The sequence below is a fragment of the Nelusetta ayraudi genome, unplaced genomic scaffold, assembly GCF_046127955.1.
Source record: "Nelusetta ayraudi isolate G7.1 ecotype Tasmania unplaced genomic scaffold, CSIRO-AGI_Nayr_v1 ptg000045l, whole genome shotgun sequence".
NCBI classification, from domain to species: Eukaryota; Metazoa; Chordata; class Actinopteri; order Tetraodontiformes; family Monacanthidae; genus Nelusetta; species Nelusetta ayraudi.
The window spans coordinates 4,494,572-4,638,750 of NW_027466095.1; the positions used below are offsets into that span (position 1 = coordinate 4,494,572).

The following is a 144,179-nucleotide window of genomic DNA, read 5'->3' on the forward strand; positions in this document are numbered from 1 at the left end:
TTAGGTTTTGAGCAAGGTCACCGATTTTAGTGTAATGCTGCTCTCATCATTTCCTTTGTTTTGTTTTTTTGCTCCATTGTCATTGCTGCCGTCTGTTTTCCTTTGTTTGCTTGCTGTGACATCCTGTTCCGACGATGAAACGCAGTTCATTAAAGTCAAGCAGAGCGACTCAGACGTGACGTAAGCTCAGGGCTAAAAGAAATCAGGGAATGTTTCTCCTGACGCCTGACAATTGCCCGTCTGCAAAACTTTTTGCCGTCTTTTCAACTTCGCAATGAGGAGAATGGCTGGCTTTTCATGTGCCTCGAGGGTGCGACTGAAACGTGAGGCAAGAGAGTGTTGGCTGATCATAATGAGGATCAAAGGAAAAATACAGTTTTGTTTACGGAGAGGCGTCGGGGATTAAGCATGACAAAGGAAGGAAGAAGAGAAAGAAACAGGAAATGCGCTGTGGAAACCAATCATTGCTGTTTTTCCTGTATCCCTTCTCCAACAACTCTTAAACAGGGTGGAAGAATAATGAAGATGTCCCTTGTATATTTTCATTCTTTTGAAACATTAAGTGACACACTCCAGCTGTGGAAAATGAAAAATATATTCCGTATATTTTTCTCTTATGAAGATGTTCTGGTTTATTCAGCAGCCCTGTTCCGCACATGTCGCCATATTGACGCGACAACGACAACAATTACAAGACCAAAAATGTGAAAGGCGGGAAACCTCAGGTGCAAGCGACAAGGACGCGCGGCTCCGTCTGACATCTGCTCCTGCGAGAGGAGAGCCGGGACGCTGCTGACAGTTTTACCCCAGATAGCTCTGGTCCCCTCTGGCAGCAGCATCTGTCTAATGAGGGTGCACAGCGGAGTAGAAGCCAGGCTTAGTGCGCCTCTGATATCATGGCACCCGAGTCTCCCAAGAAGTCGCCGCTTAACAAGCATGAAAGACCTCTCGGGGGTTTTTTTTTTTACACAAGCATTGTCCAAAATCTCATTTTCCCAATACGCTGCAAACACTTCAAAAAAGAGAGCGAGAAAAAAAATCAACCATGGATGCAGAGAGAGCACTTCTTTCACCTCGCAGCTGATACTTTTCATCCCGTTGCCATGGCGAGGGGCCAAACGGTGGGTACAAAGTGAACGGGACATGGTTAAAGTTTAATGAAGTGGAATTTAACGTTGGGGGGTGGGGGGGGCTCAATAACGGCGACGGGCGCGAGATCCTGGCTAAATGATCTTACATTAAAGGCAATCAATAATGAATCGCCGCTGCACAGGCTCTGCCCACCTGCCCGCTCAACACTTGCACGCACGCATGTGCCTCTCCAGCTCTCCCCTTCCCGGGTAATCTGCAGAGGACAGGGCGCTCCCTGCCTCATAGCCTACTTTCACGCTCGGCCCGCAGCGCCGCTTGCAGCTGCCTCGGAGGATTCTAGACAGTGGACCTAAACAGTTCTTCGGTGGAAAGCAGAAGATGCGTCTCTTCCTCCATTATGTAAATGAGATTAACACGGACGGGTGTAATTGCTGGGTAAAAAGCAAGAGGTATTGGGAAAGCGCTAAATGTCGCGTCCAAAGCTGTTACAATGCACGTTTGGCATTTATGTAATACGACAGCATGCGAGAGCAAACGGGTGTCTACGTGTGTACGACGTTCTTCTTCTTAATTCGCGGGGGCATGTTCCTACACGTCTGTGACGCCCTTCCCTTCTGTGTACCTGCACACAGAAAGACACATTTTGCAACTAAGTGGTTATTTGTTTTCATGTCATGTGTTCCGATCTATTTGAGGAAGTGGTTGCACTTAGTGGCGCTTCAGTCCGACAGCTTGCTTCCAACTCCTTTTGATCTTCATATAAAGATCTATGCATTGAATATTTAGAGAGCACAACCTCCTGCAGATGTGGGAATAAAGCTTTCCAGGAGATTGAATCTGGAGTTTGCTTGGGTGATAGTGAAGAAGTCGCCGTGTTTTATGGATGTAGGGAGAGACGAGAGATGTCAGGATGAAGTCCTTTATCCTGAAAAGGAAAATGTTTCTCGATTGAGAAGCACACAGAGAATGAGCAGTTTCAAGGTATTTTAATCAGTCCCAAACAAACAAACAATCAAACAAACAAGGCAGAGACACAACATTACAGGACGGAGCTCAGAAAACCAGGGAACTCGAAGCAAGGGTCAATTACAAGAAAAGTCAGGCAGGCAGGGAAAAATGCTAGACCACCAATCAAGGCAGACAAGACAACCTGGCAACTAGGAGAAGGGAATCGCGACCTACACACTCATACACAATGGGGTGGGGAAAGCATGAGATACATATGAGGCTCAAGACGGTAAGCACTCAGAGTGGGAAGGAAACGAGAGGAATGTTGTGATGGAGCGATGAGAAAAGAGCAGACGAGGGGAGACAAGACCCACAAAATGAAAAGAGGACATAAACAAGACAGACAAAAGTGGAAACCCTGACAGCAACAGATTTAAAGATGCTTTGCATTATCAGTTTTGTAGATATGCATATTGTGTTGTGAGCTGTTTCCCACTGATGGCAGGGGAAAAAATTAAGTGTTGTTAATGAAACATTTTTTTTTTTTTTAAAGATAATACTGAAAATTATCTTGAGTTGACCTCATTTAGCCTTTCTTAACTGCACATATTTTTTGTAGCTCATATATTCTTTTCTACTATGTCTAAAGGCACCTGCTCACTATGCAATATAGGGACGTTTTGCCCTTTGTGGCTTCGATTTACGCCGGACAGATGGCAGTTATCCACTCTTGGCCAACAAATTATCGTCAGTTAGAGAATAATGATGCTTTAAGGGTGCCGAGACGGTTTCCGCATCGATATAAGACCTTAACTCCTCCTAGTCAAGGGCGGTAGATCCCGCGCTTGACGACAAGCATGCGGCACTGCGAAGCCAACACTTTGTGGGGCTCGTGCCATGAATTGTGGATGAGCAATTTCTGAGGTTTTGCACTGGAGTCCATCAGCCAGATGGCGAGGTCAAGGTCACCTTGCAAAGTGATTGAAAAGTCATTCTTTATATAGACAAACTGTCTAAACATAAACATCGGGGTGAAACTGTGCAACTCAGAGGCCGTGATCAGCACCTTTGAAGCTCTGTTGTCATTGCTGTCAAAATACTAAATCATCCTGGGACAATATTAATTACTAATGCTGGATTTAGACTGTGTGGTTTACCTGACCTATTTCTGATCTCTTTTTTTTTGTTGTTGCTTTTCTCAGGTGGCACTTATAAAATATGGAGCACGAACATGTCTGTAAGAGAACAGTAAATCTGCATATTGTCAAACTGGAATCAGCCTTCTGTCATATGTCTGTCACTGTATCTGCAGGCTAAATTTTAATATAATATGCTGCACACAACTGCGAAGAACTGGCGACTTGTCCAGGGTGTCACCCTGCCTTCGCCGTAAGACACCTGGGATCGGCTCCAGCAGACCCCCGTGACCCTGACTAGGAATAAGCGGGTATGGAAGATGAATGAATGAATGAATGAACGCTGCACACACACAAACTGAAAGAATTTCTGGCAGCTTTTGTCATTTTTTCTATACTAATAATATTAGTATAATTCAGTTTCCCTCTTCAAAAGTATGACTCATGAACTCACTTATGCTGTTTCCCACGACCCGACAAATTCAACTTTTCAGAACATTACATTATCTCGCTGGCCCACGCTTTGTGTGATCTTTTCTCCCTTCAAATATGTCCCTGGAGCAGTTTGGACTTAGAACAAAAAGTCGAAATGAATAACGTTCATGGCTGAAAATGCCGCATAATTCTACAGCTTTATTTCTGAGTTAGTTCTTGTTTAGACAAAAAAAAAATATCTATGTGTGTGTATATATATATATATATATATATATATATATATATATATAAAAATATATATATATATATATATATATATGTATATATATATATATATATATATATATATATGTATATGTATGTATATGTATGTATATATATATGTATATATATATATGTATATATATATATATATGTATGTATATATATATATATATATGTGTATATATATATATATATATATATATATATATATATGTATATATATATATATATATATATATATATATATATGTGTATATATATATATATATATATATATGTATATATATATTTTGTTTTTTTTTTAATTAATATTTAGATTAAAAAAAACTTACTTGTAGTGCGATTCCAATGTAAGGGGTTTGAATTAGGCTTACAGAATAAGAACATATAAATATTAATGGCTTAACTATACTGTAAATTATTGTTATTCACGATTCACAAACATTTCCTGTTCCCAAAATCGCTAGGTTAAACGGTTTGCCTTCAACCCCGCTGTTGTCCCAGGTCTAAGCGATGGAACGAAGAGAACACAGACCCACAAAAAGCATGCATGAAACATGCATGTGGTCACCTGGACGAAACGGTCCAGTGAAAGGAGGAGCCGACGAATGAGGGTGTGGGTGAGTGGTGCGAAACTCTCCGATGGGATTCAAATGTGACAGGGGAAGATACGAGCGTGTGATTGATCACGAGGGGAGCGGTGGAAGAACTGTCGTCGGGAGGGTGAGCCGCGTGGCCTTCGAGTTAGCGGCCCAGTCCTCCCGGCCGACACTCAGGGGCGTGCATAAAGGAATAAGGAGATGCGCTAGAAGATGGCCGGCGCTTCAGAGACATTCAGCAGATGTTAAGCTCGACTTGCCACAAGGACGAGGAAAGTAAAGTAGACGAAGCCCACTACCGTGCAGTGCAAATACACACTACAAATACATATAGAGGATCTTTATATGGGTTCAGTGTAAAACTGCAAATTGTTTGAGCCAAAGAATCATCTTGCACGTCACATCACAATGTACTCCATGTCATTCTCTTATTTTATCAATAACAACAGCCTTTTAAACAGCTCATACGGAATAATTCTATGTAGCATTTTCTTATTATTAGACTGTAAAGTTTTGAGATGTTAAACTAAAATATGCAAGTAAGATATGCGACATCTCCTTAAAACTTCACTGTCTGACAAGATAAATGTAACTTCGTGGAAGACACGGTCAACGTAGTTAATGCGGAGAAATTCCACAAGGCCATGTCAAACTGTTAATATTCCATAACTGCCTATAAGCCTATAATCCCAAGTTCCATCTTTCAGGATGATAATAAATTAATATATTAATACATTTGTAAAATAAATTTGTACATTTGTATTCTCCTTACCTTGTGAACTTGAATCACACAGAGTGACTCTTTGTAGAATCCCTGTGCTTTAATGTTGCACGTGCTCAGTGTGAAAGGTCAATTAATGCTTTAATGATACTCACAGTGCCCACAGGGATCCCCTTTTCTATCTGCTTCTACGCTCGATGGGGTCAGAGGTCAGGGTCAGCAGGCGAGCAGCTTCCCCGGAGTCGGAAGTTAATATAACCATCTGTGAAAAGCATCGACTGCCCTGCTTAAGCATCCATGCTGAATGGCCTTTTGCAAGCACCCCCCCCCCCCCCCCCACACACACACACCCACACACCCACACACCCATCCGGATGTCCGTCTATCCGCAGACTGCCGTACGGCATCCCTCTGCCCTATACCACGCAGCAAATTAGTGCCAGCAGTTATGGCGCACATGTGAGAGCTAAGATTGAATCAGCTGTTGCCTGACTGACCATCATCCCTCACTACGCCCCGTAGCGGTGGTGGTGGTGGTGGGGGGGGGGGGCTGGACTGGGGGGTCTTGGATGGAAGCGGTCCTGGTACACCGACACAAGAGGCAAAGACATGCACTGGAGGGTCAGCAGGGATGGGTGTGTGTGTGCGTGTGCGTGTGTGTGTGTGTGTGTGGTGCCCCTCAGGGGCCAACGTCCAGGCAAAAAGGTTGTCCGCCCTGACTTGTCGCGCCCTGCTGCCTCACTGACACGCCCCCCTATTTTTGGTCTTTCTGCCGAACTGTTTAGAAATGATAATAGCTCCAAGAGCCTCCGTGAAGCGTGAAAAACGCGCGCTGACAGGATTATTGTCACTTGGGTTCTCCAAAGTACCAAAATAGAGACGGGGGAATTAGCATTGTGCGCGCGTCGAGCATCGAAATAGATTGTGCTTAATTGTGTTTGACGGAAATTACGCAAATGGCTAATTATATAAATATCCCAATAAATGACTGTTGAAGCGCAAAACAACACGTACACACTGTCATAGTCGTAGTAGTCATCGCCATCATCGTGACAGATATTCTGGCCATTAGTCCTTTGCGAGCCTTTAAGAGACTCCACGTGAGCTGCGGGTCCATGGCATGCGTCATTGCGCAGCGGCGCGTTCAGCTACCAGTGGTCAATGGGAATCCGCTGGCGGAGCACAAGCAGTTGTTTGTGCGGGCGCGCGTGTGCGCACATCAGCAGGTGCCGTTGTTGACTGGGTGGAAGTGGCGGTTGCAGTGACGCCGATTTGAAGAAGAAGAAGAAGAAGCAGAAGAAGAAGAAGAAGAAGAAGAAGAAGACTCTGGAAGGACTCGATTTGCGGGACGCGCTGACATGCTCGAGATGCTCGCGGCGAGCTGCGGTCACAGGTAAAGTTGACGCTTTAACTTCTTCGCCTTTTGTCGTTTTTTTTTTTTTTTTGCGTGAAACCAATCTGGAACAATGTTCGCATCCTTTTACATTTTGGACAACCCCATTTGCGTGCACTTTACCCGCCATCGGTGCACATTTTTGGACGGAACGAGACGGGTTTTTTTTTTTCTTTTCTTTTTTTTTTTTTTTATGTCTGTCGGCATTTTAACTTTGATGCACGGGACTGAATATTTAAAATCGTTTGCGTGGGGAGGGGAGGGACATGGCAGCGCGGTTTCGCCGTCAACAATTGCCGCAGGCGGGTTTTGACGTTAGACAAGAAACAGACAAATATAAGCTACGCGCCAGTTTGCGTGCGTGCTCGCGCGTGTCACTGTACATGCATGCGTGCCATCAAGTGTGCTCACGCGCGTTTATGCGGACACCCTTGTGTATGTCTCCGTCTCTCCTTCTATTCGTTCAATTATTGTTTAGCTCGCAAGGGGCTGGCGCGTGTTGATAGGAGGTTAACAAGTTTTGCCCCCCGCCCCCCCCTTTCCCCAGTGCAAACGACAGTGATCACCGTTTATTTATTTATTTATTTATTTATTTATTCATTTATTTATTTATTTATTTATTCATTCATTCATTCAATTAATTTTGTTTTGCTCTTGATCGTTTGGAGACTGATCGGATTCACCTAAAGCGTCTTTTGGCTCTCAAAGCAAACTGTGACCTCCGACCGCTTAAAAGACGGCCGTTATCGAGGTGGCAGGCAAGGTGAAGGTCAGGAATTCATTTAGCAGAGATCGTCAGGGTGATGCAGTGCTTTACGACCGCGTCTTTACGGGAAGAGGCAGAATTTATCAGGGGGGTTAAGCGCCACTACTTGGAGACACTTACGTGCCTGTCTCGCTGCACGTATCGGTTTCTTCTTATCTTTGGAGACGTCGTCTACATTGGTCTCACTTTTAACCCAGCAGGTCCGTTCATTAGATTAAAAATGATAATAATAATAATAATAATAATAATAATAATAATAATAATAATAATAATAATAAAAATAATAATAATAATAATAATTAAAAAGAAACACTTAAGCTTTCAGGTCAAGGGACAAATTCTCCCAGCTCTGCTTTGATCCCACCCTGATAATATCTAATTAAGATCATGTTAATACTCCCTCGAGTGCTCCTCCTCACCCCTCCCAGAAGGCCTCCACTAATTTCTCTGACTATATTTACCACAATCCAAATGCACCTGTATTGACGAGGTGTGCACACCAGAGTCAGACTAACTTTATTGCTCTGCGTCTTCACTGAACACCTGGTTGACATGACAACCAAACACGCAGCGGCCTGGTGGCCGTCTAACAACCGACACTTGTCTTATCAATACATCTTAATCAATACATTTTTAAAAAACCCCTACTATGAACCATAGTCTTGCCTCTTAACATAACCACAAATTCAGTTATCACCCTGAACATAAATTCCTCATGAACATTGTGAACTCACTTAAACATAAACATTGACCAGTGCGTACACATTTCTCCTCTTTTTTTTTTCTTTTTAAATTTCTTCAATCAGTCTCTTTGGTTTCTCAATCTTCCTCTTAGGGTGGTCTCACTGTTCTTGGTTTCATTCATTTCTGTTGCTGCTGGTGGGTTTTTCTCATCCGGTTGTTTTATCACATTTGGTTGTTATGTCACTTCCGGTTGTTTTGTCACTTTCGGTTGTTCTCTTTGACCTTGGACTGTCACGTCCCTGGTGTTGCTGTCCATGGCCGTCATGTTGTTCTGAGGCACCTTGAGCTCCTGTTTCACCGCAACGTCTGTCCGTGCTCTGCGATGACCTCATTTGACCTTGGTCCCGTCACTTCAATCACTTTAGCCAGTGGCCCCCACTGTCCATCACATCTAACCCAAACGATCTCCTCCTGGGCCAGGGGTTTCAGTGGCACCGCTGTTCTGCTGTCAGCGTTGATCTGACACTCTTTCGGATTGTTTGATGCACTGTGCTCCTTCCTGCGTTTTGCTAATGGAAACCTGGTCCTCAGCTTCCTTTTCATAAGCATCTCAGCTGGTGAAAGTCCATTCTCCAGTGGTGAGGCTCGGTAGTTAAAAATAGCCTGATACGGGTCCTCAACCGAATATTCTTTCACAGTCTGAACACCTTTCTCTGCCTTCCCATTGGATTGTGGGTAGAGAGGGCTCAAAGTTATGTGTTCAAAACCATGAGTCCCTGCGGACTCCTTGAAGCTCTGGCTGCTGAATTGAGGTCCATTGTCCCTCATGACTGTGGCAGCAATCCCACATTATGCGAACGTGGCCTTTGTGCATGTTCTGCCATCGTGGAGGACAGCTGACAGAACTCAGGGTCTTTGCTATGATAGTCAATCAAAAGCAAGTCATCCTTGCCTTTTAGTTGAAAGAGGATCCATTCTAACTTTTTGCCATGGCTCTTCTGGTTTTTCGGTATTGGTGTTGGCAGACATCACAGCGTTGCACCAATGTCTGAATGTCTCTCTTCATGTTTGGCCAATACAGAATATCACATGCACGTCTTTTGCATTTTTCAATGCTTTAGTGGCCCTCATGCACAAACTGCAACATTTGTGATCCCATGGACGCGGGGACTACAATTTGTGTGCTTTTTAACTAAACTGTGCTTCATCTTCCTGCATTGCCCTGGCTATTTCTGCCAATTTAGCCTTTGACACTGGCATTTGTGCTCTGACGTAGTCTACATGAATTTGCACATCCTTTTCGGCAGTACTTTTGTCATGCTGTAAGCTGGCCCTGCTCAGTGTATCGAGAACTAATTGTTTGTCTGGTATCTCAAATGTCAAGTCATATTACTGGAGACAAAGCATAAGGCGCTGTATGCGGCAATGCATCACCTAGTGGCCTCTGGGATATAGCTATCAGAGGTTTGTGATCTGTCTCTTATGTGGCTGACCTCCCGTATACATACTAATGAAACTTCTCACAGCCGTACACTGCCCCCAATGCCTCGTTTTCTATTTGCATTTGTATAATTTCTCTCTGCTGATGTCGTGGTGCATGAAGCACATGCTACTGGCAACCACTCGGCGTAAGGACGGCTTTTGAAGCATCTGTGGAAACTTTTAGTGTTTTTTTTCTTCACCAAAGAATTTTAGGACTGGCTCTTTAGTCAGAGCGTCCTTTAACCACTCCCACTCACACACGTGCTCTGAGTTCCACTGCCACTCTGTCTCTGCCTCTAACAGGCATAAAAATCTCACTCTCTTTGTCCACGAGCGTTACTGTTTTCACGAGGAACGGAGAGTCCTCCTCAGCGCTGCTGCTGTCACCTCTGTTTTCCACAAACTGCACTTTCTCCTTTGAAAAACATGTGGCAAAGTGATTTTTACCTCCGCAATTTCGGCAATCTTTTCCAAAGGCTGAGCACTGTTTGGGTGCGTATTTGTTGAATTTTGTATTTGTATTTGATTTGTGGCCCCTCCAGAGCAGCGACACACTTTGTAAATCTGTGTATCTCGCTGCTCGCTTCCTCTTATTTCCAGCATCCCGTGAAAACGGTCTGTTTTGCTTCACTCCACCCCCGGCCTCCTCCGTGTACGTCTCCCGCCCAGCCCACTCCCCTGTGATTGGTCACACTCTTGGTCGCTGCTGAGCCACACTTCCTCAGTTTGCCGGTGCGGGAGTTGAGAGTAAACAGCAAACTTTACGAAACCTTCACAATTTAAACACTTGCCGTTGTGAAGGCTTCAACATTTAGCAGCAGTTTACTTGCCAATCCAGCTTCGTACGGACCCAGCGCGGGCTGAGTTACGGCCGCAAGGCGGAGCGAAGGTCCCTGGACGTCTTTTGCCTTCCGTGTCCCCGGGAATTTATATTTTACTTTGTGTACTGACCGTGTTTTTGTTTTGTATTTTTGCGAGACATTTTAATAGGGCTTAGAATGATTTGGTTTCATACTGTTGACTTGTTGAGTCATTTATTATGAGACAAGAATATCTGCACAACTTAAGTCCACACCAAGCACAAAGCAGGAAGAGCTCTACACAACCCATGTTACCATGCTGGCAGCGTGAACATCGCTATAAGGAGTGAAAGTCGCGAGTCAAAATCGCTGCCTCTTCAGTTTCGCTGCCAGCGAACACAACACACATAACAAGCAGCGCACATTATCATTATTATTATTAATTTCCCTCACACCAAAAAAACATTTTCTTGGAGCAGCGCACAGCGACATAACTTCTGGGGCAGAGCATTGGAAGGCAGAACTAATCCGAGAGTGTGCCTGAGAATGGCCATGTAGGGAAATCCGGCTGGCATTAACGTTCTCAATGTTAAAAAAAAAAAAAAAACCTCGCTGAAACAGAGCGTTCAGAACCATGCCCTGGCAGTGCACTTGCAGGGCTCACATCCAAACGCATGAACCTCATCATTTGACTCTTTGGCATCGTTTGACACTAGTATTCAACATTGTAACAGTATTTAGAGCTCAGAAAACTGGAAAAGTATCATAGGTGCCCTCTATGCTCTTTTCAGTTAGCTTTGTCTTGGCTTCTTCTTTTTTCCTTGAGCCACACAGCTTGCACTTCTAATCGTTTCGGCTGCAGTGCCGTTGTCGAAAGTCTGTATTTGCAGCCGTGCACTTTCAAACGTTTGGCAGATTTTTATTGCCTTCTCTAAGGTGAGGTCCGTGGCTTTGAGAAGTTGCAACCTCATGCTCGTCTCTCACTTCAATAACTATTTGATTTGTGAGTAACGAGTCACGTAATGTCCCAAACTCGCACCAACAACTCTTTAGCCGTAAGTCTGTGACAAGCTGTTCAATTGACTCAGATTCTTTCTGTAAACAACTTCTGAAAATGTACCTCTCGTAGGTCACATTTTTCCTCAGTGTGCAGTACTCGAATTTCTCTATTACTTTTTCTGCATCTGTGAAAACAGTGTGTTGTACACATCCAGGGCGACGCGGCCTGCTACCGTTAGCAGTATGGTTATTTCACTCTTCTCTTCATTGTCTTTTAGACCGACAGCAAGAAGCGAGTATGAAGCTTGAAACTTTGTTTAAAAGCTTTCCAGTTCTCGTCGACATTTCCTGTCAACTTTATCTCATCTGACTGTCGAAGAGAATTCCTTGTCCTACATTTGCTTCTCAAGTTTATCCTGGTATGCACACCGGAGTTCAGAGTCAAAGCAACTTTATCGCTCTGCGTCTTCACTGAACACCTGGTTGACATGACAACCAAACACACTGCCACCTAGTGGCGGTATAACAACTGACAACACTTGTCTGAGAATGCACGCCACTAATCGGTGGCAACAGAATGCGCATTTAATTGGTGCATTGGTGTTTTTTGTTTTGCTTTTTTCTATTTTTTTGCACACTGGCTGGGGGGCAACTGCCAGCTGCCTCTCAGAATTTGAGCCTCACTGTGGCAGGAATGGAGAGCGATGAGATTTACATAAGTAGAGTTGTGCTGGATGAGAGGGAGGCTCCGTGTTATCTTCAAAACTCCAGTGTGGGGAGCACATATATATCCCCCGCCTCTCGGATCGCACAGATATGAAAGAGTTTTTTAGTGTTAGCCATGAAACCCGCGCCGGTTGTTCTGTTGATTGGGCATCTGACGTCTTTGTTTATTCCGCTCGTGTCACCTACACACCGGTTAAGTTTCTTTGGACTGAATTGCACTGTGGCACCGTGAGAAAGCGGCGAGGGATTAATTTCAGCCTCATCTCTTCTGTCGGCTCCAGATCTCATCATACAGACTCACCACTGTTTATGCTCCATAGCTGAACACACAACAGGCCCGCCAGGTCAGCATTCAATCTAGATGCAATATAGGCTGTATTGTCTCATGGGGTTGTCTTCCTTGACTCAGTGACACAATGTCATTTGTCATCAGTGAAATCATCCCCAGGCATAATGCTGCCTGCTATTGTCCATACTCAAGCTGTCAGTGTCCAGATGTGTATTCAGATCAGGAGTAGGTTCCCTCTGGTCTTTATTTATTTATTTATTTATTTATTTATAGCAAGGATTATATCTGATTACATGTTTAGTGTGACGGAAGCTAAGAGGTGTAGTTGTGGTGAAAATGGAAGCTCCTGAGCAAACAGTATGCGTGCGTAGATTGCGACTTAGGGGTATATCTTTGTAATTATTGCTTGTAGGGAACTTTTGACATGTCGGCGCTCCTTCATTGATTTTTTTTTTTTACGAAGAGTTGGATGAGATTTAAGGACTAGCTCTCTAGAGGGGATTAAATACATTTGGTTGACTTTTTGCTTCTGTTTCTAATTGAACTGGGCCAGACCTCGATGAATATTCAATGAAAGCCGATTGGAAGGAAGGAGAGGGGAATAGTGCATGTGAATGAAAGGGAGGATTATTACTGACAAGTGCTGCATCTGTCACTGGAGTTTAGATGGCCTGAACCAGGACAGTTAAGTACAATGTTGTGATAATGAGACAAATATTTTGGTTATATAGCCTCACAACTCACACAGGAGTTAATTTAGGGACCCACCATTGATACCTGGAGGCTTCACCTGATTCTGAAATATTTTGTAGATGTCTTTTGCAATGTTTAAAGTTGCAAGCATCGACTGTTAAGGCTTAGTACCAAGAATGATACTGGACAAAGTTGATATGGTTTTGTTGTGATATGTGCTATTCCATGGGAAAGCCAAGTCATTTCCCTGCCTGCATGTAAGACTATTGAAGATAAGTCCTGGTTTTCTCTTTTCAATTGTATACTTTTTTTGTATACATTGTGTACCATGAATACACCCCCCGACCCACACACATAATTTTTAGGGGGTCCGAAAACTTTTTCCCACAACCTTTCTCATTTTATTGGAAACAAATGGCTTCTTCTTCTTTTTCCGTGAAAGACCCTCTGTGTTGACTCACTATCATAACCTCCAAATTTCATGACTTCTTTCTCTGTCTCCCCCGATTCATCCTCCCCAACACGCTCAACACCTCATTATAGCTGTGACTGCGAGTCTGCAGATTTTCTCCCCATATGCTGCGTCTGAGGGGGAATGCTGCAAGCCCATTCCGACAGTAATGGAGAGCTCCAGCCTCTCCAGACCTAATGGAAAGTACTTGCCACTCAGAGGCTAATTCTTTTGAGATACTGTGTTGGGACTGGCCTCTGCTTCAATGAAAGAGACAGGAACCCTAACCATCTCTGATACAGCTATTCTGCCTTGCTAAAAGAGAGAAGAAGAGCACCCAGATTGGTTGGAGGCAAGCTGAGTACATGCATGTGTATAAGCTAATGTGTAGTTGCTTTAATGCTTTTAAAATCTTGGTAATCACTCAGAAAAACCTTATGCATCCCTTTGATAATACAATAAAAAAAATAATCATTCATCACTTTCATGTTATTTTTCTCTGATACAATTTGTACTGGAGGTGTCTTACATGTCATTCAAGTCAGTTTTTAATGTTCAACGAAAAAAAAAAATCATAATTTTTAATAATAAAAAGACATGTTGGGGGCACATAAAAGCACGTGTGAAAGTACCAAGCTTAAAAATGTGGAACCGTGTATTTTTAAGAATATTTTGAAAATGCGTGAAGCCAGTTATAACCCCCCCCCCACAGCACACTTTGCCGACACATAACCTTTCTGACACGTTAGTGTAGCGCGATAGCGTGCTCCGCCCCCCCCCCACGGCCCCCGGATCAACAAAATAATACCAGGACGTTAGCGAGATTTGCAACCAGCAGCCCCCAGCCCCCCCCCCGTCAACAAAACTTCCGTGGCCCGCCGACGCGATGCAGGTTTGAATTGCCCACCCCTGATCTAGAGCATTCACTTTACACCAAACACACACAAAGTGAGTCTAGAGAACACCAATAAGGTAGCTCGTATCGTCACACAAGTACAGCTGATTGTTAAGTAGCTTGATCAAGGTGCCCTACTAGTGGACACCATCAGTGACTACTTACAGTACATATGAATCCCCACAGAGCCTTTTTAGCTTTACCCAGCGGCGCGCACACTCTAGAAATATCAAAACTGTCTGTTCATAGCAGTTGCACTCTAATATGCCAAAACAACTGGACTGCTGAAATTGTCTGTCTAAATCTACTGGTAGTCAACAAAATCTGACTGGACTGTTTTGAAATATGACAGCTGCTAATGTTTATTGGCTTCTGCGTAATTCTTTAGAGGTTTCCGCTTCCCAAGTTTTCTTTAGACTTTTAACTCCTGCACTCAGGGGTCACAGGGCTGCTGGAGCCAATCCCAGCTGCCTCCGGGTGAAAGCGGGTTAGACCCCCGCCCGGAGAAATCTGCTGAACTCACAGCCACGTAGAGACTAACAACCATCGACGCTCGCAGTAACACATTTTTACAGACAATTTAGTTTTGCCAATCAGCCCATGCATGGCTGGAGAAAACACACACAGACACAGAAAGAACATGCAAGCAGCACACAGCAGAGTCAGAGTCAAACCAATGACGCTCTTGCTCTCGGGGTAGTGACCACTGTGCCGTTCTGATGCCACAGATGGATAGCTGCAATAAATTCCATTTCTCTGTAACATTCTTACTGTCTCGTCCAGTTAGTCCACTCAACTAGTTAAGCAGTACAATGCTTGATCTGACATACATTTACAGTTCCAGTCCCAGTCAATACATAACTAGGGTAGGTAAAAGAGACGATCAGTGTTATATCTGTACTTGAAACATGTTCACACCTCAATGTTGGCCTGGAAGGAGTACATAGTAAATGTACTCCTATCAATATCAATATTAAGTTATTTACTTTTGCCAAAATGCTGCACCATTTTCATATCAAATGAACCTTTTTAGACTGTACAGTGTGACTTCTGCTAAATTTCAAGGTATACACGCAGACTTTTATTTGACTATGTAAACATATAGGAGTGTGATATTCGGTGCAAGAGGCCCCTTAATGAGAGTAAAAATATGATTTTGACTAAATCCGTTTTTTTCTTTTTCTGTATCTTTTTAGCTGAAGAAAATCATAGGCTCAGTAATTATTAGCTTTTTTTTTTTCAAATAGATATATATTGTTTGTTGTCCCCTGAGGTACAGATGTGAAACTAAATTCATGCAAAAGGGGGAATGGACCTTTACTGCACTTCATAGTTGCTTTCAGTGGAGATAATAGTAGCTAAGCTTAGCATTTTTTTTTTTTTATGTTTGATGTTTAAGCTCATGCACACAGAAGATGGGTCTATAGGAGGTGCAGTGGGATAATTGGCAGCCTGCCGGCAGTATGTGAAACCTTTGAATCGAAGCGGTGCAGGGCAGACCAGGCCCAGCGAGAGGTTGGCCTGGTGCAGACAGACAGATTTATGAGATGGTGGACAGCTTCTGCTGTCTTGCTTACATGCTGAACGCCTCAGGGTGTCATCACTTAAGGTGGGCCTAGGTGTGTCCACATAGCAAATGGTTGGAAGAAGTTCAGGCAACATCCAAGGCCCGGTCAATGGAAATGAAGGGCTGAGATAGTATACAAATTATACAGAAAGACATTCAGTACGGGGTAAAAAAACCAAAACAATAAAAACATTTTGACACCGTTAAAATTGAACTCAATCTCAATCCTAGTTATTTTTATTAAATATTTTTTTTTTTATAGTTTTTTTATTTCAACAAGTTTTGCTGCATAAGAGGCACGCAACCACATCATGTTGTTTATTTTGAAGAACACAAAATAAGAAAGTAAATTATTAAAGTAAATGATTGTACTTCCAGTACTTGTAGTCTGGATGTGTTGCGAGGGACGTCTTCTTGTTGAACCATCCACTTCTGAGCTGAATGGAACAGAGCAAATGCAATATTTGGGTTAATATTGATGGCTGGGTTAAAATAATCTGCACTTCAAAATTTAAGACTGGTTCTTATTTAATACAGTACATCACTAATACATGAGGTGTCCAGAAACTTTTTCCCACCACTGTAAATGGGACAAGAAAGTGATGTTGATGACATTGGAGGAGGCAAAACCCATCGACTGGCCAAAGAAGGCTTGGCAGATGAGAGTGCGTCAGACTTAAAGGACTCGGCATTAGACTATGAGGTGGCCACAGACCATCCATAGTGGAAGACAGTCACAGCGAGGATCCGGTCCAAACCAGCAGTGTCTGGAAAGGGGATGATGACACAGAAGCTGAGAATTTGAAATTTAAGGAAAGAAAGTGTTTTAAAGGGCATTAAGAGTTCCTTTGTAAAGAAATTAAAATAAAAATAAAAAACACATCGTTTTTTGCAAGGCAAGAATTCCTTTCATCAATGGATGCGTAGTTGACACTATCGTCTATATTTTACTGACATTACATCACATTATGTTCCAAAGAGTTTAAAAAATGCAGCAGAGAAACTGTGACATTACTTTCAAAATCAACATAATCGGCTGTCGCCATCATTCGGTGAAAGTGAAATGAAAATGGTTGACACGCGGCTAATGTGACTCACACAGCATGCCTTGAATAAGTATCTTAAAGAGCAAGGACAGCGGGGGGGGAAGGGCCAGCAAAGAATTAGGTGAAGTGACTCAGTTCTGCCTGGCATATCTTTTTATATATATGCAACTGCCCTTTTCAAGTCAGCTTTAAATCAAAGTGCCAACACTCAGTGCTGTGGCTGAAAGACAGGCTTCACTTTTTATCCATCTTCCCACATCAGGAGCCCTTCACCGCAGTGAAGTGACCCCTGCGGCATTCTCTTCCCAACTGAAAAACCGACTGAAAGTTGAATACGTCTGCATGGAGACGAGACTGCCGAATCATTCTTATGATATCAGAAATGACAAAAAAAAATATTGCAACTGTGAGGATTAAGATTTAAACACTATTAATGAAGTGCAGCTTCAGAACCTCTACAGCTAAAAATGCAAAATTCCAAAGTCTTTGAACGTTGTGACGCCTCTGTCAAAGCATAGCACCATCCACCTTTCTAAGTGTAGAGCACCAACTCTTGCAGTTTAAGTACATCAACACTGCCTTCAGAGAATAGTTTAGGACACACTCCAGCACCTCGGTGACCCAGAGAGCAGAAAAAATGGTGATAGAACATGGATAGAACATGCGTATTGGTAAAACACGTTACATGTTGCTGCTGAGGAAATTTTACCTCAAAAAATTATGCAATGGCAGTTTGAAATAATTTTCAATTTTAAAATGCCAATTAAAAAAAAAAATAAATAAATAAAATGTGATCAAGTTTATTTAGGTAGAGAACAAGTGCACAACTTGCTAAATGAACCGTGAAAGCATTTTCACTGCTTTTTCGGCTCACTGGATCAGAACAGTTGCATTTTACTTTTAATGGTGCCAGTTGCTGCTGAAAGGATCCTCCCTCCTGATTAACAATTATTATGCCGCCTGCGGACTGTTCTCTTGACTTCTCTTCCACTGCTGCCTCTCCCCCTCCAGGAGTTTAGGAATTGAGAATAATGAATGTCCAACATCAAATCAGGTCGTTTGGCTAAACTCGAGGTTTGCCCATTCTACTTTTTTTTTTAGATCCTGGTAAACTTATTGGATGAGAGTTGTTAGTCCACCGATAGGATTTCATAATGTTTCATAAAGTTTCTTTGTGTCTTCTCATTACAAAACTGATATATCTTAATACGTGGTCAGTTTTAAACCTACATTTGTAGCAAAAACTCATAAAAAAAAAAAAAATGTAGGTCACTGGATACACTACACTACATATAACTATCTGCACAGACTGACATGAGATTCTGGTGGGATTTGATGCTTTGACAGGATTACGTTTAAAGCTCTTTTTTGTCATTACCATATTGATTAATCAGAGCTTAAGTATTTTACTGTGGGAAGTGGAAGAATATTTTTTATTGTTTTGAACTATGTCAAGTCACCTGACAAACGAGCAACTGCGACTATTTGGACACTGGCATCGACAATTTGCTGCCTATCTTGGTAGTGAGGTAGTTAACACTGCCTTAACTGAGAGCAAGACACTATCAAGGCCACGGTTTCGAGACCAAGACAGACCTTGTCCAAACCAGATCAAGGCCCAAAAATGGGGCTTTTCTGTACAGCATGAAATCAGTACAGTTATGGCAGGCACAACACATAACACCACATGACTCTCTTAATGTTTCTATCCACTTTATGTTTCAGTGAATGTATCGAGTGTAGCAACTGCATGTCAGGGTTTCTGAAATCCCATCGAGGCTGTTATGTCAGAGACCAAGACCAAGACCAAAGAGTGTTGTGGCATGTAAAAGTATGTTTATGCCCAACAAACCAGATCAGGACTTGGTTTAGTACGACATGCTATTTCTTGTCGTGTGTGCAAACGTTTTATGTTGCTTTATTGAGCTAAATCATATCCACTTCATGCAGAATATATCATCAGCTCTATTTTGTGTCAGTGAACAAAAGGTAGAAAGCTGACCTTTCTTTGCTCATGGTTGTACGGGCAGTAATACATTTAAAATGAGCCTTGTTGATGTACATGGTGGTATGTCTCTCATTGCTACATTACTAGCTTCAGTCAACTCCTTCCACACATTAGAATGATCAATATGTGCTCAGCTTGAAGCAAGACACTCCATTGTGCAACAAAGAAAAAGGGGAACAGCTTCCCTTTCAAGTATTTGTTGATTTATTGCATACTTAATCATTTGATAAGGAAATACTTGGCGGTTGACTTTCTTTCTTTTGCATTAACTTTTACTGTGGCGGTATCTTGTGTTTGCCTTAACATCTTTGTAAAAGTTCCCTTCAAGAATGCTGATATTCTTTGAAAAAAAAGATTTTTTTTTTGTCAGCAGTTTACTTTAAACTGGCTTGTTTTCTTTTATATTATACTCCCGTTGGCTTTCTTTTTTGCACAAAGGATGAGCATTTTGGGAGCTTGAGTAATAAGTAGTAAAAGGCAAATCTAGTAAAAATGGCACACAAAAAAAACAAAGTATACAGAATGTATGTATGGGTGGTTAGTACAGCAGGGACGAAGTCAATACTAAAAACCCAACTAATCAGGCCATTTGTCGTAATCAATCAAGAAGTCTTGCACCTTATGTATTTGTGCTGCTGTATCTGTCCAATGCATCTCCTTAACAAATGTTCAATGTGAGAGATGGACATTGAAACCCAACATGCGTTTATACCTGATTCATGCAAATCCATGTTTTTTATTGTTTGTCAATGTGTAATGTCTCTGCCAAAAGAGCAAAAGACCATTTTGCCGAATTATAGCACATTAATTACAAATGGGTCACAGAAACAGTGTAAATGCACAGAATAAGAATTAAGATCAACAAGCTCCAAACACTGTAAAAAGTCATCCTAAATCAAAGCTGAAGATAAAATCAGGGCACGTTTCCTGGGAATGTATGGAATTTTCCTTGAGTCATAATGCGTGACTGTGACTGAGCTCATCGGCAATGGGGGCGGGGGGTAGTCTTGCACTTCTGTCAGGAACGTTCACGTCATTTACCGCAGTCCGTTTGACTCTGACGGCCCTTAGCAACAACATACAAGCATGCATGGGCCTCTTTTTGCCCTCTTTTTTTTTTTCCTCACATATGCAGCAGGCCTACAAAGACAAACCATGCGTGCGCACGTGGACTTTGGCTTTCCGAGAACATGACCAAACATCTATGAAATCTTATACAACCTTCACGAGCACTCAAATACATGACCATGAAATGCTTCATTTCCATTTTTAACCTTTTGAACCGAGAGAGACACCGCAGCTTCTTTGTACCTGCTGCTCCGTTATGTAACTAAACCACGGCTTGAATGGGAGCGCCAATGGGTCCCGCTGTCAAACAGCAGTGCCTGAACCACAAAGCCGCAGCCGTTTGCCTCAAACTTTACAGTGAAACGTTTCCATAACTCGATGCCAACCACATTAGCCGGGGCCTCCGTGTTTAAGTATCCGTTGTCTCTTGTGCTCTTCTGTCTTCTTTCATCTTAAAAGATGCATGAGCGTGAGAGAGTGAGAGTGCAGCGAGATATACGAAGGCAGGGGAATCTCTTTGAAGGGAGCTGCGATATGTCGGACTACTTCTTACGCTTCGGCGCCAGAATTCGAGACTGGAAGTTAAGTGGATGTCTGAAACAAGAGGTAATTGCCGCGCGGAGGCACTATCCGTCAGGCATACCATTGATGTTTTTTTTTTGTCTTTCAGAGGTGAAACACCGTCCGACATCTTAAAGTGAAATTTTTGTCAAAGACAGCCAAGCGTCTGGGAGGAATCATTTACCTGGGTGATGGATTTTTTTGGGGTATGAAAAAAAAAAAATAAAGCAGAGGAATCATTGATCTTTTGTGATGTGTTTGGCAAAAAAGATGGCTTGAACTCCACTTTTGAAAAAAAAAAAAAAATACACAGTGCCTAATTCTGATGCGTATCAAACATTCAGTGTGTTCACAAGACACTCAAGAAAAACAAGTGATTGTTTTAGTCCGATTATGATCGGACAACTGAAGTGCATGCGATTGGAATTGGAGAACTCAGACGAAGACACCCAGAGAATGCGATTGGAATTTGAATTTCTCCGTCACGTATACACCTTAGTCGGAGTTTAACTGGACAATGCGTGTGGCGCATGCGCCACACCTCTACGCCAGCTTCTGCCCCCGCAAAAAACATTCAAGACACAAGCTCCTTCAACGGGCGGTGCTGCTAAGAGTTTGTGTGTAACGGAGGACACAACCGAGAAGCTTTTCAGTTATTTTGTGTTCTCCAAAAAAAAGTTTGCAACAACACGGTGCTCTGTACAACTCGCCAGTTCCTACAGAACAATGGCGCGTCTCACCTGGAGTGGAATTGCCGCTCGTAGTTACTTCCTGGAGGCTCGAAAAAGCTTCACAAGTCCACAAAGTTTCTCAAATGATCCGCGCGTTATTTTGAAATGTGTTCAAAACTCTTTCATTCCTGTTGTTTTTTTTCTACTTCCATTTATCAACACAATAAAAGGAGTCGGTACACACGTTTCATTGCCTTTACTGAAGCTCCATACGCTACAATTCCAAACCCTCTCCCACCAGTCTGTTTTCTGAACCTGCATGCACCAAGAACAAAGGGTCCGGATCTCTCGCCACGGTGAGAAGTGTAGAATCAACAACATGGTTTTGTTGTAGCTTTCCTCACCGAACAGCTGCTACACCGCCATCAGCGGATCTTCACAAAAACACAAACATACACAACATGTTCCTAGCGATTTTAATGAAAGTAAAGAGATCATGACAGCCGAATGAAACCAGTTGTCTCAGGCAGCCCAAGTCAACATGTTACCTGGATGTCGTGTGGATGCCGTGTTTGCTGTGACTCTCGGTAGCTCACAGAGGTAGACAGCTGATAGATAGCGCTCACTCACAAGAGTTTATTCACTGTGGTAGATGATGTGGGCCTCCGACAGTAAAATCACCAGGAATATGTTGTGTACGTTTGTGAATTTCTGACCAATCCGCTGACGGTGGCGCAGCACTCGTTACATTGAAGACCGGTACGGACATTACACCGGTGTTGTATCGCGCTACAGTTGTTTTGTTATTGTGCTACTGTGACAGTGGCGGTCCTGTCACTATGTGTCCAATTGATCATGCGCCCTGGCTACTTGGCCAAAGGGATACGGATGGTTACGCACGCATGGCTATTACCTGGGAGTCTGGGGTTGGAAGCCCTCCCGGGCCCTCTGCGCCTTGCCACACTACAAAAGAGGTTAATCGGAAGTTAACGTGTTGAAAAGACTCATATCGCCCCCTAGTGTGGGGTAGGAGGACGCGTTCCCGTCAATAATTTGATTTTCTCAGCTGCATGTATACTGGGACAAGGAGAGAAGTCCGATTAGACGAGAAAAACAAATTATGAGCTTAGTCCGGTTAAGCTCTGCATGTAAACATACTGATTGTTTGCTGCTGGGGAAAACAGCTTCCCTTCAGCAATCTGCATTATTGCTTGCCTCTCCCCAGCTTGCATCATTTGGTCTCTTTTGCTTTCTTATGTTTCAGATAAACACCACCTGGCGTCTTCGCTCCCCCGGCAGCCATGGCATTCTCCAGATCTAGAGGGCTCGTGTTCGCTGTCCTTCTCATTAGCAAGTAAGTACGCTTGCAGAAAGAGGAATTTGTAGTGCTCTGTAACCACAAGAAAAAAAAAACAAATCTATCTTGGAGGGCGGGCGCATAATGTTGCATGCTCGTTCGCGGCATCCACAGCGCAACGTTTGCTTTGTGTGCAGAAAGTTGAGGCGGAGGCTCTTAATTCTAGCTCAACCATCAATAAGGCAACTCCCATCACGGCAGAAAAGTGCGCGAGTCAGATGCAACATTCATGACGCCGCTGAGCGAAGAGTTCGTGAGTCACTTCCGCTGTAATCCCCCGCTGTGGCTGGCGCTGACGAATTGTTTTTCGAGCAGGTCTCGCCGAACCCCGTCATGAAATGTTCTCTGCTCCTTTTCGGAATAAGTTCGGGGATTCATGTGCAGTGGCTGAATGAATCCCAGCGAGTCACGCTGCTGTGCCAGCCGCTGCTCTGAGCAAACAAATGATCTCGGCCGTGTGATACTCTTTGTAACGAGGGTAATAGTGTGTCCATGAAGACCCTGGGAAGTTGATTTACCATGGGTTGGCAGACCATCAGAGAACCCTGTTAACATGAGGAGCTCCGCTCAGGGGACTTGATAGCTGCCGGTGATAAGAAAGATTGCGTGGCCCCCCCTACCACTAGAATACAAATGCACGACAACCAATTTCCGACAACATGGACTTTATGGCCACATTGACGGGGCAAACGGCTTTATGGTAATGGGCTGTGACCTTGAATGGAACTGCCGCGACCTTCACACGGCTGTACGGTTAAAAACAAGGAGTTTGTTTGTCAAGACGCAATCAAGCCAGCACTCGTAAAAAGGGTCACAAGGAGCCACGGAGACGTACACTTTACGGCCGTGCGAGTATGAATGGCCTACTTACAACACAAAGACTTGATGGCTGCTTTCATGTAGTGCAGGGGTTTGGCAACCCGCAGCTCTTCTGCACCTCTGCAGTGGCTCCCTTTAATGTTGGGACAGAAAAAAAAAAAAACCCTACTAACTTGTAAATACATTTCAGCCATTTTTATGGCCCTGTAGGAGTGGATTTTTTCTTCAAACTTAAGAAAAGCAATTGAAAAAAAAAACAGGGGTTACACGTCTCCAAATATATCCACATGTACACTGAAACACTGGTTTGCTTGGTGTATTTACAGTAGCAGCTCGCTAACTGCGAAGACGGCAAAGTGCGCACGCAAAAAGGGGGGGGGGGCGTGGACAGACGACAGAGTTGAACTTCTGCTTCGAGCTACTTACTTACTATCTCCGCCATCTATGTGTCGTATCCACAAAGGGTTTTTTTTTGCGTTAATGATATGCGGGCACGAAAACGCCCGATGAGTCAGAAGCGCAAATTGCAAATTTCATCGCCGGCCGTTTAATTTCCAACGGAATACTTTATTTTTTATTGCTCTCAAATAACATGTGCATTGGCTTTCTCCCCGAACCCGCGCCAAGAAAGAGACAGTTGCAAAAATCCCCACAGCCTCCGGTCTCCGTCACCCTCTCAAAGAGACAGTATAGCGCTCCAGGTGAATGTTATTTTAATTTGATGGCAGATAGGGCAAGATGGCTCTTTTGATAGAGAAGGTTGCCGGACCCTGGTTTATACGTAAAGTATAAAGGCAAAAAAACAAGACAAAAAAACGATATTTGCAGTGTTATTTCATTTTAAATGTCAAAAAGGGTTTTCTGGCTCCCAGTGTGTTCTTTTCTGGTGGGAAACGGGTCCAAATGGCTCTTTGAGTGGTAAAGTTTGCCGACCCCTGATGTAGGGGGATGAAGTGCAACGTCACTTTGGCATTTGGCAAACACAAACACATTGACAAGGGGACTGAATGGCAGTCTAGCGGCCTCGCATGAGTTTTCGCTCTCATGTTGGTGACTCACTGTGAAAATCCTGCCAGTATGGGAGCCTTGTGTTGTTGTTTTTTTGTTTCATTTTTTTTTTTTTGGAACAAAGCAGGGAACTGAAGTGGAGGCTCAGCATTGAAGCTTTTCTTTGTTTTGTTTTGGGTTTCATGGGTAAAAAAAAAAAGTGTCTGTTTTTATGTGAGACAGTCAGCCAACGTTTTAGCAGTGATGGTTATTTGCTGTAATTTCAGCTCACCTATACAATTGTAATTGTAATAAAATACAATTGTAATTGTAATTTGCATGAGAGTAAAAACTGCAGGGTGAATAGAATGTGATCCACATTATCTTTATTATCTGAGTGGCAGTTTGGCCCACGCAACCTTATGAAACACTCACATGCACTTTAGACAATCTGAGTACTGCCTCACTGTAGTGATGATCAAAATGCACCCAAACACCTTCATCTGATTAGAAACCGAGGTCCTCAAAATTGGGGAAAGAGACCGAGACTGATTATTTCTCCCGCCATCTTCCCAGGAATATCAGATTGGTATTGGAAAATGCTCTCTGATCTCCGGATCTGCTCCCTCGACTCGGAAGTAGAATGAGCAACAGTAGGCAGCTGTTGTCCTGCCAATTGCCACAGCCTCTTCAAGAATTAGGAAGAAATGCCTTTCATGCTACAACAGCCCCAGGAGTTTTATTTTTATTTTTATTTTTTTAATTCATGCATGATAAGGAAACGTATGGTGTTGTAAACAACCAGTGTTGTAATACCCACCAGTTTAAATGAGAATACAGCACCACTTAACGTTCTTGGACCAAAGAAATTGGATTATCTCCTTGGCACGAGTTCTTGGAGTCAGAGTTCTCTGATCCAGTCCCTAATTGGAGAATGGTAGGAATCTGATTAAGCCGCACAAGTAAACACAGTCAGTGCCTCTGGTTTAGGTGAGCACTGCATTCAGAATTAACTTATCGTAGATGCAGCTGCAGTGACGAAATGTGTGGCTTTAATTAAAACAAGATGCAAATTAAACTCTTAACAAAGTAGTTACTTAATGTGCAGCTATATGATTGACTGTGAAATTGACCTGTTGCCTCGCAGTTATAAAGTGGGCATGTGTGTATTATTGATAAGCCTCAGATTAACCAGGTTTCAGATGCAGCGTTGTATTATTTTGCCTCAGCAAGAGGCAAAGATAACATTTAATAACAAACTACAGCAGATTGGGAGCAGTGGGTGATTTTCTTCTTCTGATGTCAACTGTAGGCAGATTAAAGGCTTAATGTTGCGCTTTTCATGCGTTTGCTGGGAGCACACGACTTACTTCCATATAGAAATCCATTACGAGTCAGCTTTTTTGTCTGTGATTATTGTCGCCGGAGAGATTAGTGTCTTCCACGTTCAAATGATGATGTAAAACTACAACCTGGCACCACAAAAGGAAACGCACGGAAAGAGACAACGCAGCGTAATTACATGGCTGAAGCACAGTTGACGTCCTGTATCTATCGTATGTGTTGGAAGAAAGAGAATTGCCGTAATGTGTTTCTGAATGAGGTAAATGTTTCTGCCATGCTGGAGACTGAATAGGAGAAGCACAGATTGCACTGCAACAAGTTCTTGGGCCCATCGATTTGGAAGAGTGAGCCTTAGTGTGACAGCTTTTGACAAGTTAATGCTCTTCTGAGGCCGCCCGCTGATGCCACATGTCAAGAGCAACCAAAATATATATCAGGAGTGATACCAAGGGTCAGCTTAGCTGCACAAACATCCCTTCTGACATCAGGAGCATTGAGACGCATTTCCAGCGTTGCTGAATTCCAGACTGTCCGGCCAAAGTATTCTACACACGGTTTTGCGTAAAACTGAATTTGTGTGAACAGTTCCTTTGTTGCATCTCACCTCACGAGCAACTGAGAACCACTAGACTGGTCCACTGGCCTCGACGACACAAACATGCACCTGGTTGGTCCACAAATGTCTTTCTCTCTGACTTCTTAGAAAACAAATGTACAGATCCAGAGGGAGGTAGAGCGTTAACTGTGAGTTTTTACGACAGTGACATTGCACTATGGAACTCTGGGGGGAGATGTATAAACAAAAACAGTGACCAGTGGAGAAGCGACCGGCTTAAATAGTTCCCCTTTACCGTCATTTCCGGACTATAAAGCGCACCTGAATATAAGCCGCAGCAGCTAAATTTAGGCGGGAAAAACAAATGTGTACATACACAAGCCGCACTGGACTATAAGCCGCAGGTGTTTCGTCAGGAAACGGGTCCGCGGAGCGGATCGGTTCGGCGGCTGCGAGCCTGCGACTCTGGACTCGCACTGCGGATCCTGTTTGCGGGGTCCCGCTGCGAGCGCGCCGTGCTCAGAAACAATGTTGACTTGTTCTGTGTTCACCCTTTTCTTGTGATATAGAAATGATTAGTATTTCTCTATTTCCTTCTTTGACCGCCAGATCGACTGCCTTCAACTTAAAAGCTGCATCATATGCAATTCTTCGTTTGTTTTCCATAACGAGGGTTTGTGCAAGAAAACGTCCTTTGCGCAAACTGTCTCGCTCTCGTTCTGTATTTGCTTCCACTTTTGCTTTCGTTGTTCGCGCGAACTGCCTGTCTCACTCTTTCCCGAGCCCACCCAAAAATCCATAGTTGAGAAGGTCCGCTAGTGGCCGTTAGCTGTAAAAAAAAAAAAAACAGATTAGCCGCACCGATGTAAAAGCCGCAGGGTTCAAATCATGGGGGAAAAGTAGCGGCTTATAGTCCGGAAATTACGGTAAATAATGAAAATGATGAGGTTCAGGTCCTTATTATTCTTTGACCCAGACCCTGCCAGCTATTGCCAATTTGAAAGCCACCATTTCTTATTTTCTGCAACAAATCGAATCGAATGGCAGATTTCTTGTTCATTAGGCCTAATTGTGGGACCCCGATCTGAAACAATATCTTTCCTCTGTTGGGTTCCTCTTCCATTTTCATTTTCAGAGCGGTTAGTCATGATTCCATTGTCACGTGTGCGTTCCCTCAGTGAGAAGTGTTCTTCATGCAGACCTGATTAGGGTATCAAACCCTCTGAGCTACTTAGCTGTGTTGGACATTGTGGAAACCCCTTATGAAAATTGCCAAACATTTACTCTCACTCTGTTGGGGAGAGAAAGTCCAAAGATAAAATAGCCAAAGCACTCGGTTCCCTTTAGTTTTGCACAAGGTTACAAACATTCTTCTTCAGTAAACGACTGGTTAAATTTACACGCAGAATTGATTTCACCCCCCGCTGCACATGCAGATATTTCCGGGCTTTCCATTTGTGGGGTTTGTGAGCGTGACCTGTATTCCATCACAAATGTTAAAGCAATTTGAATTTTGTGGATTCAAATGGCAAAGCAAGAGCATTTATGCTTTTTATTTTTTATTTTATTTTTTTTTACTAACCAGGCAGCAGGACTACTCTGTCAGCCACGTTCATTTTCATAATGCTAAGCCCACAATTACAATTTTACCACCTCACACTACTTGTTCCTGGGCCTGTCCAAATTGTGTGTCTAATGCACACCAGAACTCAAGAATTCCACAGGGGTTTGAAATGTATTGCCATAAAGCATGAAACAAATAATTCAAAACAGTCTCAATTATCTCAATTTTGAAAATCACTAGCAAGTTACGTGTTGTGTGAGCAGTACAGGTCGGGGTTCCGGGCTGCAGTGGCGTCTCGCTGGCTTCAATCATCCTTCTCTTTGCTTTGTCCTGATCACATGTCCAGGAGCTTGAGTGCTTCATTCTGCCTCAATTTCTCACTTGCAGCTCACGCAACTCCAAGGACAGAAGGGTAGCACACATGCGCACACACTTCTATTTCTGATTTCAAATATATTCATGACAGTTTCTCTTTTATTTTGATGCATGAATTCTGTTTGACCCCCAAAATTCGATCTCACAGCCACTTAGTGCCACTGCGGGAAGTTTCCCTGACTGGCTTTGCATTATCATCATTCATTCATTCATCTTCTATACCCTCTTATTCCTATTCAGGGTCACGGGGGTCTGCTGGAGCCTCTCCCAGCTGTCGTAGGGCGAAGGCAGGGTGACACCCTGGACAAGTCGCCAGTTCATCGCAGGGCCACATAGAAACAGACAACCATTCACACTCACATGCACACCTACGGACAATTTAGAATGTTCAATTGACCTCACATGCATGTTTTTGGAGTGTGGGAGGAAGCCGGAGAACCCGGAGAGAACCCACGCAGACACAGGGAGAACATGCAAACTCCACACAGAAAGGTCCCAGGCCCGGAATCGAACCCTCGACCTTCTTGCTGTGAGGCGGCAGCGCTAACCACTGCGCCACCGTGTCGCCGCTTTGCATTATCATATGGAAATGAAAAGCATTGACCTTAAGTAATAAGAGAGGCTTTGTGCTTGAAAGTGCAGAGACGTAACTAACTGTCTTGGGCCTGCTGTTTTCCTTCCAAATTCAAATTTTATTTAACACTTCAAAATTTGATTTTGCTACGCGAATTTTTTTAACATCTTTTCAACATGAGTGGAGTGGAGTATATAGGTTTTTTTTCCACAGCAAGAGTGTGTTAAAATGTGTGAATCAATTTTGATACTGCAGGTGAACAAGGGGCTTTTCTTCTGAGTGAGTGTGTTGCATTTTTTGAATGCAAAACCGACGTTAATGACTGAAATACCATTAATTTGATATTATCAACATAACTAGTTTTTTGTGTTTGAAGTTGAAATAGTTGTGAGCAGAAACGTGACCAACACCAGACAAAACCAACCCAACCAAGCAAATACATCAGGAATGATGCAAAAAAAGAAACAGCTAAATTCATTTGGATTTTGTTAGGAAGGGGAAGAACTGTCAATTCAAGAAACTCAGAAAATCTCAGTTAAAAAAAAACACAGATTTTCTTTTTTTAAACTGGAACATTACTTATTTGTTGCCTGTTGCTTTGTCAATTTGTGTGCTTCTGTTGAATGTTGAGCTAATTTGAAATGGGTTTTATTAAGAGGCGTGATGCAAATAATCAAATTTTGGAAAGCAAAGTTAAGCGCTAAGCACCTACTGAAGACGCAGAGATTACTGTTAAGTTTTGTTGGTAAATGAGGCTGAGGCACTTAAAACAAATTCAGTAACAACACAGGGACACATCACCCCATGAGACACAACTGAAGGGTCCAATCCTCGAGACATTACATCCTGCCTGCTAGTTGAGTCTGTGTGTGTGTGTGTGTGTGTGTGTGTGTGTATGTGTGTGTATCGTAGATATATTAACTGGAAAGGTCAGCACTCTTCTTTTCTCAAGTTTTCACATACAATCTGAAGCCAGCCATTCCAGTGCCTGAGTGTGATGTTCCATGAAACTTAAGCGACTCAGAACCCGAGGGAGAAAAGAAGGCGTTATCTACAGGATTTGTGGTTGAGCCCTTTCAAAGCGCCGAGGTCCGTTTTATATTACAAGATTACAAAGCTGGAGACGTGGATAAGGCTTCATTACCATGATAGGGCTTTGTGGAGCCAATTTAATTAATACCAGCCAATATCTTATTTTTGGCCTTGAGGTTGAATATTCTCAGAGCTTTGGGAAAGACAATTTAATGACCAAGTACACACTGGTGACGTTTCTGTGGCCGACAGCCTCGTCCACCGAACTGACCCAGGACTCGAAAGTCAAGATTACAGAGTTCCGCTTATGTTGCATCTCTGTCATCGGTCACGCCTCTTTCATGGTAAAATCCTCTTGTAAACTAAAGCCCTATTCGCACGGGATTAGTATTACGTGGGGACCTCTGGTAATTTTATAATAATCATGGAGGACGTCTGTGATCTTGATGCTGTGCGAATGCGCCATGTCTGTAATTTGTAAAGTAAAAAATTCCACCGCAAATTGTCTGCCATATTTCTGCAAACACAGACATCCTGTGAGAATACCAGTCACCTGCAAACACGTGGGGTGTATTTTTGTTTTTTATTGCCGCCTTTTCTACTTCTTTTCCACTTGGGAAATGGAGGCTGCAGGGGAAATTATTAGTGGAAGTTTTGACAGCGTTTTTGGCCCAGAAACAATCTTGTGTCGGTACTGGAAACCCATTCGAAAAAAGAGCAAACTCCGTTCAATCAAAAGAGCGAAATTGTGGAAGATAATAAGATTGATCACTTGCAATAGCAGCATGTGGCGAGAAACATTTTTCTATCTTTCAAATGGCTTATGATGGCCAGTTATTGGACATTGTTCAGAAGTCATGTTGTTGCTTTGATATTTTATTGACTGTTGCCGTGACCACTAACGTATAATGTGACCAAACACGTTCTCTCGTACCGCCGTCGTAGCTGCCTTTGAGCTTTGCTTTGCACCGGTGACAAAAGCGGATGTGACATGCACCTCATTGACATCATCTCTTAAAGTCAGTAAAATAGAGTAAAATACAGACTTCACTTAATGGGATAAAAAAAAAATAGATATTTCAAGGGATGTTCTCAAAAAAAGGATCTCACTGTTGATAACTTGGCTGGGGTGAATTGAAACATAGCATAAAGTAAAGCATTTGTCTGATACGGTTCAGAAAAGATTATGCAAACCAGGGCTACAATGATGAGTCGACGTAACAACGTTGACAGCATCATTTTTGTCGATGCGAAAATCTAAGCGTCGACGAGTTGCGTTATTGTTATTGTAGGTTGCTGAATGACAGAATCACACTCCGGCTGCTACATGTGGTGGTGTCGCTCGCTGTTCACACCCTGCAAGAGGCAGAAGAGAAGAAGAACGGCTTTTTCTCTGAAAAGGCTTGAATACTCAGACCCAAAGCTTTTAGAGTTTGGAAAAATTTCATCGAAAATGAAGCAGCGAAACACGTTAGGTGCAAACTCTGTGAAGCTGACCTGGCATTCCATGGTAGCACTGCGCCGGTGCGCCAACATCTTAAAAGCCGACAACCTCGAGTAGCTGTATTTTCTCGCACCGCAGAGAGGAGCTCACAAATGACGTCGAGGATGGATATTTTGTCATTATGTTTTGAATTACGCTCTTATTTGTGAATTAATCATCGGTCCATGACGCAAGTGCATAATACGTTTTTTTTTTTGTTTGTTTGTTTGTTTTGATGTAACGATTACCGATAAAATGATAAACCGCAGTAAAAAGTCAGATGGTTATTGTACCGTTTCAAATTTTAATTCTCATGAAAACCGTGTTTGATTGCAGCGGTTTCATTGCTCAGAAAAGCTGCAGCACAGAAAACAATCTTTGGTCGTAAACGGGGCGGAAGGAAGTTCCGCCGACGAGATTTTTTTCACCGTAGTCTTGGTGTATTACTTTACTATTACTATTATTTACTACTATTACTATTCTGGCTATTACAAGGACGCTGAGGATCGGACTGGTCGTCAGTAAGGTAAACTGAAGTTTTAAGTGTTGCCTAACATTACTCCTGTAAAATTACAACATATTACAACATATTGTTGGTGCGATTAGCAAGTCGCGTCTGCGGGTCTCTGCACACAGAACATACAGCAGAAAAACAGCATTTAGTGTTTCGGTACAGTCACTGCTACTGATTTATTGCTGACGTTGCTTGAGAATTGTTTATTTTTGGAGCAATGTTATCTGCGCTGCTAAAATTATACACTCAATGCCGGTGTTATGTCGATGTTCACCTGTCGATGTGTTCTCCTTACCTTAACCTGCACCCAATCGTATCCCTAACCCCAACCAGTCGTTGCTTAACCTGACTCCATGTTTACCTTAACTCCAAACAGAATACAGCGTTCCATGTAAAAAAAATAAATAAAAAAAAAACAACCTAGAGTAATTGCTTGTTCTTTTATTTGTGTTTTCAAAATAAAACGTGGTTAAATGATATCAGTGTGTGTATTAGTTGTATTTTTGTTTTCTTTTTTTCAGCATTTTGAGCCCATTTAAACAATACCGTGATAATAACGATAATCGTGATACTTTTGGTCACAATAACCGTGATGTGAAATTTTCACACAGTTACATCTCTATTTCCAACATGAAAACCAACGCAGTCTTACCGCGACAGTGAACAACGCTTGCTTCCATGACATCGCGAAAAATAATCCAAAAATCCAGAAATTCATAGTCCAACAAAGGCTTGACAGCTGCAGATCCGAAATAAGGAAAGAAAATAAATATTTTGGCTCCAGCTGAAGATGATCATGACTTATCGACGATTCAAAAAAAAAAAAATAATAGATAGATTAGTTGACAACAAAAATAATAGTTGCAGCCCTAATGCAAACTTGAGCAGATGGGTTTAGTGCAACTCTTTCTCAGTCACAATTCAACCCACACAGTCACACACACACAAGCGTGTTTCCCTCTCATATTTCTGTCTCTTCTATTTAGACTAACATTTTTTTTCAATACCTGGTATTTGAAGCATATATCTCAGGTTGTAAACCATTTATGTATTTTATTAAATTCCTCCCTTCATTTTAAAAGAAAGAAAAAGAGACGGTGTGTGAATGTGCATGTGTAGGGATGAGAACGATATAGGAGAGCTCTGGTGTGCTGGCTGCTCTCAGTCCGCTCCATACTCTTGTTTATCAGACAAGTGCGAGCATGGTGCAGCATATGTTTGGGGGGGGGTCACTCATGTATGGGTTGTTAATTAGTGCTTGTTTTTACAGGCTTCCTTTATGGATCGAATAGCCACCCATCCTCCGTCAAAATAAGACTTCTAATAATGTTAGTCTTCATGATTAATCACATCTAACAATGCCAATGTTATCAAAGTAAAGCAATTACAAAATACTTTTGCGATGATCAGCTAATACTTCATATACCCAAATTTTAAATTGTGAGAGTTGAAACATGCTCAACAAGTGCATGCAGTTTAAATTCAGCTGTTTCCAGCTTTGACAAAAAAAAGAAAAACAAAAAAATTGTCTCCATAAAGTTCCTGGTGTATTCTCTCTGCTGCTTGTAGGGGTTAAAAGACTGCAGAGGTTTTTGATTTACTCTCGAGACTCTGGATCAGGGGTCCCCAAACTACGGCCCGCGGGCCACATCCGACCCGCTGCGTGTCTCTGTCAGGCAATCATAATCTCCCCACCCCCCGCCACGTAACTTTGCCGACATGTTAGCGTAGCGCGACAGCGATAGCGCGCTCCCGCTCCTGTTCCCCCTGCTCAACAAAGACGTTCCAACCAGCCGACACGATGCAGCTCCGTCATGTGGCCCACTGCTAAAAAAGTTTGGAGACCACTGCTCTGGATCATGTTTTAAAGCTTGAACGGTTCTCTGCGAAGAAAAAAAAAAAAAAAATGGGCTGTTCGATGTGAACAAATTCAAGCTATTCATTTAATGGCAAGGAAAGCAGCATGTGATTAAAGTCCATTTTGTCATCATCAGCAGCAGCAGTGCTTTTTGTTTCAAGCATTTGTCTGCAGTTAGAAGTGAAGCTGATTAGATCCTATATAGTTGCAGAGGAAAAACATCCTTACTATGTACAGATCTGCACGGCGATAGTGCTGTTGTAGCATTTCTCACAATGGAAGTTGTGTTAATCACATTAGCAGGGTCTGTACTGCTCAGCTTACCTTGAATCACCTTCCAATTAAAGACTTATAGATCGAATTAAACACTGTTTAATTGTTTACTGAATTTTAGGAGCACAGTTTCTTGTCTATAAAGGGATTTGGGACGGAGGGATTTGGGACGGACGCATTCGTTACGGCGGTGGAAACAGCCGATCTGCACGCTCACAAAGCATTGCATCCAGTATGAGCATGCAGATGGGCTTCTACAGGGTTACCGTCCTGATGAAGAAGCATAAACTCTCTGCAGGTCTCTGTGATAGCACATTCATACATCATCACTTTTATTTAACGTTCCCATTTTTTTTTTTTTTTTTGCATTTACATTTTACCAGTCACACGGTTCAATGCTTAGTGGCAAACACAACCAAAAACAATTGTGTTGTTGAGCACAGCTTCCAGTGTTTCTGTGAGCATATTTAACCTTCGGCTTCAGAATGTAGGCTTTGCCTTTTCTTCTCATAGAAGCACCAAGAGCTCCACAGCAGAGCCACTCCAAAACAAAACCCAGCAGCAAGGTGCAGGGGGGAAGTAAGGGGGCCGTCGTCATCACATTTGCATAGCAGGATGGCTTTGAATTGTGTTGTTTGCTGGATTGTTTTGGTGTTGGATTGGAAGCCAAGCGTAACAGTGTTGGCTGCAACAACCAAAAGGTTGAGTCGCACTCAAGTCATGTCGAAAGCCATTGTCATTTCTGGCGGTCAGTGATAGCAACTATAGTTAACAGAAAGGGATGGAAACCTTTTTATTGTAGTGCAAGACTTGGTCTGAACCCAATAGTAAAAAAAAAAAAAAAAAAAAAAAGCTCCTGACTACCAGGACTGTTTATTTATTTACTTATTTTACTTATGCATAGATTTCAGTCATGGAATTGGCATGGAGTCTGAAGTGCAAAACAAGCAACTGTCCCTATTTGGATATCATGTAGCAGCCCCAAAACAGGCTAGTTATTAATGTCTTTCTTTTTTTCTTGTTCTTGTGATCATCACATAATCGTGAGGAAATAGACAGGGAAATATACTGCAGGGTCTGGATGCATTTAATCTGCCAACAAAAAATAATCGCTAAGAACCGCGTCCGTCCGTGCGTCCGTGCGTGTGTGTGTGTGTGTGTGTGTGTGTGTGTGTGTGTGAAATAACAAAAAGCAGTATATATAAGCATATAAAAAAAAAAAAACTATTGTTTGCAGCAACAATGTTTGGATTTTGCAGCTGCATGTCTGATAACATAAATCTTCCGTGTCCCTCCGTTCAGACTGGATTGGCCTGGCAAGTCTTCAAGCCAGTTTGTGCATCCAGAAGGAAAAATGGGATTTGGAGTCATGCAACGTCTCCCCACAGACCTTTAATGATCTAATTAATGAACACGTACACGCACGTTGGATAACTCATGAGACACGACAGTGCTGCACCTTCTTTTGGTCAGAAGAAGTGTGGATACAACTGGCAATTGGTGGCGTTATTCTATTTCCATGGAAAGCCCTGATTGTGCTCAAATAACACTTTGACGTGGATGGACAATCATGAAACCTCTTTTTATTCCCATGAAGTGGCCTGGTTGTTTCAATTAAAATGAAATGCTTGGGAATAAATCAGATTTATCTTTAATCTCCATTTGCTAAGATGAGGATCTAAATTGTGGAGTCCTGGTTTTGATTTAATCTGCGGCTGAGCTGCAGTTGAATGTTTGAACGCAAGCATAAAATAAGGATCGATGCCAAGTCAGAGTTCTGTGTTACAGTGACTCCTATCTCAGCATCCCAGTGATATCTAAGGGCCCCGACACACTGGACATGTTTTTGCCGCAGTCTGCTGCGTCTTAAATTGGAACCAACGTAATCTAATCTAAATCCTGAGTTAAAACGTCCTATGTTTTAGCAACCTATTTACCCACTCCAACGGAACTCCTGGGCGACTTGCTTTAGAATTACTAGCTTGTTCACCGATTGGTACTGTAGCTGGCATTTGCGGCTTTCAGTGGGTTTTCTCCTGATTAAAGCACCTTAAGACACCTTTGGATGTGATTTAGTACTACACAAGCGATATTCAAAACTTAATGCAAATGTTTTCTAATTAATAAAATGACGCTTTTACAATTTTTACAACATTTTTAGCATTTTTTTTGTTGGAGCAAACACAACTGTGCATAAAGTTCACACAAAAAAAAACTTCCCCAATTCAACCGCTCTGTTCAGAACAGCCTGTTTTTGGGGCGTGTCACTTTTATGTAATGAGCTGCACCTGGCCACGCCCTTCTCTCTCGAAGGGGCTGTGGCTTCGGCTCCGGTAGCCATGCGCTAATGTCGTGAATGCGAAGCGACTCGTCATGGCTAGCAGAAGCAGTGTGGTGCAACCGTACCAGTTTGAGCCAGAGTCTGACCCAGAGGGAGAGGCTTCGGCAGAAATACCGACTCAGCGACGGCAGCAGGACATTTCAGAGTGGTAAGATACAAATACTGTGCGTCTTTATGTTTTAAAGTTTTTACTTTGTGTTGTTACACTGTAACTTACACGTTTAGCTCATGCTAACGGCTTTGTCGCCGCTGTCTCGTCATTACTTCGAGCTCTTCTGGTGAATGAGCATTTTTCTAAACAGTGCAGTAACGTTATACGTATCTCTCCTCTGTACATTCTTGAAGTCTCCTGATAAAAAAAGAAAAAAAAGTTGTCGTCACGGGGCTGTTGATAACCCCAGCAAACTGCTACCAGCATAATGCTAAAACTAAAAGGAGATTTAACTATCAAACTATTTAACTAGGCTAAAACTATATTGATGAAGTCTTGCAACGTTTTCAGCAGAGCTGTCTTAACATAAAAACGAACAGCCTTTTTTTGAATGTACTTTTTTTTTGGTTTAACTTAAGTTTAAATATGTCTGTATCCACAATATGTCATGGTCAAAATTAGAGGCAGTGTCATGTTGCTTAAAATGCCACTGTTCCCCATCTCAACATTAGACAAATGTCACAAGTCGTATCCAACTCTGCTTGTGTTGACAACTTTCATTCAGGTGAAATTATAACTTTTTTTTCTTTTGACAGGTGCTCCTGTGGAAACTGTAACACCATGCCCACGGAGCAGGAAAATGTCTGCTGCTTTGAGATACCACAGGTAGAGTCACAGTCTCCAAGCTAACAGTCTGCGCCTGTGATCTTGATAGCCTACAATCTGCCCCTATTATCTTGATAGCCAACAATCTTGATCTGCACTGCCTTTATTAACCAGTCTCCCGTGTTCCCCCGTTGCCAGATTATCTGTTTTGCATTGCACCAGTAGTCCAGCGCCTGTCTCCTTGTTGTGCTCCTTCATTCCCTGGTTGACAACAGCCCGTCTCCGACCCCGTCTCCACGTCGTCCTCGGACCGATTCCTCGGTAACGACCCTGCTCGGCTCTGACTATGTCCCTCGTCTGCCCCGTCTGGATCCTTTCGCTGTTATCGATCCTCCGGCCGTGTAACTAATAAAGTGTGACAAACAGGATATCTGTGCGGTTATGTCAACTATTTTTATGTTTTTTTTCATAAGCAAGCAATGTGTATGTGACCCAATAATTGACAGGAGTCATTTCAGTATACACACTCAAACATTTATTGCCATTGAATTATTTACAGAGAAGTTATACATGTGATACTTGCAACACAGTATCCTCAGACCATCACATCAACTGAGGAAAGAACCTACAAGAAAACTATTTACAACTACACATAAAAAAAAAAAGTGAACTAGGAGCCAACGATGACAGCTTCTGGTGGGAGTAGAGCTAGGGGCAATGTCTGAAACAGATATTATTGACAATTTTAATTATACTTTAGTATCAGAATTGCGAGAGAGTAGAGGGGAGCAAAGAAAGGGGAGTATTAGTCATATGTTATAGCAGGCAAAACAACAAAAATAAATTGTTATATAAATAAAAGTTATATAACCACTGCACTAAGTATCTTGTCTAATATCTTGTTTTGGATTAGAACACGTTATCATGTGACGTGTAACAGTGTGTGATTTGACAACTGGTTGGAGCCACGGTGCGGTCGATCTCACACATCAACCGATGGTTCGTTTGGAAGCGAACCGAAACCACCTCTCCGGCGAGGTCCCGGACCGGCTGTTTGCTCCGGACCAGAGTTCGCTGGTTTGTATTCACACCAGCCCAAAAGGTCGGCAAAAGGGACTTTTTTGGGTTTAGTTCGAACCAAACAGAGCAGGTGTGAACACGCCCTAAAAGTAGGCTGTCACCTTGATTTTGCAGACACACGCACCTCTCAGGTTAGCTTCAACTGCTGCGGCTAACCTACCATGAAGTTACTGAAATCGAATTGAGTTTGATAATCACCAGGCCAAAATTGGGGGTTATTTTTCACACAGCTTTCTACTAACGTCCCCGTTTAGTTTACATTTAGTTTACATTACATTTGCGTTTAAACGTAACGTAAACGTTACTACAGAGACTATGTTGTAGCGTTAGTTTACAACAGTAACGTTGCCTTACATTAGCTGCAATGCTAAAAACACATTGAAAGGATAGGATAGGAAGGCTAAACAGTACATCAAAATAAAAGCTTAAAAACGTACGTCTTCCACGTTTGTAGTTGCGTCACGAACCGTTGGGACTGATCCATTCTTTATGTTTCAACGAAGTGCAAATCCAGGTTTGAACTGGCTTTCATGAACAAAACAGTCCTTCGTGAAATGGTGAGCACACACATATAACAGTTTTGGAACTGCTGTCGGTACACGTCCTTAAAAAAATAAAAAAAATAATCCACCGTCTTCCCAAAGACTCGGACGACGGAGTTAGATAAAGACTAGAATGCTCATTTGTGCAGCCAGAAACAGAGCAACCCCTTCTTCCTGATCGTAGTTTCGCCATTGTTCTCACAGGAGCGTTTGCGAGCAGAAGAAAATGGCGCAGTTTCTTGAATTTCTGTGGGTGTGACAAACCTTTACCAGAGGCGGTGCCATTAACCTGAGGGGGCGGGGTCGAGTGCACTACCGTGTCTTGGTGAGGTCACTATGTCACGGAAGTACAATCTGCCCGATTGAAGCACACATTTTCAAAAGAAGGAAAAGCTAAAGACGGTCTAGGGCGGACTTTAGGTGGGATCGTAGACAGGCCGGGGATGCATATTATTGATAGAAAACCGCACTAATGTGCATTTTGCATACTATGGGACCTTTAAGATCTGGGAAAGATTCACCTGGGGCGACCCAAAATAGATGAAACAGAAGATCTGTTTGAAGCAATGAGGGATGCATCCTTCATGAGTAAAGTACAAAATGCGATATCACCATCATTTCCCACCCAACATTTTGCCCTTGGACTGGGAATCTTTCAATGATATCATCAGCCTGCGCTCATTCCCATTTCATAATGGTCTCATGGCAACCAATCTACATAAACCAGATGGTAATATGGTAATATTTACGAAAGAGCTGCAGATTAAAGTGTCCTGATTTTAGAGTCTCTTACACACTTTTGTTTTTCAATTGAGTTTTTCATTTTTAGGAATTTCAACCCTTTTTCAATTTAAACACATGTCAGTGGAAGGATAGTCACGGCGAAACGGCGTTGTCAGATTTTCCCACTCTGGGACCCGTTTTCAAAAAATACCGTTTCGGGGGACCCAAAACGCCGTAACGGTTAAATACTTTACCGTTTCCACCAAAAAACGTTCCCGTGTGGACGGGACTTAACTTCCCCCTGGCCATTCTTTTTCACCTTAGTAAGTGCTTTTGTTTTTAAGCTGGCATTACCACCTGGAGCCCTTGCGTCAGGTCTAAGCTGTCAGTTTCACCAAAGAAAAGGTCAAGCAGGGTGTGACAGCAAGGGGACTTTGACATCACTGAAGGCTATCTTGCGTATCTGGATGTGAGAGAGTTAACGGCCGTATGTGGTGAGCTGGTCAGTACAAATGAGCTCAGTCAACAGAACTCTGGATGACACAATCCCACCGTGACACACACTGTTTGGCTCCTTGACCGTCCAGACATTTTCAGTCACTTACTGTCAGTTCAGTTTAAATCTGTGTGTCTGCTTTGCTGTCAGAGGACGACAGCGGGAGTAATAGGACTGACGTAAAGGTAAAGCAGTCAGAAAATCAATTCTCAATGGAAACGTAATCATTTAGTTTTATTGCAGTTCTGCCGAGCACTCTGTGATAAGTAACAAGTCCGACAGTAGCGTATAACAATTGTTTGCAAGGACAGCAGGGCCAGTTGGTTTATTCAGAGACCTATCAGGAGACAAAGCATTTTAATCACTTTGAATTGACAATTCCGGGAGGGCAAAGATGGCACATTCCCATTTCTTTCTCACCTGTCACATCACTTGTTGTAGTTATTTAAGTGGAAATTATGAGGAGACCAGGAACAACCAGTTGCTGGTGGAGATTAATGGAAAGTTTAACAAATAGGGACGTTTCAAAGCAAAAAAACAATTGAATTGCGTGATCTGTTTATCTGCTGGTTGGTCTGTGGTTTTGCTGTTTCTGCTTCAATTGTTTGACCGCTGCCTGGATGTAACGGCAGTGACAAGTGCAAAGTGAGTAATACTTCAGTGCAATTGGCTGGAGGGGAGATGATAGAGTGCCTCAATGACAAACCTCATTCCACACCTTCAGTAATCATCAGAGAATGTTTCCTGCCCAGGGTTATTAATGAGAAACTGACAACAATAATTGAATGGACACGACGATAAAGACGGAGATTTGCAAAGTGATCATAAGATTGCATCTCTGCATTAAGTGAAAAAATACTTAAGCTCTTTTTCATATGCTACCTTGTGACACCAATCTCCTCCCCATCGCCATGAAACAAAGTGTCACTTTTCCATTTGTTTGAAATCCAAAGCCACATATTTCTTCCCGTCCACTTTCTCCCATTAAAACAGTAAATGGGCTATTTTCCAATGTGGAGGGGCTTAGAGAGCTGCCTTGGGCTGCATGAAAGGCAGAAACAGCTGCTTTTATCCACAGAAGCCTGTGACATGAACCCAGGAGGACTTTCTTTGTGGTGTCTGGTTGCCTGCCTCTGCATCCCCATGGGTTTGAGGCGCATCGCTGAGGGGTCTGACGAAGTAACCGAAGTCCCAGATGAGCGGGGAATTAATCTCTGTATGTGAGAGCGGCAGCAACCTCCCTCAAATCCCATTTCACAGTGCCATAGGATGAGTACTCCCCACAGAAGAATAGCAAAAGACAATTAACGGAACCCCACAGCTGAAACAGCCAGTGGGGATCAAACATCTCTGGCACATCTTGAGTATTGAGCCGATACTCAGTGTCGTACCTGCTCTCTTCAACTGCCTGTCACTGGAGAGTGGAATGCTTCACTGTATAGAGGCAGTCGCTAATGAAAGTTCTTAGTGTGGCATATTTTCAGTCTTTTAGAGACAAAACGGACCAACGGATCTATTTGTATTTATATGTATTCATATGTAGTCAGTCAGATCTAAAGGTTAATAATAATAATAATAATAATAATAATGATAATAATAATAATAATAATAATAATAATAATAATAATAATAATAATAATAATAATAATAATACACATTAGACACACCAAGGCTAGTTATCACTGTCCTCGAACAGTTTTTTTTCCACCGTCATCACACACGTGACGGTGTAAAATCTTATCAATTAAACAAGCCAAATTCTTATAATTGCCTTCTGAGAAACAGTATGTGGGCGTTGCATGGAAAAGATCCCAGTATGAGAATCAGCTCAAACTTCCACACAGACGATGCTGTGGTAGAGATAATGAAAGAAAGAAGCGAAGGGAAACTGATTTCGATAACAGGATTATTGTTGCTTTGCACGTTGTGAGTGGGCCACTGAATTAACGTGAATCTGGAAATTTCACAATGTGCAAAAGTCAATACAGTCCCAGCCATGGCTCTGCCTGTCTTCCCACGTTTTGTCGTCAGTTCAAGGGGCACATTCACAGTGACTTCAGCCAGAAATAATGTACTACAGACCCTTGTTATTTATTTATTTATTTTTTTACTCACTTTCAGATCTGTCTTCATATGTTCCGCCTTGCATTGTCTCATAATTGAATTGATTTGAAATCCTCCAATGGAATACTATCCAAAGAATAGTAATCACAGCAATGCTTTTCCCCTTATGAGAGAGACTTGAACCAGTATTGACTTATACATCATTCCGAAACCTATCTCATGAAAATGTATCAGAGAACCTGTTCACCCTTGGGGTAGTTATAAAGAGCAACAGAGCTTATTAGATCCTGCTGTGCACAGGTGAGCCGTGCATGCTCCTGGGTATGAAAATCTAATCAAATTGCTCCCCATGAGTCCAAAGTAAACATATGTTTGAGTGCCTCTCACGGTGGTGTGACATACCAAAGAGGAATCCCGCTGAGGGAGTTTTTGGGGTAGGTGGGGGACGCCGTGATTCAGCGACAGAGGACTGCGGAGCAGATTGGCGTTGTACGTTCTGCTGAGTGGGAGAGAGAACGGAAGAAGGCCGTCGAAGAGGAAGGAGGAGGTTCACGGGGAGGGAGTTTGTCAGCTCTCTGTGGGGGGTCGTGTTAAACTGAATTAATCTGTTGTGAAACGCGCGAGCGCCACACGAACTCACGTTCTTGTATTTGCTGCAGATTGAGTGAGTGAGGAAGGGGAAAGCGAGTCGGGTGAGACGGGGCGTCTTTTGGAAGGCAATGTCATGAAACGAGATCTGAAAAGGCGCAATCTCCCACAGGGTTTGAGCGCTCCACTCCCTGCTACCCCGTCACCCTTACGTTGCTCTGTCTGAACCAGTTTCTCCCCCAGCGCATCCAACGACACTTCCAGCGTCAGAAAGAAAAAGAAAAAAAGAAAAAAGAGGAGACGCATCACAGAAGCCTGCAGGCCGTGGAATGTATGGAATAGAAAGTGTCATAACTGTGAAAAAAAAAAAAAGATGTTTAATTTAGTTGTAAAACCTTTTGGGTGTGCCTAATTTCATGTAAATTGTAATGAAACTCAGCATAATTTAAGACAGTCATTTGGGAAAAAACAGAGTTTTAACATTGCTGAGTCCACACACACACTTGTCTGGAAGAAATAGATATAGTTGTGCAATCAACCCGTTACCTGTTGTGTGTTTATCGTTTATTTAAGAAGGCTCCCCATTGGTTTTCACAATGTTAACACTATTCTTCCTGGTTCCCATACAAAAACAAACACGACATTACAATAATTACAAGTCACAATGGGTGAAGATATTCACCAAATGTCCTATAACAATTAAGTTCAAAACCCAAAGCAAAACAAAAACAGAAAGTCAAATAAATGAATGACCAAAATCTAAACACAAACATCCTAAGCAACAATAATTGCTACTTCAACAAGAGCCATATCCACTGATGACCTAACTTATGTAATCGTTCCTCTCACAGCATGCAGTTCCAAGTAGCTTAAAAAACACATATTTGCATTTTTAAGACAACATTTGTAATCTACATTACAAAACACCCATTAATCAAAATACATTCATATTATATTTATAATGTACCTCCTGTTTATATTTCAGTACATGATTTGTACCAGATCGATCCTAATTTCTCTTTGGACAGCTGCTTGCTTTAATCTTATTTTTTATTTTATTTATTTATTTATTTATTTTAAACATGACATTTTAATTTTTGCTATTTGATATGGGGGGGCGTGGTTCCAGTGCATTGGTCCTGGGCATAGGCAGAGTAAAATCACCCACGGCTAGCATGGTTTAATGGCTGCGCTGATTGTTTGTTGGTAGCAGCCGCATAAACAAGAAGCTGGGCGTGCATTAAATACAGATGCTTCTCAAAGAGAGAATGAGGCTGCATCGTAGCCGCTCCTCCACCATCATCCAAGACAGCTTCTCATGCAAGCAACACTGCTCCTCAGCGGAGAGCGAGGCGCTCCGCCCTGTTCTGAATGAGCTGGAGTTTTAGAAGTTCTTGTTTTGGAGCACAGGACCAAACTGTTGAGCAATAGTCCAGATGAGACAAGACTAGAGATTGAATTAATGATTTAACAGTTGTGTCATTCTGCAGATATGTACTTTTTCTAATATTAGTGATTTCACTGTCCATTATAAACATGACATTTTTAGTATAGATAATGTTTAAAAAATATATAGATAATGCTTTGTCAACAGTCACTCCAAACAATTGGACATTTTTGACCTGTTCATAATACAGGATCAGACCTCAGAGCATGCTTAGAACCTAAAACAATACATTTAGTCTTCAGGACATTTAGTGTTACTTATTAAACTTAAACTTAAACTTATTATTTACTATCCAGTGAGATACCAGCATCAACTCTTGTTGTAGTGAATTGTTAACAGATTCAATACTATCTGCGGACACATGCACTGTGGTATTATCCATGTAGATAGCCATATTTGCATCTTTTTTTTTTTTTGTACGTACAGAATGCCATTCGCAAAGATGGAAAAGTGTCATGGCAGTCTGGATAGAATTGATGTGCTCGTCATGAACGAATCATTGAAAGCTCCTCAGTTGTTGTTTTTTTTGTTTTTCTTACTGACTCGTGAGTCATGACCATGTCCCTTCTTCCGCTGGCTAACTAACTGCAAATGAAAAAAAAAAACACACAACATGTCAATATTGTACGACTGATATTTTAAGTGCATTTGTATTATCAATTGCAATGTTCGCCTTGTGGGTAAAGCTACAGCTCTACCTTCTCTTTTTTTTTGTTGCCACTTTCCCTCCATACCATGAGACTGAGCAAGTGAATGAACGATTCCCTCTGTTGTTTCAGTGTAGCCAGACCCTGATTCACTCAATATGAGTGATTCACTCAATATGAGTGAATCACTTATTCTCCCTTTGAGAAGTGTTGATCTCTCAGTATGTTTTAACAACCAAATTTGAACCTAATTAATTTTCTCATTTCAACTGAGTGGTAATGAATGAGTGGGAATTGGTAATGGAATTTTACATGTAAATTGTGGTTTTATTCTTTCTGTCTCACTTACCAACATGGAGAGGCAATCTTCAATATTTCCTCATGTACGTACGTCTCCTATCTAACCCAGCGAGGCTCGACAGGGTAAAGTGGCTGTATACAGTACATTAGCATTGCTAAAAGTTACGCTCACAGCTAATGCAGTTGAATCCGGTTCACTGCTCAGTCAGTGTTTGTTTTTTATGAAGTTCTTAAAGTTAGCTTAAGAAGTAAAGTGTTTTTGGAGAATCCTCTGTTTACAAGCAATCTTTATTTGAACTTGCGCTAAAGGAAGCCAGGATGTCTGAGCTGGTGTGACCCACTCCGAAGTTCAAACTGTTAATTGGTGATTTTCTGGTCCATCCCCAGCTCTTTCATTACAATGTCTGATTGTCTTTCCTAAATTGCCGCTAAAGTGTGGCCAATGATTTTACATGCATCACTCACTGTGGATGCAGTTGCTAGCAACCGCATGGTTCATGTAACATTTTGGCCCATTGGTTTTTATCACGAAGCAGTCAAAGCATGGATGCAGTCATTGATGCTGCAAGTGACGGGTGAAAGATGAGATGGAAGATGAAAAAAACAACCAGACCAAATTAACCAAATTAACCATTAACAATACAAGCAGCATATCATATAACATAAACAAGGGATTTGATTTTGATGAAGGTAGATCATCATTTCCTGTTGGCATTTCTCAGCTCAGCCCAGATGCATGTGACAAAGTCACATGGGAATTGTTGTTTATCGCCTTAGAATGGTGTTGAGATCCAAAGTGTGACGTGTCGTCACGTATCTGCATAAAGTGAAATGACAGATCAAGCCCTCAGAGACGTAACAGGATATAGTCTTGCGACTCTTGTTGAGTTGGAGCCATTAACCTGAGCTTAACTCATCATTTCCAAAGTTATTTTAAGGGTTTTGCATGTCCTTTGTGTAGTCATCCTCAGCAAACAGCTCCATTCGTCATAAAAGCTACATTCATTTGTTTTTTCATCGTTCATGTCTATGCTCTTCCCTGGAGAGATACAATGTTAAACCAACATTATGCACCAGCGGATCTTATTATCCAAACTTTTTTTTAAAGTCGAGAAACGTAAACACCCCCGATACATATATTCATTACCAGCCAGTCTGTCAGCAGGGTGTGGCTTGCATGAGGCTGGAGCTCATCCTAGCGTGCAGTGGGTCAGAGGCAGGGTTACACCCTGGAGTGGCTGTCAGTCCCTCAGAAATCACTGAGAAAAAAACAAACAAACAAACAAAAAACAAATACACTTTCACACCTCCAAGCAGCCCAAGGATCAGCCACGCGTGTTAAAGTCTGACGGGATACCCGGGGACAGACAGACCTGCCACACTATCACAGTGTTTGCCGTAAACTGCGCCATAATTCTAATGTTTCAATAATGTGCACATATTTCTTTTGAGAACATTTGAAACACAGTCATCAAGCAGGAATTGTAAATTCATTCAAACTCTCCCAAAAAAATCAACAAAAAAAAAGAAAAAAAAACACATTCACAGTTTTACACATGCACAGATTTCACAAGGTGGAGGTGATTTTCAGTTCAGCTGTGTGTCCTCTTGTTATTCTTGATAGGCTGCCCGGTCGGTTTGTCATGTTTGTCAGCTTGCATTCTTGGAAACAGTGGCCCTCTCAGACTTTGCATTCAATAAGGGAAGGTGGAACCGCACAACACATACAGATGAGAGGTTTCTTTTTCTCTCTATCTTTGAATGGAACCATGAATGTGTTCGTTTTAGTTTGCCTCTGCAACGCACAGCGGAAAAACCATTCTTTGTTACGAAACCAAGCTACATATTAATAACCAGGATTAGATAATAGTAAGAGGGTCTGAAAAGCTCAAAGGGTCCGCTTCATTTATTATTCATTGAGTCAGGATAGCTGAGGGCTCAGTGGTCGGCAACGGTTCGGTGGACACAAACACAGGTCTCTTTTTTACCTCTAGCATCTCTTTACATGTACCTTATTAGGTATTATATGGCACTTCATAGTCAAAGTGCTGAACACTGACAAATGTCAGAGATGAGTGATGACGCTGATGTCAGCGAGTGTTGGAAAATCAATCCCGTGGTACATATTTTGCAGGAAAGAGAATAACCTTTTTTAAGGGTTAGAAAAATATATTTTTTAATCCTTACACTCCCGATGTGTGTATATATATATATATATATATATATATATATGTATATATATATATGTGTGTGTGTGTGTGTGTTCTTACCATAATAAATTAGTTGCAGAATCACCTTCTGGATATAGAAGGTGATATACAGTAGGTGTATCCCCTACTGATAAATATATAGATGTTTTCATTCTTGCTTAGATTCTATTTCTTAAAAAAGGCTAAGAAAAAATAGGGACAAGATGGACGGAGCGTAACAATAGACAATCAGAGCAACAGCTCAAGTAAATCTTAGGAAAAACCGGGTTTGTGTGTCTTGGATTACTTAATGTGACGATGGAACAGTGGAAACAGTAGCTTTTAAATGGTGTATTGTGTATCGTGAGGTAGATAGATCGCAGTACACAGACTGGAAATGGCAGTCACAAGAGGCTGCGACCCAGATTGATGGTTCAATATGCCTGAGGCTGAGCGCTGTCAGCAGCATCACTGACTTCAGGCTGGCAGCCATGTAAGTGACTTCATGCAGCATGGCAACAGTACAGTGGGCGTGAGTTACGCCAACTCCTTAAGCTGATTTGACATGCTGAGGTGAAACATGCCCTGAGTTGTTTTTCTTTTTGTTGTTGTTATTTTGTTTCATTTTTTGGGAAGACTTTCCTGTCTTTTTCACTTTTGTGACCTCGGACGCCTACCAAGAATGAGTTGCAGCACTAGCAGCCTTTCCCTTGGATTTCCCTAGAGGTGGATCTGCACACTCATTAGAAAATCACCTGCGTGCAAACGTGTATTCATCCTTAGACGTCAATAAAAAAACATTTTGTTCTTGCGCATGCAAATTAGAGAATGAATGAATTATTTGAATTAGTTTTTTTTTTTTTTTCATTGACAGTGTACAATGCTGGAATCGTGTGCATTCAACTGATAAATAAAAAAAAACAACCTTACAAATTTGCACAATATATACTTTTACAACAAAAAATAAGCCTAAATCTGTAAACCCAAAAAGGGAGCCGAGGGTTATTTTTGCCTGTCCTGCACAATCCACATGATTACCCAGAATATCGGTGAAGACAACAAAGAACATAAAAGAACAAAAAAGCCCAACAAAACAAAGGATGATTTGGGACGAGTGGCCATTTACTCTTATGATAGCCAATATTGATTTGGGTCGCTGTGTAGTTCGGACACCACAGGGTCACTACGTCTTACATTATGTCACAATTACATCCCAGACAAATGGCTCAAAGCAAAGTTCAGACGATCCAGACTTTTTGGTCAAAGTCAAATTAATGTGATCACCATCTGATTCAGTAAAGCAGCCACTGGCAAAGGTCCAAAAGCCTAAGTGAAACATGAGTTCATCTACGTATGTTTGTTGGCATATGCTCGCACTTCTCAGTATCTTGTCCTGCTGCGACTGCAATGTGAACTGACATGCTGGATTCCATTAAAACAAACATTAAATCTGACACATAAGTGAGCTTGCTGTCTATCACACTGGAAACAGACAAATCCGACGGTTAAGGCGGTTGGTTGGTTGACTGCTTGAAGTTTCCTTTCGGCACGTCTCGGCCCTGCGATTTGCTGAATTCAAAGCTTTCCAGTAGGACGGTCTCCCTAGCGTGGTAGACAATGCTTTTTTCCCCGTTAGTTAATCGCCAACTATCACAGAAGCTGCCTGGCTGTGGCTTTCTCTTCAAAGGGCTTTGATTTATCCTGCATGACTCAGACTGGATAACACAGATCCAGACGGGCCCACCTTGAAAACATAGAGACTCCAGGTCTCGCTGCAGGTTATGGGGGTTATGTAAGGTCAGGAATGTAAAATAACCTACATCGTCACCCAGGCTGTTCCTTGCTCACTCAGTGGGTTTGTTGCTTAATGCCTTTTAAAGTGGCATAAAATGACAAAACGTCAGTTGTTTTGTTTTTCTTAATGCCTGAAGAGAAATAACAAAAAAATGAAACTGCATCTCATTGTGTGCATGTGCAGGTGTGCACGTCTCTCTCTCTCTCTCTCTCTCTCTCTCACACACACACACACACACACACACACACACACACACACACACACACACACACACACACACACAGCCTTTTTCCTTTGAATAAAACTGAGTAAATGGCTTTGCAGTGGGGCTGTATCTTAAAGGGCTCGAATTGTGATGGAATCTCGACCTTGATGAGCTGCGAAATGGAAATGGTGTGTTTTCATGAAATGACCCTGAGGAGACTTTTGTTCAAGTGTTTCCTGTCGTACACTGAAGATTAAAGAACGGCTTTGGCAAGAACTCTTTAACTTTAATGTCACCCATTGGTGGAACTCGGCATTAAAGGACTATAAAGGAAAAAAAAAACAAAACTGTAAGGATGTCGCAACCCTTAAAATAAATTGTCGATTTGTAAAAATAAATGAAGCTCTCGACACTGATGATGACACAGCCTGTCGAAACCTGAATTTTAGTGTAGCCGGCAAAAACTGCATGCACCGACGCACAACAAAAAGTCAGGGGACAGGTGTGTCTTTGGTATTTTAATGGCAACCCAAAAAATGCCTCCTCTTAGAGTCGTAAAAGTACACAGAAGAAAAAGAAAAAGAAAATACGGCAGTGGACTCTGGGTGGATTACAGTCACCTGTGGCGATTCTTCATCCACTCCACACAGTCACCTTTAACTCGTGATGACCATACTGGCTTTGCTTTAAGCTGTCACGACTCCGTGAACACATGGCACAACTTTGACATTCATGACCGAACTCTCGTCTGCCTTTCTTGCTGGCGTATCTCAAAAAAAAAAAAAAAAAACATAGAACAAAAGAACTCTGCAACACCTGGCGAATGGTAGACTGCCACCTGGTGGCAGCTGTATTTTCACTTGTAAAGCAATGAAGACGGATGGACGCAGGAATGTGAAGCAGGCAGCCACCCACTGCGACCCCCGTTAACGCTCTCGCTCTTGCGTATTTGGTTGCGTAGCGAAGTGTCAGATGGGACTGCAGTGCCAGAGCACAGGGCCAGATCCGTCTCCTTTCTGCCCCGCTTACATCTGAGCACGTGCCCTGGGGGCTCTCTCCCTCTCTCTCTTCCCACAGAGGCCTGCTGTATTTATCTAGCCTGTGCCACACACTGCAAGCCTCTTGAGTATTCCTCCTCCCACCCCCGGCCCAGATGCTAGCAAGCTTCCCACACTTCAAAGTGTCCTTACAAAAAGAGAGACAACAAGGAGTAATGTTCGGAGCCCCCCCTGGTGACATGGATGAAAAAAATAATAATGTGTGACCACGCATTGCTATATCGTGCCCACAAGATAACAAAGACGTGGCCATGAGTCGGTGAATGTGGCCTGGATGTGGTTCATTTGTGCCGGTAGCGGGATGGTTGTCTATATGCACCTTTCAGTTTTGGAGTGATGCTGGTTATCATTTGCGAATAAAGGTAATCATACCCCGTTTTTGTATTCAAGAGTAGGCTAAGGTGGGAATGATGACAACAATCATTATCTCGTGGCCACGTGTTTATTATTATTATTATTATCATTATTCATTATATTGGTTTTTTTCCATCCATGTCGCCAGGCGTGGCTCCGAGGTAATGAAATCTCACGATGGCAGTGATTTTGAAAGGACAAGAGGCCAGAAAATGGAAAGATTGGTTTCAAATATTTCAAAGACAGAATGCGTTTTTTTTTGCATGTGAGCGCGTGCGTGTGTGCTGTCATTCATTCTCCAGCTCGGTATTTCCATTTTAATCTCCCGCCTCTTCCTTCCCTGTACTCACGTTTCAAAGATTTGCCACGGAACTCAGTGGACTACCTTTTGTTTGTGTGAGCAGTCATGGACTGTGAAGAGATCTCGACCTGATAAAATCTGAAAAAAAATGAAATAATAATAAGAATTTAAAAAAAAAGACCCAGGGAGACGTGACATAAAAAAACTCATCTGTATTTCCGTGTTTCCTCCCCCCTTTCCCTTTTTCCTGCCTTTGTTCTCAGGCTGTTGGAGAGCTCCTTGCTCAATGCGGAGGTGAAAGAGGGAGAAATCCTGCCTCCTACAATCCACAGGCTGATGAAAGGATACAACAAGTACCTCAGGCCTTTCTTTGACAGTAAGGAAAATTGCAGCTGCATGCAGCCAGGGGAATAAAAAAAATAAAAATAAATAAAGCTTTTGACAGTCAGCGGTTCATATTGCAATTCGTGTGCGTTTGCGTGTTTGTGTGTGCTTGCCCCGTTCCCTTTGGTTAATACGTGCTGACATGTAGACATTTCAATTTATTGTTTGTGCACATTATGCGACAGGGTTTAATTTCCTTCCAAAATGAGATTCAATGCATTCAGGTTACAGTAGAGCAAGCCGAAGGAAACCAAAAAAGTGACGCGAGCCCATCTGAGCGCAAAGAGCTCTGTTGGTAAATTATGCATTTCAAAAAAAAAAAAATAGCACATTTCTCCCGGATGAAACAATAGCCGTGCTGCCGACACATGATATGATGAGTGAGTTGGGAGGGTTTTGGTTAAAGTCTACCTCAAGTTGTGTTCCTGCAGCGTGCAACACGTTATGTAAGTCTCCTGCAAATCCCTCGCCGGCGTTATTGTTTTAGGCTCCCGGGCTTCGTCACAATGGGATTACGGTTCGTTCACTCTTTCTTTGTTCCCGCAAAAATAGGAAACAAAACCCCCATCTGGGCCCTAACAAGCCACATGCAATTCATCGCAATTGCGTGTCCCGCCGCCTATAGGAGGCCGATGCACGCTCACATTTAACATTTAACGCCCACGTGCGCATTAGGGATGAAAACATTTGCATCCACATCTTTTTGTTTTACCAGTAGATTATTAGTAGAATATTTTCACGCTACCCCGCGAACGTTGTGGAAAGTGTATGACAGTATTTTGCTTCTCAGCAAGTGGCACTTGAGTGATTTTTATTTACCATTAAGCCTCCCAGCCAGCCACAGTTTTCAAACTGGTCATACAGGTAAATCCTTTCAAAGTGCTTAAGCTGTTTTTTTTCCTCCTCCTTTCTGTGAGGATTGCCCCCTTTTACACAATGTATAATCAGTAATCAGCTCAAGTAACCTCCGCAGATTAGATTGACCTTTGGGTGATACCCCCCGTTTTTGTTTTACTTTCTTGTTGAGAGTTGCATTAGAAGATTAAAAACAGGCCGTTTTGTTTAATGTTCAATTACAAAGCAGAGGCCAGGCTGAGATAGGGTAATGATAAGGGCAGTGGCAATCTAATTATACAGTGCTTCAGTAAGGAGGAGGAGGAGGCAAAAAGACAGAACACATGAACCCTCGCACAACAAAGGGAATTTTATCATGAAATGGAAATATCGTTACAACCATGCGACATAAGGAAGACAGTCTTCAGGGGACAGGAACATTTTTTTTTTTTTTTTTTTTCTCGACATCTGTACAGAGAAAAAAAAATGGCCGGACTGCTCCCCAGGACTCAGGGATGATGAAATATAAAGATCTGAAAATATGGGTGTGGGTGATGGGAGATACCTGAACCGGGTACAGCTGGGCACATGAAACAATGATACGCACACAGTCACTGTAACATAGCAGCCAGGCGGTAAAGCTGTTGAGAGAGAATGAGAAGATAAAACACTGGAGGGGGGGAGCAAAATGTGCCCTCTTTTATGGTGAATCAGGGAGAACTAATTCCCTCCAGCAGGATCACACTCTGACTGCAGGCTGCAGCTGTTGATGAGGGGACTTTTTAAACAGCCTGTCCTTTAATAACCTTCCATTATACAAGCTTATATCCCCACGAGGCTGCTCAGTATACCCAAGTAAAGTTACGCAACTCCTGTACCTCACTTGCGTGCATTAAAACTCAGGGTCTTGCCGTTTAAGCGCACACATAGAGATCGACATCAATAGCAGATCCGCTTACTGAAGGCTGTTTTGTTTTGTACTTTGTTTGCAGACGGTCCTGTTACGGTGGGGATGAGTCTGGACATTGCCAGCATCGACACCATTTCGGAGATCAACATGGTATGACAGAGCTTCTTCAATTTATTTATTTTTTCTTCTTTTTTTTTTCAAAAATACCATTATCAAGACTGAGATCCTTCACTGTCATTTCTCCAGTAAGAAGTGTAAAGGAATGGAAATGGTGTTTCATCGCAGTTCAAAACAGCGCGAACAAACCGTAGCAACGAGCGACATTTGCAAATTGCATTATACATATAAAAAAGATATAAGAAAAGCAGCAGCATTTTCACTCACAGTTGTGTAAGAGAGGGACCGTGTATGTTTGACCTGAGGGACGTGACACTGCAACACGGTCAGAAATACCTGGGCGGAGGAGGATCACTGTCACTGTAGAACGACGTTTGGAGGAAAGAGAGGAAAGAGTTCCGTTTTGCTCCGTGCTCTGCAGCCTGTGGGAGGGAAGCTGTTGAAAAATCCCACTAGAGTTACAGCGGATCCGCCAGAAACAGTTTCCCAGATGGCAGCAGAAGGAACAGGCCTCGAGGTGTATGGTGAGCACCCTTTGTGGTGGCTGCATGACGCCCTACGGATGCAGAACTCTCCGTAGATCAGGGCTTCTCAACCTTAGATGGCTCATTGGCCACTCAGCAACATACCAAAAGTCTAAGGGCCGCAAGCAAAACAAATGACAGTCCCGTTTTGGACGTTAACAATGGTTTTGTAACTAACTAAATCAATGTAAATGTGACCAGGCTAATAATTAATTCAGAAGTAATTACTTCACATTTATATAATAGCAATAATGAACATTTACTGTGTATAAGAAAACTGTTATGACAGTTGGTTTGTGGTATAAAAAAAAAAAAAAGAAGAAAAGTGTACTGTTCACTGGTAGATCATCTTTTTGTATTGTGAAAAATATAAAAGAATACATGATAAAAAAATCATTAAATTGAGTTGAATTGATAAATAACAGGTTGTTCCATCATGCAAAATAGATTTTGGATTTCAAATTCAATTAAATTTCACAAGGGTAAAGGTAACACACAGAAAACAGCCACATTTCCATCTATGTAAGCCAGGCCAAACCTCATTGAACCAAAAGATTGTCATGGATGGAATGATGAAATTATGAAGTTATCAAATTAAGGCCTTATTCACAAACAGAACACATTGTAAGTCAGAGTGCAACAATTCTGATTCGAAAAAGGTCAATGACTCAACTTATATCCCTGAAATGAAATCAAGTCTTTCTTATGTTGTACCAAATAAAATTATAATAAAAACATATAAAATAAAATAAATTACAAATCTTGTTTTAAAACAAGACAAATAGTCTTGGGGTTTTTTTTGGTGAGAGACCAACATAATCTGACTACAGCTGTTTCCAAGGCCTGACAGGTTGTTATTGATTGAAACCGGTAAACACAGTAAAAGACAAACAAAGAATTATGCATATCGTTCAGTCATAGTACTGCTTGAATATTAAAAACAAGAAGTTTTATAAATCAATCGGCTATATAATGTGATACTTGAGTCTGCATATTTGCTACTCATGGTCCCGGGTTTGGCTGGTTTGCAGAGGTTGCTGTGCGCAGACAGTGGTGCAGGTGCTTGTCAGTGAGAGTGGTGCGCTGTTTTGACTAATTATATTATATCATACTTATTGAATTATATTCCCCATCATTGAAAAGGCACTCTCACACACATAGGTTGACTCAAAACATGTCAGAATCTTCTTTGGACAAAGGGAGATGGTGCTGTATGAAATGTCAGGTACATAATGCATCCGGAAATCCACCATGGATTCATCTTTATACTTCTGCTTATTTCAAGAGGGCAATTTCTTTTCTTTTCCTATGTTGCTCCCAGGTGGATATTCATCGGCAAACTCTTTGTTCTGATTGTGGGTATCATGGTGCCGTTTAAGATTATCACCTTTCATGACAATTGCTCTTTGGCATAAGAGGCCTACTGGTTTGTTTTTTTACCTCCACAAATGCGAACTCTATAAATCAGATTATCAGACAGCACCCACATCTTGTTCGTGGGTCACACACTGCATACGCATGATTGCAACCCTTGAGGAGACTGGTTAGAAATCATTTATTCACACTGAGAAATGATGCGTTCACCCTAAACATAGAAACATCAGATTTTTATGATCATGACGGGCCGCACAGACAGTTAGAGTAGCACTGCCGTAAATGGTGCGGTTTATTTAATGAAATGCCCTCGTGGTCTCTGTTATGTGATTAAGACTAAAAGGGAGCTAAGAATTGGAATTTCAGGAAATATAAGTAATATTAGGGTCCAGGGTGAGGAGCTTTAAGGAATTTTAAGTGAGCTGGGGTGCTACAGTCAGGGGCTGCTAGAGAGACTAAACGCCTCCAGTGAGAAGCACATTGATACATCATTTAAAGACAGAAAGTGAGAAGGGTTGTCTGAATGAGGAATCGGTAGTGTCATGTTTTTGTGATTATTTTTGAGATTTCAGATGGTGATAGTAGGTGTGTTGTCCTGTATTATTGACTAGATAAGATATGTCCTTTATTAATTCCTCAATGGGAAAATTCACAGCGCTGGCAGCAACAGTATACACATGCTCATACATACTTGTAGAGTGAACATAGTGGATGTAAACCTGAGTAAAAACTGTTAAAAAATAATATAGTTAAAATTTAGAAAATAGAATTTTAAAGCATTACAGTTATTGTACTTGTAGGATATTACACTTGTTGGTCTACCAGGAGCAGACCTGATTGTAAAGTCTGACAGTAGAGGGGAGAAAGTACCTCCCCTTCACACACCATTGATGAAGAAGCCAGTCACTGATGGCTTTATGATGGCTGACAGATTTATTCTCAAAGGTAGAGCTTGTAACCCGAGAGTGTGAATCACACATGTCTGTTCAGGAACGACCTGTGGAGTGGTTTTATCATATTTTTATGTATTAGTGATATTCTGGCTATGAGGGATGGATAGGGAGCGAAAAAACACAATAGAAAGGGGATGTGGGTGAGGGGCAAAAGGGGGAAGAGAGGTCGGAGAAAGGGGACAGAGAGGGATAGAGATAGCAACTTGCAACAATAGTACTTAAAAAAAACAGATATTAATTTGCATTGTTAATTATAAAAAAAATTAACTAATTCAAATAATGAACAGATTATCTTATGAAGAAAAATAATAAATGGAAATGGCCTTTATTTGTTACATGTACCGAAATTACATGCAAAATTTCATGCAATCCCCGTCCATACATATACGTACAGCACGACACAGTACGACATGGGGAGACAGGGCCGCAGCATTGGGCGTCCAAAGTGGGTGACAGAAAGGGAGAACAGGAGGAGAGAGGAGGGGAAAAAGACAACTCTCAAACTATGCTCCTGAGAGGGAGTACAGTGCGGAGCTGGGGAAAAAAAACCCCTCAGCAACATAGGCACTTGTAATAGCGCAACATAACATAGAGACTCGATAACTTGCAAGGGGGAGAGGAGAAGGGGAGGTGAGTTGTCACAGTGTAGGCAGGCAGGCAGCCGCAGCCATGAGGCGCCGCTACGCGGACCCCGCCCGCCACACTGTGGGACGAAGTGGCGAAGGCATTGGAGGGTGGGTGGAGGGGTGAGTGCATATGTGCACATGTATAAATGTCCATGGATGTGTGTGCGTAGGCCCCAGAGAGTTGCTTCGCCCGACGCCACAATCTTGGTGCCTCGTTCCGCGGGATGTCATGGCGATAACGCAACAGTTGCTGTGGAGACGTCTGTTTTATCTTTCACCGCTCTGTAACTAAATATAACAATAAATTCCCGGACTACGACGTACAATCACAGGGTTTATTTCCAGCATTGAATATACACCCCCGGCTACTCTGATCGACCTGATTATATATATTAACATGGCAGAAGATTACCAATCATGCACCAGGTGCATGCCCACTGCGGGTCCTGTAGTAACCCAAAATACACAACATCCTCTCCCCTCTTACACAAGATGTACCTCAGGAACCGGCAACTGAGGACATTCTTATGTCTTCACTGTGACATGAAATTAGCAATACCCAAACATTTCTTCATTCTCTTCATCTGCAATTATGCTAACTGGGGAGTGAGGGTAGACCACCTCAACACCCACGTTGACCCATTGGGGATTATTCTGCCGCCGTTGACTTGGTCAAGTACTACCTTAACCCATAACTCAAACCGCCTCTCTCTCGTACGGTTCAGACCAGCAGTCTGAAGAAACATCAGTCTCGGGGTTCTTTGGTAAAGAGTCTGCTGCTGGCACTGATGTGACAGAAGATGTGTCAGACTCTTTTTCAGTCACATCCGGAACTGGAACTGTTGGCTCGGTTGTAGTTGAGTTCTGTACTGGCACTGGTGGATAAACTGATGAGTTGAGCACAACCTCAGGGTCTTCAAAAGACCATTCAGTAGGCACTGAGGTCTGTAGAAGTTCCAGCAGTTTGCACTGTATATGAAACGGGTCCAGTTCGAGCAATAACAGTTGCAGGAAACCACTTCAGCTCCCTTCTGTAGTTCCTGGACAGTGCAGATTCATCTGAACTGAAAAGTCTGTCCTTAATCTGTTGACCTCTGTTCACAAACAACAAGAGAAAGAAATTATGTATAGTCTCTTTCACAGCTGCGGGTTTCAAGAGATCAAATGAAGTGCATAGGTCTCTCTTAAACATCAGATTGGCAGGAGATGTCTTTGTGGTGGCATGAGGACTATTACAGTCGTTAAGCAGAAATTTGTGCAGTCTCTGATGCAGTGTCCCTTGACCTTGTGATGTTGTCTGAACAAACCTGTCTGCGAGGCCATTTGTTGCAGGATCATATGGAGCTGATGTGATCTGTTGCACTCCATTAGCTTGCAGGAAAACATCCATTTCCTGGGAAACCAGTTGTGGTCTATTGTCATCGACTAGCTGTATTGGAGATCCAAATCTGCAGAACATTTCTCCTAATGCTTCTATGATCGTCTCTGTGGCAGTGGATTTCATGATAGTTACTTCAGGCCATTTACTGTGCACATCAACAGCAACAAGAAACATTCTGTCCACATATGGACCTGTAAAGTCCATGTGCACACGATGCCATGGCTCCTGTGGGAACTTCCATGGATGCAGAGGAGCTAAAGGTTGATTTGGACCTTGTGACAAGATGAACAGGTTTTAACTAACTCTTCAATCTGTTCGTCCACATTTGGCCGCTAAAAAAAGCTTCTTGCTATTTCCTTCATCCTCACAACTCCGCTGTGTCCTGCATGAAGTTGTTGCAACACTTTTGGTTGAAGTGACAGGGGAATAATGACTCTCCTCCCCCCCAGCAAACATCCCTACTGCACAGAAAGCTCCGCCCACCTCCCAATAAAGGGCTTGAAGTTTGTATTATCGTCTGTGGGAAGACCCTCAACGATCAAATCAATCACAGCAGACAAAAAAGGATCATTTCTGGTCGCCTTCTTTACCCGCATGGCTGAAACTGGTGCTCCCTCTACCTCCCTGAAATAGAGAATCTCCACCGAGTTTGAGTCAGGTTTCTTAAAAGCAAGAGGTAACCTGGATGATCCATCTGCATTGCAATGAGCTTCTGACTTGCAGTACCTGATGTCATACGAATGTCCAGACAACAGCAACACCGACCTCTGTAGTCGTGCAGCAGCCAGAGCTGGTATCCCTGTGTGAGGTCCCAGGATAGTCGTGAGAGGTCGGTGGTCAGTTAGAAGTATAAACTTCCTACCATACAAGTACTAGTGAAATTTCCTAACCCCAAATACTATGCTCAGAGCCTCACATTCTAGTTGTGAATAATTGGTCTCGGCCTTGTTTAATGTTCAAAATGCAAAAGCAATCAGCTTTTCTTTGGTATTTGACAAGTACGTGGGAAATCACTGCCCCTACCCCGTAAGGAGAAGCATCACAGACAAGCTGAATTGGATTGAAGTGGGTCAGGACCTCAGATGTAGTCAGTAAATCCTTTGCCTTTTGAAAAGTCTTCTGAAAGCTTGTGGTGCACTTCCATGCTTCCTTTTTGCACAGTCGGTTATGGAGTGGTTTCCGAAGTGATGCCAGATTGGTTATAAACCACCCATAGTAGTTCAACAGTCCTAAAAAAGACTTCAGCTGTTTGACGCTTTGTGATCGGGGTGCATCCACAATCGCTGTGATTTTTGATGATACAGTGTATAGTCCTTTTTGGCGTCAATCACCTGACCTAAATATTCAACTTATGCCTGGAAGAAATCACATTTCTCCTGACAAACTCTCAACCCGCATTCCTCCAGAAGAGTTGCATACGGTTGTGCAGAGGCTCTCCATGATCTGCACCTGTACACAGGATATCATCCAGGTAACACTGCACTCCCAGTAAGTCACTGAAGATCTGATCCATTGCTCGCTGGAAGAAGGCTGGAGCTGAGGTGATGCCAAAAGGCAATCTGCAGTATCTAAAAAGTATCTTATGTGTGTTGACAGTCAGCATTTCACGTTATTGCTCTTTAACAATGCATTTGCAAATATGCAAATAAGCCTGATTGAGATCTATTTTACTGACCTTTTGTGCCTCACTCAGGCCAGCAAATAAGTCATCAATCCGGGGAAGACAATACTCTTCTGCCATTAATACAGGATTTACTGTTACCTTAAAATCTCCACAGATGCGAATTCCTCCGCTCTTCTTGGGAACTGGGACAATGGGAGTGCCCCATTCACTAGTTGTCACAGGCTCCAGAACGCCGCTCTTGACCAACGAGTTCAGTTCAGACCCCACCTTGGGCCTAAGAGAGTATGGTACTGGTCTAGCCTTCATAAACACTTCTTAACTGTCAGGCTTGACACGCAGCTTCATGATAATTTTTTTCATGCTGCCCAACTCCTCACAAAAAACGTCTTTGTGCTTTTCCAGTATGACCTGCAGCTGAGTGGAACCATGCAACAGCTTCCTTATTTCTTGGAGTCTGATTCTCTGGAGCCACTCACGCCCCAGTATAGCAGGACAGTTCTTATGGGTAACATACATAGGCAGCTTGGCAGTTTGGTCATTGCATTGAACAGTCACCTCTGTCATCCCTCGCATAGGCACTCGATGTCCAGTATAGCCTTTAAAAACGGTGTCTGAAGGTTGGAGTGGAAGATGCTTCAGAAACCTCCTGTGAACATCATACGAGACTAATGATGTTCTTGATTTGGCGTCATTTGGTGTCTATCTGCATTTTTAATGAATGTCCTTTAAGCTTGGGTCTGACCCAAAATCCATCTGAAGTGTCATCCACATTCAATATTTGCACCGTATTTATTGCAGTCGACACTTCTTCCTCAGAGGAATCAGTCCTCACAATACTGAACAGTGTGAACATGTCTTTCCTTTTTTGAATTTGGCCATGTCTCTTTTATTTGCAGTGTTTGGACCCATATCTTTGCCCCTTTTGTTTCTGCATGCCCATGCTACATGGACTTTTTTTCCACAATTATTGCAGTCCAGTTCCTTGCACCAGCACCCATTAGCAAGATGTCCTAGCTCGCCACAGCGTAAACATGGTCCTTGTGCAGTTGGTTGACCACTGTCTAACTTGTATACTCTGCCTGTAGCATACAGAGCCTGTGCTTCTTTGTCACACTGATATTTATGGCCTTGTCAAGAGTCAAGTCACTTTCTGTGAGTAATGTCTTTGGTGCAGCCTCATTTCTTAAACCGCACACTAATCTGTCCCTTAAGGTGTCATTTAAAGCGTCTCTAAACTCACAGTGTTCCACTAATTGCCGTAGTGATGCAAGAAACATAGTGACAGACTCACCTTCTTCTTGGTTTCCTTTGTGAAACCTGAATCGCATGTCGCAGTTTGCAGCGTCGATCCAGTAGTCCTCGTCGCCACTTTTTGTTATATCTTTCACCGCTCGGTAATTAAATATAACAATAAATTCCCGGACTACGATGTACCACCACAAGGTTTATTTCCAGCATTGAACATGCACACCCCAGCTAATCTGATCGATCTGATTATATACAGTATATCAACATGGCAGAAGATTACCAGTCATGCACCAGGTGCACGCCCACTACAAGTCCTGTAATAACCCAAAATACACATCAATGTCCCTGATTGTGCCCCAGACGAAGTCAACAATGCTCAAGTTTCCATGAATGAAGGGGAGGGAGGAAGTTCAGAGCGTCCGACTGCTGGGGTCTCCTGGAGTTGTTCCAGCAGCGACCTCGGTCAAGGCTGGTGTGGAGGGGGGCCGAACTACATTTTAGGATTGCTTGGGTTCGGGCGAGTAGTCGCATTCCAATAGACTTTGACTACCCTGAATGTCCATATTGGTCTCCAAAACAATCCACATTCCTTTGCAGAGCCGAAAGCTTCTCCAAGATGACATCCACATCACGCTTCTGATCTGAAGCGCGAAGATTCTGTTCCAAAATCGCCACAGTCTGAGTGCCACCTCATAAATCATGAGGGGCAGCCTTTAGGAACCTTGAACCACTGCCCTTGTTTTCTGAATTTGTCGATAAATCATGGCAAAGCAAAATCCAAGCAGCAGCTGATCTGTTATCATGAATCCAAATCCAAAAATCAACTGCCTCTGCCACTCCCTTGCCTCCCATACCATTGCCATCCTCGTTCGCAGCCTTGTTACTTCTCGACTGGACTACTGCAACTCTCTCCTCTTTGCTCTCCCTCACAAATCCCTCCATAAGCTTCAACTGGTCCAGAATTCAGCTGCCCGCATCATAACCCGAACCCCTTCCATCCACCACATCACACCCGTCCTCCAACAGCTTAACTGGCAGGCTATCAAACACCCTATCGATTTTAAGATCCTCCTCCTAACATTTAAAGCAATTCACAACCTCGCCCCTCCTTACCTGTCTGCCCTCCTCCATGTTGCCACTCCCTCCCGTACCTTCAGATCGTCCGCTTCTACCCACCTGTCTGTTACTTCTGCGTATGTCACCACCATGGGGAGCAGAGCTTTCAGCCGCCCCCCTCCTCGGCTCTGGAACTCCCTTCCACCCCAGCCCAGAAACATTGATTCACTTCCTCAATTACAATCCAAAGCACTAAAGTGAGGCTGAACATGACTCTGACCGAGTTTCAGGATGGCACGCTCCCAATGTGGGAGCGACAATTCTCCCAATTGCCGCTCCCACATTGGCAATTTGGAGAAAATAGATCCCGTCTGAGGCTGTACAGCAAGAAAAATCTGCTCTCAGACATGTAAAATTGGAGGACAGGTGCAGCATGGGAGAGGCGGATTCGGAATCAGAACAAGCCGACCCACAAGGCAACAACAACCCAGAGGAGAAAGTTGGTGGTTGCTGAGATCCGACAGCAGAAGCTGCAAGATGGGCAAAGGACGTATCACAGTCCAAACAAGGCCAATGGACTGACTGGGAAAATCTGGAGCACCGTAAGCTCACATGGAGGGATCTTTGGGGGATGGAATGTTCTTCCCTCACCCAAGAACCTAAACTAGTGGCTAGGAGAGGTGGTATTGTAGAATGCCGCCTGGAAGATGATACATTCCAGTGTGCAGAAATTAAAAAAATAGTCCAAAAAAAAAAAAAACCCTCCCTGTAATCTCACCATTCGACTTGGCTCCCTCTCATTCACACATGTTCTGTCAAGTTTTATTCATCCAGTTTATGTTCAAAATCTTCATAAGAAACACACAATTAAAAGTCCGTATAGTAGTATATGTAACTGTCTAACTGTGCATGGAAACTTTTTTTTGACTCTGATTTAGCTTAAAACTGAGCATTTTTTTTATAGTCACTCATGTGAGTAAATCAATTTAAGATCCATTAGTTGTGAATAAGTTGAAATGAGGTGTCTTCAGTGGGGAAAATCTGACATTGACGCCAGAGATATATCTGCTTGTACTCATCAGTGGCAGTTTTTGCATTTGTGCACAGGCCTCGGCTGCTTACTGCTTATTTCCCAATATTCCCCCATGCAGTGCAGGCTCCCGTAGTGAAACTGACATAAGCATAACTGCAGCCCTCCTCGCACTTAAAGAGCACCATCAGCATTGATACTTCAAGACAAAAAATACAGTAGTTTTGATACTCACTCTACAGCATTCAGCAATCTTTTTACATGTTACAAGTTAAACAGATAGACTGATGAAGATAAATCCACAGGCACTGACTGTCTAAAAGAAATAATTGCTTTTTCTTCAATAGCAACTGGAAAAAAAAAAACTTGTCATGGAGTGCAGGACCTTTGACATTGGATATTGGACTTCCAGCTGAATGTGCATGGGTTTGATATTGCTGCGACTTTCAGTTCTTCGAGCAAGCAGTCGATGCAGAAAATTAGAGCTAATGTGGATGGAATGTGGAACGCAAAACTCAAAAAAATAATAAATAATAAATTGAGAAAATGATGTGAACAGGTGGATTGTTTGTCAATGATTTGTGCAAACTATTAAAGGGGTAGTCATTGTCTCATTAAACACTCTAAAAGATTCAATTACTTTTAAATGATTGTGTAATAAGTAACTCACCCGCTTCTGACCTTTGCACCCCGAACCTGCAGGACTACACAGCCACCATATTCCTTCGTCAGCGCTGGACGGACGAGCGCCTTGTCTTCGAAGGAAACAAGAGCCTGAGCCTGGATGGGCGACTCGTGGAGCTGCTCTGGGTCCCAGACACCTTCATTGTTGATTCCAAGAAGTCCTTTCTCCATGACATCACAGTAGAAAACAGGCTAATTCGCATCTTCCCCAATGGGACTGTCCTTTACGCTCTGAGGTGGGTTAAAAACAACAACTAAGTGATGGCCTTTTTTTTTTTTTTTTTTTTTAAACTTTCCCACTGTCGTTGCTCCCACAGATGAAATAAAGTCACTCAGATATCAGAGAAGAATTTGACTGATGGAAGTAGTTACTTTAAATTTATAGTAAAGCCTTTTAAAAAATTTATGATGTGTTGGTCTGTCTTAGTAGCTAAACTTGAAATGCCAATAGACGCAGCTATGGGTTACTAACGCAATACTAAGTATTTTTCCAGCACTCAGTATGCTGAGGCTTATTGCAACAAGCAATTCTGTATACTGAAACAGGCAATGGATCCCTGAAGGCAGAAAGGTGATGATCCAGTGTGCGCAATTCTTTTTTTTTTTCTTTTTTCTTTTCTTTTCTTTGTTTAGCTGCTGTAAGCCTGTGATGATTGGATTTGTAATCTATTGCCTTTGAATTGTGGAAAAACTTTGATTTTGCATTAACTCACTCGTCAAATCAAGGCTTTGTGCCTTGATCCCTTTGATGCCTTTTTTTCTTTGGAACGGTTTTGACAAGACTTCACATATTTTACAATGTTGATTTCCTACGAGGTTTCTGGATGTATCACCAGGGACTTGATAAAATGTCTCTTGGTTGTCAAAGTTCATAAAAATTCCAGTATTTTTTTTAAATCTTTTTTTTTTTTTTTTTTTGTTTGTTTAGCTGTTCCCTTCGGTTTTTGCCACAACCAATCATCTGCATGCATCTAACTCTGTCCTCTTCTGTCACACAAACTAACTTCATGTCTTGTTTAGCTACATCCATAAATCTCCTCTTTGGTTTTCCTCCATTCCTCCTGCTTGGCAGCGCCAACCTCAGCATCCTTATACCGCTATGAATTCACTGTCCCTCATCTGTACTTGTCCAAACCATCTCAGTCTGGCCTTTCTGACTTTTTCTCCAAAATATCAAATCGTGACCCATGCCTCTGATCCTTTCCATTCAGGACCTGCTCCATCCTGGTCACTCCCAAAGAAAAACTTGATATTTTAATTTCTGCTACTTCCAGCTGTACCTGTCATCTTTCACTTTGTGCACCTGTATCTAAACCAAACACTTCTGCTGATGGTCCTGAAGGTTGAGTTAAGGCAACTGAATCGGTTTTGGTCATCCAGTTTGGTAGTCAAATTACAGTTGTCTTAACTCAACCTTCAAGATTAAAATGACCTGTACCAACTGAGAACCTTCATAAAAATGCTTCCTGATACTCTTATATCACACGTCCCACCTGACTATTTTTACCACCCCTGCCAACCCGCATGCACATGCATCCATGCTCTGAGCACCCAGGGGACTGTAGCCGTGAAAAGGGAATGAACTGAGTGAGGAATGTCACATGTCGAAGGAAGAGGACAGGCATGGTAAATGTTTCAAAGTGGTGCCCGGGGGAAAAACATGAAAAAGCACTGAGGCGACTTTAGTGAAAGGTGGAGCATAGGTTTGGCCACCTGTCTGTCTTCCTCAAGGTTGGACAGTCGGCTTTGGAAATGTCATGTTTTATCAGCACAGCATTAAGCTGGGTGCTCATTTTGCCTCTTTGTGATTTTTCCAATTTCTATTAATGTTGTAAAAGGATGAACAGAAACAGACTTATAAAAAGCAATCAAACTGTTTTTGTCTGTTTTTGCTCACCTTATAAGATTTCAGATTGGCGGTACCACTACTTTAAATTTCCTAGCATTCAAACATAATCGATCACAAATACAAAATCACTGATTAGGATTCTATATTACAATCTCAGTTCTTGTTCAACGGTGAGTCAAACTGTTGCTGTTGCACTCAGGGAGATGATTTATTGCATATTGTGGTAACCACTGTGCGTGGTGAAACACAGCAATCATATATCGATGGTAAGCAGAGCACTTGCTGATATGATGTACCGTGACAGAGGTGTGACAATAATTAAACACACTTGTGTGTACCTATCATGCCTCTTCAGGTGTGTTTGTCATTAACAATCCAAGTCCCTTTGATGCATGTGGAAAAAAAAACACACTATTTGAACACAGTTGTTATGGCTGCAGATATGCACTATAGCAGTGGTCCCCAACCACCGGGCCGTGGACCGGTGCCGGTCCGTGGGTCATTTGCACCGCTTGTCTCAGTCATCTGATACGTTACCGTGAGATAAAACCCTCAATAGCAAGCTAGCAAGCAACATGAGTGTCGATCACCATCTCAGGGTTAAATTTCTCAATATATTGAAAAGATGTTTACTGGCAAGGAGAAAATACTGGTAAATACAACATATTGCATTGTTGTTGTTGTACTGGTTTTCTGCAGGTTTCAAACAACACTGTCACGGGACTCTACAGCCTTTTTTCATTCGAAAATATTATTTCATGGCCCAACCCATTCTGTCCCATGGGACAAACACATACATTGTGAGATGCTGTCATACCTACTGACCCAGATTTAGAGCATGGCTGCAATGCAAAGCAATGTCCTCCTCCTTGTCAGTGATCTCATTACACTGTTGAGGTCTCTTTTCATAAAAAAAAAAAACAAAAAAAACAGCCAAGCTGATGAACTCTTTTCTGTGAACAATTAATTAATGAAGACTTTGGTTTGTGACTAACAAACGTGCTGAAACTAAACTGTATTTCCTTTTTTTCTGTGTGAAGGATTACCACCACTGTGGCATGCAACATGGATCTGACCAAATATCCCATGGACAAGCAGACCTGCACGCTACAACTTGAGAGCTGTGAGAACTTTTCTTCTTATTTTCTGGTGTATTGAGGACAGCTGAGCTTGGGCCGTGTCAGTGTCGGAGAGAGAGGCAGACAGCTGGTGGTTGGGCTTGATGGATATGAGGGCATCCAAAGTGAAGGATCAAAATACTATTGAATAATTGTCTCACATCTCCTGGGGTGGTTCTTTTCCCGGCTCTGACTGTGTACATGTCAAAAGTGTCCTTGGACAAAACACTGAACACTAAATTATCCCCCAATGGACCAGGCAGCACCTTGCATGGCAGCAGCTGCCCATTGGTGTGTGAATGTATGTGTGTGAGTGGGTGAATGAGTGGTTTGGGAAAATGCTTTGGGCACCGTTAGGGGGCAGAGCGCTTTACAAGTGCAGCCCATTTGCCAATTTGAGCTAGCATATGTATGTGCTTGCAAATGTGTTTATGTAGAGGATGAATGTCTTTTGCACGCGACAACACGATACCTCCAGTGTATTTCTGTAGGTATAGTGATGAAAATGTCTTTCAAAAGATCCCAATCCCCTTATTTGGTTCCTTCCTTTTTCCCACCGAATGGGGAGTCAAGGAGAGCACACAATGGTTTAACTCAGCTGTTTTATTAGAAATTCCTTTTTTTTTTTTTTTTTTTTTTTTTTTTACAGTAGCAGGTTATAAACCTGTGGAACAGAAAACATGAGCTTCAATTTAACATATATTCATTTACATTTAATTAACATATATGTTCACTTTAACATCCAAAACAATTCTTAATAAAAATAATTGTATAACTCATGTGCAACTCGAAAATCACGCACAATAAATGATCAATGAGACAAATTACAGCTCATTAAATTGTTGGATTATTGTTATTGTTACTATTATTATTCTCTGGATAATGGCACCCAACTACAATACCCAGAATGCCCTGCGCATGGGAAAACAGGAAGCGCCCGCGCGCCGTGCTGTCAGCGCGCGTCCCAGCCGGATACGGCGCAACACAGAGCGTCAAACAATAACAAAACAGCGTGGTAAAAGTGCACGAGCCTTATTAGGCTGTTAAGGCGACAAACACGTAACGTTTTGTACACGTGATATACACGTAATGGCTGACAAACAATTGAAAACGGACGTCTTGGCGCGTTACTACGGCGATGTGACAAACACCCGGCACCTGGTTCGCTTCCGCTTTTACTTACTGGCCATAGCGACCCAGGTGCCGCCTGATTGCCCACTTACCACACCCACATCTCACCCCGTGACTTCGCTATGGACTGAAATATGTGCCACCAGAAACTGAATTTGAAACATGTATATTTGAATTTGAATAGCTAAATGCGAATAATTGAATTATTTTTTTTTTAATTTGAATCACATAAAATGAAATTGTATTGTTAAATTTGAATTGCATTGAAAAACTGTATTTGAATAGTAAAATTTGAAATTGAAATTCAATAAAAAAAAAAAAAAAAATGTCTGTCTAGACATCTTCAGATTCAGTTCTCACAATTCAAGTTCAGTTCTCAAAATTCAAATTTGCTTCTCAAAATTCAGTTTCAGTTTACGGTGACAGACATCCGGGTGCTTGGAGGATGAAGGGGAAGAGCAATCGAGCTCTGATACGCAGGACTCCTCTTGGGCCAATCAGCACTCACTTTTGTACGTTGATGGACCGGCGTTCCGGTTCAACTCGCTACTATGTTAACTGGCTGCCTTTGTTTACTCGCATCTGTGGTCCAAGTGAACACATGCCATGTTGTTGTTTTTGTTTTTTTTTTCCTTTTCCTTGTATGTCTGGTTGGAACGGTGTTAACAAAGAGAGTTGGAAGGAGTTGTAATGAATGTTTTTCATGTATTGGTAGGTGACAGATACACTATATCACCAAAAGTATTTGCTCACCCATCCAAATGATCAGAATCAGGTGTCCTAATCACTTGGCCTGGCCACATGTGTCTAAAATCAAGCACCTAGGCATGCAGACTGTTTTGACAAACATTTGTGAAAGAATGGGTCGCTCTCAAGAGCTCAGTGAATTCCAGCGTGGAACTGTCATAGGATGCCACCTGTGCAACAAATCCAGTCGTGAAATTTCCTCGCTCCTCAATATTCCACAGTCAACTGTCAGCTTTATCATAAGAAAATGGAAGAGTTTGGGAACAACAGCAACTCAGCCACGAAGTGGTAGGCCACGTAAACTGACGGAGAGGGGTCAGCGGATGCTCAGGCGCATAGTGCAAAGAGGTCGCCGACTTTCTGCACAGTCAATTGCTGCAGGGCACCAAACTTCATGTGGCCTTCAGATTAGCCCAAGTACAGTACGCAGAGAGCTTCATGGAATGGGTTTCCATGGCAGAGCAGCTGCATCCAAGCCATACATCACCAAGTGCAATGCGAAGCGCTGGATGCAGTGGTGTGAACGCACGCCGCCACTGGACTATAGAGCAGTGGAGACGCGTTCTCTGGAGTGATGAATCACGCTTTTCCATCTGGCAATCTGATGGACGAGTCTGGGTTTGGAGGTTGCCAGGAGAACGGTACATTTCGGACTGCATTGTGCCAAGTGTGAAATTTGGTGGAGGAGGAATTATGGTGTGGGGTTGTTTTTCAGGAGTCGGGCTTGGCCCCTTAGTTCCAGTGAAAGGAACTTTGAATGCTTCAGGATACCAAAACATTTTGGACAATTCCATGCTCCCGACCTTGTGGGAACAGTTTGGAGCGGGCCCCTTCCTCTTCCAACATGACTGTGCACCAGTGAACAAAGCAAGGTCCTTAAAGACATGGATGACAGAGTCTGGTGTGGATGAACTTGACTGGCCTGCACAGAGTCCTGACCTGAACCCGATAGAACACCTTTGGGATGAATTAGAGTGGAGACTGAGAGCCAGGCCTTCTCCACCAACATCAGTGTGTGACCTCACCAATGTGCTTTTGGAAGAATGGTCAAACATTCCCATAAACACACTCCTCAACCTTGTGGACAGCCTTGCCAGAAGAGTTGAAGCTGTAATAGCTGCAAAAGGTGGACCGACATCATATTGAACCCTACAGAGTAGGAATGGGATGGCACTTAAGTTCATATGTGAGTCAAGGCAGGTGAGCAAATACTTTTGGTAATATAGTGTATGTGACTGACAGGTGCATATGGGCATGGCTCGCCTGCTGCCAAGCAGTGCGAAGCAGCCTCACCATATAGCAATGGGAAGACGTGCTTAAAAGTGAACTTCGGAAAGTCACACAAAGTGTTTTACGGGGATTTGGGGTCGGTGCGCTGCCTAAGAGTTACGTCTCTGTTCAGAGGGTAAAATGGGCGATCTTAAGTCGTGAATTACCCCATAAAACAACATAACACAGGGTAGCAAGTTCATCTAGACGACTGCTTGCCTGCTGTGACTAGTGACGTAGTCCTGGACTCTTCTTAATCATTGCTGCTGCGTTGCAGTTTGAACGTGGCAGTCGGTGGAGCAGTGGCTAAAATGCTTGATTTATTATTTTTCTTCATTGCGACGCGGGTTCAAGCCCCGCCTTTGTTGGGTCCTCAGCTTTGTTTTGTTTTTTTAATACATATATTATTGTTATTGTCCGTGTGTTCTTTGCTCTTCTTACGCGTGTGAAGTTTATTATTACTGTTGTTTGGTGATCGGCTTGTCATTAAATGGAACACACGTAAGTTTGTTTTGTTTTTTTAAGATTATTTTTATTATTATCAGAACAAACGTGGGTATCTGGTACTGATACTACCGGAATGAGCCTACACAACGTTCCAAGCACGACAACAGGCAGTGGCGAGGGCAACAAGCGAAATCACTTCCTGGTTTTAACATCTGCTGTAGCTAGGACAACTACAGATTCAAGTAAACAAAGGTAGCCAGTGAACATGGTAGCGAGTTCAACTTGAACACCGCTCCATCAACCATTTTTCAGAAAAAAACATGTGGTTCAGCTATTGAAAGAATGAAAAGTACCAAAAACTTGCATTCTGCGTTCTGAATTCTGCATTCTACTGGTTTGAAATTTTTGGTTGGTCTAAATTACTATTAAATAGTAATAATGTCTATTTTGTCTGATTCAGTCTAACTTAGCATGAAAAAGCTGCGTGCGTGGCCACAGTTTTGCAGCCAAGTGTGGCTTACCAGTGTGTGGGCAGGCATGGGCCATTCTCCAATCACTGTCCATCTCCAGCTCCATCCTCACATCCAAATATTGAATCTTCCTGTTCCAAAACCATCCAGATATTTCAAGATGGTTCTGACAGGGAAACCGATCTGTAAGCTCCAAAACAGGTGTAAACGAATGGGTGGCATCGCCATGATGCTGTCCATCTTCCACATATACGCAAACAAATCTGCGCTGATAAGTTGAAGATGTGGGGTTGTCGTGGTATTAAACACAGCTGTAATGATGACGCAACCTCACATTGCCAGTCGTAGAATTGAATTTTCTTTTGTTTATACATTGAGTAAAAGAGTAAATCTATTGAAATTCAACCTGCCTTAGATCATAGGCCTCATTAACTGCCTTAGACCATATTTTAAGGTGGTTTAGCACAGGTCACAGACTAAAAGTGGAGGTCTGTGATCTAGTTGGCGCTGATGCTTTGCCTCAATTATTAGACAGTGTATGAGATTTATATATCATGTTTAAAGTGGACCGGAACAGCAAGAGAGATGCCAGATAATGGTGCTAAACTGTTGACAGTTATTGGCACTGGAGTGCATGGGTTTGGGAAACTGAGGTAGCACCTATTGCATGTGCCATGTAATAAACATAGCCTGCACTAAAAGTCCCTCGCGCATTGACGATACCAATGACAAAGTTGGTATTTTGTTCTTGGTGTGCAGTGGAGGGTGCTCAGGATGTTGCATCATGTGCATGGGTGTTATGTGTAGAAATTACAGTGAGCTTCGTACACTCATTGTCAACAGAAGAGAACGTTTAATGAGTCCACATTTTACATTGGGGGAATACAAATAGTTGCGACACGGTGGCGCAGTGGTTAGTGCTGCCGCCTCACAGTAAGAAGGTCGTGGGTTCGATTCCGGGGCCCGGACCTGGGACCTTTCTGTGTGGAGTTTGCATGTTCTCCCTGTGTCTGCGTGGGTTCTCTCTGGGTTCTCCGGCTTCCTCCCACACTCCAAAAACATGCATGTGAGGTCAATTGAACATTCTAAATTGACCGTAGGTGTGCATGTGAGTGTGAATGGTTGTTTGTGTCTCTGTGGCCCTGCGATGAACTGGCGACTTGTCCAGGGTGTCACCCTGCCTTCGCCCTACGACAGCTGGGATCCAGCAGAACCCCGTGACCCTGAGCTCAGGAAGAAGTGGGTATAGAAGATGAATGAATGAATACAAATAGTGACACTCAAAGCATAAACCATCCTTTGTTGAAAGAGCTTGGGGAGTCCTCGTGCTGATGTGTTATTTGCATATTCAAAAATAGTTTTGGTCTGGTGCTCTATCCGAGTACAAAGTTTTTGCCGGTGCCATAATTTAGTCACTCTTGGCACAGATCCCAAGCACACTGAAATCCCAGACTCTCAAGTCTGAAATTAACTGGTGCCAGTCTCATTCACAGTATGATTTCCCCTGGGCTGAAAGGCCAGCCAACTCTGCCAGTTGTTACTGCTGCACCACATCATTACCAACAAGATATCATTGAAATGTTGAACACACGTTCTATGCTGTGACCAGTTTTCAAGCTTCTGTTTCTGCTTATTGGAACTGAACTGAATAGGCAGTCGATCCATCCATCCATCCATCCATCTTCTATCCCTGCTTGGTCCTGATATGCGGTCCATGACGCTTAATTTAAGATAATGACACGGTTAATCCCTGTGGTGTAGCCTTAGCTAGCCAGCTTTCAAATACTTTTCTGTATCTTTTGACATGCGCTGACAGGCTTCATGTTTATTATTGAAACACCATTTCTTTATGATGATTCGGTTTCTTGCAAGTCTGACTGAGTGGGATTCCCCTAACACCTTTCTTCGCTAATCTGCTTCTTTTGCGCCACAGCTCACTCTCGCTTTGCACCATCAGATGACAGCCAGTGATGCTAAGCTAGGTCTCATCCCTGCCAGAAGCCCACCAGTATGTCAGTGCCAAATGAAACATTTAACGGCAGCCGCAGTCCCACTTTGCTGACGAAAAAAAGAAATATTGAAGTCGGGTAACTGAGAGGATGACGAATCCTTCCTCCGCTGCCTCAGTAATTCTGAGCTAAATATCGTCATCTTCCACCCGCCTGTCTATATATTCCACCCCCAATCCTTATCCTCTCCTGCTACTCTGCCGCTGTTCTCTTCCCTCCTTCAGTCTCTTTCTCTGCCCGTCTATATCCTGCATACTTGAGGTATTTTTATCTAAAGCCATGGCAAGAGTGGATCCTCTGCACTTTCGGCAGGAGAAGATGCACATTGTTTGTGATTAGTACAAGGAAAAATAAATACATAAATATCTTTTTTTTTATTTTTCTTGAACGTTAATGTTAATTCAGTTTAATTGCTTTTGCACAGCTCACACTCATTATGTCTCCAACCTGTATAGTAATGTCAGGGCGTAAGGTAGGGGAAAATAATGAGCTCCTACGGTGAAATAATTTCTGCGGCCGTGAAAAGTGTAAATGCAAAGGACTTTTCAATCACCGCCCTTGTACCGTGTGCTCTGCATGAGCACTATGGTTCAACCCAGTCACCTTCATGACTGCACGTAGGTTCACATTGGGGGAGCGCCACAAAAAATGATTTGCCTTTCATGAGCAAAAGATTCATGTGCGTTCCAGCTGCAGCTGTCACCTCTTGATGCTGGTTTCCTTATTCTCTTGCTCCCTCTGCAGAGGAAGAAGAAAAATGCATCAAAGATTTCCCCCCTCTCTTCCTTAAATCCCATCTTTTCTTACGCAATGTTATGTTGCCATTTGTACTCGTTCTTTGTTGTTATGATGATGTGCGATGTTAAGGTTTATTTGTTTTTGTTTTTGCTTCACTCATTGTCATTGCTGCTCTGGCGTGGAAACAAATGTACCGCAATTGATCGATTCATTTGGATCTGTACACTAATTAACTGCATTACATTACAGTGACTGACTCTGCAAAACATTATCAACATCACAGTGATTTATTGTCAGTAATACATGATACCCAGAACATGTTTTTTGATTACATTTTACATGGCAGACAACCACATTATCTGGAGATAATGTGGTTGTCAGGGGTTTAATTATTTTATCAGCTGGTCCATTGCAAATACTTTGTGAAAATATTTGGCATCATGTGGAAATACGAAGGAGAAAGACTTGAGTATGTAGCAACGCACATGGTAAATTGCCCAGAATGCGTATTTAAAATACTCCTCTTGGTAACAGCCTATAGCATTACTTTAGCTGAAGGTTCAAATTATAGATTACATTTGTTGATCCTTTCAAATTCTGACAACACAAAAGTTGCAGGAAATGAAACCAACGTCATAACCTGGACCAGGCGTGGACTTATTGTGGACCCTCTGATATGTGGGCTATTCAAAGTGTAAATCTTATGAAATAGTGTGCTGGTTGTCTTACGTCTCTCAATTGCCTGTGACTAGAATGGTACTGCAAATAAACAGTCTTTTGCCCATGCACCAGATATGTTTGTAAGTCAGCTGGCAAAAGAGGTTGTGTTCATGAAATGAGAGCTCACGCAAACAAGAGCAACAGCAACACAAGATCCGGATAAATGTTCACTTTGAACAGAGAATAAACCGACATGGCACAAAGAGACAGACTAATGCTGAAAAAGGCAGAGTATGTGAAAATAAAGGGCTCTTGATTCCAGCAGAATTGGACTTAACTGTGAAGTGCGGAGGGGAAACTCATGGGTTTCAGAAATCACACTGTGCTCATGCATTGTCATTGCAAAACGTGCTAACGGGCGCAGCTTTGTTACTCCCTGCGTTCTTCAATCTCTTTTTGCAGGGGGCTACAACATGAACGATGTCATGTTCTACTGGACCAGAGGAAATGAGTCTGTCAGCGGCCTGGATACTCTGCAGCTGGCTCAGTACACAGTGGAGGACCACTACACGTCCGTTTCGGAGGCCGTGTATGAAACCGGTAAGGTTGGAAGTCTGCCTCCTGATGGCGCGAGCCTCTTTCGCCCTTGCTCCGGTTAATCATGCGACGTCTTTCTCAAAGGCAATTATCCGAAGCTGGTCTTCCATTTTGAGCTGAAGAGGAGCATTCTCTACTTCATCCTGGAGACATATGTCCCCTCCAGCCTGCTGGTTGTCCTCTCCTGGGTTTCCTTCTGGATCTCGCTGTCCTCTGTTCCAGCACGGATCTGCATCGGTATGGACAAAAAAAAAAACAAGCCATGTATTTATCACTAAGCCGGCGTGAGTTTGGTTTTTGAGCCAGACTATCATTTTGTGGCTGACTACTGTTGACGGATGTAGCTTTCCACTTTTTGGAAGGAGAGCAGCGGCAAAGTTAACTTTGCATGTTTGTATTTAAATCTGCCAGGCTTCACTTTTTTCTTTTTTTTTGCACCAACAGTGAATGCGCTCATGAGAGTCTAGATCAGGGGTCACTAACACGATGCCTATGAGTATCAAGTCACCCCCGCCAAGGATCACAATCAGTCGCCTGTGGGCCTGTTCTGATAATAGCACAACTCGGCCTAAAACTTAATTTTACTCTATTGCTATTCTTTTGGAATCACACTTGCATATCTATAGATTCCATAATGACAATATCTCAAAAATCAAACAATTAAAAATCTTTTATCATTTGTTAAGTCTTGAGGAGTTTAGGTCAACTTTTGAAAACTGTGTTCAATTCAAAAGTGTAGGAACGTGCAACATAGTTCATGATTGGTTAAAAGGGTTTGTCAGTGACTAGTTAAACAATTGCTGAGATTGATAGAAATGAAGCGTTGACTATTGATATTATCTGTATCCAAGCTCGTTAAGTATTTTGGACAATTATTGTGAGAAATCATTAACGTGGTGAGTGTCTTCACGTAGATGAATATCATTAATAATAATATGGAACTAAAGGCAAACTGAGAGAATGTGTTATTTCAGAAGTGTGTCGCAAACCGGTGGCCCTTTGTATGATTTAGTACCCATGAAGTAGCGCTCAGCTACAAAAAGGCTGGTGGCCCGTGGTCTTGATGTTAGACGGCAAGCAAAATCTGGTGCTTGCGGTCAGTCAGTTCAGGCGCGTTCCTCTGGACACTGACTGATGGATTCAATTCAAACAAACTGCACAAAAACAGATTTATCTCATGGAATCAGGTGAGCAATATTTGTTATGTGTGGCCAGGTGTGACCACAGTACTGACCATGACCACTCTGATGATGGGTGCGCGGACGTCGCTGCCCAATGCCAACTGCTTCATCAAGGCCATCGACGTGTATTTGGGGATCTGCTTCAGCTTCATCTTCGGAGCGCTCATTGAGTACGCCGTGGCCCACTTCTGCACGCTTACTCATGCCGACGCACACATGCTGATGGTAAGACCCGAGGGGAGCACATAATGCAGTATGAGTTGAACATGTACAAAAAAAAAAGCCTTGTCATTTTTGGACGTGCTTACTGATAAAATGTAACATTTCCAAAACGTCTGCTAGCATTGGCCAGTAGCTATGGTACTGGCATGGACCCCCCTTACTACGATACATGCTTTCTACAAAGGATTATTTACTTTTGATCACGTTCATTCATTCATTCATCTTCTATACCCGCTTCTTCCTGAGCCCAGGGTCACGGGGTTCTGCTGGAGCCTATCCCAGCTGTCTTAGGGCGAAGGCAGGGTGACACCCTGGACAAGTCGCCAGTTCATCGCAGGGCCACATAGAGACAAACAACCATTCACACTCACATGCACACCTACGGACAATTTAGAGTGTTCAATTGACCTCACATGCATGTTTTTGGAGTGTGGGAGGAAGCCGGAGAACCCGGAGAGAACCCACGCAGCTGTGTCAGCGTGGGTTCTCTCTGGGTTCTCCGGAGAACATGCAAACTCCACACAGAAAGGTCTCAGGCCCGGGCCCCGGAATCGAACCCACGACCTTCTTGCTGTGAGGCGGCAGCGCTAACCACTGCGCCACCTTTTGGTCAAGTTGTTACGGAAATAAAATACAAAATTGAAGTTCCCATATGATTTATTTAAACCTAAACCGTATCCTGCAGGGCCCCCCAGGATTACTGGGCCTATGGAATCATCCATGTTCTGCGTCACAAAGTACAAAATACTTTGTTACTGTACTTTAGTAAATTTCACCGGAGTATTTCTTTTTCTGATGCCTTTAACTTTTACTCCCTGCATTTGCACACAAACATATGTACTTTATACTCCTTTCTTTGGATAAACGTGCTTTTTACTTCTGTGTTTAAATTATTTTTAAAGCAAATTCATTTATTACGTCAGCTGTTTCTTGAAGTTTAGAGCACCTCAGCTTATCAACTAATGTGTTGTTTCATTAATTGCAAAAAATATCCATTGTACTTTTTACTTAAGTACAATTCAGACAAATGTCTTCCTTTCACTTGAGTAAAGGAGTTGAATCAGTCCTTTTATTTTTATCAAAGTATTATTTTTTACCCAAATATTCTTATATTTACTGAAGTACAGAATGTGAACGCGTTATCCACCTCTGGCTATTGACACTGATACTCTTCTGTGTTCTATCATTCATCGCTTTTTTTTCCCTCCCATCCTGACGGCACTCGTTTTTACTGACACCTCACGTTCCTTTGCAGTACGGCCACCACATGCACGACTTTGACGACGACAGGAATGGCATGGTCACCACCATCTCCAGCCACCCTAGCAGGGCCAAGAGACGCAAGGAGCCCACGGCAAGCACGGCCTCGGCACCAGCCTCGCTAGAACTCACGGTCAGCCCATCCAGCCCTTCGGGCAGCGAGCCCAAGTCTGAGGCGCCGCCACCACCCGAGCCCACCAACTGGTGCCTCACAGCCCTGGCCATCCTCGGCAAAGTGCTCCGCACCATATATTGTTGCCACGTGGAGAACCCCCACCACATAGACTACTACTCCAGAGTCAGCTTCCCCCTGTCTTTCGTCATGGTGAACCTGCTCTACTGGACATATTACCTCTACTTCTAGCATCGGCTCAATGCCCAGACCAGTACCAGTGGCGTGCCAGACAGAGAGTGTGGGTGCGGACCAGAGGTGTGTTTTACCATTATGTATGTACAGTTTCACTGGGCGTGTTTTGAGATGAGTGCGTCGAAACCTTCTCCGCTTGAAATCATGAGCAAAGTAGCATAGTCATAGGGGATTGCGTTGAAGGGGGATTACAGACATTTAAAAAAAAAAGATTGCTATGAAATTGAGTTGAATTGATCATTTATTTATTTGTTTTTTGTTTGGGTTTTCTTTTGTCACACAGCGCAACCTGACACTGACGGGTGAGAGCTGATCTATTCTGGTACACCTTGAGATTGCATACAATGAGGGAGAAAAAGGCCAACCCGGGATATTTTTCACTGTATTGTACTCATTACATACGGCTCTCCTTCACAGCTTCTTTTTGATCTTTGCCCCCTCCTCCCCAGTAAGACGTTGACAAAGGAATAGGGAAGTGAACGATGGTGGGTTGCACGGATGAAAAAGACAGAGAAAGAAAACGCGTGATAAATAGTGTCTTAAACACTGCTAGCCACTTTCAGTTTCAAATTGCTTTCTCTGCACTTAAAACTCTCTCTTTTTGGTTTTTTTGATTCAGCACTTGTTTTGCAGCACCTCATGCCAAGACCGGACCACACAAATTCGGGTCGGGCTCGGGTCGCGGCTGACAAGGTCAATGTCGGCAGCGAGTCGTGTGGAATTTGTCTGTATTTCAGTGTCTAGAATATTTCTGGAATGTGCTTGTCCCATGATGTTAACCAATCAGATGACTGGGTACTTGGCTTATATGTCATATAACATGGCAAATGACCCTTTCAGCCATTTTTCTGACCCTACCTCTCCGATGACTTATAAACGCGAGCAGGGTTTTTGAACAACCCTGCAAGAATTTCTGCCACTGTAACTTTCTCGAATGTGTAGAAATATGTAGTCCATTACAAACATTAAAATGTGGGGACTTTTTGGACCATCAGCAGTGACACTAACTCTGCTCGTCTATCTAAAATGAATGAATTCATGAATGACTGAATAAAAACCACGCAGGGTTTTTCAGCACATGGATGAAAAATTATATTTGAAAAATGTTAGATTTAAAAAAAAAAAAAAAAATCCATAAGGAACATTTTGATTAACTATCAATCACGTAGATACATTAGCTATCATTATAATCCCATCATATTTTTGAAATGTACTTACTTTAATATTATTTTTAAAGTGATATTTAATAAGGAAATCTATGTACATATCTACTCTGAACATTAGCAAAGATTGCGAATGAATTGAATCATTTCAAATGAATTAGTTCCAGTTCAAATTGAGATTATTCAGCATTTTATGAATTTCCATACAAAACTTAATTGATATACTTGCATAGGTGTAATTATTATAAAGTGGGCGCGCAGGACAGGTAGGGACCACATGGCACTCGTGGATGCAGTGTTCTTATGCTGCTGTTAGTGTTTTTCACTGTGTTTATGCTACGTAAAGCAGTAGATTAGACAATGCAGAGTGAATAATGTATAAAAAATGAAAAATGTTCAGTATATTTCTTGCAGATGTCACCATGTAAGCGGTATATGAATAGAAAGAAACACCTGGGTATGCTAAACTTGAGGTATCACAACTCCCTTCAGATGTACAGGATGTCGTCTTCTTTTTGTGGCCAAAAAGTGTTGATACTGTGTGTGAGTGTCACGTGAGTACTTTTAGGCAATGTGTCTCTTCATGAGACACACACCATGTTTGTTACTGGTCTTGTGAACTGAAAAACCAAAGAATCCTGATTGATTTCTTTTCTTTTTCTTTTCTTTTTTTTTTTACATTCTTCCCTTAAATTCCTCAACTACGAAAGTTTAAGTGCATTTTCAAGTGTCATTTGTAATTCCCAGAAACAATTGCTTGATTGCATTTTCCACCCTGTTCTCTGAGACTATCTCCCTACGCTGTTATATAGCCCATTGGTAGAGGACCGAACAAACCGAGACAGCTGACATGGAAGTAACTTTAAGACACCTCACCTGCTGTAGCCCTGATCTTCAGATTAGTGGTAAAATGTTCATTTTCTTGGTTGTCACTAAGTATTAAATTTGGTAATTAAACAAACAAAACAAAAAAATGTTCAATGTGCATAAAACTGCAAAACACTCTGACAGATGACTCCAAACGGTTCCTGAGTACGAATGAGATTTTTAATACATGTGCACACGCGTGCAATTTTTTTTCATTCTTCTTGTTTTTGTCAGTATCTAGACAAGCGGCCTGCTTGATAAATTGGTCTTGATATGTGGGTCTGTAAGCTTACAAGAGGCCTTGCCTCTCATACTGGTCAGGGTTCATCCACCCATGTTTTTTTTTTTTTTCCTAATTTTAATCCTTGCACAACCTGTACCAGAATAAAATATTAAGCCTGGCCACCTGGAGGCAGTGGAATATAGAGATTTATCTGCATCATAAGCAAATAAACAGCCACAACTTAACAGTATTCCCCCGTGTCGGATCATGACATGGTGACATGGTTTATTTTGCTATTGTATTTTGTTAATGAAAGGGCCAAGGATAAAACAACAGATGTAATGTCAGCGCCAACTGTAGGACATCTATTTAGCACCAATCACAATATTGGCAGTGCTGTGGTGCCCCCGCAGGAGTGGGGCTTCATTACAGCAGCAATAATTTTCCAAATCAGTTTTCTCCAATATATATATATATATGAATTAATTTAATGCAGTGCAGATAATATAAATAAAGGCACATTTTTTAAAAGTACAATTTAGTGACAATGCAAAATCAACAGACGTCAGGGTTTTGCTGCTTGCCAGGGGAAAAAAACAACAACAACAACAAAAAACACATGATCCTTATGTCACTGCAGGCTTCATCAATGTACGACCACTACAAGCAGTGTGTTTTAAAGGTACATCCATGTGAAGTGTCCCCAAGTCCGGCTGAGATCTTTATTTCTCAGCCGGGCTCGATTCGTAAGAACAGCATGCATTCAGGATGCAGACGGACACACGGTTTCACACTTTACAAATTCAAAACTAGGTTCAGTTTGATGACATTGATGCATGTTTATTTATTGTTGTGTTCAGTAATTCTGTGACATACTTGCCGCAAAAAAGAACAACCATTCAGTGAGTGTTTACCACACTGAAGAACTGAAATGCCAACATCTATTTTGTTGCCTTTATAACTGGGTGTGGTCATATTCTTGCTTCTTGATCTACTTTGGAATCTCTCATTAGCGACCAGCTGACTTTATGATTGATCTCTTTGCCTGATAGTAATTGAAAAGTAAGATTTCTGTTTTGTTTGTTTGTGAGTTTGTTTCTAGTTTTCCTGCATGGTTATAGAGAATAACTTTTTTTTCTCGCTTTTGATCAGATTGTTTTTTGTTAAATATGACACAGAAGCTTCACAAAGCCTGAACTGAAGTTGCTGGTATGAATAAAATCTGCATTTTGATTGTTGATATTGATGCAAATTTTGTTTTGGGTCTTGTATGTAAGCCCAGAGTGATGGATGTTTACATTTCTGTTTGTATTTTGAGTTTTCCGAACCTTCATCTTTGAATGAATGCGTGAAAGGTGACTCGGCTGAAACTGACTCAGTGGGATCTCACGGGACGGAGTTCAAATGACCATTAAATTGTCATACCACAGATTTATATACAGCACTGCGGCAGCGATTTTTGACAGTTATCTCATCACTGTATAGTATTAGGAATGAATGCCAATACTAGGCCAAAGGATGGCAGGAGCAAACTTCGCTGTCAGTACGGATACATAAAGAGTGGCTTACCAACCCCGTCTTCTGGCTCTGTGGTCATAAGCTTCTTATGACTACGAATAAAAAGCATCTGGATCGGTCACATGTATCAAGGGACGGCTTGCGCATATCACAGAAACAAAAAAAATGAGAGCAGAACATTTGTGTGGAACACCACTGGGACATTACGAAAGAGTTTCTGCGACATTGTGCAAGCGGCATGTGTAAAAAAACAAAAACAAGAAAAGAGACTGCTGGACATTTTCTTTCTCTCGGTGGGACGTGTTTATTAATGCCTCAAGGTGGCGTCGGCTGCCAACCTCACAGCTTCTAGGACGTTCTTATGAGAAATGTATTAAATAAGTGTAGCGCCGCGTTATTATAGGCATTTGGTTTGATTGACCTACTGTAAATAACTAGTACACTATGCATGTTTATTTGTTCTATGAAAACGAATGATAGCAATAAAAGACATTTAAAAGTGTTTGTGATGCATTCACTTGTGAGCATATATGGGTTGGTTTGGTTGAAAACGAGCTTCAGTATGTTTTGCCTTTGTGCTGGTACCATGTCATTGGTAAGAGAGGCCTACAGGTTTGGGAACGATCTGACTGAGCTCATTTTTCTGTGCAAGTTCTGCACATGTAATCAAAGGTATTTGCTATGTACTGTATGTGTAAAGGGTGGCGCTTGCACATAAACGCAGCACAAACAGACGCAGAACCAATGAAAATCAGAGACTCTGAAGCAGGTGACGACATCAATTGTACAGTGACAGGACACATATTTGGTGATGAGCAGGTGCAAGAAATGAATCCAGAAGCAGCGAGGCAACATCTTCACACAGCGCAGGGAATTCACACAACACCTTCACTCCACACAGGTGGCAGCCGCATGCAAATAGAAACCAGGAGGAAACGTGGTCAGGCACACAACTTAGTTTACTGGGAGGCAAGTGAGGTCATGGTCAAGTAGAATACATTCATTCATTCATCTTCCATACCCGCTTAATCCCGAGCTCAGGGTCACGGGGGTCTGCTGGAGCCTATCCCAGCTGTCTTAGGGCGAAGGCAGGGTGACACCCTGGACAAGTCGCCAGTTCATCGCAGGGCCACATAGAGACAGACAACCATTCACACTCGCATGCACACCTGCGGACAATTTAGAATGTTCAATTGACCTCACATGCATGTTTTTGGAGTGTAGGAGGAAGCAGGAGAACCCGGAGAGAACCCACGCAGACACAGGGAGAACATGCAAACTCCACACTGAAAGGTCCCAGGCCCGGAATCGAACCCTCGACCTTCTTGCTGTGAGGCAGCAGCGCCAACCACTGCGCCACCGTGTCGCCCTAGAATCCATACAAATTACCAGTACATGCCGCTAATTTCAGCTGACTTCCCAAGATCTCACGATGCTTTGCAGCAGCACGCAAAGCATCATGAGATACACAAGTACGCGAAGGATAGTAGCGGTGCATCCTTGGAATCAGCTAAACCGAGGGCGCATTCCGAGTGCGCATTTGGAGCGCCCTAAGGACTCTTGTGAATTGGGACGAGCGTTCGCGCAGTGCGATGACGCAACTTCCTTTCAAAAGGCGTACTTCAAGAATGCAGACCCTGAATTGAGACACAGCATATATCTATATTTTGGCCAAGATGAAGAGATTCAAATTTTTGTTTTTCATGCATGTGGGATAAAACCCTTTACACTATAACACACCTGTCTCGAATCTGGTCAGGTTGGTCTAATATTCAAATTATGCTGAGCCTTTCAAGGAATGTTGACTGATTTTATTCAAACATATTTGTGATTTTTGGAACAGTGTTATGTTTTTTTTCGGTTTTGAGTGAATGCATTGTTAATCATTGTTAATCTTGTTGAATTCCAGACAAACATTCATTCATTCATTTTCTATACCCGCTTATTCCTATTGAGGGTCACGGGGGTCTGCTGGAGCCTCTCCCAGCTGTCTTAGGGCGAAGGCAGGGTGACACCCTGGACAAGTCGCCAGTTCATCGCAGGGCCACATAGAGACAAACAACCATTCACACTCACATGCACACCTACGGACAATTTAGAATGTTCAATTGACCTCACATGCATGTTTTTGGAGTGTGGGAGGAACCCGGAGAGAACCCACGCAGACACAGGGAGAACATGCAACCTCCACACAGAAAGGTCCCAGGCCCGGGCCCCGGAATCGAACCCACGACCTTCTTGCTGTGAGGCGGCATTTCTAACCACTGCGCCACCGTGTCGCAGTGGTTAGAAATGTCTAGACAAACATTAAAATAATAATGGCATCATCAACAATGCTGTGACAGGTCCCTAAGTGCATCTGTTAGTCATATTTTAAACTAATTGACAAAATGCTGTTGCCTTTTTATAATGTTTTCTTAATCACCTCATTGATTTTTCCATTAAGGAGCAAATATTGTTTTCAGTTTAGCAGGTTAAACAATTAAACAGCAGGAGGACACCGAATCCAGAGAAAACTGCAGAGTTATTAAAAGAGTTTGAGAATATAAAAGAAAGTAAAATGAAAAAAAAAAAAAAATGCACATCGCAAACGTCATAAAAATAAGAGCTAATAAATTAGGCATCATGCAAGTCCATGAATGGCCAAGGACAAGAAGATAGACATAAATAACAGCACAGAATAATATAATGCATATACATGAAAGACATGGCAAAGAAGCGCGAGCTTCCACCATTGCACCTGCACAAAAAAACAAACCCAGTTTCAATGCATTTTGCTGTTTCAACAGTACTGTGTGTCTGTGAATCGGTTGAATTTGGTTAGTTAAAAGATGCCTCCCAGACTGCCTATAGAGCTTGAGAAAACACATATTTAAGCCATCTGTTCGTTTAGCACTGGCTGCTTACGTGCATAATCCATTTCCTTCCAATCCATGAAATATCAATAGAAGTCTAATTGAAGAAAAAGCAACAGGTACTATCTGGCCAACCAGCAAGTGTCTGACGTCATTTGGATTATTGATAGGGGATTGATGCAACCTTTTCCAAACCATGTAAAGTATTGACTGTGAGATTGTTTGTTTGTTTTTAAATCAATTTATTATAGATTCCAAAAGTCAATCCTTGATGAATGCAGGGATTTTCTGTGAAGTTTATTATTATTATTATTATTATTATTATTATTATTATTATTAGTTCACTGTTTGTTCACGGACATTACAGAATGTTCATGGATGCCATGTCATACATTCATTTCAATTACTAAAAATTACAGGGGAAAAAAAAACTGTACTTCAACTTCAATCTTGTGTTCAATCTTTAATCCGCAGTTTAAAATACACATTAAAGTATTTTAATTCCAACCTTCAGTTGGAAAACTTGTTTGAGTTTTTTTTTTTTTTTTCCTTAATCTAAAATACTGTGACGCATTGTTTAATGATCCGCACGGTTAAAAGCACTGTTGCCAGGGCAGAGGAGCAATCCCCTGCTTTACTGACGTGGCAAATCTGCCGGTAAACAATTTAACCTTGTAATACCCTCAAAGTCTGCGCAAAACAAAACACGCTGCTTCGTGTCGCCACAAGATGGCAGTATAGAACCAGACGTAACCTTTCCATTTACCGCATCACTTCGAGGAGACGCAATGTGCAGCAAAGCGCGTGAGCAGTGACATTCACTGACACGTTGGCGCACGAAGGGGATCTCAAGTGAGGCTCTGACAAGCCTGACAACCCATGTTGTGCCTTCTGTTGTTGCTGTTGGCTGTTTCAAGCGCTACTAGGGGGAGCTAAAACAGGAAGACGCAAGACGGGAGGGGGCACGTAATGATATAAATAATCATTACCTCCAGCACACACACACACACACACACACACACACACGTTGGTATACCTTCACCCGAAGCTTATACACCCCCCCCCCCCCCCCCCCCCCCCCCCCCCCCCCCCAAGCAAGACCACAACGTGCCTGAATCATTTCCTCAATCCATACCAGCCTCTAAACCCGAGGACTAGTCAAAATGTCCTTGCTTGCTTGCTTGTTGTTGTGTGTGTGTGTGTGTGTGTGTGTGTGTGTGTGTGTGTGGGGGGGGGGGGGGGGGGGGGGGGGGGGGGAGAACAAAACAAACAAACAAACAAAAAACAAAACATATTCCAGGGATACACTAAAACTAAGTCTGGACAACCTTGCAGTCCTCACCAAAAGAAAAAGAAAGAAATAAAAAAACGACAGATTTAGGCCTTAAATTGTATTTAAAGTCAAACATGTAGGATATTTTTATGGAAAAATATTCACTTCTGCTGAACAAGCACCCTTGCCCACATATTAGTCGCTTGTTTGTTGTTTTGTTTTGTTTTTGTATATGTATTCTTTTTTAATTTATTTTTTATTAAACTTGCAAATGTGTTTCAGAAGCATCCTTTTTTTTTTTTTTTTTTAACCACTTTCAAAGCTCTCATAGCCTGAAGCTACCAGCTCCCTCAGCCCGGGGCTCCAAAGTCTCTCCGAATGATTTTGCCCTGGGCTGTGTGTGGCGTGAAAAAATATGACTTACCAAAGTCGGAATCAGTCACGGAGGCTGAGATGGAACCGCGTTCAGGTCACTCTGGCGTTCTGTTAATGGTTCTCATATCTACTTTCTTCAGCGTTGCTATGCCACACTCTGACCTCTTCTGTTGCGTAAATGTATTGAAAAAAAAAAGTGGAAGGTGGGAGTTTGGGCTGTTGAAAAGTTTGCTCGAAAAACACTTGAAGTTGTGTTTATTAGCCTATATAGGCCCAGAGTGAAGCTCGTTGCACTGAGGATACCTCTCTAATTATCTGACTGACTCCTATACTGCACGCCATCTTTTTTATTTTGTGCTGCAGTGTTGCTGTTCAACATTTCAGCAGCTTTCTGTCACAATGAATGGTTAAATTACAATGGAGCCACTAACTTGTCTGAGCTGCAGACCGTGATTTTTAACGCAATGTTTGAAAATACAGGTGGGAAAAAGAAAAACCTCCCACCCCCACCTCGCCTTTCGTTTCTTTCTCTTTTCGTTTCACCGACAACACACAAACCACAAATGTCAGTCACACGAAATTCAATTGAAAAAAATAAATTAAAAAAAGTCACATCTCGTTATGTCTTGCATTGTGCTGGAATGCGAAGACAGACAGTGCCATAGACTACATGCATTTGTTGCACTGCACCTTTATTCACTAACCGCCCTACACTAGGTTTCTTTCCCCCCACAGTGCAGTGCACATCAAACCCGCCTCCACGCTCTCCGTTTCTCTCATCTCATCAGCCTCTCTTTGATATCTAATGTCCTCTTTGAACAGAGCTCTGCTCTGTCCTCCTCTTCTGCCCTCATCCCTCTTTCCCTCTGCCGTGCTCTGCCCCCGCTCGCTTTGTTGCTTTTTGACTCCAGATTATTTTCCATCTGTTGTACCACCGTAGATAGAGAGATGGAATTCAGGATATTCTACCAAAAGAAAAATAAAATCAAGTGGCAGTTTGTCGATAAAACCTACCTGTTTCACTCTTGCATCCCTCCCCCCTTTCACACTTGCGAGCGCACCACTGGCTGACCCCCCTCCTCCTCTTTTCCTCGCTGTGCGATCGCATCAGAACGGCGGCGTTCGACAGCCCCACTCGCTGGACACGTCTGCACAATCTATAATCTGCCATAAGATCTCTGTTTTCCCCCTATGGCCTGTGAGCACCATGTAATTGGGCCCAAATTGGAAGCAGGATCTGAGCTTGTTTATGTAACAAGCATTCTGTGTGTTAACGACATTGGGCCATCTCCTTTGTCCCTCTCCGTGTTCCGCTGACTCACTTTGCCAGGCGACGGTGAGACCCTGGAGAAGACAGCAGAGGCCACATTTCTGGAACAGGCAAAATAAACGCATCATGTTGGAAATCCGGTTGTTGTTTTTTTTTCGTTTGTTTGTTTGTTTTTTTTTTCTTTACTGGGAGAGAAACTTCTGTTTTTGGGTCAACTGCAGTGACACTCAGCCACAATGTCAGAAACAGGTCCAGCTCGTTAGGCGTAGACTACAAAGGTCACACGTATGTGGGGGAATTAAGGACAGAATATCATTTGTTTACTTGCATTATTTTGAATTTGTAGGTGAACGAGATGTTGCGACGGTAAGTGGCAGACGTGCCACCGCTCATGTGTTAGAAAGGCCAATTCGCTGCGTGCATTTTGTAAATTCTAGTGAGCTGGTGTAACATTTCAAAGAGGCAGATGATGAAACAAACATTACCAAGTTCGTTAAATGTGCAACCTCATCAGTAAAACTGCCAACGTTCCGTGTGTCGAGTTTAAAGTTGCTCAGATCAGTGTGCATCCGACCAGATGACAAAGGAAATTGTAAGACTGATCGTAAGATTGTTGATGACATCCACATCACCGGGCACGTCATCAGCGGCTACGTCATCAATGCACAGTCCATTCCATGTTAATCTATTTTCGCTAGTCATCACTTCCCCTGTGCATTATGCTCCTTTGTTCTTAAAGAGGATGTTTTCTCTGGGGCTTTTCTTTTTCCGCAGCAAATGGCAAGACCTGGCAGTGGGCTTCAAGGCCGTGTTCACACTCTTGTTAAGCCTAATTCCTCCTGGTTGGTATGTTCCCCTGCCACTCTGTCTGCCTGTGTTTCTTTGTCTCTGACCTCTGAGAGCTCGCTGAGAGCCCCGTGATGAGTCACAGCTCTGTCTGGGGCTGGTGCAACGCAGCAGGGGAGCCAGCAATGTGGAACATCCAGTTTTGTTTTTTTTTTTACCACACATACACACACACACACATCACATTCAATGAGGGTGATTAAAGATGGGACCTGGAGTATTTATGTTACATAGGGTATAGTTGAATGTAGCTGTCAAGGCTCGACATATTCGCCCTTCTGGTTCTTTAACAACAACAACAAAAATAAATAAATACTCAAACTCGCGCAAAAACATTTACAGATATTGTCATTTATAATAATGCCTCTCTCCTGCGGGCAGATTATCCCATTGTCGACCACTGATCCTGTGAAATACGGTGCTGTGACAGTGCCTGTCTTCTTATTCACTTGTGCCGGAATTGTCAAGAGCCCACCGCATCCCTGATTAATTTGGCTCAGCGTTGTGATTGAAATTCACGCTGCCTGCCGAACACGCTGCTGCATTAAGGAGGCTTCCGCTGTTGCATTGGCGCCGTCTCTTGCCGGGTATTTGAGTTCCCTCTCCCTGTGACTAAAGAGTGTGTTTTCCATTTTCCCACCTCTGCAGTTCCCCAGACTGTGCTAGGATCTCACGCGAGCAGCGTGCTGTGATGTATATTTCAGCTCCTTCCTTTCCGCAAACCCTTCCTTGACCCACCTCCCTTTTCTCCCTGCTCTCTACCGCTGCTCTCGAATGCATGTGCAAAGGTGGCTATGTAAACTCCTGATATCAAGCCGAGAAAATGTTGAGTTTGGGAGTTCTTAAGTCAACAAAACACCTAGCAGTCCCTCTCCTGATCTGTTCATTTATTTTGAGCCAGTGACAATATGTATCAGAAATAAATACAGCATTTATGCAGGACATGCTAACTGGATGTTTGAAATCATTTTGCACCCCTTGCAAGTGAGTTCAGGGTGTGGTTCACACACATTCTGGTTGAGGGAAAGAAACCTCATATCCTGCAGCGGCAAAATAAACTCCATGAATAATGCATGGCTGTCGCTGTTCCACATACCAAGCGAATAAGGTAATAAGGTGAATTTGGACATGCTGGTCTGGGCACCTTGACTTTCAATGTGCAATGCCTCTGTGCTTTCAGACTCAGGCTAGGCACATGCCAACATTCACTTACATTTGGGATTGTTTGATTTTAATTTGAAAATGATTGTGACTTGTTGGAAAAAGTGAAGGTCAAGGAGAAGGCATGATGGGACGAGCACGTCTGCTGTGGGATTGGTGGTCAGGCTGCCCCACTCAGAGTGGGGCCACATGCCTTCATTGGCTGAGAGCTTTCTCGTCCTTTTTTGTTCTCAATAATGGAAAAGACGAAAGCGGGAGCAGAATATGGGCTATGTGTTGGTTCAGTGCACGTCTGATGGATTAGTGAAAGACAGTGGCATCATGTAGAATGTTCACCATAACACTGGGGGTCCTGACTTTCATCCCAGACAAGGTAACACCGAGAAATACAGCCTTTTGTCAGGAAGCACCAAAACAAACGACAGTCGTAGGAAAAAGTTTGGGCACTGACAATTTCTACCCTTTTTGTTTCTAATTCAGTCAGTGTTTGGATATGCAACTTCATTTTGAGTTATCAAACAACTGATAGACAAGTCATATTTTAGTAATGAATGAGGATATTGGATTAGCAGAAAATGTGCTAGATTCATTGAAACAAAATTGTACATATCCATAAATTTGGGCACCTTTGTTATTTTGTTGATTTGAATCCCTGTAACTACTTTACAATGACTAACACAATATTGGTGTGATGAGCTCAATAAGCCTTGAGCTTCACAGAAAGGGTATAGAAGGTGGCCAGTGGCATGGTGTTCTTGTCTTAGATTCTCCTCTAAAGAATGGCAACATGGGGGGGGCCTCAAAACAAACCTCGAATGACCTGAAAATGAAGATTGTTCGTTCAGTATTATGTTTTAGGAGAAGGATACAGAAAGCAAGCTCAGAGATTTCAGCTGTCAGTTCCCACTGTGAGGAACGTAGTGAGGAAATGTAAGGCCACAGGCAAAGTTTCTGTTAAGGCCAGAAGTGGCAGGCAAAGAAAAATATCAAAGAGGCAAAGGTTGAGGATGGTGAGAATGGTCAAATACAACCTGCAGACCACCCTCCAAAGATCACCTTGGTGCAGCTGGTGTCACTGTGCGTCGCCAAGCGCTCTAACGCACCCTGAGACTGTGGATGATGTGGGCTTGAGACAACATGCTGCACATTTAAAATCGCTTAAAACCTGTTTAAACAGAACAGACTTGAAATTTGTGCCCTGGTCAGTTTGAACACTGGGAAGACCAAACGTGGTGAAGAACCGGGTTAGGGATGGCTTTGGGAAAGCGGGTGGCGGCGCACAAGATGGTACGCAGATACTGGTTTCCACCTTTTGTTCTGGGTAAAGGTCCGATAGTCCGACAGTCAATAATGATGTGCTCGAATGGCTCTCCTATTGCAGGGATGGGGTGCAGAGGAGCAGGAGGAATGACCTGATTGGGTTTCCCAGGATCTGGCAGGTGCAACAGCGACTGTCCTATGACTTAGAACAAACTCATCAGCCAGCACAGCAGCAGAGGAGCGTTTCGAAACCTTTTGTTCATTTAAATATACAACAATTAGTTCTGGCAGACACTTCTCAAAGTGTTCCATCAAGACCAGTTCCCTCAAAGATTCATAGTCACAGGCTTTACAAGCTGTACTCCATTTGTCAAAAAGCATTCCTTTTCTGTGGCGAACTCAACATAGGACTGGGTTGGTGCCTTCTTGTGGCTTCTAAATGTTTGTCTGTAGGCTTCAGGCCCCAGTTTATAAGTGCGGAGAATGGCAGCTTTTATATGTTGCAAACTTTAATTCAACAGAGAGCGCAACTATAGCTTCTTGAGCTTTCCCGTGGATTTTGCACTGAAGCAAAAGGGCCCAAGCTTCAGGTGGCCACTGTAGAGCGTTAGTCATGCGTTCAAATGCACCAAAATAGGAATCTACTTCAGTCTCTTGGAATGTCGGTACCAAAACAATGTTTTTACCAACATCACAGGCACCTGACAGAGAAGTAGTGGAAGGAGATGGTTTACTCACTCGACCAGCAGACACATTCGAACCCTGAGTCAGCCTCTGAGACGCAAGCTCCAGCCTACGCAGTTGTATGGCTTTCTCCGCCTCAATCTCCATTTTTCTGATTTCTAGCTGACGCTGCAGCTGCAACTCACTCAGCCTGCTGGTCTTGAATCTCCTCCTGAGATTAAAATTTGAGGCGAGCAAGGCGGACCTTTAAACGAGCCCGCTCTTTGGATCCAGGACTGCTGAGGGAAGGTGAAAGGGGGTCGCAACGAGGCAGCATGGCTGGTGGCTTCTCCACCTCAAACTCCTCACCTGAGGTTGAGCCAAGTGGTAGGCGACCAGGATGACATCCTCCACCAGAGCTGGTTCGGTCTGCACTGGCACTTCTACAAGCTTCAGCTCCACCAACCTACTCACAACAAGAGCCTTCAGTTCCCTTTTTAAAAACCTGGTTGGGAACTGTGAGACCGAAGTGACTCGCTATTTCAGCCAATTCATCCTTTCGACAACTGTGGAGTAATCTAAGGGAAGGGGAAGCTAGGAAGCTATCTAAGATGAACTGCGACATGACAACTGACCACAATCAGTTATGAGTTACCCCTAAACAAATCCAAAATACAAGACAAAGTACTTACTGTTTTTCCACCGGGAATCCTTTAACGGATTAAAGATCCCGAAAAGGCCCCCACTTATGTTACAACCCGGCTCAATAGGGAAAAAGGAAGCAACACAAAAACCTGATGGAAATGGCAATGTAAGTTTATTGCACCTCGTTTTAAGGAGGAAAAGGGGCAACAAACACAGAACAGAACTGAAATGAGCAAGAGGGACAGTAGATGCTGTTCAAATCAAAAACTGAATAAAACAGAAAGGGGACTCAATGAGCTATTTTAACCTGCTCCCCCCCAAAAAAAATAGGAAAGCTAATAAACAAAAGGAGGAATTAAAAGGCTTTTCTAGTAACTCTACCTAAAAACCAAAATTACCATAACCAACACCCCTGCACCTAGTGTACATGAAGAGAACTAACATGAACTAATCTGTATTTTGAATCTAAAAAACCCCGGCCACATTCCACAGTTTTAATACAAAAAAATAAAACACATCCACACCGCTACAAAACAAACGGGGGCCCGAGGCTAAAGTGCTAAGGGTGAATAATGTGCTACAAATGCTACAAAGAGCTACGGATGCTACGAAGCGCTACAAAGGGGCGAGCAGTCTCCACCAGACGACAGCCACCGACAGAATGAATGGCAAATGGCTTTGTGGGCGCTGGTCACAAGTGAGTGGCGGGAGTTGAGCAGTTGAGTAGACACCACACCGATCAGGAAGCGGGGGGCAGGTGAGATCTTCTTTGGGTGGAGGACTGAAGTGCCCAGACGCTGCACCAATCAGAGTGCAGAAGGGGCGTGGCAATGCACGGTGTGTCAGGGTGCCAGGGACAGCCGGCTTGGAAGAGAGAGAGGTGAGGAGGTGGCACACATGTTTTGCAACAGCTGTAACACCAACTAATACCATACATTACAATATATTAGAGTACAATTATTACAGCATCCATATAAACACCAAAATATACACTACTACCATATCATTTTGAGTGTAATAACCTATGTACAAACATTATATATATTAAATATTACATATATAATATAAACACATATAATCATACATGCATACACACGTGTAAATACACCCCCACATCTCCCTACACAGTAACCTTCGACACCAATAAAACACAAATAATATTCAACAAATCAACAAATAAACACCCAACTGATAACCTTGTGTGTCCTCTTCCCTGTGTCCGTCCCAAATCATTTGTTTATATTTGTTTTAACATTGGTTGATGGTTGGACATTGTTTCAACTCAACACTCAGTCTGTTCCATTGCCTCACGCCATTGTCAGTTGTGCAGATTGTTTTTTTTCTTATTGTAGTTCGACATGTGTGTATCCTAAAGTTGAACTGCTTCTTTAGATTATACCCTCCCTCTCTTTCGTGAAACATTTGCCGTACTTGTCTTGGTAATAGGTTCATTCTGGCTTTGTACAGTAGTTGAGCAGTCATTAATTCAACAGTATCGTACAGTTTAATTATCATTCATTCATTCATTTTCTATACCCGCATATTCCTGTTCAGGGTCACGGGGGTCTGCTGGAGCCTATCCCAGCTGTCTTAGGGTGAAGGCAGGGTGACACCCTGGACAAGTCGCCAGTTCATCGCAGGGCCACATAGAAACAAAACAACCATTCACACTCACATGCACACCTACGGACAATTTAGAATGTTCAATTGACCTCACATGCATGTTTTTGGAGTGTGGGAGGAAGCCGGAGAACCCGGAGAACCTGGAGAGAACCCACGCAGACACAGGGAGGACATGCAAACTCCACACAGAAAGGTCCCAGGCCCGGGCCAGTTTAAGTATTTTGAACTTAATAAATAGTGGATTGGTGTGTTCAAGATAACTGACATTATGAAAAATCCTTATCGCTCTTTTTTGGAGGATGAATAGTGGCTCTAAAGAACTTTTATATGTGTTACCCCAAACCTCTACACAATAGGTAAAATAGGGTAAAAGCCAGTAAACAGAACAGAGAGCGGAGTGAACTGTTGTTTAAGAAGTGCCTTGCTTTTGCCATTACTGAAATGCTCCTAGATGTTGTTGTGCATGTGAGATTTCCAGCAGATTTTGTCATTTATTATCACCCCAAGAAATTTAATTTCCTGCTCCCTTTCGGTATTAGCCCCCTTTATCTGTGCCGTTGCTTTGTTATTTATCTTGGAACCCTTCTGCTGGTGAAGGCTAGTCAGCCTTTGCTGCCCCACTCAGGAGAGGGCGAAACACCTGTGATCCTGAGATACCTGCTGATGATGCGTAAGGGTTCCAACAAAGTGGAGGCTCAGGGAGTTCTTCCAGTCTCAGAAGATCTGCATCAATTAGCGTAGGTCCTAGTTGTAGCTCAGAGCAAGCATCTTTTTATGTTTTACTTCACCTTCTTACTACCAAATATAATGCATTTTGTTTTTCTTAAAAATAGTGTTTGCATCAAACCAAGATTTTATTTTAGATTTTATCTTTGAGATCCTAACCGCTTTCACTTTACGGCCCTTCAAAGTCTAGGTCAAATCCAGTACGCAGCTTTGAGCTCCATTTGGACCCCTTCCATACTCCAAAACTCACCAAATTTGGCACACAGGTCAGAACTGCCCCCAATTTTTTTTTTCTTTTTCAAAGATTGTACAAATCCGCTCATAGCGCCCCTAGACAAAAAAAAACAAAACAAAAACATTTTGACCCCCTGAACATGCTTCGATCTGCACCGAATTTTGCACACATGTCAAGGTTGCTAAAAAATTTAATGTGATGAAAAAAATGAAAACTTTAGCTGCTCCAGAGCGCCACCTAAGGCCGAGACATGAAAAAAACAACTTAAATGGCCGTAGCGCCCCCTAGGAATGTCATAGAGACCTAGGACCAGAACCCACGTGTTCCTCTCTTCGAGACGAACGTGTCATATGCTCTAATTTTTAATGAGCAACAAACAGGAAATGAAAAATTTCAATTTGTTTTTCCCCTATTTTTCTTGAATTGACTTAAAAAAAAAATTTTAAAAGTCAACAACCGTAAAGTAAAATTTACCAAACCTGTTGTATTACACAGACTAGACCTTCATAAGCACAAAAAAAAAAAGAATGGTGTGGAAATGTTTAACCGTTATCGTTTTTATAGCCCTTTAAAGTTGCTGTACGGTCAAAATCCCTCTAGAATGGCTCAAAACATCACAATGCTAAAGGCCAGTAGCGCCCACTAGGAACGTTGAAACAATATGCAACAAAAACCCACGCGTTCCCCTCTTCAAGGCGAACATTTCATACGCTTTTCCACACGACAAACAGGAAGTGGCACAACCTGTGTCCCTGGTTCACTTGAACTTAAATAGGCAAATAAGAAAAAAGACATTGATTCATAGCCATTTGGAAGGTGGTACAGCTAATATTCAAAAATCCCATGTTCGTCTCATCAAGGCCTTTAATTTACACTTGACAGATTTGACCAAAAACAATCAGACCAGAATCAATAAGACCTCTTCAGGTTCTTATTTTACCCACTAAACATGCTTCAAAACTTGGGGGGTGTCGACAGCGGATGGCAGGGGTCAGGAGAGGTCTGCAAGGATCAGCAGGCGTCGGCAAGCCTTGGCAGGATTCTGAAGGGGTTGGTAGGCATTGGAAGGAGTTGGCAGGTTTCGGGGGGGGGGGGCATCAACAGGGGTTTCCAGAATTCCGAAGGGGTCGACAGGTGTCAAGGGGCTTCGGCAGGTGTCGGGGGTAATCGGCAGACGTTGGGTGGCATCAGCATGTATCGGGGGTCATCGGCGGGCGTTGGCGGGTGGCGGATGTCGCCCCCAATGGTGGCTCAGTCCCGTAAACCCTGCTTGCAGATTTCATTTAAAATTTCCTTGTGGGGCAAATATAATTACACTGTGGGCCAAGTTTAGCCTGGGGGGCCAGAGTGTGACACCTATTCTCTATGCACACATGCCACAAAGTGATGCTTGAGGTATGCACATAGACATTTGGATAAGCTGTGAAAGGACGCAGCATCCCCAAAAAAAGCACCATCACCACCCTGTTCCATCACGCCATGGGGCCACTGACCAGTACCCGGGAATGATATTAAAATGGACGGTTGCATCGATTCCACTGAATATCAGGGGATTCGTCAGAACAATATTCAAGAATCTGTCACAAAAATTTAAGTTACACCTGGGGCTCTATATTTCAACAAGGTAATAACCCAAAACAGAGGGCTGCCCATGTTCAACAACCATCAAACCAAACTGAATGGAGATGGTTTGTCCAAAATACTTTCATCCTGAGTAGAGACACTCATTAGAGGCTGTAGATGTATTTTTATTTATTTATTTAATTTCATTTTCTTGCAAAAAGAGGCTCTTATAAGTACTGATGTGATTTTTTTGTTGTGTTGGGTTGCATAAATTTATGAACGTGTCCAATTTTGTTTTGATGCATATTGCACATTTTCTGCTGATCCAATAAACCTCATTTCACAACTGAAATATCACTGTGTCCATCACTTATCTGATAGATCAAAATGAAGTTGCATATCCAAACACCCAATGTTTATAAAAAATCTAAATAATGCAAATTATTTAACTTTTTTCATAGGACTGCATGTCAAACTAAACATGCAAATCATTTCACTTTGGCAGCTGAAAGGATTCACCTTTGTAAAATAAATCATTAACACTGTCTTACTCCTCAATCTCATGAATATGACTTCACAAGTATGTATGAATTAACCTTGAATGCTCATGAATGCTGCGATTGCATAATGTGATAAGATTAGATTTCTCATTACATTATCTGTAAATGATTGATGTCTCTCCATGCTAGCAGCTCAAAGTGAGCATCGGGACTCCAGGTTCATAGGGTGTGAAGAGGTCAGTGGCTGCCTGTTGTGCTGGAATCGGGCAGCTCAATTCAGGATGAATTTCCTTTTTTAACAAGTTTGGTCATCGCTGACAGATTTCCAATCGTTCTATCATTAAAATAGAGGGTATTAATTATTAATAATTATTGCCATGTTTTTGGCTGCAGTAAACGGTCAGACCGAGAAAAACATCTGAAATACTTTAGACTACCAAAAATCATCATAAATTAGGGAGAGGAGTGCAAAAAAAAAAAACTGTCCAAAGAACAGAGACTTTTGTGGCTGGCACAAAATCTATGATTTCATTGGCAAAAATATGACCAACATAACTGAAAAAGTGATATTATGTCATTAGAGATGTTCCCTTTACTTTACATCACATAAGAACACTTACTGATGCTTTTCCGTCCATTTTTAACTCTTTACCAAGCCCTTGATAAGCTTCGGCTGCTTGATAATGACGACAAATAATTATAAACAGGTGTGTTATTGGAGAGATAGCTAAAACACGCAGGAAGGTAGATCTCAAGAAGCAGTGTTGGTGACCACTGAGTTAGAGCATCTCTTACGTTGGCTTTTATTACACACATTGCAATCGATTAGCTTAGACTGTGTCTCCCTCACCCAACCACACGCTAACTGGTTATAGGCATCCAAACCTTTATAACAGCGAAGGTCTTCAGCTGTGTATGGGCTCGGAGAAAAGACGAGATAGTTCACCATATCTGGATATGATATTGAAGGTAGAACTGCCGGGCCATCTTTCCAAGACGAGGGGGATAGCTCGCACAGATCTTTACCTCCTTTCAACGGAATTTTTCCCTATCGCTGTTAATCCCGCCGAACGAGTCCTTCCCTGAATATTTTTTGAGCTTCCATGCGTTCCTCTTGGTTTTCCTGTAGTTTTAGCATTTAAAATCCCACCAAAAATGTAAATTCAACATGCTGTTCATTGTATTGTTTGCATCGGAGTATCGCCTATATGGCCGTGCATCCGGGTAACTGGCAAAAATGTGACGTCGGTGAAAACCCTCTGTGGGCAGTGTATACTTCACAACTAATATGAACTGCTACAGAGTTCAGTCAACAGATTTTAAAATGAGCTAGTTCAGTCCATAGTTCAAACTTTAAAAAAAATAAATAAATAAATAACAAAGTTCACTGTCCCCCAAAAATGAAAGCTAATAATTTTTAATGTGATCATCCAAGCCTTTCTTTCTTCTTCAGTCTCCTCTTAGCCATTCATCAGTGACCTCCAGTCATTTGCATAATGTTCAGAAAAGGAATAACAAATGGCTACAATTTAACAAGTTGTAGTACTAAAGAAATAATATAAAAGGTTAGACTAACCCTAACCCCGTCAAACCCTGTCAGGGGGCTGCATAAGACTTGGAGGGAAGATTAAGGGGGGGATAAGGTGCAGAAAATTGGAAGAAAAAAAAAATAAAGATTTTGTATCATTGTTGGTTTGCGAAAGGGGTTCCCAGCAAGATTCCAATGCTGCTGTTTGGCAGGCCATAACATGGAGAAGTTTTGGAACCCCTGGTTTACTGGACTCATCTTGTCTCGGAGCACAGTAGATGCGAATATCAGTTAATGGCTTTAGAAGACTGAAACGTGCAACGTTAAATGGCCCATCTCCAAGTATTTTGGGCAACAATGTTGAACACCTGTTGTCCCTCCATAATGAACAGGTTCAGAGAAACCTTCTTGTTTTGGAGAGCGCGTACGCTCAGTTCACTGATTGTCCAAAAAATATTGTTCATTGTTTGTCGTGAAATGAATGTGTTCATGAACACACAACAATGAAAATGGGGTCAGTGCAGTCTGACATATACTGTATGTGGAAAAACTACAATGTCAAACCATCTCTTTTTTTAGAAGCCATATTAAAAGACCCTCTTCGCTGAAAAAAGCCTAACTACCCATCACTACTTCAGAGAAAGGTGCCGCTTACTTAATGTGACAAAAGGATCATGGCACCGAAAATGCAATGCCGTCCAAACCAGATGTTAGAAATCCTTAAAGCCCCAATTCCACTGCCTGAAAAACATGTTTTTTTAAAAAAAAAACAATCGGCATTTGGTGGCGCTGTTGCGCGACAAAACGCTTCAAACGACCCGGGTCAAAATCGGCTCCGATCGGCTCCGCACTAATCGGCTTGCGATGGAATCTGTAAACCCGGGGCAACGCCACCTTTTTTACCTGCCGCACGGGGTGACGGTGAGCGTGACGCGCGCAAAATCGTAATATCGCTTGAAGCCTCTGTTCCACTGTTCCACCTCTGTTCAGACGCACATTTTTGCTCTGAAAACATTGGATTTCCAGTGTTTCAGTTGCCTCTTTTATTTCAAATTGCACAACTGTCTCCCTCGTAGCCTTGCTTCTTGCCACTTCATTGACTTGTTGCACCTCAATGTGTTGCACCTGTGTCTCTGCCACTCAACCCCCCACTCACGCACCCCACCTTTCCCTTCCACTGCACGATCACAAAGTCCGGTGCTTTATAAGCACCACGAAGACCAAAGAGCTTCCAGGTGTTTCTTCTGCAGAAGTTTTTACCACCTGACTGGTTAATTTTGGTTTTCCAGTTCGTCTGTTTTTCTTTTTCCTGTTACGTTGTCGCCCTCTAGTGGCTTGTGTGTGTAACTACTGTTTGTGTCTCCCCTGTCCCAGGTGTTCCAGGTGCGCAATTGCTGCTGTGGTATTGAAGGATCGAGTTCCTCCGGTCACTCCCTCTTCTGGCGCCTTGTGGAACACCGTACTCGTTGCGCTGGCTGGCAGAGCTTTTGTTAGTTTTGTTAGTTCTTGGGTGAAGGGTTTAGTTGTGTGGTAGTTGGGTGTGTTTGCAGTAGGGCCTAGAAGGCCGTTGCCTCATCCGACGGCCCATTGTGGGTTGGTTGCGGTGGCCGTTCCTTTTCTTTTGTTTACTTTGTTCTGCCAGTCCAGTCAACTACCTCATGGTCTAGTGTCCCACATCGTCTCACTTTAGCCTCTGTTCCACTAAAATTAGTAGGATGACACCATGTTTTTGGACGCGGGACGTCGCGGAAGCAATCGGCATTGAGTTCCGTCTCCACGCACCAAACCCAGCGGGGTGTCACCCCCGCCGGCAAGCTGCACCCCCTCCGCTTTCACCGCTGCTTGTCTGCTGACGTCATCGCGCTGAGATCGCATGATGAACATCAACGTCAACCCGTGCGGCAGGTAAAAAAGGTGGCGTTGACCCGGGTTTCCCAATTCCATCTCAAGCCGATTGGTGCGGAGCCGATCGGAGCCGATTTTGATCCGGGTCGTTTGCCGGGTAGCTTGACCCGTTTTGCTCGGTGAGCAGATTCCACCGCCACCAAATGCCGATTAGTTGCAAAAAAAACATGTTTTTTGGGCAGTGGAATTGGGGCTTTTGTGTCAATAAACTCTTGCATCACTAACGCTCCGCTATCCCTGTTATGTGCGTCCTCCTGGCTAGGTGTAATTTGGTGACTTAAGGGTGGGGTCGTAACATAAATGGAAGGCTTGTCCGGGATGGTAAGCGCTCGAACACGAGTGTTTGATACGGAGCTGCTTCGGGACTTGCGAGAACAGACATAAAGTTCGAACCTGATCTGTCTGCACCACCCTAGGCAACCCAAACAGGGAGAAGAACTTTGTCAGCGCTCTCACGATTACCGGAGCGGTGACTTCCGCGGTGGGAAAACCTTGGGAAACCGGATTGACGAGCACATCACCGTAAGCAAAAACCCATTCCCGGATTTTGCTCGGGGAAGCGGGCCCACTCAGTCGACCAACGCTCGTTCGAACGGTTCACAAATCAGAGGAGAGGAGCCGGAGGAATCACCTGGTTAGGCTTCCCAACTACCGGACACGTATGGCAGGTTTAGCAAAACCGTGTCAAATTGACCCGGGAACACCATTGCTGTTCCTGACAAACGAACATAACAGGAGAGTTCAAGCCATTTGAATGTGTAATCAACATGTTCTATCAAACACTTGATGCCAGGGCAACTGCTTATTTGTGTCAGTGTTTGATCGCTGGGAAACCAAAAAGTTGAGCCAAGCTTAATTGTTTTGTCATTGCTTCAGGATATTGGACATGGTGTTTGGACAGGGGCAATACATGAATGGGCTCAACTTGGCCCGAGTGGCATTTCCAAATGGCTTTATCAAAGCAAGGTCACAGCTAAGGTTGTGCTGCACAATATCGCAGCTGAAGAGTAACAATCTACCATAGCACCTCACAGCTGACGATATCCGTTGCAACACACTTCCTCCTGTGTGCTGCTGTGTAATTAAGTAACAGTGAATGTACATTTGTTATGTTTCCATTGTGATTTCTTTTTTTTTTTTTTTTCAAGCATCCCTACTGTCAAAACTGTTCCTATGAAAGGTCATTAAACCCACACAAACCTTCCTGTTCAACAGGCAGTCGTCTGGTCACTTCTATTTTCAGACTCATCCCAGTGTTCCCATCATCCACAAGAGAAACAAGTCTGTAGCCGTGCAGGCGGTCCACTTGAGATGGCAAGCCATGAGTCTATGGGGTAGATTGACTTCCTGTCTGTGTTTACTGAGCGTTTGCCCACACTCTTGCAGCTAGATTATATTTAAACAAAGGAGATTTTGTGGCAGTGTCGCTGTTGCGTTCCATTCCAATTTGCATGTTTTGGGGCTACTTCCCAAGTGATCTACTAGGGTTGTGGGTAAAAATAAATATCTTTTCTTTTGCCTGTTTGAAACCAGCAGAGCGAGATGTTAAATAAATATGCGCGATCCTTTGTGGTGTTTTGGTTTTCCTCCTCCTTCCCCATATGAATTTGAGTGCCGTCCAAAGGGTACTCAGCACTGTCCTTGATGCCTATTTATTCCATTTTATACACACACACACCTGGAAACCCTCCGTGCGACGCTCAGGAATTTGTGAAATAATGCAAGTACAAATAAAGATCAAAAGCTGTTTAAATTGTTCTGGATCTTCCTTCTGCGTGCTAATCTGTTGCAGTTGATGAGATAGTTGGGGGGGGGGTGGCATAAAACAAAAGAAATGACAGGTTTTCGTAATTCCTTCGTATCATATTTCACTGACAGCATGCCGCATGCATTGCACTGGAGAAAATTGAGAAAATGGTTTTTTATCTCTTTATTTTTTTTTTTATGGCGCTCCCCCTGTAGAGGAATCGGAAACAGCGGCTAAGCAGAAGTGACAGCAGCAGTTTGGGATTAGGGTCAGTAGCCGCACTCTGGGAAAAAGAGAAAGAAAGAGAGGGAAGGACGAGTGTGTGCCGGTGGGCAGGGGCCAGCTGGTGGAGCGACAGCCCTGGGTTCAATCAGGGGGCCTCATATCGCTATCGTTTGTCACACATCTGCTGCTCGGGCTGATTAACCCCCCTGCACAGAAGGAAGTTGCTGCGTTTTTGGCTCAATTAGCAGGTGTCCGACGACTTATTTTTGAAAAAATTGACATCGTGGCAGGACTTGGTCTTGTCTTGCACTGTTCACTACCCGGGTTCAGCAGCTTGATGCTAATTTTATTGAGATTTATTTCATTTGGGTCTGGCTATTTTCTTTTTTCTGCATCGACTGCTGCACCATGGTTTAATTTGCACATATCTTTTGATTTTCCGTCATCAATTTTCCTTAGTTCATAAATGATTGGCACACTGCACCAATAGGTGAGGTTCAACCGTCACAAACTACATTTCTACGGGAAGGATTAATGAAGTGATCCTGCTTTTGATTTAGGATGCACACGGAGTGCAGTTTCAAAGTGAAAAGTTTCCGATCTGAGAGAGGCATTGGATCGGGTAAAATTCTTCAATGACATTGTTTTTTTCAGCATCAAAAAGCTGAAAGCGCCCAACTCAACCGGACTGGGATCACAACAGCACCTGCAGTGGTTGATGTTGCAGCACATCCTCACTTTTCTTACTCCTCAGCTTCTATTCATACTTGTTTTTGTTTATTCACTTTTTTCCAGGTTAGTCCCACTGAGGCCAAGCAAAGTTCCTAAACAAGAAAAATAAGCCCTCTCCCTTGGAGCAATGAAAAGATAGGACAGATGTCTGAGACAAAAAAGAAGATATTAATTTTGTAACTAAGAAGCTGTGTTCCAAGTTGTATGAATTCAGCAAGTTATGTAAAGAAAGTGTATCTCTCTCTCTTTGTGTGTGTGTGTGAGAGAGAGAGAGAAAGAGAGAGCAAGCGCTCTCTCTCAAACACACACATAGATGTTCATTTTTTCATTAGTCTCTCTCTTTTTCAGTATTCATCATAGCGGTTGCCAGGTAAAAATGTGCAGGAAGATTTATCTAATTACCTAAAAATAAGTTGGAATTATTATTATTATTATTATTATTATTATTATTATTATTATTATTATTATTATTATTATATACATGACATGTTGGACAAGCTTCCCTGTTACTTATTTACATGCAGCCGCACACTATTACTAGGTTGGTTACGTCCAGGTTATGCTGGAGCTGCCACTGACATCTCAGATTCTTCTGGAGATGCACATTGTCTGATTGATTGTTGATTGTTTGTGTCATGTGGAGTTTCTAACTTGAGCTGCCGGATTTCCTCACCTCATACTTCACTCCACTTAGATTTGCTTTTTAAAACAGGAAACAAGTAAAAAAAAAAAGAAAAAAAGGCCTCTGTGCAAAATGGGAGGAGTCCTCTTTATTGACTGATTATAACAGGAAAGTTCAAATAAGGGACACCTCAATTTAGAATTGAGAAAAAAAAAACAAAAAAAAAAAAAAAAACCTGCCCCTCTCTTTCCTCTGTCCAAGTTTGCTAACCGAGACCCGCCCTGCTCACCGCACTTCCTGCCACATGCACTGCATTTCTCCCTGTCACTGCCATGATTCCGCTGTGAAGGGTAAAAAAAAAAAGAGACACTTAAGTTCTGCCTCTGTCTGCTGTAATTAAACTAAACTGCCATCATCATTTTTAACAATAGGCCACTAATCAAAGCAATTTCTTTGATAGAGGCAGAGAGACAATCGTACGATACGCAATAAATAAGTCATAAATGCCACTATCTTCAACTGTTGCTTCCAGAAATAATCACAATTTTAATAATGCACCATAATTGTTTCATTTCAGACCTCAAAGTCCATTAGCCGCAGGCTGATACCGTGTTTACATTCAAATATTATCTGGCCTCGGTTTGACCCCTAGCAATAAATAGCTTCCCTGAATGTCGCCATCCAGACAGCAATCTAAAGTGTGACTTGGCCGCCGGCAGGCAGCGCTCGCCTCACCTTCACCAAATCACGACACATGATGTTTGCACAGCCTCGCAAATTCCCATCCGAGCTGCGATGCTCACTGCTTTAGCTAATTAAGAGCGGGGCTGATGTAAACAAGGGCAATGAGTTTAAGCGGACCCGCGCACCCTCAGAGGAAACATATCGCAGGTAGCATCGGGTTTCCTGCCTTCGAACACTTTGTTCACGAGAAAACCTTTATTTATTTTTTTTTTTCCCACTGCATGCACACAGACGTTACGACATTGCCTTGCAGTCTGCTGTCAACATCTGGGAAGGGAGCAGCGGTGGGGGTGTGATATTTACAGTGAGGTGCTGAGAGAGCTATGATTTTATTGTCAGCGCTCGCAGCCTGCGATGTGTGCTGCGGGAAACGCGAGCAAATAAGTTGATGTCAGACCAAACACAGACGTAGTAACACACACACACACACACACACACACACACACACACACACACACACACACTTGCACAGACTTTGAGGACATGTTCAGCAGAGGGCTCTCTCTAGATTAACTTGTCAGTGAAGTTTAGGGCAGCAGTCCACGGGGCTCCCTCCTCTTGTGGCTGACTAGAACCCATTATTTGCCTCTCGTTATTTCCTGAGCTCTTATCTGCTGGGCTGAGCCAGTCCATTTCAAAGGGAGACACACTTAAAAAAAAACAAAAAAAAAAACAGAAAAACAAAAAAGGAGAAGAGGCAGAAAGTTTATTCGAAGCAGTAATGTTAAAGGGATGAGTTTTAAGGGAGGCAGACCTGATAATTACAGAACCAGCACAGTTGGAAACAACAATTACCAATTTGTTACGCCTTATTAGATGTAAAACTTGTGCTTCAGCCTCATATGATTTTCTCTACATCCAAAACCAGTTTCCCACTGAAATTAGGGGGTTGACACTGTGTTTTTTGAACGCGGGATGACTCTCCATCAATCGGCCCCTTTCCCACTGACCAAAACCAGCGGGGTCTGCCACCAAATCTTGATTCATAGCGGGTCTACATTCGGTTTTTTGGCCATTGGGAAAGGGGCTAAAGAGTAGCGATCTTCATGACCTTCATGATCTCAAGAGAATTTCTTAACTTGACAGTAATTTGTAAAATCCTTGTTCACTCCTGCTTTAGGTAGCCTCATTAAGTCACATTAATTCCCTTAATGAAAATGTGGGCACTTGCATTTTCATTTATTTTTCCCGTGTTTGCCTTCAAATTTCCTTGGAATGTTATGAAAATGCACTATATGTCTCTTTAGAATTGAATCCAAGTTCAACTGTTGTTGAAACAGTCTATTGGTGGGATTATGAGATTGTGGATGCTTATATAAACACTCGGTAAAGCAGAAAAGAGGTTACAGCTAAGGAGTTATTTCCCCTCAAGGAGAAATAATGCTTGCAGATTATTTTGCATTTTAAAACCCTGATTTACTCAAATATGCTTTAACTTCATCCTGTTGTTGAATTATTGGACTTGATTTCCGAGAACACTATCTTCAAGAAACAGTGTCTGTCGTCGCACATTTTTGGGGAGCCAAGCTCGGCGTAACAGTCAGCGTATGCATCATCCTACACATTAATGATGGACTTGAATAGAAAGAGAGAGTTGTTGGTGTAAAATAGAGGGGTTTAATATTAAGAAGCTGAGATTTAAACACAGGGCAGAAGCTTCCAGGCCAGTCACACAACAACACCTCCTGGAAGTATCTTGATATTTCCTTTTAAAAATGTCTTTTGTAAGATTTTCAAGATTTCTTTTGTTTATCTCTGACCGTTTACAAGAAGTTTGCAATGTATTTTCATTTTCCACTCATGTAGTCAGACATCATTTGGGGAATTTGAGATCATGCAAGTCTAAAATCCAATCAGCACAGCAAGGTGTGATAAAGCATCTAAAACAGCACAGGCTTTAAAACCCAAATCCTGGTGATCTTAAACTTGGAAGAAGGTATTCTCCTTCATGTTATGACTCAGTAAGACCCAAGTTTTTTCTCTCCCTGGTCTGCTGAGTCAAGATGGGCTGGCTGGCTGATGAAATGTGTCTATATGTGAAAAAAAACGTGTCTATATCTACAGAGATGTGAATATTTCAACCACAGCCTGGCAACAAACCCGGTTACAGGTGCCTTGTGTACTTGATGGACATGGGGTAAGAGCATTTCCAGAAGTCATTGGCAGACTGAAAAAAGGGTTCTGCAGATGTGTTGTATTACAGGTGAAGAGTATAGCTAAATAGTTCCTGTTTTCAGATTTTCCTGGCATGACTTTAAGCACACAGCCCAATTAAAAATGGACCTGTGGATGCAATCAAGAAACAAATGTTTGGCTTTTTAAAATATATATATTTATTTATTTAAATGAGCTTTGCATATCTGTGAGTCACATGTCAAACAATGATACATGGAATTTGAGTTGCTTCATTTTGCACTGTGCCACAGTAGCATTAAAATAACACCTTTAAACAACATTAATGTTGTAACACAACAAATAGCATGTGACAAATGGCCACAAAATAATAATAATAATAATAATAATAATAATAATAATAATAATAATAATAATAATAATAATAATAATAATATGCTTAAGAAGCGTTTAAAAACGTAATGGCTCTCGGATAAAAACTGTTCTTCAGCCTGTTAGTCCTGGTTCTAAGAGACCTGAATCTTTTGCCAGAAGGCAGCAGCGCAAACAATAAGTGGCCGGGGTGAGATAAGTACTGTACTGTATTTGACTGTATTTTTTTTCATGCAAAAGTGTTCTTCCACACATTTTCTTCTCATAAGAAAATAGTTACTGCAGTTGATTGGCTTTATACTGCCATTAGGGAAGTGTTGTGTTTTTTTTTTTTTTTCATGTCCATCCAGAGGTAAAAGCATGACCCTTTCAAAGTATGGTTGCCAACAGGGTGGCAGTAATTAGAATGACAATGGTTGCAGTCAAACTTTTTATTGAACATAGTTTGCATACTCAGTGCAGTTAAGCATCATTATTATCTAAGCAAATTGCTAGTGTTACCACCGCCGGCTACAACTTTTGCTCGACAGCATTTGCAAAAGATAGTTGTTTGGTCCACGGCCGACCTTTTAAAGCCGAAGAACTTCCAAACCACAGACGTGGCTCCTCTTTTTGGTATTAGTTCCTCTGGGTCAACAACATGTGCTTCACTTTGAGAGCTCTCGCCGGCAGCCATTCTCGGCTCAAAACTTTCCTGTGCACACGCTGTGTTGTTGGTGTGCAGCCGTGAAATGGGTCCCCGCTAAAAGACTTTCCCGCCGCGCACGTTCCGGACGTTGTTTGGGCTATTCACCGGTATAGCGGTATATGAAAAATTCATATCATAACAAAAATAAAGACCGGCTTTCAGTACGAACTGGTATACCGCACAGGCATAATAGAGAGTATAGAGCGGGGGACTCAGCACACAGCCCTGTGGGGAGCCAGTGTTGACCCTGAGGGCCATGGACTCGTGAGGCCCCACTCTGATTCTCTGGGAGCGGTCTGTCAAAAAGTCCAAAATCCAGAGGCAGATGGAATTTGAGAGTCCCAGGGCCTCTGGTTTGGACACCAGTCTGTGGGGGAGGATTGTGTTAAAGGCGGAGCTGAAGTCCACAAACAGCAGCCTCACGTAGCTCCCCGACTGTTCCAGATGGGACAAAGCAGTGTGGAGAGTGGTGGTGATAGCATCCTCCATAGATCTTCTTGCCCTGTAAGCAAACTGGTGACTGTCAAGTGCAGGTGGGAGACAGGAGATGATGTGACTACGTACCAGTTTCTCAAAACACTTCATGATAGTTGGTGTGAGAGCAACTGGTCTGTAGTCATTGAGACTGCTGATTGTGGATTCTTTTGGGCAGAGGGACAATGGTTGAGGACTTCAGACAGGGTGGGACGGTGGACTGGAGTAAGGACTGGTTGAAGATCCTGGTAAAGACCCCCGCCAGCTGGTCTGCACAGTCCTTAAGCACCCGTCCAGCGATGCCATCTGGTCCAGCAGCCTTTCTAAGGTCCACCGCCCTCAGCGTACGCCTCACCTCATGCTCCTGCACAGTGAGGGAGGGGCCGCCTAGGGCTGATGTCTGGAGTGTAGCTGCTCTGGTGGCTCCACCTCGAAACGGGCAAAGGAGAGGTTAAGCTCCTCTGCCAGCATCGGGTCACTGTCTACAGCAGCGAGGTTGGGTCTGTGGTTGGTGATGTTCTGAATGCCACACCACACCCGCCTCATGTTGTTGCTGCTGAAGTGGTTCTCAATCCTTTGCCTATAGTCCATCTTGGCCTGCCGGATGCCTCTCTTCAGGTTGGCTCTTGCAGCACTGAACAGGGCTTTTAGGGCTTTCACCATCCCTGAAAGCCCTGTTCCTCTCCTGCAGCAGGCGCTCATCCAGGAACTCTGCTCATCCAGGGTTTACGGTTTGGATACACCCAGATGCATTTATCCACAGTAACAGTTTCCATGCAGTGCTTGATGTAGACCAGAACTGCTGCTGTGTGCTCCTCCAGGACTGGGTGGTCGAAGATATCCCAGTTAGTTCTCTCAAAGCAGTCTTGGAGCTGGTGAGAGGGTCCTACAGGCCAGATTTTAACAGTCCCTGTAGTAACAGCAAGTTTCCTGCGGGGGGTGTATGCCGGTGCTAGGAGCCGAGACAAGTGGTCGGACTGGCCCAGGTGGGGGAGCTGTATAGCCCTGTAGCCATGTTTAATGTTGGAGTAGACCTTGTCCAATGTCTTGTCTCCTCTAGTGGGGCATTTCACATGCTGGTGGAGCTTGGGAAGCACAGTTTTTAATTCAGCATGGTTAAAGTCCCCCGCATTAATACCCCCGCTTATCCTGCCTGCTGCTAATGGCGCTATACAGAAGTCCGAGTGCTGAGTTAGCATTAGCATTCGGTGGAATATACACATTATCTGCTGCATCCCCCAGAATTTACAGGAGTACCTTTGCTTCCATCTTCTCTTGCTCCAGGGTCTACACTCATGTCACAGCTCCATTTTTCAACACGCCTCTTATCTTGAACTCGGGGTCAGGCAATAAGCTCAGCCATATTCTTGTTGTGTTTGGCCAAAAAAGTTTTGGCGTCGACAGATTTGTTGATGACAAAACTTTCTGTTCCCTTCTCTGAACATTCATTAACATGAAGACAAAATGAATAAAAAATAAATAAATCAATGGCAGTTTTACTGCCAGGGGTGCCAGGGCTAAAAAAAAAAAAAAAAAAAAAAAAAATCACACAAGCAGGAAACTAAATCACTGTGACTAAAGTAAAAAAAATAAAAAATCTTTAGAGCAAAATTATGCCAGCTAAGATTAATATGGTCTTTTAAATATAATTTGCAAGAACATAAACCAAAAAAATGCACTTGCTCATAAAGAGTGTGTTGTAGAGAGAAAGAATGATTAAATACAAGTTCAACATCTGCAATGTTCTGCAGCATTTCAACAAGCTTCACTGGCAGAGAGAGAGCTGAATTCGTATCTTCTGGGATTACAGCCAAAATAATGTACAGATATACTTGCTTGGCCTCGTGATAGATTGCATGCTTGACATGTGAGCCATGTTGTGACCGGGCTCAAGTCTGTTGTTCTTATACTTTTCCTCTAATTGTAACCTCTGTTTGTTTTAGTGGAGTGAAGACAGCCTGAGATTGTTGGGACGTTACTGGCCCACTCTCTTCAGCGGCCCACTGCACTCAGCACAATGCCAGGATGTGATGTGAAGGGGTCTCCAGGTTGCAGACCGTCTAGACATGTTGTGTGTGTGTGTGTGTGTGTGTGTGTGTGTGTGTGTGTGTGTGTGTGTGTGTGTGTGTGTTTGCGTTTCTTTTTTTTTTTTAGGGGGCAGAGAGGGCGGGGACACTCATGTTCATCAAGAATACAATGCCAGATGAGGAATGAGGTTTGTTCAAATCCATGAACATGCTTGATGGTAGTTACTAATTTTCGATCTTCCTTCTTATTTTTATTAATTTGAATCATTGTCTTTTGCAAAAAATAAATAAATAAATAAAAAAGAGCTTGTTTTCTGGTCATTCTAGTACTGAATTATAATTAAAAACCCTCTGGGGAGTTCTGAGAATAGCTTGACCCTTTGGTGAATGACCAAAAGGCATGTCAGACACGTCATGCCTCTTTGGAGATAAATCCTACCGGACTGCCTGGACACTCTAGGGCAGATTTCAAAAAACTCAAATGTCATGATGTTCCCCTTAACCCTTCAGACAGCAACCTAAAGCTAAAGAGCAAAATTCTGTCAGGATTCTATAGTCTCCTAAAAGCATTTCGCAGCTAAAAAGAGAGCGAGGGCCTTCGACCGGCTTTTTTTTATTTTTATTTTTTTTCCGACTGACGCCAGAGAAACAGGGTCAACATTTTGCTTGGCGCGCTTCCAGTGTCGCGAACTCGAGGGAGTGAAAGGAAAGGGGATGGACTGAAGAAGAAGAAAATGAGAACAGGAAGAAGAGCTAATATTTTTAACTCCTACGAGCCGCAGCCGAGACACGAAGCAAGGAGAGGAGTTGCCGCGCACCTCTCATCCGCTTCTGTCAGCAACGCCGTGCAGCTGGCCTCAGGTCACGTTCCCATAATGTCCATGCGTGGCAGCGTGCACATCTTGTCTATTTTTGTAGTCGTGTTTTTGTGCTTGGCAAAAGAAACCGAAGCTACGGCGCATCTGCTCCCGTCTCGAGCGAGACGTTTTTCTTTCCGTACGGGACCTGTTGATTCAGCTGGATCTTCCCCGATGCCTGACAGCTGACTGACACGCTCAGTCACCAGGAGCTGCTGCCGCGTGATCGTGACTCAATTAGTCCGGGAAATTTAGAGAGCAGTTGCGAGATGTGGAAAAAAAAATCTGCGAATCGTGGGCCGAACAAAGTGGAAAGCAGAGGAGCAAAGGTTAGCTGAGCCTTGGGGGTGGGACGGGTGGTTGGTGTGGCGGGGTTCAGGGAGAGGGGTTTGGGGCGGGGGGGCCTCATCGTTCGGCTTCAAGTTACATCCATCCTTCTTCCAAGACCTCCCTGGAGAATACAGTACGTGTGAACATGAGAAACCCTTTGGGGTGATTACGGAAGATTTACGATCAGAGCTGGAACTGCCTGAGCTCGTGGCATCTCCAGACTGAGAGCATTATAATGCAGTGAAAATATGACTTATTGAAAATAAAAATGGACTTATGTTTTATCAGAAGAAAACCTTAGAACCTACAGGAATACTTTGCAGTCACAAAACATCCTGAAGTATACAAGTAAAGTAAGCCAGAGCAGGAACGTGTTGCATGCTAGCTGGTGAGAATTCTGCCGTAAGGTTTAAATTGCACTGCTTAGCTGAAAGCGAATCACCTCGTTCTTTTTTCTAAACAAACAAACAAACAAAAACTTTTTAAAGATGATTCAGAGGTCTCTTTGGTGAATTCATTCAATAAACTGGCACATAAACACACTATCGACAAAAACTTCTGGAAAATACCTCAAGAATAACAAGCTAAACCTTTATGACTTTTAAGCAGTAACCTTTCTTTTTTTTTTAGGCTGGTCATACAAAGATATTAGGTTGTTATAACAACAACTATAGCAATAGGAATGGTAATATGTATTACCAGTGACACTAAGCACTGCAGCTAGCGTCATGAACTTGAAAATGTTAATAATGAATGAAAATAATTTCTGTGACTAAACAAGGTGTGTGGGTGACATTCCACATGACATTCTGTTTCTTAATGGCGACATAAAAAGGATGGTGAAACTTTATTTTGATATGTTTTGATGAAATGTAAATAGGACAACAATGTCCTGTCACATACTGTAAAACCACTTTTATTTAGTGCCGTTTATTCCTAAACGGCACTGAATGTGGGCACTTTTAATTTCATGGTACAATTCTTTGAACAATGACAATAAATCTTCAATTCAATTCAATTCAATTTTATCACTACTGTTGTCATGCTGGTGCTGTGGAGCACAACAACATGGAGTTAAGATTTAGCCATCTTCAAAGTAACAGCTCTTTGTGCGGACAGCTAATTCAGAACTATTATAAATGTGTGGTCAGGCCGATCATGAACAAACAGAACAGTTCTACTGCAGTAATATTCATGAACTGCATTTTCTACAACCAGGAAGTCAAAATCTTGTCGGTACCCGCTCCATTGTTCTTAATCTTGATGAAGATAACGTTCGAAAACAGCATCTGCATTTTTTTTTTGTTTGTTTGAATGTTTTATGGAAATTACTTCTATTGGGAATAATAACCGGTCTAAAATAGAATGTAATAAAAGAAGCTGTACGGTTTGAAGCCTGAAACCATGAACTTCTTTCTTCCTCACAAGATACAATCTTTATGATAATGCTGTCGCACGGCCGCAGACAGGACGGGACCCAGTAGCGAAACAGCAGCAGAACGCTACGCCTGGTTGCAGATGTTACTCATAGCAATCAGAACCAGGAGAACAGGCGGAGACGAAGTCCAGGTCAGGCGAATGATCAGAATTCTGGGGATCAGGCGGATAGACGGGATCAATGCCAGAATGAATGATAAACTGATGATCAGTCCAAGGTCAAGGCAGGCAGGTTATATGGACAAACTGGGTCGGCAACAGGGAATCAGTGCCGCAAAGGCTTGCATGTTTGCGAAGACGATCTGGCAAAGAGTGACTGCTAAATTGGAGCTGAAGAGAGCTGGAACTGATTACAGGGGATGAGCTGCAGGGTTGTATAGATTGCAGAACCCCCCACCCCCAAATGGACGGCTCCTGACGTCCCACGCTGAAGAGCGGCTCGAGCTCGAACCCAGTTCCTCCGCCACCGGCGGGGAAACGACAGAGCAGAGGGGCAGGACACTTCCTTAGCCAAGGTGGGGAAAATTGGTGGTTGGCACCCATAAACACACTGGTGAGGGAATTATGCACATACTCCACCCAGAGCAGGCGTCACGACCAGGATGAATGATTCTGTGAAACCATGCAGCGGAGGGCTGTCTCCATTTCTTCATTCTTCCTTTAAGTCTGACCATTGGTCTGGGGTTAGAAAGGCTTGCCCGGGCTCCAATCAAGGAGCAGAACTCTCTCCAGAAAACCGAGAAGAACTGGGGCCCCCTAACGGGGGACAACATCCATAGGTGGAGCATGAAGGTGAAAGATGTGCTCCAGCACCAGCTGGGCAGTTTCCTTGGCCGAAGGCAACTTGTTCAGGGCCACAAAGTGCTGCATTTTAGAAAACTGGTCAACCACGGTGAGGATGACTGTATTCCCATCGGATGGTGGTAGACCAGTGATGAAGTCCAGGGAAATGTGGGACCAGGGATGATGAGGAATTGGGAGTGGCTGCAGGAGGCCGGCAGGAGCTTGATAAGAGGGTCTGTGCTGACTGCAGACAGTGCAAGCTCTTACAAAGTCCCTGGTGTCCTCATCCAGTGTGGGCCACCAGAAGCGCTGCAGAAGAACTTCTCGGGTTCGCCGAGCGCCAGGGTAACGGGTGAGGTCAGAGGAATGAGATTATTGCAAGACCTCTTTTTTTAGTGTGCCGGGTACAAACAGGCAATTTGGAGGACGTGAACTGGGGCCTTGCTGATCGAGAGAAGCTGCCCTCATGCTCTCTTCAATATCCTGGCGTCGACAATATGAAACTACTTTTAAAACCGTCGGGGCCACCAGAACACTCCAACCACTGGCCCGGTGGGGCCAGTAAAAATAATGCCATAGAAAAAAAAAAAGTTGAAAAATCTTAATTCCCCGAGGGTCTGTGTTTTGCAATTATTTCTGTAAAATCGTCTCGATAACTACCGCTAACATATTACGTGATCCCGATCAAAGACAACCAGTGCTGTGCTCTCCGTTGAACGTAAACACACCTCGCTCGCTCCCGCGGAACGAGGAGCGTAATTAGCTGCTCATTGCTGCTTATTGATCCCACTGAATTTCTCAGTTCGCGACATTGGTACCTAATCAACTGGGCTACATGTTTCTGAAACCCCGAGTACCCGGCCAAACACTGGGCAAAAAGAGAAAGCAAAGAGGAGAAAGTCACTGGGGGATTTTATAGGAAATGGAAAAAAAAAGGGGAAAAGAAAAGTTTTTTTTAAATTTACAAATGATGAGCAGTAGATGTGTTTTTTTTTTTTTGTTTTTTTTTTTGTTTTTTTTCTTGCTTGTTTATTGGAGGAATTCTCCTCTCTACAAGGGCCATGTAGCAGAGTGTATTACTGGCGTTGACCCTCATGAAAAAGAGTGCTGCACACCAAATCTGCAGGAGGAAAAAGGCAGAGAGCGAAACGCCTCCTGTTTTAGCTTGTGTGCATGTAAACTGTGGGGAGGGCTGTTTTGAGCTGGTGGCAGTCAGGGAGCAGAAGCAGAAGCTCAGGTTATACTGGACATCAGGAAGGGGGTGCAAAAATAAACTAAGTGTGGAGGAGATGGACGATCAGGACAGACGTGAACCTTCTCTTGAGCTTCTTGAAAACACCCTCAGCAGCCAGTGACCAGTGGAAGGGAGTCTTGGAGCTTGTGAGGGCGGTCAGCAGGGCTACCACTGTGCTGTAGTTACGGATGAACCGCCTATATAGTTGGCAAACCCAAGGAAACATTGGAGCTGCTTCTTTAAACATGGCGTGCTTCAGGTGTACGGCTTTGTGTAAACGCAAATTTTTTCGAGAGCGTTTTAGAAAATGTGCGGTTTAAAAAAAAATCTGTCTCTGTGTAAACGGCCCCCTAGAGTCATGTCCTTCTTCTCGATGAAGAAGTTGGCGCCAGCAGGAGAAGAAGAAGGACAAATGAGACCAGACGCCGTTCCTTTCTGGGGTTGACAGGTAAAACAGGCCTTCAGAAGAACCAGAACCAGGAAGGAGATCAATGGCGCAGTCATAAGACCTGCAGTGTGGTCTTGGCTTTATTGAAGACTTGGCTGAGGTGATGATATGCGTGTTTGTAGGTCGAAGAGCAGAGTGCAGTTTGTGATGAAAGGACCGCAGGTCTCGTGGCCACTGTAGCGTTCTGGAGTTCCCACACGTGGCTCGGGACCGTCAGGCACTGGCAGAGACACTGCGGAGGGCGCTGCAGCTTGGAGAGGCGACGGATTGGATCGCGCACTGGAAGACACAAGCTGCTGGAGCTGCTCAGCCAATGCTGCCAACGCTGTAGCCTGTGTGTCGGTAGCCTGGCAGAGGTGACAAGCGGATGCGATGATCACCTCTTCATGGTGCTGAAGAGTGTGCTCAGTCCTCTCCAATCTGTCAAGCTTAGAGGGGTTACTGCTTGCTGAGTCCACCACTAGCCGCAGACAGGACGGGACCCAGTAGCGAAACAGCAGCAGAATGCTACGCCTGGTTGCAGATGCTGCTCACAGCAATCAAAACCTGGGGAACAGGCTGAGAGGGATCAGAATTCCGGTGATCAGGCGGAGAGACGGGATCAATGCCAGAACAAGTCATGACCAGGTGATCAGTCCAAGGGCGAGGAAGGCAGGCAGGCAGGCAGGCAGGCAGGCAGGTACGAGGACAAACTGGGTCAGCAACGGGGAATCAGTCCGGGGATAAGTGCTGGAAAGGCTTGCATGTGTGCAAAGACGATCTGGCGAAGAGTGACTGATGCTGGGGTGGAGCTGAAAAAAGCTGGAGCTGATTTCAGTCGATGAAATCAGCTCCAGTGTGTAGATTGCTGACTGGGAGCAAGCGTGTCGATCAGCCGAGGGAAAAAAAAATAAAAAAACACTAGGTCAGCATGGAGGTTTTGACAAATGCAAGACAGTATTCACAAACAGTAACAATCCATTTATGAACACATGACTACACATGACATACTGCCTGTGCAGTGTATTTAAAGGGTGCAGAATTTTATACGCTTGAAAGAACTCTTTAAAATGCCATCATTTAGCATTGAAAAAAAAAATAAGGGGCATTGACAGGCCTACGCTCAATAATTCCAGCACCACCCCTCCATAAAAATGCAGCAGCAGCTCGGCGGCCTTGTGTTGCTTCACCCAAAATCTCAGGGGACAGAGATCTTTATTGCTCCATGACAGTTATGCAATAAAGGCAATAAATTCCCTGCTTAGTCATGTGTGAGGCTTATGTGGCTATTTCAGGCCCCCGAAACTTGTCAAGGCACATTTCATTACTGATCGGTCTTCTTATTCCTGCTTTGGAGGGGGAGTTTTTCTGTTTGTTTGCTTCTTTGTGACAAGGGGACCTGAATGGCTACATCGATCTTCTTATGTATTTTTAAGTGCTGTGCAGAAAAAGAAAACTACGTCACCTGGAAACGAAGGCAAATCGGAACAAGGTGAGAGAAACGTTTCCACACGACGAAAATAACAGATTTTTTTTCTTCATTACGTTTTGGAACTCGCCCTTAATACACAACGCTCGACACCTGCTAAGTGGGTCCATTTCCAGAACCGCCTGCCGGGAAACATTTCTCTTCACTCTGCGGTCTCAGGGTTTCCTCCCATAGGTACAGTTTGTTGTAGTTTGTCAGTAATGCTTTGGCCCTGTGCAACCTTGTGCCAGTTGAGTGTCAGTGTTGCTCAAGGACACTTTTTTTTCCTGGAGCTGAAGCACCAGCCTGAAAGATGAGGGATGAATTCTTATTTTGCTTGAGTGGGGAAACACTTTAATATTCTCTGAGAGGCTCATGGACTTTGGTCCTTTCAAGGCTATTCTGACTTATTTTGGAATCACCTCTTGAGTATGTACCTCGTTTCCTTTTTTTTTTGTTTTGTTTTTTTTAAGGGCAGTGGCTCCTTTTTCTTCTTCTTCTCTTACCAGCTGTGTCCCTTTTGTCCACAGCCCTTTGCTGTGGTTCAGCAGTGGAACATTCTGCGGTGCCGCTAAGACACACAGTCCAAACAAGTGGTTTTCAGCAATTACAGAGATTTGAGTGAGCGCTTTGGCGTTCGACATTTTAACAGTAACTGGGAGGCTGAGACGGTGGTGAAGCCGTTGCTTTGGACCTGGGTTAATGGCACAAAAGGCCACAGGCGCATCATGACCACGGCACATGCATCACTCACTCAATAAATCACCTTACATTTGTGCAGCGCTAAATCACATCCAAGGGAAAAAGGAAGAGGAAAACCAACTGAACCCTCCAGAGCAAGCAAGGTACGACAATGGCCAGAAAAAACTCCCTTGTAGGAAAAAACCTGGAGCATATTCAGACTCCAATGGGCACTCATCTGCTTTGACCAGTTGGGGTGAAAAGGAAATACAAAAACTGGACAGAGCAAGAGAGAGAGGTAGAGACAGAAAAAAGAAGTCAGTCACAGACAGACTAGAGTGAGTTGCAAAGTGAACAACCAGATACATCCAGAGTTCTCATTATATTGAGTTTGATGGATGTAAGTAAATATGAGAAAGACACTCATATGCACATGGCATATTTAAATATAAACATGTATATAAGTAAATGTTCTGTAGTTGTACACTGAATTATTATAAAACTTAAATAAATACTGAAATGTACAATGGTGGAATTCTTTTTCTGCTGTCTATTTAGAATGTGTTTTTATTTGGAAGGGATAGTGGCAGTGATGGCATATGATCTGCCATTAAAATTAAAAGTCCGGGGTCCTGATCTTGGCGGCAAACGGGAAGTAAAAGCACTGAGACTTTCAGGACAGGACTTGATGATGAGAACGCGTGGCCCCTTTGCAGCCAGAGGTTTCTGTGGTGAGTGGCACGTGCTTACGCAAATTCCTCCCCCTGCAGCCAAAACCCCTCCCTCTTTCGACGACGGGCTGGAAACCGGAAGACGTTCCCTCGTGATGGGCCGTGACAGGGATGGAGTTGGATTTGAGATGAATTAAGGATGGTTAAAAAAAGAAGCACTTACGCTCGTGCAGCAAGGGATGAACCCGGAGCCTTGATACACTCACCCCCAGAGTGTCCCACAGTAAGCCCCTCTCAGAAGAAGTCTACTTTTTTTTTTTTTTTTAATAGAGAGGGAGGCAGAGAGATGAAGAGAGATCCTCCGACAGGCGTGAAATGTCTGCCATGGGAGAGCTTCGGCTCTGACTGAGTAATGACCTATCTCACCACCGAGAACAAGCAGCAATTATGCTACAGAAGAGGGCACGGTGGGGTTGGTGATGGGAGGCCTGCCTGTTACCCCCCCTGGGTTCTCCAAGTTTACAGCCACTGGGGTCAGAGTTCACACGCAAGCTCTCCTTCAGGGGATGTTTTTAGAGCCAACCTATATCGAACAATAACACGTCCTTGTTGAAGAGAGACCCAAGCGCTTTTATTTTTTTCACCAGAAGTTTTTGTCCAAACTCTTAAAAAAGGCAGTTGTGAATGAATGATGAACCCTCATCGTTTTCCCCTGAAGAATCTCCTAAAGAAGTCAAGTGAACAGTACACACTGCCACTGTTCCCACCAAAAAGAACCAGATTTTTTTTTTCTAATTCCTTGATGAAATATACTTTTGAGATATTTTAATCCGATGGATGTCAAAGTGTGACTCTCTATATTTTGGGCTTTCCCTGCTCTGTACAGTGGATACAAGTACTTTTTATTCAAGAATAACCAAGATGAGAGGGAAAGGTCAGCATCGAAAACAGTCTGTTTTTATTATTTTCTGTTTTTGTTTTTTTTTATTTCCAAAAAAAGGATCTGCCGAAACAGAGCTGTTTCTGTCAGATAATCAAAACAGGAACAAACAGCACGAGTGCGCACCAACAAATTGAGATAAGTCTCAAAACACGTTTTTGCTAAATCCACGGTTTGCTCAGTGTTGCGAGTAGATTTTATATTTTGGATTTATAAATCATTTTGGTCTTAAAACATTGAAATGACTTGGTAGAACAAGCTGGTTTTTTTTCCCCTGCAGTGCTCCTCCTCTCACACACTCTGCCCGAGACCTTAGCATGGCACTTCATCTCCTCATTGTGTCCCCACTCACGCAGGTCGGATTATGAATGGCGACTGGAATACTGATAAGGCCACATTTACTGCTGCACCACAGGCTGAGCTGGTCTACATCCTTTCTTTCTCTGTGCTCTTCGCCCCATTCCCTCAACCCACCAGTGCTTAATGTTCAAACAACAAAAAGAAAAGCCACATTAAAGTGCCTGTGAGCACTCCAGACACGGTGACTTTTCTTTTTTGTCAAACATACTGTTGGGGGGAAACGGCAGACAGAAGCTTAGTGACCTCCATCTTCACTAATGATGATAAATGAGCGAGCAAGAAATCTCAAGGCGATCATGTGGTGATGGCAAAATGAGAGTTGAAGTAGCATGTGGCACAGACTCGAGGGGGAGGAGAGATTGGAATTAAAAAAAAAAGAAAAAAAGAAAATACCTATTCCTCTATATGTATCTATTCATGTCCAGAAGCTAGCTAGACAGACATTTAAAAGGGACACTGCTGATATTATTGCCAGTCAGATGGAAAGTTCCACATACATTTTTGAGAGTTGGAAAACAGCCAATAGACGGTATAAGCATTGTCTCACATGTTCAAGGGCAGCGGAATCAGAATTATTTACCTGCTTGGATCAAGTTTCACAAAAGGTCATTTTTTTTTCGTACATTGAGGGAAGACATTCCTTCGATACACGCTTTCCCCACTGTTCTGTGCACTTTCAGGAAAATTGATTCCACCCCTCATTTTTGTAGGAAGCTGAATAGAGGGGTCTGGCTGGTGTCCACTTTTTAGGGAAATCAAGATTTATTTTCCTATTTCGTACTTTTAGAGATTTGCACCAAACATTCCCAGGAATGTTGTCAAAGATGGAATAGGGGAACAAGGTTACACCTACTGAAAGAACATTGTGGTTGTACAATTTGAAGATGAACCTGTCCTAAAAGGTTTAGACATATATCAGGCAAAGAGGACATTTGGACAAGAAAAGCTTTGTGGACGACAATTATGTAGTTTTATATAATTATATAGTAAATTGTTGAACAAATGCAGTTGAAATAATATTATAGGTTGGGAGCCAATTTATTTGGTAATGCCAGCAACAAAACTATTGTCTGTGCATGTTAACTGATACAGTTGTATTCTCTCAGCATTAAAATAGCGATTCAGTGGGAATCATGGAAGCAGCAATGAACCGCAGTCCATGTATTATCCCAATATGGACTAAATTAACTCAGAGTTAATGTCCAATAATTGATGCACTGCTAAACTCACAGAGATAATAATCTACTTTTAAGCAATGTTGACAGTTTTCAATTATCTAATGTTAAGAAATTCAAACAAATCAACTTGGTTTTTGTTTTTAATTAATTGTTTTACAAATGGAAGCAGCCAACCAGAGCTCTCAACCAGAAGCATCCATGCTCTTTCACTGTGACATATAAAAAGTGCCTGTTGTCTTCTTCTTCTTCTTCCTCATGGCCTGCTGCTGTCCTATTCAAAACCCCAGAGCGTGGGAGCAAGTATCAAAGTGAGAAGGAGAATCTCCCGGCCAGAGATCTTGGAGCAGGTTGGTCTGATCATATCTCATCCTGTTGAAAACAAACCAATTGGGTGGGGTCGGGTTCCCACCCAATGCACAGAGTTTTCGAAATGACAAGAGCTGCAAATCACTGTTAGCATGTGCTGCGCGATGCAGTGCTTGTATTCTAGTGCTAGAAAAGAGTAGGTCGAAGCTGAAGGAGCAAAAACAAACCTGAAAGCTTATGGAAGGACCCTCAAATGATTAATTTTTTAGTAGCTTCTGCTAAGGTCATTATACTTGTTTCAAACCTAAACTGAAGTCCACGTGCCAAACCCACAGTGGTCATGGCCAGTAGCTCCACCCTGCCACTGGAGGAAGACTAACGCACCAGCACTCACCACAATGTCCACCATGATTTTGATTTAAAATTAGCTCCGGTTTCCCCGAATTCTCCTGGCACCTTATTACAGCCCGCCTCACAGTTTATTGGTGGCAAAATTATCCCAAAACCCTCTTTTAGGTTGTTTAATCATAACGTGTAATTATGTTTTTATACCCCGTTGCTGCTGTACTTGTTGCTCTCTGGTTAAAATTAGCATTGTTGCTCTCTGTCCATCTGGCAGCACTATTTTTAAATGCCCTCGCATAAATACTGCATCATCCCTTCCTCCGTTGTCCACGGAGAGTGATGCCGCACTTCTTTAAAAGGTACTTTATGAATAAATCTCATTTGATGTGACGTGACTTTACTTGACCAAAAATCCTCCGAGCTGTGGTCTAAGCTTGTTAAAAGCCACAGGACCTCGTCCTTGCTCGCCATGTCATAACAATACATGTCACAGGTGCCCAGTGTCCGGTCGCATCTTATCAAACCTCTCCCGGCATACGGTTGCATTTGTAAAAGAAGGATTGCGCTCATATGCTGATTTAATGTCTGGGAAGCTCGTGTCTGACTCCTATCTGAATATTGTGCTGCTAATAAATGCTGTAAATGGAACCAAAACTACCAGCATCCAAGCAGATCTGCAAATTACTTTGTGATTTGTCACGCGTTGATTACCAAATTAACCAGAAATATTTTCACCACTTTTTTTTTTTTTTTTTAAAAGATGTCAGACCTGTCAGACAAGGTCCTCAAAAAAGTTGTGTTCCAACTGTTTGTAAACTCCCTAGAAATGATAAATCTCTATAGTTTATGTAATTTCCTTGATCAATGTTTGATAAATTGAGTGTGAAACCTGACAGTTCTGGGAGTTATCCATTTGTGATATCACATGGGGCAGGCATGTGTAACCCATGCCAAAAATGTGAAATAAATAGGAATGAATAATCTTTAAAAAAAAAAAAAAAATAACTAAAAAAAGAAAAAAAACATTCAACAGTAATTAATTCATGGGTTAATTAAAATGTATTTAAAAAATTAATAAAAATTAATAATAAAATTAATAATAATAATGATATCGCTGCCCCTTTTGGGACGAGCGACCTCAAACGCAGCACCTGTGTGACGTGCAGCTACGGTTACACAGACCGAGGGATACAGCAGAGAGAACGAGCGGTAAAACACTAGTAAAGAAAACAGCGGAAAATTTAGAGCCCAATAAACACAATCTCCCGGGTCGGGAACGGACGGGGACTGTGTGGAGAGTGAGCGACACTGGTTTCGGTGAGTTCTGTAGTATTTTTGTGTTGTGTTTTTACTAGGGCTGCACAATTAATCGAATTTTAATCACGATCACGGTATTGGCTGCCACGATTAAATTAAGCTGATCGTCGGCGACATTAACATTTAAAAAGCCGGCTACCGTACATGTCAAATCAAGCACTTTCAGTCATCCAACCACCAGGGGGCGAACGCAAGGTTAAGACTTCATATAGCAAGCGAGCAAATCCTGCAGCAGCGGCAGGAAGTGCCGCAGCATAAGCGGCAGCCTCAAATGATTCAAGAGTGAGAGAGGGACAGTGAGACGCGATGTCGGGAGCAGACAGTACAGCAGCATGTGGAGGTGAGGACCTAGTGTAGACATGGGCAAACCACGGCCCGCGGGCCACATCCGGCCCACTGCGTGTCTCTGTCCGGCCCGCGTGAAGCCAGTCATAACCCCCCGACCCCCGTCAACGAAAAAAAATGCCGGGATGTTAGCGCTATTTCCAACCAGCAGCACCCCCGATGAATAATCGTGTTTGGATTGTTTGGATTATAAAGATTGTGAAAGATGTTGAACTGTATGTGTCCTGTGTAAATGTGAGCTGTGATTAGTTTTTGCCTGAGACGGAGCGGCGAGTTAAAAGAAATTGCTCCGCCGCCATTTTGGGGAATAAGAAGCTGCGGCTGTAAAGCTGAAGAGACAGAGAGACAGAACAGTTTTCTTGTGTAATCTGCAGAATTAGATTTATTTGTTTTGTGTGCGACCTGGTACGCAATGCAGGTCAGGTTTTTGTGCTGGGATCCGGGGATCGGAGTGCACGCAGCGGCGTGCGGACCGGAAGAAAATGGCATATATGTATATATATATATATGTATATATATATATATATATACATATATATATATATATATATATATATATATATATATATATATATATATATATATATATATATGTATATATATATAAATATATATATATTCTTTTAACTTCGATTATAGCTAGTTACTTGAACTGCTTGAGTTGTATCAAGCAACAAACTTGTGATTATTCATTCATTCTTGTTTGTGAATTATATTTGTGGTCCACCCAGCTTCAAATTGAAGGTTTTTCCTTTTTCCTATAAAAAAACAGATCAAAATAGAGTTGACTCAGAAATTAAAATAGTTCCCAAATATGTCAAACCTCGGAATTTAAACAAAACCAATTAAACTTAGGTTAAATTAGCTTTATATAACAAAAAACCTAAGTTGAACAAAAAGGGGAAAATATTTCCTTATTTTTTTTAAAATTTCTTTTGAAGCACTTTAACACCTGCAGGGTATTTTTGGTATTTTGTTTAGAACTGTATTTTTCTTACTATATTGTGTTCAGTAAATTGCCGGCCTTTACATTTAAAGTTGCGGCCTCTGTGTCTTAATGATTGCTCCCCACTCCTCAGAACCTAGACTAGGCCCAGCGGTACAGTTAGTGGTTTGACACCAGTGCTACACGTCACTTCCTGGTCAGTGATTATACCTCAGTACAGGTGCTAGCTTTAGCTTCTGTGACCGCTGCACTTCATGGAGGGGGTTGTAATTGTTTGCCAAAACTAATTTAAAACTCAGAGAAGGGGCAAGGATGTCTGGCGGGCAGATAGAAATTAACATTGATGTGGGGGTATTAAAGAAACCCGTGGATGGCACCTTCCTCAAACCCCTTGCTGAGGAGACCAAAACAAGTATGTCAATCAATTTAATTGTTGCTGCTTGTCATTATTGCCTTGCTCAGTGTGATGTGAGGTCTAATTGGAAGAAAGTCCCAAAACACAGCTTTAGTTTTGAATCAGAATAAACTGATAAGATGGTTCCATTCCACAGCAGAATACAGAAGATACATGACTCCAAAAAGCTTCTGCGCATTTATCTTTATTTAGCCAGTGGTATTATTATTATTATTTCAAGTTTAAAATGTCATTTAGAATTTTGGACATGGGACCTAATTTCCAAGTTAGCCTGTGACCTATTTATAAGTGGAGATCGTCTCAATGCGTTTCATCCAGTCCTTCTAGTTTATTAGTTTGCTGGTCCTAGGGTAGCACAAGTCAATTGTTCCTTGTGTTGTGTATTTGTGAATTTGTAAATGTATTTGCAGTGGAGTGGATAAGATTGTTTTTATGGGCAAGCTTGCAGAAGGCATTGACTTGTGCTAGATTAGCGCTATTGAACTTTGCTAAATTAGCCAGATTGGATGATAAAGCCCTGGGTTAAATCCCTGGCCGCGTCAAACCAAATTATAAAAATGTTACCCAATGCCTTACCGGTCGGCACTCTGCTTCAATTGAAGTGCCCCATCACTGCTGCTCACCATTCCCACAGGGGATTCTTCAAATAGAGAGACTTGTTGGGCTTTAACTTTTTAATCAAAACCTTTTTGAAATCCTTTTAGACTAAATTATTCTCGCTCAAATCACAACGGAAACAACTGTTACATTAGCAACTACACTGCGGTGTATCAACAACACTGCGATAAACTAAAGTGTCTTGAGTTCTGTTCCCCAAAGTCTTAAAAAATAAATAAATAAATAAATAAATAATTATATTAATAATAATAACAAGGAGACTCTGTCATCCCTCTGGAGTCCGGCAGCTTCAAGCAGAATAGGTAAATATTTAGTGAGGAGGGGAATCGCCGCTGGTCATGGCCTGTTCATATCTGTCACCAAGTAATAATGGAGAGCGGTAAACACTAGTGTTGTTTGCAACAATTAGAGAAGCATAATGCTACTGTCTATCCCCAACAAAATATTCTGTAGAATTATTTTAGATAGGATACAGTCAGCCCTGGAAAGCCAGCTAAGAAAAGAGCTAGCTGGGTTTAGGAAAGATAAATCATGCACAGACCAGATCGCAACACTGAGAATCATTATAGAACAGTGTGTAGAATGGCAAACCCCCCTCTATGTAAATTTCGTGGACTTTGAAAAAGCATTTGACAGTCTAGACAGGGAGGTGCTGTGGAAACTGCTTGGACACTACGCTCCTAGCCTACCCTCCAAAATCATCAACCTAATCAAAAACATGTATCAGGATTTCAGTGGCCGTGTGATCAGCAAGGGAAACCTTTCAGGCAATCACAACAGGAGTACGGCAAGGTTGTCTCCTCTCTCCCTTGATCTTCCTCATTGCCATTGATTGGATCATGAGAAGAACAACCAAAGATCAACGGACAAGAATCCAGTTTACTTTGTATACCCAGCTTGAGGCCCTGGATTTTTGCAGATGACCTTGCACTAGACTCCGAAAACCACACACACAAGCAACAAAAGACAGACAGACTTCAGACAAACAGCGAGCAGCTTGGGCTCAAGAGCAACACAGGCCAAACTAAGAGCATGAGGATAAATCCGAATTAACAAGATCCCATCACACTTAGAGGGAAGACCGTAGAAGACATGGAGCCTTTCCCATACTTAGGGGGTAACATCAGTAGGGATGGAGGAGCAGACAGAGATATAGAGCTCCGAATCGGCAAAGTACAGCTGGTATATATGATCTTGCGGCCGATCTGGCTATCCAAAGAACTCCCCAACAACACCAAGCTGTGGATCTTCAACACCAACGTGAAGACTGTCCTGCCCCATGGCTCCAAAACATGGAAGACCACAGAGGGCCTCACGAGCAAGCTCCAGGTGTTTGTTAACAAATGCCTACGCTATATCCTCAAGCTATGGAGGATCACAAAATAGGATAATATTGCTATCACAATCAAAAAGAGAAAGTGGAACTGGATAGGCCATACTCTCAGAAAAGACGCAAACAACATCACGAGACAGGCCCCGGACTACAATCCTCAGGGAAAGAGGAAAGAGGGTCGGCCGAAAAATACCTGGAGACGTTCCACTCTTCAAGACCTATAAAGAAGATTGGAGTGAGCTGGCAGGAAGCAAAAGCCCTGGGCCAGACGAGAGTGAGATGGAGAGCTCTGGTTGATGCCCTATGACCCTCAAGGGGGTAAAGAGGACAGAGAGAGTGAGAGAGAGAGAGAGAGAGAGAGAGAGAGAGAGAGAGAGAGAGAGAGAGAGTAAACACTAATGTGGAGCAGGAGAATGTGGAGACGTAGGCTGAAGATTGCGTGGCTCCTGTTTAATTGACTTCATCTCTTTTCATGAGTTTTCATCTTGCGGTGAAGTTAAATTTCTGCAGTTGAAAGCATGTTGTCTGCGCTGATTAGCAACTTGTCAAGTATGAGAATGGGGCCCTTTGCCAGAAATAAAAACCTTTAAGGTTAGAAAAAAAAAAAAAAAAAAAAAAGCCTGTGTGCGCACGCTGCTGTTTTCTATTCAGGGCGCACAAGTCGCTCAGTGAGCTGGGTTCCGTCCAAGGCGGCGTGTCTGGCGGCCCCTGTTAAAGATGGATTACCTCAAATGGTAATGTCAGCTCGACAAAAGGCACCATTTTCCTGCTGATTTTACAGGGTTCATCAGATTGGACTCCTGCACCTTACAGGCATGAGATAAACACACATCTGTGTAAACAAGGCTGACTGACAGTCCTGGGAGCATCATGGGAGCACAGCGGAGGAGGGAGGGAGGGAGGGGGGGGGCGGGAGGGTGGGAAGAAGCATAAGAGGCCAGATAAACACAGAAGAGAGGGATGGGTCTCGTGCTCCTGTTTGGAAACACTGACCGCCTGCAGGGGTCAGCGGGGAGTGGCTGTGGATACTCCTCCAAGCCTGAGATGACTACAGCATGCATAACATGGCAGGATTTTTTTTTTCTTTTTTTTTTTTTTTCCTTTGGGTGGTTAGGAGCGGCTCACTCACGCATGTGCGCTCGCTCGGGGAAACACCTCAACACCCCTCCTGCAGTTCCAAATGGAGCACAGCCAGCCGCCAGCCGCCTCCAGCTCTGCGTCCTCGGGGGAAGGCGAGAGGGACTGTGATCAACTGACGTGACTGACGCCACCATGTAACACTCTGTGATGGTGGCACTCTTGTTTAGGGTTAAGTGAACCTCGAGGGGCTTCAGGCTTCATTGTGTACGCTTTAATGTTAAAAGTATATAAGTAAGTAAGTGGGTGGGTGGGATCAGGATGGCTTTAAGGGGGGGTGGGGGGGGGGTGCTGCTGGACAGAATTGTACAATGGGGGTGGGGGGGGGGGGGCGCTGGGGTGCCTCTGAAGCCGAGGTGCTCTAAAATAATCCCACTCTAAAATATGATCCACTTTTATTTTTAACTATTCAAAATCATAGTTCAAATAGCTCCACTTCAAGCAACAACAACTCTAATAACTAATAATAATAAGTGTATTACTTTTAGCATTTAAAAAATAATAATATATTTTTTAACGCATAATTGCTTTTCTCTGTACTTGGTTTCCGATGAATATTTTGGGAAAATTCCTTGTTGTCAGTCCATTCTTCCATGTCTGCCTCATAGCACACCACCCAAGGAAGCCCCCCCCGCCCCCCCCTCTGAATTTCAGAAAATTCTGATGTAGCATTTCAAAATAAAGCTCCTCCAAAAATGAAGATGTATCTGTTTAATATTCTTGATTTCAGAGTAGGTTTTGGGGACATCCTTGATTGTCAGTCCTTCATTTCACTTCAGGAGGGTAGCTCATCACCCCAGATGCAGCATTTCTCCACAGGTGCTGTCAGCCACTTCATTCCCCCCTCCCATGCTTTATTAATTGCCATCATGTAAATGAGTGTCAGGTTTGCAATCATGTCCCTACAGCCTCCCACCACAGCCAACCCGAAATACACGCATATATGTCACCGGCACCCCTTAATGAGCACGTTTTTTTTTTTGTTATTTTTTTTTTTCATTTTAAACAATTTTCTCATGAGAGAGAAAAAAAAATTCAACCTATTTCCTATTAAAGGGTCGAGCCTCAAATTCTTCTAATTCCTTCCTATGAAACACTCGCAGGAGTCGCCAATGTGGTGATTCAGAAATGAATTCAAGGTTTGGGTCATATTCAGTTTGTATACATGTCCTGCAAAGTGGAGACAAACACTTGGGCTGCAGCTGTCCCTGCAGCAAATGAAGACTCCGAGAGTAACAGCACTTTTTTTTTTTTTATCAGCTGTTAATGATGTTTGTGTGTGGCAACAAATGTCTCTCTCACACACACACACACACACACACACACACACACACACATACACACACACTGCTGTGGGGGACTTCCAGGGTAGCTCGGAGGTGGCGCGGTGGACAAATCCGGTAATTAAGCAGCATTGGATCATATTATTACCCTAGAGATTAATAGTTATGTGAAAGGCTGCGAGCGCACACGCACACACGCGCGCACACGCACACACACACACTAGCAGCCTGATCGGTCGCGGCTTTGCGTGCGTCGCTGTCGGCTGTCAAAGACGGTGAGACAGCCGGCTCGCCGATCCGTTTAGGAGTTGAAAAGTTTGGAGCCTCGGCGGGGAGGGACTTTGTGGACGCTGCGCAACAAGTCCGAGGGCGCAAGAAGTGAATGAAGGGAGTGACGACAGGACACGCGTAGTCACAGACAGCCAGGGGGACGGGATCTACAGCAGATTGGATACGTTAAGACGTTTTTCTTTGTTTTTTTTATTTTTGAAATCTCGACCTTACGTGTGTTCGATTTGCGCCGCGGTTCGACGCGGATGCGTCACGGGGAAAGTTGCTTTTAAAGCGCGCCGCCGATCGAACCTCGCTCGCAACGCAGCAGCAGCAGCAGTAAGATGCACTTTCACGAGAACAGAGAATGACACATTTACGGCCCGGTACGTCCATCAGCCAAATCCCCCGCAGGTTGAATCTCCAAGAGTAGCCCCCGCCCACCCGACGAGGTCGCGGAAGTTTTGCGCGCGGCAGGTGACCGAGATGCGAGCTCGTGGAGGGAGGATATGACCTGACAGGGTAGCGCGTGTTTCTGGAGAGGCTCTCCCCTCACCGCTCTCCAAACATGAGAGCATGCCCGATCTGGCTGTGGCTTCTGGTCGGACTGTGGGAGTCGAGCCTGAGCCACCGGAACTGTCCGGACCTGATCGTCGACAGCTGCCACTGCTCGGCGGAGAGGTCCAAGGAACTGAGCAGGCAGCAGCACGTCCGAGTCAAAGTCGTGTGCGACGACGTGGACCTGATGGACACGCTGCAGCCGAGCTTCCTGCCCAACAGAACCGTGTCATTGTGAGTATGTAGCCAGAGCCAAATGGACTCCATCAATCACGTACTTGGTGTGGAGAGTATTAAAATGTCACTCTTGGGAAAAATATACTTGTCAAGTAATCTGACGTTGACTTTTTTGGTGGTGGTGGTGGTGGTGGTGGGATGTGTGGGTGGGTGGGTGGTGGACTAATACATTTCCAAGATTTGGACAGCCTTCTGTCCAGTGGATGAATGAGGAGGGCCTGAGTTCTGTAGGCTCTCTCTCTCTCTCCCTGTGTGTGTGTGTGTGTGTGTGTGTGTGTGTGTGTGTGTGTGTATACCTAGGCCTTAAAATATTGCTGATATCTTTACTTGTCCAATGATAATAACAATAATAATAATAATGATAATAATAATAATAATAATAATAATAATAATAATAATAATTATTATTATTATCATTATTATTGTTATTATTATTATTGTTGTTATTATTATTATTATTATTATTATCATTATTATTATTATTATTAGTAGTAGACCAAGGTCGTTTCAAAACAACAAACAAGTGTCCCACCGTCCTCTCTGGCCTTCAGCCGATCCCCAAAACCCACAATTGAGATGCAGTCCCTGCCTGCAAATCTACGTCACCTTGGTGCTGGTTGTTGCTTCTGACTGCAGGAGCCTTCAGCAAACTTTATTTGCATCGCATTCAAAGTTATTCAAAACACAGATTCCGGGCTTAGACGCCAGCAAACCTCCCTTAATGTTTGTCTGTGGCCGTCTCCTAGATGACATGGGGTGCACACACACACGCACACACACACACACACACACACACACACACACACACACACACACACACACAGTTCATGTTACAGATGCACAGATTGACGGCTAGATTAATAGATTGATAGATTGATAGATAGGTGTATTCTTAGAAAGTGGAGGTGTGACTTCCGAGTGTGAAAGCAAAATGCAGCGTCTCCCGACAAGTTTTACCTCCAGTCATTCCCAGGCGAGAGCGCCACTGATTAATGGGAGCACTTTGCTTACTGCAATTAGTTTGGAGTGCCATTTGCCGCCGTGCATAGGTGGAGGGGTTGCCTTTTGTTCACTTGCAGAGAGAGCAGTTGAAAGCTTTGTTTTATTTCCCTCGTTCACCAGCCTGCATATAATGACAAAGTTTAATTTTCAAAGTAGCTTCCAATGATTAAATAAAGAGAGACGGAGACAGACTCAAAGCTTTCTTTTGAAAGTGTGCAGTCAGTGTCACAGCGTGGAGCACCTGCCTCCCGTCAACACCTGAGGTTGTGTGATTGACCGTCAAACTGCTTTTAATGAGCCTACTGCTGATGCAGCCTCCATTCCTTGGTGCACTGTGCTACAGAGGTAGGAGCTGTAGCTGGCCAGGAAGCAGTTTTCCTGCATTAGGAAACGTGACCTTTGTCGGGCTTGAAGTGGCCTCCCTGCTTGCTCTTTTGTTTAGGCGTGCTGTGCAAATAAATATCAAGGGAAGTATGCACATACTGGTCCTTCCCAGCGGACTGACCCACAAATCTCCCTGACTCCCGACACCTATGTGACTCCGAAGACCTTTTTCTCAGCAACAGCAACTCAAAGTGTGCTCAAGTTCAAGCGCTCTTATCAACGCTCCTCTGCTTCGTTCGACTTTTGCAGCTGTCTGTACAATTTCTGCTGCAAATGATGCAGCAATGATGCCAAAACCTTACAAATGCCGAGAAACATGGATTTGAAATGAAAGAAGGAAGGAATACTGGCACAACATCTACGTTCATAGTTCTGCTTTCCTTTTAGAGTTCTAACGGTTCTCCTTATCATTAGTGTCCATTGCCTGGGTTCCTGGAGGAGTTTAGGAGTGAGGATGATTACTTTTTGACATTTTAATGTCCACGGTGCAATAAAGCTGCCTCTTTTATGATGAGGTAGAGCAGTTTGAATTGTAGCCAAGACCTGCCCGTTTGTGATTCCCAATCAAGAGAGCTCCCGATGTCCAGGGGAGAACAGAGACGGGCTGTGAGAGAGACATTGGGACAGTATGATGACAGCTTGTTAAAAGGTTTGTCGCTGAGACTGTGGCTGTGTGAGATTATTTTTATTTTTTTGGCACAGTGATCATGCAGCTTCAGCCAAGAGCTGAGTGGACAATAAAGCAGGAGTGGTTACAAAACAGCCTGTGCACTGGACATAATTTGCTGCTGCACTTGTAACTGCAGAAACAATAGTACAGAACTCCATTTCAGTCAACAAACATGCACAGCACTTTGCTGTGCATGTTTAATGATTGTTCAGAACGACTTTTTAAATAAACACGTCATAATACGTAGGCTAACATGGACACACGCAGGATTGGCCTGTGTTTGCATCATCCGAGAAGGGAAGGAAAGTAGTGTTTTATTTCTTTGAGGTTGTTTATAGTTGTTTTGAGAAATTCAAAAATACTACAAGTGCACAATTTTGTACGTTAGTCAAGTGAGATTACTGTTATTTCAAAAATAACATTACTCAAGTAGAAGTAAAATAGTAATCACCCAAGTTATTGCATGAGTAAGAGTAAAAACTGGAGAAAAACCAGCTCAAGTCCTGAGTAACTGTTGAAAAACCTCTGATTTATTTGTGAACAAGTTTTAAGCCAGACAAAAGTAAAGTTATTTTGTAATGTGTGTAATGTGATTTTATGAATATATATATATTTTTTTTATCATATTATATTAATATTACTTTGTTTGATTGGTTACATGGTGGTGTCTTTGACAGAAGTCCCTTTCGCCGACAAAAAATAATTGATGCATGGGGTGGGAGGTGGGGGTGGGACTGATGTGTAGAAAAACAAATGGGTAAAAAAGAAAACTAGTGAGCTCAGTAGCAGAGTAAACTGAGTAAGAGTTTGGACAGTACTCAAGTAAAATTAAAAACCATAGTGACTTAACTCTAACAATTGATCCTGAACTTATTTAAGTGAATGTAACAGAGTAAGTGTAAGTCGTTATGACATACCTCTTTGACTTTGAAGGTTGTTAAGCCCCTATTTGCTTCTTTTATCACTTTAAATACTGTGGGGCAACTACACTACAAGGTGAGTCGCCAGATAATTAAGCACCAGACAAACGGATGAAAAAAAAGAAGTCAAATTGGCTGCCATCAGATTACCAGAACTGCCCCATCTCCTCAGCCAATGCCTCTCCAAAGGAAAATAAAAAAGTACAAAGGATCAACTGTGACCAACACAATGGATCAGTGCAAATAGTTTCAGTGCAAGTCAGGTTATGTGGCTCACTTCTACATGTTTATTGTCTCAGTGACGATGGCAAGGTTAACCTCATAGGTATTGTGTGCAAAAAATAGATAGGACATGTTCTGAGCAGACATTAAGGAGTGGGTTTATAACTAGCTAGCTTAGCTAACTAATTTGACATATATTTGTCATATTTTAGCCAAAGCCCTTGGCGATCATATACAAAATAGAATGTCTCTGTTTTACACGGTTTGGTTGGAAAAAAAAACGGCGGCAGCGCACCCATTCATTGTGTACGTGCTACCGCAACGCAACAGGTCCGCTGTAAAGGGAGATTCCCTAACACCTCGTGTCCTGTGAAAGTAACATATCCGGTGTGTTCCCCTCTCTAAGCTGCACAGTAAATGCGGAACTAAGTGGACTGGTGGAAGACTCAATGTTTGGTGCCTCGATAATAATAACAACGCCCACGGTAAGAGGATTGACTCTGTTAAAGTACAACTATAAAGACTTAGGTGGCCTACTCTTTTTTTTGTTCATTCTCTTTTCTTCTTTTTTTCATCTGCAAGCAACCCTTCCAAGTTTGTGTAAACTTGGCTGCTTGCAAAACTCCAATCGCCCCATGTGGGACTAATAAAGGAGTATCTTATCTTATCTTATCTTACCACCCTGAAATTACGCTTCGTTTCAGTACGAAACAGTTGAGCCATATCGTGCATGTGATAAAAACCCACTCTCAGCAAGCAACAGCACTTCCCATGCAGGGGATGTTGGGAATTGCGAGGCCAGATCGAACCTGAAGATCTTTTGTATCTTCCTAGGACTGTTCCTGGACACTCTGTCGCGCGGCAGTGCGCATTGCTCCGCTCTCGTCCTCTGCTGAAACGTCGTTCTCATTTTAACATGACATGTAATTGTATGTTCCTGTTTGTGTTTCGGCACATTAACCAAAACCACAAACTCTTTTGGATAAACTTAGATAGGGATCTATCTCACATGGTACTGTTTCAGAGGCTCACTCTTATTTGACCCCCTTATTGGATGGTTGTGAAAACATCGTAAGTAAGGGACTGCCTGGGGCAAAGCTGTTCCAAGTGGGCTTCCCTGGATGGGAAGTTCAGCATTTTGGCAAATTCGGCTGTAGTCATAATACTTGTAGTCAAATTAGCATTTTCATTCCCTTTGGTTATCATCAGTGGCAGTTGTTTTGATATCTGGGAGGCAGGAGAGTACACAACCCATCAACTCCAAGTTGTTGCCTGCACCATCGAATAATAATGCAACATTATGAATTACTTTCATGTTTCGTGCAGCTGTTCCCGTCATCAAAACAACGTTTGAGAAGAAGTGGACACCTGATTATGAACTTTGTAATGAAAAGCGAGGACAATTTATTTATTTATTTTTTTTCACAAACCAAGACCCAGAACATTATTTTTGAGCTGAAAATCAAGTAAATAAATCTGGCACTGTCTGAGGTACCACTTTGTTACTCTGACCAGTGGTTTACTCACAAAAGTAGTTTCAAGTATTTGTTTCATGTGTTGTATTACATAACTATACATAATTATTTCATAGCGTGTTGGATTATCCTGGACATAATTGCAACATAACTCTGTTCCCCATATCTCAAAACAGCCGCCTTCATCCGAACTTCTTTTCCGTGGTTTTCAGGACTTTGGTTGAAGCATGGTCCTGAATTTATTTTCCATAAGTGGCTTTGAATATTCGAAGCACCAGTTCAACTTTCTTGTGAAACCAAAGTTATTAATAGTCCTTGTGAACCTGCTTGTAGTTCCATCAATAGCGCGATCAGACAAGTTAAGTCACCTTTGTCTTAAAATGGCTCTTTGCATAAGCTAATTCTTTTGTACTGCTATAAATATAATTCTGTTTCCTCCTCCTCCCTCTGTTCCTCACCCTTTTTTCCCTTTTAGCGCAATTGCTCTTGGGCTTTTTTCCTCATCCGTCTTGCTTCTGTTTGTGTTCTACCCTCCTCAGACTTCTGAGCACTTCAGCATAAATATTTCATTGATGTGCACACATCGCTCCGTCCTTATTCTCCTGTGCATTACTTTTGCTGACAACCCCCCTCGTGACTGCAACAAAGAAGTCTGACACATGGAGCGTAAAATGCCTTGAAATGACACAGTCACACACACACACACACACATGCTAACTAGCTGTTATTTCACAAGATACATATGACCACAAATGTCCCCACGACACTAGGTTACATCTTATGCCTCATGCTTTGAGGACTGAGAGAGTATCTCTCTCTCTCTCTCTCTCTCTCTCTCTCCAACCGTATGGTTGCTTCTTGTTCTGTTTTTTCTTGCTTATCTGCCTCGATATGAAAGGTTTCTTTAAAAAAAAAAAAGAAAAGAGAAAAGTTCATCCTGAAAAGAGTGCATTCTTCAATATCCAAAGTCTTTTAAATCCCAGAGGGTCTAATACTTTTATATCCCAGCACTTTCCCCTTTGCTGTAGCCAAAGCCAAGAACATTTACCTTGGGGTTATTTGTGCACTCGAGAACCCTAAGGTCAGTTACAATCAGTAATACTGCAGCATGCAAGAAGCTGCCAGTCTCCTTAATAAGCAGGTATTGATTTGGGTCTTTACTAGCAAAGGTTTAGCTTTTGTCAAGGTGTCTTCCAGGTTTCTAGGGATGGGTATTGATATATTACTCAGAGCTAGTGCAGGTTCAGTGACCTTCATATCGGCTTCACTTGATTAGTTTTGCACCGGACGACAATGAATCACTGGTCGAGAGTTTGTGACCACGGCTGGTGCGGTTGGGGTGGAGGGGGGGTGGTGGTGGTGGTGGTGGTGGTGGGAGAAACGGCAGACTTACCATTTAAAAAAACCATAGAAGCGGTAAAATACTGCGTCTGCCAGGTTCATAACAGCACACTTTCACTTAATATTGAACATATTAATCAAAAGTTTTATGTATACTGGGACTTAGTTCTTGATATTTGGCATAATATTACTATTGTGTGAGTGTGTTTTTGTGTTTATGTGTGTGTGAACTTTAAAGTGTGTGTAGTAGGGATGGGCGATATGGACTAAAAGTTTTATCTAGATCATTTCTGGCATTTATCGCGATAACGATAAAAGTGACGATAAAAAATATAAAACAATTCAACTCCATGTTTTGGGATTTTTTTTTGAAACCGCACTTGAAACAAAAAAAAAAACGCTTTGACACGAAGCTGTATTTAAAAACAAACAAACAAACGAACAAACCAAAAAAAAAAATCCTGTTTACACGGATACGCTGGAAACGACTGAAAACGATGTAGTACTTATGCCCGGCCTGGTGTAACGCCAAAAGTTTATTCCCTGAAGGCGGAAGAAGAAGAAGAACGCCTGAAGCACGCCGTGTTTGCAGAAGCAGTAGCTCGCTAAAAACAAGCGCCGCAGAGAACAGAAAGAAAGATCGCTCCTGAAAGAAGACGGTGCGGATAAACAACAAGAGTTGAACGTCTGCTTCGAGTTACTTTAGAACACAAAGCCTGAAAAGGTCCATGCTAAAATTGACTCGGGAGTCGTTCCAGTAAACGTTTGCTAACATTTTTGCGTTTCCTGCCCCAACATCCCGGTCCGCCGACCCAAAAGAAAATAAATAAAAAGTAAAACAGGATGAAGACGATCTATTCTCGAGCACGGTGGGTACCGTGCTTGTTATTGTGCGACACATGAGCTGCCGGCTGCCAGCAGCAAGTGCGTAATTAATTACATCATCAACAAGAGTTTATCGTTATTACCGCGATATGACACATTCTTACCGCGGTAACATTTTTTGACGTCGCAAACGCCGATACATCGCCCATCCCTAGTGTGTAGCAGAGTCCACCCATCTCTTACGGCCTCCTCTTAAACAACAACTTCAATGCAGCCAAGCATTGGCCAGCTCTGATAGCAAAGGCTTTTGATACTGCAGGTATGTGTGATCTTTCTTCCTGCTTCTGGACATTGGCAGGTCGAAGTTGGAATTTTTACATGTTAAGTAGATATTCTACGTTACTCTTCACATACCACTGGCATAAGCACGTTTATGCTGTTAAATTATAACATAATAACATAATATTCCAAATCATTCCGTTACGTTCCATTCCATTGCCTCACCCGGCCGTCACCATTTTTGGGAGGCAGAAGAAACACAACGGCTTTGAGGGTGGAACCGGCATCTGTCTTCGGTTGCTGTAACTAACCTCAGGCAGCTGTCGCTGAGGTATCAGTGCCCTTTTTTGACATCAGAAAGGGTTGCTATCCTACGAAAGAGAATGAGGGCCACAAGAAGAGAAAAGAAGTATTACATTTATTTCAGTTTTCATTTTGATTTTTAAGTTGAAATGTCGTGAATATGGTCAAAATTTCGTGAAAAAGGTTGACGTAAAAAAAAAAAGGACATGTGAATAAAGTAGAAATTTCATTGATAAAATTGACGTAAATAAAATGGAAATTGGTGAGTAGAACGGATGGATGGTGGATTAACTTAGTTACCCACAGTTAAAAGTAAACTCGAAAACAGGTGTATCCCACAAGGTTCACCCACAGTAATCAGGAAACTGGCAAAAACGGAAGTACTCCACTAGACTTGTGCGCAGAGCCTTTCGACTTCATTCTCGACATTTTGACTTACTTCACGTTGACATTAATTGCAAAATTTTGATTTTATTCAGCCCTGCGATGAACTGGCGACTTGTCCAGGGTGTCACCCTGCCTTCGCCCTAAGACAGCTGGGATAGGATCCAGCAGACCCCCGTGACTCTGAGCTCGGGAAGAAGCGGGTATAGAAGATGAATGAATGAATGATTTTATTCAGAAAATGTTGTCGTTTTTACGTCAACTTTATTCTCGAAATTCTGACTTTAATCTCTATTAAATAATTCTATATTCTTATATTGGAAAAAAAAATGATCTTAATTTTTTTCTCTTCTTGTGGCCCTAAAGCTCTTCCATATTATGCAGAACTGCTTCTTTAAGCTTAAACTTTTGTTTCTCAAAAACCCAAAAAAAAAAAAAAAAAAATGCACGAGGAGAATAACCAATTAAAATGTACTTTTCATTGACAGATCAGAGGCAGAAATTAATGTTTGAAAAGACTGGTTAAGTGAATGTTGCATAATAAATGACACCAGAGTTTGAATTCCATAAGTGAAAGAACAACCCTCTCCATTCTTTATGCAACAAAGTACAAAAAGTCTAATGATTTTTTAATGGCCAAGTATCTATGTTAGTGTGTCACAGAGGCAGCAGGGATTTGAGTGTGTGTGTGTGTGTGTGTATGTATGCGGCATGTCTGTGGATGTTGTACCGGTAGATTTTGTCTTCACATCTGCACTGTGAAGGTTTGCACAGAGGCGAGATGACTATCTCTGTCGTGCTTAAACAGACCTCGGAAGGTAAGGCCTGAAGAAATGCCTGGTTATGCTCCAAAGTCAATATTAGTCGATATGAAATATTGTTTTGGTTAACTCAGTCTCGAAACTCTAGCCTGTAAAATAACAGAGGGTTCTTACTGTTTAAAAAAGTGTCTTGGAACTCCGAAGCCCGGCAGATGTAACTATACATTGCCATCCTAACTCCACTCCATCCTCATAATTGTTGCGTTGGACGTTGGTGGATGTTTAGGCTATTTCTGACGGTGTTCTCCGGTAATAATATAGTTGGAGGTCTGGCCTGCACAGCAGATCCCTTACTTTTCAGTTGGACCTCACAGGAATACTGCAGCTGTGCTGTGAATGCAGAGTGAAAGCCAGCACTCCTGTTTTGGGGAAGAAACGGCGCACATACTTTAGCCCACTGTAACAATTCCGAAAGTATTCTAAAAGCAAATTATAAAAAAAAAAAAACACTTCTTTCTTTCTCAACAAAACAATGACCATGACATTTTCTTGAAATCTTTTAGTTTTATTTTTTTCTATTTGCACTATTGAGACAATGAGTTAGACAATGCTCACATTGACCGGCAAACTGTTCGCAGTGGTTGTGGGTGATTAGGACAAGAGATCATTCAACAATGATTTATCTATCTGAAACAAATGAAAGCTGCTGCTTTCAATTGCTGTTAGCCTCGTTGTAATTGCTATTCAGTGCATTTCCTCACAGCTCTCCCCACAAAGATTAGCTAGCGTTAGTTGAGCATTGACGAAGAGGTTGTTTGCATTCTTCCGTCTAGTTAAAGTAAGTTCAGCTACCAAGATGCCACATGCTCCTGAGGATTAACTGTCAGTGTTGATTAAAGTTACATGTAAATATATTGTTTGTCTGACTGAGAAAGTAGACAGCGCTGTTTCTAGTTGAGAGGCATCCGTAAGAATTCTTGTAGAAGAAGAGATGTGATCAGGTTTCTGAATTTAGATCTTCAGCAAAAATATTTGATTCACATGAGATATTTTTTTAAGGCCACATTTATCGTACGTCACATAAAGTGGAAAGTTATACATACAGATGTAATATGGCTCCAAATTACAATCATGACTCACAGTCTCTTTATTTTGCAGGTTTATTGCGTCCATCTGGCCAGCTCATGGGTCAACGCAAGAGGCAACTCCAAAAAATTCCACTGGGACAATACTAAATCTTTGCTCTCATTAAACAGATTATCTACAGATGGCAAAATTGATAATGCAAACAAAGAGTTGGATGGTTTCTTCAGAAGTTTTGTCACGGGCTGTTTACATAATGTCCACTTCTTTTTTTTCCCCTGCCATTTCCTGGACGTTACGCAGAAGCCTCGGACAGGCATGCAGAGGTCGCGGTGCAGACACACACAGACACAAACGCGTGCACGCACACACACACACACACACACACATGTGCAGCTCAGCACAGGACACGCTTGAGTTTGCACAAACAGAGGCAGCCTGTCCCTGAGTGGGACGTCCGCCCTCGACTGGAGGCGTCGGGCTCTGGGGAACAGAAGGGAGACGTGGGACTAAACACAGTGACAGCTAAGGTGCCACATGATCTTAGCACTGACTGCCCTCACATTGCCACTCCTGTGTTCCCCCCCCCCCCAACAACTTCAGCTGTTGGTGTTTTGGGAGTGTGTTTGCGTTCAATTCACCTTTATGAATGAATCAGTTGACCTTTTTTTTTTTCCCTTCCATGGATGCGTAGAAATGTGTGAAACGTTTGCGAAAATGTACCCACCCGACCTTCCAAGATGCCTCCCTAATTGACTGCCTGTAAATCTAAACGGTCCATTGCCACACAGCTTTTGGTTTTGTGATTGATTTGTGGCAGAATGGAGGCATTTTTCACAAGCTCTGCCACTTGTTTGAGTTCTATTTGCTGATCACAGCCTTTTGAGAATACTCGGTCAAGTAGCAGCTGTAACTGGGCCGTGACATGACTGTGTGGGGTGTCTGTGCAAGCTGAACCAAGTCCTAAATAGAGATGTGAAAGTGTCAGGCAAGCTAGCATTCACCCACATTTTGCATAATTACTGCTGACTTCTGACTAGTATGTCTTATCTTAACAAACTAACAATGCACTTGTGTAAAGATGTAGAATTCGACATTCTATGTTGATACCATGGAGGATCTGGTGGATGTGGAGGCGTTAGAAATAATTTCATAGGATTTTACTGTGGCAGAATCAATCTTTCTCTCGTTTGCCCCGTTGAAGTTTATTTCCAATATTGTGCTCATAATTAAACACATTCTAGTTTCACACCACTAGGCTCCACCATGTCCATCTCCCAACAGTGTGTAGACTCAACAACTCGGTTTTGACTTTTTTTTTGTTTGCCTCATATTTTCAACGCCACATCAATTTTGCGAGGACAAAGTTGAGCATAGGGCGACACGGTGGCGCAGTGCTTCGCGCTGCCGCCTCACAGCAAGAAGGTCGTGGGTTCGATTCCAGGGGGCCCGGGCCTGAGACCTTTCTGCATGGGGTTTGCATGTTCTCCCTGTGTCTGCGTGGGTTCTCGCCGGGTTCTCCGGCTTCCTCCCACACTCCAAAAACATGCATGTGAGGTCAATTGAACACTCTAAATTGTCCGTAGGTGTGCATGTGAGTGTGAATGGTTGTTTGTTTCTATGTGGCCCTGCGATGAACTGGCGACTTGTCCAGGGTGTCACCCTACCTTCGCCCTAAGACAGCTGGGATAGGCTCCAGCAGACCCCCGTCACCCTGAATAGGAATAAGTGGCTATAGAAGATGAAGATGAATATGCTCATATACGCTCGCTTGTTTTATAAGCCTTTCAAAAGAACATATCAAAGGAATGAATTATAAGCATTAAAACCATTAAGTCCTTTGCTGATTTAAGAAGGTCATTTATTGCTTGCTGTTTTTCAGGTTCAGTCAGTTTCAGTCTGCCACCTGCTTTCTGCCAAATATTTTTAATCTGAACAAAAGAAGCTGAGTAATTCAAACGTTGTCAGTGCATTTGGGGCAGGCCTAAATGTAAATGCAATTTCAGTGGTTTGACGAAAATTTGCTGACACAAGTGAGTCTCCGAGCCCTTCATTGAGAGGTGACTTCCTATCTTGCGATCCTGCCTTTCCTGCCAAGACAAGTGCATCCATTTGCGTGCGGGGGATTGGGGTGGGGTGAGACGGCCGCCTTCCCCAAATTCCAACACGCAGAACAGAAGCGGGACTGCCCTCTTCAAAATGACAGGACAATTTCGATATAAAACAGCATTTTTTTTTTTTTTGGCATGGTTAAAAAGAAGTTCAGTGATTTATTTATTTATTTTTGTCCCTATAATTGCTAGGGAAGGAGGAGTGTGTGAGTTTCTCCCCGACTTTTTTTTTTTCTTCGTATTTCCGTGTGAAATGTCTCACGTAAAAACACACTGCTCGGCAGCCATTCCAGCCAGGTGGGTCGCCCCGTTCAGCACAATGTATTACTGCCATCCCGCCGCTTAATCCGTGGGTTAAAATCGAGTTTACGCTCCCTGCAGCCGTAATGAGCGCTCGTCGTCGCATGAAGACCGGTGACACGTCCCAATTACCCATCTCTCCCTGAACCTGGACAGTCCCTCCAAGAACCTTATTAAGGGATGGTGGAAAGGATGGGGGAGGTCAGAGCTGACCTTGTGGAAGGTGTGTGTATGTGTGCGCATGTGGGCGTGTATGTGTGTGTGTGTGTGGTCGCTGGTTGCTGACAGGAGATTCGCAACATCGCACATGCAGAGACGGGCTGCTGCCAGAGAATTGCATTGGATGAGGTTGGAGGGTGGGGGGGGGGGGGGGGGGGCATGCATGAATCATGGGCGCCACAGACACGCGGCAGCCTCAGGCGAGTGATTTAAGAGCCGGTTGGAGCAATCAATATTTTAGCAGATATGGAATCCCGAAAGGCAACCTGGAGGTGTATTTAAAATGATGTGAATGTGGAACTTTGAAATGAGAGCAATATAAATCACTGAGACCGTTCGCCGCGCTGTCGCCTAACAGCTCTGCAATGAGATGAATGAGGATGGAGAGAGAAAAGCGAGATTTTGGAGAATTGTACAGTTGGGATTGTGCGGCCGTAGCAGGATGAGCCCGTCCCGACGTGGTAGTCAGTAGGTTGTCCATTTGCAGTTCATCAGATTCTGCCACCTGAAGACAAAAACAAAGAAGTGATATTTGTTACTTCAAATTTAAAAAAAAAAAAAAAAATGACTATGATGCACATCACAGGAGAAAATTTCCACGAGCCATCACACACAATTCACTACAATCCATAAACATAACTCGCTTTAAGTGTACACACATAGGATGTACACTGTGTTCACACTTGACACAGTTGTAATGCTAGTGTTAAGAATTAACTGAAATCTGGTGTTGCAGAAAATGTTGCAGAAATTTAATGTCACAAAACAATCTGGTCTGAGATTTCTATGATGCAATTTCCTTCCCATCAGAGCAATATGAAAATCGTTCTATTTTTTCCATTTTTCTGCCGAACTGTGGTTTCACAGTCACTTCACGCGTGCGGTGTGTTGACTCTGCTTCTTGGTTGGAGCGGCATGATCCGCCCTATCCTGCCTCTGATTGGGTAACCTTACCCAATTGTGAGTCGACATAGTTGTCATACCTAAACCGACCAATCATCATGGATTATTTCCCCCCCCCCACATATCGTATTCAGCAGACAGTTCTCTCATGAACAGTAACGTGTAGCGTCAGAGTGATGCTACGTCACGACTGGAGTCTAAAAATAGCACGCTACAGAAAAAGCTGTTTGGTTCAAAGGGAACAGCGCTACTGTGAGGCCATTGAAAAATGTAGTTAACGCTACTAGCGTCACTACTTGGAGCGCGCTACTGCCCATCACTGTTTAAAAATATGCACATTGGCTGCAAGGCGCTCAAGGATGTCATGCTTTTGTCCCCTAGATAACTTCCCTGTTCTTTAATATGCAACATTTCCCTCACCGAGTACGAGTTCTGCCTCATAGGAAAAGGTAGGCACTGGAAAAATGCGAGGCCAAATCTCAGTCCTCTCTGGACTTATGGCTTGGGCCAATATTATAGTGTCATCTGATGCTACTGAACTAGCATCACTCTCAGATCGGATCACTCTTAGTACAGCTTTCTGTGGAAGCTCCTCGATCTCTGGCAGAGAACCCAGCTGCCCAACAAAATCTGGATCTCCATATGAAAGACTAAAATCAAGATCAAACTTGAACTTTTCTTTCATTCATCATTGTTTTTAGCATATACACTGATTCTGGGTGTGAAGATAAAGTCATCTTCCTGACAACGTCCATGCAGGTATGGACACTAAGCAAGAAGTTTGGAGATGCCATTTCCTATTGTTGAAAAAGAAAGAACATTCTAATGATATTAAATGCTCAATGTAGCAGCATTTGTAGTTTTTGCAAAAAATGAAAAAATAAATAAAGAAACAATGTTATTTACAAGCAGGGTATCTTCAATCTTGCTGAATTCTAGAAGTCCTCCTACCTGGCCTGCAGAAACCAACATTCCTTCTGCATAGTCGGTGCTATCTTGATGTTGTGTATATGTTTTTGCTGACTGTCTTGGCCTCAATGTAGTCTTTTGCCACTCGAGGCAGAGTAGTAACTTGGACAGAGGTGACAGTTGATGCTTGTGTGTGTGTGGTCTGAAACTAAGTGGTGCATTAAGGTGATGCGCCATCATGTGCTGATGTCTAGAAGCAAGAGTTTTGTTATTTAAATTCTATGTGTCCTGTATCGCCCTTTTAAAGAAAGCATGTTTCCCCTCAAATCTCATGGTCCAAAAGTGAACCAAAGGTCCAAAACACTTTCTGGATAGTGTTCAATGTAATGATGCTTAGGTCTTAGCTTAAAGTGTGGAAACACTGCTTTAAGACTCTGCCTGTGATCACTAATTTTACTCGGCATGTATTGGATGGATTCCTTTGTGAATGATGGAGACAACACCAGCTGCACAATTTCTTTAAGGTCGATCAGTATGGCCCATCTTTTCTCTCTTTCAGGAACGCTACTTCCAACCATAAGTGGTAATAGCCTCAGTAAAGTGGAATTTTCATGGCCATTACCGCCAATGTTTTGTTTGCGAGCTCTTTGGAACTGGTTGCGGTTTGTCAAGCTTGTATGAGTGTAAAGATGTTTGGATTTTGTTATTTAGATAGTGAAGAGTAAAATCATTTCACAAATGCACAAGGCCAACTCGACAGGCACAATGCCCTCATTGTCGGGTGCAGTATATCTGGAGGGAAACCGGTAATGTGGTGAAAATGCTGTAATCTCTTGCTGAGAGCACATTCCCAACAACACATTCCAGATGATGATGGTTTGGTTTCTTGAATTTTATCAAGAAGATTTGTGTTTTTGAACAT

At 42.8% G+C, this 144,179-nt stretch overlaps 2 protein-coding genes across 2 annotated transcripts in view; both read left to right on the forward strand.

Annotated features, from left to right (window-relative positions):
- Positions 1-6,331: 6,331 nt before the first annotated feature.
- LOC142894836 (gamma-aminobutyric acid receptor subunit pi) lies at positions 6,332-78,613 on the forward strand. Its single transcript, XM_076035656.1, has 10 exons — positions 6,332-6,588; positions 22,559-22,648; positions 51,181-51,293; positions 53,128-53,195; positions 63,681-63,898; positions 66,552-66,634; positions 74,563-74,700; positions 74,782-74,934; positions 75,913-76,103; positions 77,356-78,613. The coding sequence occupies exons 2-10, from the start codon at positions 22,596-22,598 to the stop codon at positions 77,722-77,724; spliced, it is 1,386 nt and encodes a 461-aa protein (XP_075891771.1). The 5' UTR covers positions 6,332-6,588; positions 22,559-22,595; the 3' UTR covers positions 77,725-78,613.
- Positions 78,614-128,573: 49,960 nt separating this feature from the next.
- The window catches only part of adgra1b (adhesion G protein-coupled receptor A1b), a 148,543-nt gene continuing 132,937 nt past the window's right edge, over positions 128,574-144,179 (forward strand). The window contains exon 1 of the mRNA XM_076035670.1: positions 128,574-129,163. Within this exon, the coding sequence (XP_075891785.1) occupies positions 128,940-129,163 (224 nt within the window). The 5' untranslated portion in view covers positions 128,574-128,939. The remainder of the gene's footprint in view (positions 129,164-144,179) is intronic.

What these genes read in the sequence shown, in the direction of transcription:
- LOC142894836 (XM_076035656.1), top strand. Translation starts at nt 22,596, where the DNA reads ATGGCATTCTCCAGATCTAGAGGGCTCGTGTTCGCTGTCCTTCTCATT. An exon ending in CCTCAGGCCTTTCTTTGACA is followed by an intron (nt 51,294 to 53,127) that starts GTAAGGAAAATT and finishes CTTTGTTTGCAG; the next exon opens with ACGGTCCTGTTACGGTGGGG. An exon ending in CCGACGCACACATGCTGATG is followed by an intron (nt 76,104 to 77,355) that starts GTAAGACCCGAG and finishes GTTCCTTTGCAG; the next exon opens with TACGGCCACCACATGCACGA.